Raw genomic sequence first — 140,430 nt, 5'->3', positions numbered from 1 at the left:
ATGAATGGGATACACAAACACACATCAACATTTCAAGCATGCCCATCCATCTCCATACAGAGTTAACAGAACATGCCCTGTGTGCACATGCTGGTGCGTAGGTGTAAGTGTGTGTGTGTGTGTGTGTGTGTGTGTGTGTGTGTGTGTGTGTGTGTGGAACGACTGCGCTGATGCCTGGGAAATCTATCACTCTGTAATGAGTCCTGGGATTTGAGAGTTCCCAGAGGTGTGTGAGACTGTGTAGCCACCCATCGATGGATGTAATCTGGTCACCAGGCCTGACTGCATGAGATCTGCCTCATCCGCTGTTCTGTCTGCCAAACAAAGCAGTGCAGGGGGCCTGCCATCACACAGCGCCTTCTCTCTGTTGACACCCCTCTGCAAGCGCCGAGCGCAAGCGTGCGTGAACAGTTTATTACACTAACTGTCCTTGGTGAAAGCGCGTTGCTCCTGTCATCGTGTTTTAATCGTGTTGGAAAGAAGGATATCGGTGGCACCTCCGCAGTGTCTACACTGCAGCATACTGCGCACACGCCGACAAATCGTTTCACAACACACTATGCGCCCTTTCAATTCTTGAACGTCTCCTCATCAAGGACATATTGAGAACACAAACGGTAATGACGACGTTCGCTTCTCCCTTCTTCCCAGTAGCGATGGTAGAGCAGCGGTGCCTATTAAGTGTCTCTACCATGAGCTTATCTCTCATGGCTGTCTGGAGGAGGAGGTCATGAACGCAGACAGCCAATCACCTGCCTCGAAGGGGGGGTCTGCATAAACTACAGTACAACCTGCAGCCCTTACAGCGCTGACGAACACCAAACCCCACACACACGCACACACCAACCTCATTTACACAGGGAAAATACCATGTTTCTGGGTGAGAATCACTACATTGGCCTCTCTTTCATACGCTTGACTTCTCTTTGCTTGTGTCTTTGTTGTCTGTGTTGATAATGGAGCAAAGGGAGTATGGATTCTTCCGAGGTGATGTTGTTGGCTACAAAATCCACTCCAATGCAGTCAATTAAGAGGCATGTGTCAGAGCATGTAGAATGCATCCCTGGGGTGTAACACACACCCTCTCCCCTATTTTACTTCCACACTAAACATCTCTCTGGAAGAGTTGAACCCAACTGCCTTCTGACAAAGTAGGAGTCGAGTGTCACCAGATCCATTACGGGCTCACCAATTAGCATGTCAACGCTAACGGCGCAGTGCGCCATTCTGCCACTTCACTGCAATCAAAACAGGTATGAAGCACACAACTGATTCAAGAAATTTATTGAGCAGCCAATGTACCATTCTAAGGTAATCATGTGTGAACAGGCAGCTCCTGGAGTCTAGATCCGCTAAACGTGCGTCCTCGTGCATTTATGTACAGCAGCTAATGTAGTTCCACAGCAAGCGAGATCGTACAGAGACAGGGAAAGAGAGTTACCAAACAGAGAGAAACAGACGCCACACACAGAAAGAAAACCTCGCAGCGGCTCAAAGTCCCTGAGGGATGCTTCATCCGGCCTGCTGGGCCGTACCTTCTTGAAACGTACGGGTCATTGCAATGACAGCTGCACTCACCTTGGCGTGGCCTGTTGGATATCGTTTGAAGTTTTCTGTCTTTGAAGTGGTTGTAAGCAAACAAAACAAGAGACTCTGACCCCGTTATCTCTTATTGTTGTAATTGAACGTCTGAGGAGAGATATTGTTGCCGGAATTAATTGGCCTAACCTTCTCCTGTGATATTCTTTTAATTAGGATCTATTTTGGGCTATGTGATTCAGATCCCTTCCTGTGTGGTAGGCCTCGTGAGCGAGGCTTCACTGTGTTGTCGTCTCAAGGTGGGCCGAAGCCGCACAGCCCACAATGTCCCTTTCCTGAAAAAGTGGCAGGTGAAAAAATGTGCAGAGAGGCTCTTATCTCTAAGTGATGCATGTCGTGCGGAAGCCCTGCTGTCCGTCCCAGCGGGAGAGCTTCATTTCACATCTCAACACATTTCACTTCTCAACAGACAGACACAGGCAGGCAGGCAGGGAGGGAGGGAACAGAATGGTGTGTTTCTCTCACTGTAGGCAAAGACAGACAGAGACAGAGAGACAGAGAGATAGACAGAGAGACAGACAGACAGACAGAGAGACAGACAGAGACAGAGAGAGAGAGAGAGAGAGAGAGAGAGAGAGAGAGAGAGAGAGAGAGAGACAGACAGACAGACAGACAGACAGACAGACAGACAGACAGACAGACAGACAGACAGACAGACAGACAGACAGAGACACAGAGAGAGACAGAGAGACAGAGAAACAGAGATACAGAAAACAGAGAGACAGAGAGACAGAGAGACAGACAGACAGACAGACAGAGAGACTGCCAATGTCTGCAGAGACATTCAGGCCAGAGGGTGTTTAGTCTGCAGTCTGCAGAGACCGTCAGGCCAGAGGAGAGAAGGGCGGACTGTAAACATCTCCAGCATGCCAGCTGTTGACCAGCCACAGGCTGATCCGGGTATGTACAGTATTTCTGTTGTGATGGTTTGAAACCATCTGTCAGCTTGGTTGCTGTGGGAACGCCACAATGTCAAAGATGGATGTATGAATCATACATTTAACAAGAACTGGGAAGGAAGGCAGTCTCCCAGAATGAAAAAAACCCAAAACAATTCCATAACAAAGTGTTTATTTTATGATCGAATCAGAAAATCAGCGAGAGAAAGCACTTCTGTTTCTTGTCTTGTTCTTGTAAAGGTAAAACATGATGGGAAAAGACAAAGGCTTGTTTCTATACTGTAAAAGGTCACTTCTTGACATTTTGTTCCAGAGCACTGGCACTGCTCCAGCCTGGACTGGGCTCCAGACTAAAAGACATATTCAATTATCTAAGCAGGAGGCGTGTGTTCAGGACACTGGGTCAGAGGAGGGATGAACTTCACCAGTCAATTAGAACCAAAAATCTGTGACGTTAATTTGAACAGAATTCCTCACCAAAAGGTCAGGGACCTCCGGTCGGAACGTGCAGCTAGCCTGGTCCAGGGGCTCACTGCAAAACACCTGCTAATGATGCTGAGAAGTGTTGGTGCATGTGTAACACAGCTTCTCTAAAGCACGGGCACCGTGCTTCTTCGTGAGAAGAAACACCAAGAGTATGACTTATTGATCGTGCCGCAGTTATCACAATGCAGCTGGATTCTCTTTGAATCTCATCTTGAAGGATGTTCCAACTCTTCCAGAATGTTTTTGGTTGGGTGAATGACTCAACTTCAACTAGCCTGAGGCGTAAATGCTAATATGACTCAATAGTAGCATTTGGTGGGGTTGGTGGGTTTGCTCAACACATTAGAGAGGTTAAGGAAGGCTGTGTACAGTGACGAGTTTCCAGGTCATACCTTGGACTTTTGGACATGTTTAACTCCCATCAACGTTGTTATCAGGGAAGCTTATAGTCCACTGAATGAAAGAATGTGGGCCAAAAATATCATTTGCGCTGTGGGAGGGAGTGGATCTGTAGCCAGACAGCCTTCCAAACAGGGTGTGTTAATGTGTTAATCCCTGGGTGAGAATAACCCCCACAGCTCTCCAGGTACCCCCCCATCCCACTAAGATGCTGCAGTGTGACTACTAAAACACACAAACACAGGCTCTTTAGCACCTGCGTCGCACACATCTCACACCTCAGAGAAGAGGACAGCGCCTTTCTGCAGGCAGAATGGAACAACCTGGAGGGAGCTTCAGTCTGGAGAAGGCCAGCCCCGTCCAGACTGGTGCTGTGGAGCGCACACACACAGGAGACGAGTCGGACTGCTCCACCATGGAGGGCCCTCCTGGGTCTCACATAAAGCTTACCCCTCAACCAGAAGAGCGAGAGAGGGAGAGAGGGCACGCGAGAGAAAGGATCTTAAGCCAGCCATAAACACTGAGGGTGATACTGTGGGAAGCTTAAGGACTACTAATGACTCGAGCTGCTCAAGCAATTACCCACAGATTATTTCACCATTAATATTTTTTACCGTTTGCATGCATATGCATGGATGTGTGTGCTAATTACAGAAGATGCTTCCCTTCACTACTACATAATTAATCGTACAGAGAGGAAGGAAAGAGAGAGAGAGAGAGAGAGAAACAACTGTCCATGTAAATCCCAGAGAGTGAGGGAGAGAGAGAAGGGAGGAGACGGAGAACAGACAGCAACGCGTGAAGCAGAGGAAAGCTCTGAGCGTTCTGGAGCTGCCGGATGAAGCATCCAGGACCAGCAGACTGGACACACTGCGAGCCCTCAGAAGATTCCGTTTACCCTGAATTAGACACAGAACACTGCAGACATCTAGAGTTCCAGAGCTGGAGAACAACATTTGGCCTGTTCTCAAGGTCACCGGGCAATCAGGAACCGTCCTCTCTGCTCTCAGTGGCTATAAACACCACACACACACACACACACACACACACACACACACACACACACACACTATAAGTAAGACGACTCATTGGGGTTGAAAATGCATGTGGACAGATTCTCTGTCTGGCTTCAAACAGGAACATTCGGCTCGGGGGAAGCACTCATCAAAGCAAGTGACCTTTGAGGCACCCCACTCTGACATTCATACGATGCTGCAAACAGCATGCTGGTGAAATAGGAATGTAAACTGTAATTATGGGCTAATTATCTCCCCCTCAGGGCCCAGGAAAAGGCAATTAGACAGCAGCAGTATGTGAGCAGGGGGCCTGGGAGACAAGTGCCTCCCATCTCCACCCAGGACTGGGACTGGAGGTGTGTTCAAGAAGCTGTGAAACACAAGCACAGCGCCACAGGCTCCTCACACAAGACAAGACGGACAATTTATTGAGTGACACAACGCCTATGTAAGGGGGAATGTGTGTGTGTGTGTGTGTCATTCTCTCATTCCCACTCAACCTCTTCATCTCCACCTTCCTCTCTCCCTTCTCAAGCTGAAATATGAACTAACATTTCTCTCTGAGTTATGGCCTGCTTGACCAAAGAGATATATTTCAGGCAGCACTCCTCCAAGTTATATTTCACCAAGTGACACAGGCAGTTCTATAGACGGAAAGAGTTATAGAAGACCGAGAGACACACGTAGATAGACGAAGAGAGAGGAGGGGAGACAGGGGGAGACACAGAGACTCAAGCCCCTTTTACACAGCTTGTCCAAAGCGGGAATACGCCTCCATGCCGACTTGCAGGTCGTTCAATGGAGTCACAGAACCACCTAGAGCTGGAGACAGAGAGGCAGAATGTGAGGGCGAGTTACCTGCCCTCAGGTAAGCACATGCACCAGCACCTAATACAAATGGTCTGTGGTGTCCCGGTTTTCACCCGAGCCCAGGTGATGAAGTGACACTAATGAGAGTGGAACGTTTAAGCCCACACATCCATGCCCCAGATTCTACCCCTATTACATGACCTCCTTTGTGATACATGGGGATTCACGCGATGAAGTAGAAACTGTTCAATGGCATTCTAAAAGCCATGGGAATAATAAAGTACCTCAAAGTTTTTTCTCCCCCCCCCCCTCTCTCTCACAGACACACTTCAGAGTCAACTACTGCTGAGGACTTCTTTGTGTTTTCTTCACACAACGCCAATTTTAATACAATAGTATTCTAGCTGACTGGCTTGTTCATCCTAACCACATTCAAACTCAGGATGAGTCAAAGCAACAGAAGTGCCGGGCGGTGACCCACAGATAGGAAGACTTATCTACGTGTTCTGTATGCGTAGCTGTTATGGGCGTAGCTGTTATGGGCGTGGCCTGTGACTCACGCTAATCTACGCTAACCTCTGCGCTGCGTGCCGACAGGAGAGCATGGCGTTGCTTCTCCTTTAGAAGCCGTTTTCTCAGAGTGGATCCAGGCTGTCCTCACTCCTCCTGCCCTCTGACCTTGGGCAACTGTCACTGTCACATGGGGTCAAAATGACTCCGGTGCCGTTTTACAGCTCGTCTGCAGACGGTAACAAGATGGAAACAGACGCTTTATGGTTTTTGTACCGTGGCATTTAAAAAGTGTGGCACATACACAGATGCCTTGCTGTGACAGGTGTATCAGCCATGTTGTGCTGTGCTGTGCGGTGCGGTGTGTACACACAAGCAGGGTAGGTAAGACACAGGCCCAACCTCAGTGGTGGCACATTACTAATTTAACTATAGCATCTGTGAAGTTTTTACAACTCTTCTCAAAATAAAGTTTTAGCCTTTTAGGGAGTCAGGCGGCTGATGGAGAGCAAGAGCAGAGGGAGAGCTAAAACAAAGAGGTTGACAGTTAAATTAGATGGAGAGAAAGAGGGAATTGAGAAAGATGGAGAGAGAGGAAGGGCAGTGAGGTACGTCAGATGAAAGAAGGCTGATTAGAACCAGCACTTGCTCTGGTGAGAAAGCTTTCCGCCCTCTTTTTTTCCCCTCTGTCTTTGTCATTTTGTCTCTCTTTAGAACTCCTACAACCACCACGCTGTTTGCTGTGCCCCCCTACCAATGTATGTGTGTGTGTGTGTGTGTGTTTGTGTCTAAAATGTTGTGTGAGTTTTCTCATATGCGTTTGAAAGGAGAAGACAAAGCCCCATGTTGTCAACCAGCTGTAGGTCTATCAGTCAGAAACACAAAGAACGGCTGCACTCCTTCATCTCTTAGTATTCCACACTTCTCTGCTTCTCCTCTCGACGCAATCTATTTATCTCCATCTATTTATCTCCTGTTTCCAACTCTTAACTTGTGTTTCTCATTTGAGGTAACAAAGCTGTCTGGCCATCTGCATGGGTCTGCACTGCTGTCACCTGCTGCTTCACTGCTTCACTGCTTCACTACTCTCTCTGCTTCACTGCTTCACTACTGTCTCTGCTTCACTGCTTCACTACTCTCTCTGCTTCACTGCTTCACTACTCTCTCTGCTTCACTGCTTCACTACTCTCTCTGCTTCACTGCTTCACTACTCTCTGCTTCACTGCTTCACTACTCCCTCTGCTTCACTGCTTTACTACTCTCTCTGCTTCACTGCTTCACTACTCTCTGCTTCACTGTTTCACTACTCCCTCTGCTTCACTGCTTCACTACTCTCTCTGCTTCACTGCTTCACTACTCCCTCTGCTTCACTGCTTCACTACTCCCTCTGCTTCTCTGCTTCACTACTCTCTCTGCTTCACTGCTTCACTACTCCCTCTGCTTCACTGCTCTCCCATCACTAGTTCCGGCTGTAATAATCTGGCAAGAACACACGCAGGAAAATACACAGCACATGCAGGAACACATCGACACACAAGAACACACACAGCAAGAGCAGAATCAGGCACAAACAAAACGCCACAAATAAGCACCCGCCAGCATGCACAAACACAGACGCACACATACAACTTCTGGAATCGTTGCAACCAAGAACCTAAATCCAGCCAGCTGTATTTCTGCCATTCGTTTCTCCTCTCTGGGTGAGAGCGAGAGTGAGAGAGAGAGGCACGTACTTCAAAGCAGAGCATGATGCAGGGATCCTCTCAGTGCCATTAACTCACACTGATCGGCTATCTCTCCATGTCACGCTTTCCTCTGCCAAGACCAGCTGCCAGACAGGAAATTGAAAGTGTTTGTGTGTGTGTGTGTGTGTGTGTGTGTGTAAGCAGCCAAATCAAAGTCTATTGTTTCCTGTTTGCGTCAAAGACGAGTCTGAGTGAGCTGGTTTTTTCGCCCCCGATTTGTCACCAAATGTTTTCAGTGAAGAAACCTGAAACCCAGTTGTTCTTTGAAAACGTAGGTAATCCTCAAACCTCAGAGTTGCTCTCAACATTAATCACAGACAATGCATAAAAAATATTCATTCCAGGGAGAGGGCATATTCAGGACTTTAACTCAAAACTGCTTTACTGGTAGGATCTTTTCGGGAACAGTCTTGGAAAAACAATAGAGTTAAAATGAGTTCCCACACAGACCAAATCACAGGTCACACAGAGTGAGCGTAGTCGGATGGTAATCATGTTTAACAATCAATGAACATCTCCCCCCAAACGCCCTCCTCTCTCTCTCTCTCTCTCTCTCTCTCTCTCTCTCTCTCTCTCTCTCTCTCTCTCTCTCTCTCTCTCTCTCTCTCTCTCTCTCTCTCTCTCTCTCTCTCTCTCTCTCTCTCTCTCTCTCTCTCTCTCTCTCTCTCTCTCTCTCTCTCTCTCTCTCTCTCTCTCTCTCTCTCTCTCTCTCTCTCTCTCTCTCTCTCTCATCCATATTTAAACACGCCCCTGGTGGCTGCTGTAGATTTTAATAACAGCTGAACCGCCTTGTCAGACCTTCTTGAGGTAGAGAGTGGTCCTGCCAGTCTCACCTCTCATCCAGCCCCTTAGCTGTGGGGTACAACAGAGCAGCACCATGGGACATTGACTCTGATCAGCTGGGTGGTGAGGCTGTTCCCCTGGGTGGTGAGGCTGTTCCCCTGGGTGGTGAGGCTGTTCCCCTGGGTGGTGAGGCTGTTCCCCTGGGTGGTGAGGCTGTTCCCCTGGGTGGTGAGGCTGTTCCCCTGGGTGGTGAGGCTGTTCCCCTGGGTGGTGAGGCTGTTCCCCTGGGTGGTGAGGCTGTTCCCCTGGGTGGTGAGGTATGGATGTTGATGTTGCGGTGGAGGCTGGAGAGAGACATGCCCTCAGGGGAAGACGGCTACAGAGGAGTTCAGAGGAACATGATGCCTGAGGGGGAGCAGGGTGCGCACGCATACACACACACACACACACACACATACTGAGCATACACACACACACATACTTAGCATACACGCACACACATACTTAGCATACACACACACACACACACACATACTGAGCATACACACACACACACACACACACATACTTAGCATACACACACACACACACACACACACATACTTAGCATACACACACACACACACACACATACTTAGCATACACACACACACACACACACACACATACTTAGCATACACACACACACACACACACACACACACTGAGCATACACACACACACACACACATACTGAGCATACACACACACACACACATACTGAGCATACACACACACACACACACACACACACATACTGAGCATACACACACACACACACATACTGAGCATACACATTCACATACTGAGCATACACACACACACACATACTGAGCATACACACACACACTAAACACACACAAACAGTAAACGCACACGTGCGCACACACTGAGGGCAGGAGGGCGACACCCCTCTCGTGGTCTGCCGTCTGGCGTTCCTCCTGGAGGCTGGACAACGTGCGGCTCCTCACACGGACACAGCCGGGCTGGGGCAGGGTCTGAGGACACAGCCGGGCTGGGACAGAGACTGAGGACACAGCCGGGCTGGGACAGAGACTGAGGACACAGCCGGGCTGGGACAGAGACTGAGGACACAGCCGGGCTGGGACAGGGTCTGAGGGGACAGCCGGGCTGGGGCAGGGGAAACGTCGGGCTTCTAGGCCACATGGGAAACCCACATTTCACAATGTTGTATAACTATTTCATGTCAATAAAACGATCAGAGCCAGGGAAGACGGGGGTAGTGTGGTCAGTGATGAATAAATGAAGAGACAGAATGGAAATGAAGGCAGAGCACAAGTTCAGGATCTAGCCTTAGAAATCAACATCAACAAACAAACAAACATCAGACCATGCAGTCACTTGCCGGTCATAACCTGAGCGACTGCCTCCACGTCAGAGGAGACACTGCCGCCCTGAACAGTGCTGTCATCACAGGCCACCAGACACAGACAGCATGAAAAAAGATTGACGCAACGCAGACAGAACACAAATCTCACACCTAAGTATACTGTTAGGCCAGCACCATATGGATCTCAAGGGCAGATGAGAGAGAAGGCATGGAGGCTTAGACCCATCACACCTCGGTTGGTGTAGGTGGTGTTATCGTTGTCGTTGTCGGAGTGTGACGTCACGTCGCACCTTCCCATGTGCCTGGTTCCAACACATCCGCTGTGCTGTGTCTTCAGCTCAAACACAGAGCAACTCAGCAGTGCTGAATCAACCTGAATCTTGACTGAGATTGCGCAAGGCCCTCTACAGAATCCTACGTTCCGTACACTTTTTCTCAGGAATATAGAATAGGAATAAAACACAGATTACGTGTCCTAATTGTGCTCATTCATTCTCCACCCCAGAGGAGTGTGTCGATAAACCATTGGTTTATGGGAGACAGCACAGAGGCATAGTGCACCCGGGGGAAATGGTTGGAAAATCCATTCTCACAGGCGCATTCAGACGCTCCCTAACTTCCTCTGATTTTATCAGCCTCTGTGTGCTTCATTATAGATCAGCCCTGGAGAGCGGCTCCACTCTACACCTTAGCAGCTGTAAATAAAAGATCTCTCTCATGCCTGCGAGTCTGTATAACACTAATGTGAGAACTAAGTGTTTATCAAGTGAGTGTGTGTGGGTGTGTTCGTTTGTGTGTGTGTGATCCCATGAAGGGAGAGCCAAACCCTAATCTCAGGCCTTCAGGTTTCTTTATCAACCCTCTTTATCTCCTCAGGCCCTCTGGGCACGAAGCTTATCAGTCGAGTGCAAAAGAGAAATAAAGAGAGATGCTGAGAATGAGTGGGCAGGAGAATTATGAACTAAATGCTCTGGTCATTTGTAAGTGTGGGAGTAACACTGTGGCAAATTACAGTTGATAATTTCAGTTAGTGTGACATCTGAACAGGATTTCTAGAAGATTTGAAATGAAGCTCTTTTGTCCTCAGAAACCATTTCAAGCTGCAAAAGATAAAGTTATCAAAACCGATCCAAGATGAGAAACAACACCCCTAATTCTTGTCTGAACGTCCCCACTTTTCTCCTGTTGGAGTTTGATTGACAGTGTTTCACAGAATAAGACAAGGAGTAAGCCTTGACCTCGCAAAAGGCTGGAACGTAATTTTTGGAACGTCATTTGCTGGAAAGTAGCGGGCTGCTCTGAAACTGCCAGTCCTCTGGCACTCAGCTGTCTGTGTTGCTAAACAACTCTCAGGGGAGCTCATTATCTTACACAACAGGTTTAAATTGGACAAAACCTTTTCTATTTTTTCCTCTTTTGTTTTTTCTTCCTTTTTGTACCAAGAGTTGCTACAGAGTAACGTCAGATTGTTGATTGTGGTTCAACGTACTTTAAAACATCACCTCACCTCCCAAAGGTGGGAGTAAAGAAACCAATAACTCTGTGTAACATATTTGAACGCAAAAACCCCAGAGGAAGACACACACAGAAAGCTGTGTCACAATGGGTGTACTCTATTGAGGGGAGCCTTGAACATTAGTATTAGACATGGAAAGGATTCTAGATCATTCTCCAACTAACCACCAATTATTGTGTTTATTACATTCAGAGTCCAGCATATATTAACTGATGCCTTATGGAGTGGCACGCACCATATGCCTTTATACCTACTCACTGACACATCAGGCAGTAGTCTGATAGCTTGAGTCTTTTTTTACTTGAATCATACATTATTTTCCTTACACCTTGGAAAATACACTTGGATCCTTTTTTCTTATATATCCCCCTCCCCCTCTGCTCCTCCTCCTCCTCCCCCCCCCTCTCCTCCTCCTCTCCTCCTCCTCTCCTCCTCCTCCTCCTCCCCCCCTCCCTTCCTAATCCCATCCCTGTCCTCTCACTGACAGTGGGATCCATGCTGAGGTTACAACAGAGAACCAATGTCCAGGATTATTCTCTAAAGCCCTCTATTACAGGCCCCAGGGCCCTGTACACACACACCCCTCACTTTGCCCTGCTCCTCATCCTGAATCAACAATGGGTCTGGAACAAACAGAGGGAGTAGTGGCTGAACTGCATTGGAGAGAGTCAGAGGGAACTGAGGGAGGAGATGGAGGGTGATGGGTCGAACACAATACTAGGAAGATGTGAAATAGAAACATTCCATTTTGGGCTGTCAATCTACTGGGGATTATATCGCTTTGGTTTATGTCATGTGTCTGTGCCCTGGGCTTGTCTGGTCTTGTTAGCATTACAACAAAAAAAACACATATTGTGGTAGCCTAGCTGCTGACACATCTTTCCCTCCTTTGGTCTAGATTTCTTTTATTTTCATTTTGGTATAGATTTTGTGGATAAAAGTATTTTCCTAGTTTAATGAAAATTTGACTTGAGTTAGAGAACTCAATTTTTTTAGGTTCTAAATTTTTACGGTTCAAATACTTTTCGGCTCAATTTTTTTTGGTACTTTTTTGGGGCCTTTACTTTCTTTTTAATATGAATTTCACCATTTAAACATGTGCAGCCTGAATATTGTAATAATTATATTCCTGAAGCTTGATTTTTGGAGATCGGAATTTTACATTGATTGTAAGGTGTTTATTTTTCAACCCAACTGGCAGGAAAAAAGACCTTACTTTGAATTGATGAACTCCTGTGTTTAACATTGTTGCGCTGGGGGCTTATGTGTTTTGTTGCCAAGCAGCTCTGACTACCAGTAGTGCTGGGTCGCTCACTCCATGACAGCCTACATGACAGCCTGGGCACCGGCAGTGTCTGCCAGGCACAGCCAACCATACGGCTTGATCATGTAGCAGACACGACCAATCACAGGGCCCGCCTCCCCCCAGGCCCGGCCTGTCAGGCCTCTCCCTGTCGCTAGTCCCTCACAAACCTTCTGGATCCTTCCATCTGCCAGGCGTTCCACAGGCTGTTAAGAAGGCTCCGACACAGGGCCAAAAAAAGGCTGCTGTGCACTAAGCAGAAACTAAGGGCCAAACGCAGCATAAATCCACCTTTAATGAGGTTGCTTGGATGAGAACTCGGTGAGATCTTTGACCAGGAGAGCAGAGGGAAAAGGCAGGGTGAAACATTGTCACTGTATGCGAGTCTCGACCAGAATAGCAAAAGAAAAAGAAAAGTAGCAGACGTGGCTGGAAAAAGTCTCAGTGGTACAGAGCTTCACGTTCACCACTGAACCGAGGTCACAGAACATGCTCTCTCTCCGCTCTCTCTCTCCTGCAGGTCTCTCCATACGTCCACCAACCCAAGTCTCTGATATATCATCTAATGGTTGCCAGGTCATCCTATACGAGCACAGCTTCCACCACATGGGAGCGTCAACATAAATTGTGAACAGCGCAAGTTCCTCTGTGTCCAGCTGAACCACTGCAGGCTTAGATGTCCAACCCAGGACTGGGTATCGACCTGTCTCTAGCCCAGGGCTGTTCCCCGCTGGGGACAACAGCAGAGGATAGCCACTGTGTTGACAAGAAGCAGGGGACGAGGGGGGGGGGGGGGTAACAAGGTCTGGGAAGATGTCAGAAAGAGCAGAGAGGAGGATTAAAGGGAGGAAGCTGTTGCAGTGAGGGCGTACTGCAGCTCACGCGTCGACTGGAACGGGCTCCAGTTGCCGGCTAGTGGCAGCTAAAAGTGGAGAGGGGCACACTGGGGCGACGCTAGGACCGGTCTCCCAGCTGCAGGGCACGTGAAGAGGGGGACGGAGGGATGAGGACCATTCACAGCCAAAGAGGCTGTTGCTAGCTGGTGAGGAGCAGGTAATCCATGTAAACAGTCTTAGTTTATATAGAGAATGCCCATATAATGTTTTAGGGCAGAGTGTGTGCTCTTGGCGTTAGCTAGGTCAGTTATAAATAGTACAGGACTGGCCTATTGAGGCTGATCTCTACGGATGGGGCGTGTGTTGCAGAGTGGTTTTGTAGCAGCAAGGCTGTCTAGGGCTGCCTCAAACCAGCAAGCCCAGACCACCAGGCTTCCAGACACACACACTTTGTTGCAGTGCTCAAGGCTGCATAGACAAGCAAACACAAAAAAGTAATCTTTCTCAGAGCTTTATCTCTCCTTCTCACACTCTCCATGATAATCTGCTCATTTCTTCATCTCTCTCCCTCTTCCCCCCCCCATCTTCCTCTCTCTTTCTCTCTGCAATATCAGATAAACATACCTCACTTCCTGCGAGCAGGGGGAAAATAGGGTTGCTTAGCAACTTCACTCTGCTCGTCCACCGTTCTGTGTGAGTGTTGCTGCCCTTCCGAAGACCCCAGTCTACCCTCTAACCCTCCCTCTCGCCCTCCCTCTCGCCCTCCCTCCCGCCCTCCCTCTCGCCCTCCCGCCCGCCCTCCCTCTCGCCCTCCCGCCCGCCCTCCCTCTCGCCCTCCCGCCCTCCCTCTCGCCCTCCCTCTCGCCCTCCCTCTCGCCCTCCCTCTCGCCCTCCCTCTCGCCCTCCCTCTCGCCCTCCCTCTCGCCCTCTCACCCTCTCGCCCTCCCTCTCGTCCTCCCACCTACCCCGTAGCACTGCCTACCCTGCCCCTGTCCAATCCTTAAGACTCTACACTCGGTCAAATAATCCCAGGACAACACAGCACTTCACTCCAAGATTAAAGTTCTTAGGAAGATGCTGACACCGACCTCATCTTATGTTGGGGAACATTCTGTGTCCACCAAGCAGCCACATTGATCAATCGTCTGTCGTGTTTGACATCCATCTTCCTGGTTCTCTTTCCCTTCCCTAACTCATTCCCTACGTTCTATACTCCCCTGAGGACTGACTTCTCATCTTCTCCCCCTCTACCTGTCTTTTTTACACATTAGCCTGTCTGCTGAAGGCTTGTTAATGCTGCCGGAATCCCCATTTTCCTTGTAATCTGTCTTTTGCATTATTTGTTAGTCTTTTTCTTTCTTCCTCAAATGAATTCTTACTCTCCTACCTCCAATAATGCTGCTCCATCCCTCTGTGACATTCTCTCTCCATTTCTCCCTGTTCCCATTTGTAGTTCCTCCTTTATCTCAATCTCTCTCTCAAGAAGCATCTGGCGATTCAGTCCACGGATGTAAGAAAAGGAAAGGAACATTGTTTGTACGATTTCCTGGGCCCCACTAAAGCCCCTTGGCTTCACAGTCGGAGACTCTGAGCATGAAATCTCTACACACAAAAATGAAAAATTCATGTTCTAGTTACATCACGGCACAGAGCGATTTCCCACACATAGCTGACTGGCTGATTAACTACAGCACTACAGTAGACCTTCATTAAGTTCACAATGTTCCTCCTGCAAACATAGAGTCACGTTAAGTAAACCTTTATGGTTGCTGAGTGTTTGTTGATGAGAAAGTCTGTATGTCCATCTGACGGCTGGCAAACTGAAGCGATATGGTAGCAGGGAACACAGCCAAGCTTAAACACTATGAGTAATTACAAAGCTATTCATAGGTGCTTATGTCATACTGTAGATGCTGATGCTTCTCCCGCATGAACCAGAATGTTTTCGAGCTCATTTCTATTTAGCAGCCTCTTTGGGCACTGGGATAACAGGTGATTTGGCATAGCGTCTCCGTATTGCATTAAATTGCTACTGAACACAGTGAGGAACTCAAAGCCGGGTCATCATCTCTCTGACGTTAGTGTCTGACACAGGCTACATTTATGGTGTGTGTGTGTGTGTGTGTCTTCATGACTGTCTGGGGAGCAGCACACACAGTGTTTCCACAGTCACATATCGTGTGTGACCTGCAGCCGTAGGCCAGGGATAATCAGCTCATTACAATAACCCTTGACAACACTGGCCTTGACAACTGTGTCCACGGTGACGGTGTAAGGACCGTGTAAAGCAGAGTTTGAATCGGGTGACTTTCAAACATTTTAAATGTTATTTCCACAGGCATAGAACTGCACCTACTACAGTATGTGCAAGACAACTAACAGGGATTATTTATGGTCATTTTATGTAACACTTGCAATATGTTATATTGATATATACATATAAAGAATTCCAATATCATTTAAGATAGATCAGTGCAGTCTATTCAGAATCTTTCAAAACAATAGTGTGCGTATGGAGCAGTTTAAGTACTGCAGTCCAAACAGGGCTCCTGGTCAGCAGGATTCTCATCAATACAGTGTATGAGGTTCCGGTCCAGACAGAGAGTTGGACAATCTCTTTTGAAAGCTCTTATAATCTTATCAAATCCACTTATAGAACTTTGTTTTCTGTCTCACAACGGTTCCACGGTGAAGAAAAGCGAGATGTGGTCCACAGCCTGCAGGCTCAGAATGACTAATGAAAACAGATCTACAGTAATGACACACTAACTGGGCTTGAATGGTGGAGACCTAGATTTGGTTGCTCCCTGGCGCATCTGAAACTGCAGCAACTGTAATTCTGCAGCGCTGTGTCTCTGAGCTGAATGAGGCCAGGCACCTTGACGAGGGAATACCTCAGAGACATGTATACAGGGGGAGGGAGAGAGGAAGGATAGCACACTGGCAGAATGAGACCCGGGGGACCAGGCGTTTTAGTTGTCCCTTCACAGGGAAACTTCACAGTAGGAATCACTGGAGTGTTTCTTTTGGCGAAAAAAGAAGAAAAAAAAACATGTAGGCCTTGCATCAAGGTGAAGTCTTTGTGAGAACCGTTTTCCGAGCTTTCCAGACGTACCGTCAAATCCTCTGGTAGATGTGGCAGTTGAAAGAGAGAGGGAGCAAGAGGGGGTGGAAAGGATTATACTGAACATGAGCACCCAGGAACCCCAGAGACACCACCCGGAAGAGAACACCTCAACACACACACACACCTCAACACACACACACACCTCAACACACACACACACACACACACACACACCTCAACACACACCTCAACACACACACACCTCAACACACACCTCAACACACACACACACCTCAACACACACACACACACACACACACCTCAACACACACACACACACACACACACCTCAACACACACACACACCTCAACACACACACACACACACCTCAACACACACACACACCTCAACACACACACACACACACACCTCAACACACACACACACACACCTCAACACACACACACACCTCAACACACACACACACACACCTCAACACGCACACACACCTCAACACACACACACACACCTCAACACGCCATCCTCTTCTGCCTCGGGCAGACAGAGGTGGAGGAGGAGAAGAAGAGAGAGAATGAAAGAGATGCAGAGAAGAAAAGGGAAAGAGAGACAGAGAGAACAAGAACAAGTGAGTAGGAACGAGAGCGGGAGAGTCGGGGGCAGAGACAGAGAATCAGAAAGTGACATGGAAGGAAAGAAAAAGCGCAAGAGAAGGAAAGTTTGAGGGGGGGGACAAAAAGACTACAGATAAAAGTGAGTTGAGATCTCACAGGAAATGATCTCACAGGAAAGGATGAAGCGGGAGAGGACGGCTTCATTTGCGCCTCCCCGGTGGATAGGCACATGGAGGAAGATGAAGCGCCGATGGCTTTCCCCATCTCAGGGGGACCCCCCGAAGCCTGCGTCTACAGAGACGGTTGGAAAATCGGATGTTTCTAACTTTGTCTACAGCTAATATTAGTTACGGTTTCACTTCAAACCCTGGAGCTCTGAAGCTCTTCTTAGCTTCCCTCCTCACAGGAATTTTCAGAGAGGTCCTTGAGGGAAGGCATCGGCAGTGACAGCATGCTAATCAGAGTTCTACAGCTATGTGCAGTACGGTATGTCTCCTGGATTCAAACCCGCTAACCCGATGGTCACGCACCTCAAACGGGCTCGGCTGAAACTGACGTGGAGTGTTGACCCCTTGACTCAGTCTACGGGCTGCTTCTCTCAACCCCAACTGAGAAAGTCTGGCAGGTGGTCTAAAGTCACTTCTATAATGATTAGCAGAAGGTTGCCACGGTGATGCCAGATTGCTTCCCGGAGTCAGCATCAACCAGCTGCTGTTAAGCTCTGGGAAAATCTAATAAAGGTGTCTCCAAAGCTCAGATACAGCTTATTGCTTATTGATAGCTGGAAGAATATACAGCGTTCATGTTTCTTAATGCTTCAATGAACCAATCTGGTGAATGACAGACTGTCTTGGGCGTGCGTGTGTGTGTGTGTGTGAGAGAGAGAGGAATATACATACACACACAGATAAAGAGAGGGTATGTTTGTGCATTTGAGTCCGAGAGAGTGTGTGTGAGAGAGTGAGAGAGAATCAGAGAGAGTGTGTGAGACACACACACACACACACACTTTGAGCAGTCCTGCATGCGTTTCCATTTCCCATGAGTTTGCATATAGATGTTTGTGTCCCTGCTTTTTCAGCCGTCATCAGTCACAGTAGGGTACGAGTGCACACACACACGCACGCACACGCACACGCACATGCACACACACACACACACACACGCACACACACGAGCCAACGCTCCAGATGGCTGCGTTAGTCCCTGATGTATGAGCTTAACAAACAGGTATGATCTCTTATAAATCAACCCGTAGACAGAACAGGAGAGGGAGGAGGAGCGGAGGAGAGACGCGGACGAAAGGATCCAAAAGGATGGGGAGGAGACCAGAGGGCGGGCGGGAGAGAGAGAGAGAGAGAGAGAGAGAGAGAGAGAGAGAGAGAGAGAGAGAGAGAGAGAGAGAGAGAGAGAGAGAGAGAGAGAGAGAGAGAGAGAGAGAGAGAGAGAGAGAGAGAGAGAGAGAGAGAGAGAGAGAGAGAGAGAGAGAGAGAGAGAGAGAGAGAGAGAGAGAGAGAGAGAGAGAGAGAGAGAGAGAGAGAGAGAGAGAGAGAGAGAGAGAGAGAGAGAGAGAGAGAGAGTCTGAGGTAATGACGGTTAAATAATGTGAGGGCGGGCTGGACTCAGCAGGGGGAGAGGTGATGGTGTGTCTGGGCCAGGCGAGGGGAGCCATACGTCCCACAGGGGGCGGGCATCAGGGGGCGGCCATCAGGATAAATCACAGGGATGGAAACGAGGACACTGAGCTTCCAGCCACAAGGCCTGGAGAGAGAGAGGACTGAGCAGGCAGTCACACAGCAGGCAGCAGGCATCATATAGGTCCCTGTGTGAGGGGGGGGCTGCAGCATCGCACAGCTCCTGTAGGAGCCGTATAACCCCACACACACACACACACACACTCATGTGTACATGCATGTGAGGTGACACACACACACACACACACACCAGCTTATTAAATGTAAAAACAAACAACCCAGCAGATAACGTCTGGGTCTCATATTCACAACATTGTTGATATTAGTTTTGGTGTCATCATGGTGTCATCTTATTTCCTCCCTGACCACCCACTGCCAACCTAGCCAACAGGGTTGGCAATCTGCGGTGTCACCTTTAATCTCCACTCTCTGTCACTGGCAGGAAGTTCATTTTGCCTGAGAGAGGAGAGGGGCCATGAAGAGAACGTCTTTAAGATGGAGGGAGGAAAGTGCGAAAGGTGGAGAGAGAGAGAGACAGAGAGAGAGACAGAGGGAGAGAGAGAGAGAGACAGAGAGACAGAGACAGAGACAGAGACAGAGAGATGTCTATCTCAAACCATTGCTTTTCTAAACAAGCTTCTGCAGGGGCAACTCCACACCCCCACCACCTCCCCCTACCCCCCCCCCCCCTCACCTGCCTGTGCCAAGTTGATGATGCCGAAATAACCCCATCAACAATCCTCCAGCTCCACCTGCAACTGTGTCCACATCCCTAGTCCCTGGGAAACATCATTCCAAACTGCATTTCTTCTCTCCTCTTGTCAACTCCCCTCTCATCACTCCCCCCCCCCTCAGAAGTTCTCCTCCACTACACTCTTCAGTTTATTTCTATTTCTTTCCTCTCTCGCCTCGCAAAAAAAAAAAAAAAAAAATCCAAGCATTGCTGGCTCTGTCCTTGGTATTCTATTGTGGTAGCTTGGTTTATTAATGTCAATCACTCAAAATAAACTCAGGAGGTACGTATTCATCCAACCACTTAGATCTCCATGCCCTGTGCACTCCTTCGCTTTGTTCCTGAAAAATCTCTGAGAAAAAATATAGCATGACTGGTAACTTGGTGTCAGTAGAGACTAAGACCAACGCACAGTGGATCAAAGTGAGGTTTTTGAATCCACACAGCGAGCAGGTGAAAAAACAACAACACACAAGGCAGGCTCCAAACTCAGGGACAGTAAGGAGTTCAAAAAAACAAACACAAAATCCAAAGACAACAGGCAAAATCAGAGTCATAAAACAACGGGAAACTAACACCAGTAAACGCTGTAGAGATGTACAACCCCTGCTCGATCTGGCAGAGGAACAGACAGGGTATACAGAGCTAATCTAGACACAAGGCAGGGGAAGCTCCAGAAGCTGATCTCTCAGGCTGAGGCACTGACACACTAGAAGCCCTCCTACCCTCCAAGCCTCCTACCCTCCAAGCCTCCTACCCTCCAAGCCTCCTAGCCTGCATGCCCTCACGTCCCTGCCCTCACCGCGCTCTACAGCTTGAAATACATTGTTTACCATGGTTCATTGTGATACCATACCGACGCCTCCGACTGTCTCTTCTTGTTACTCACTCGCAGACACACACACACACAGATACATGCACACACACACCACACCACTGCTGCAAATATTCCTATTTATGGCTACAAAGCATACACATGGTCTTGCACCAGATCCTTAAATCAATCTGTCACACAGCAGTGAGTGTGTTCCTCAGATTCAATGGCCTTCAATCATTTACAGCAGGTCATTTGTCTTGTTGCAGAGTCACGGCTAAGACGCTGTCAGCTAAATACTCATCCAGCCCTCAGAATCCGGCCCTCAGAATCCGGCCCTCAGAATCCGGCCCTCAGAATCCGGCCCTCAGAATCCGGCCCTCAGAATCCGGCCCTCAGAATCCGGCCCTCAGAATCCGGCTCTCAGAATCCAGCCCTCAGAATTCAACCCTCAGAATCCGGCCCTCAGAATCCGGCCCTCAGAATCCGGCCCTCAGAATCCGGCCCTCAGAATCCGGCCCTCAGAATCCGGCCCTCAGAATCCGGCCCTCAGAATCCAGCCCTCAGAATCCAGCCCTCAGAATCCAGCCCTCAGAATCCAGCCCTCAGAATCCAGCCCTCAGAATCCAGCCCTCAGAATCCAGCCCTCAGAATCCAGCCCTCAGAATCCAGCCCTCAGAATCCAGCCCTCAGAATCCAGCACTGCAGCTCAGGCTGACCCAGTCAGGGGTGCTCACAGTCCAATTGGCTTTTTCAATCGCAACCCTATAAATGATTTAACATATGCTTAGTCATAACGTGCCCAGCCTGAAGAGTCGGAGAGCAAACTACTGGTTTCATCACAACTCCAACCAAGGACACAGCCTACATGGACCTGGACTCGGTATCTAAAACCAGTCTGTTACCTTTTGGTGAGCAATCCGGTAGAAAGGAACCCTTCCAGACAGACAGACACACCGGTAGTATAGACCCCATACAGATTGACAGACAGACAGACAGACAGCATAGACCCCTTCCAGATAGACAGACAGCATAGACCTCTTCCAGACAGACAGACAGCATAGACCTCTTCCAGACAGACAGACAGACAGCATAGACCCCTTCCAGACAGACAGACAGCATAGACCCCTTCCAGACAGACATCCATGTAGCTAGGACCATTTTCAAAGCTGCCACATGAGTATCCAAACCCAGAGGTATGTTCCTCCCCAGGCACCAGGGCTGGTGTGGGTCTGGAGAGAGAGCTTGTGCTTAACAAGGGTCAGCCACAGGTCACCATGTCTCAAGCAGGAAGCTTCGGTCTTGACATCCCCTTCGGAACGCCAGGGTGACTAGGCTGCTGATGGAAGGCGGCTGTTTGAGGAGGAAAGGTCAAAAGGTCAAGGCAGGAGCATGTGGGTCAGTGAAGCTGTGCGGTCAGAAGCTCCTGACTGACATGGCTGGGAAACACAGGAAGCAGGACAGTTACAAACACAGACATACGCACACAACCTCCAACTTCTGAGAAGAAATGTGATTAATTCCTTGATTAAAGGTAAACATGTACACTCCAGAAGACAAGGAGAGCAAAGGACAGAACGGACATGATGCAAACACACATCACACACACACACACACACACACACACACACACACACACACACACGCACTGCCTGACGTTCTTCCTGCTTGACTGACAGGTTTTACATGGATGAGGGGATGCTTGTGGACCAATGAAGGCGAGTCTCTCATCCCCCACCCCCAGCATCCTGCTGGGAAAGAGTCCCCATTGGTCGAGAGTCCCAAGGTCCGACATGCAGGGCTGTTCTCTCTCTTCAATCTCACGTTTATGCAAATCTGTCACGTTATTAGTGTTCCCTCACTTGTGTTGTTCTTTCCTCTCCTCTCTCATAAATACGTCTCTCTACCCCCCCCCACACACACACACACACACACACCCTCTCTTCTGTGGGCTCCTTCCACCAGTGTTAGTGCTGAATTATTGATGTGGTGTTGGGCTAGTGCGATTTCTCCTGCTGTGGGCTTGTTTATTAGGCTATGTCCCCCTTCTCCCCCCTCTCCATCTCTTTCTGTCTCTCTCTCTACGTGAATCGTGAGTCTGTGTGTGTGTGTGTGAGAGGCTAATCAGCGCTGCAGGTGCATAACTGCCAAAGATTTCAACAGATGGAACTTGTTGACTGACCCTGCATCCTGAAGGACAAGTCCACAGCTGTACTTCAGTATGACGATCTTCACATCCTGCGTTACACCAAACCACACATATTTCTGCACACCTCTGTAGACACAAAAAGCACTCGGAATCTCCATCCGGGTCTTTCCAGATCTGTTTAGGTGCAGCGTAGAACGTGTCGTAACCGTGAGAGTCTTAACAGACAGATGAAAAAAAAAAGTAAGTAAAGCGTGCGTCCACCAGGGAGATTACCCAAGACGAACACATGATTAAATATACGAAGGCTCTTAGTCAGCAAAGTATGTCATTTGTTATTTGGCAACCTAACAGTCAGTCTTCCTGAAGCACCCAAGTCTGAGCAGATAATTCACATGAGTCACTTTGTCAGGGGGACCCATAAACCATGCGCTCAATCAGCGTGAACGCAGAGAAAAGCCGACCATCGGTATCGATCACAGCTTTACGACGGCCCCTGACCTACCAGGCACACAATTCACCATCGCTCTGGGGGCCCAGCGTCAACATATCCATTTTCAATCTCAAAAGCTAATCGACTGGTTTTTGGAGGACTTGGAACACAGATGTCAAGCTGTGTGACCCGAGGACGCAGAGGCAGGGGGGGGGTGATGAGCAGCAGGAGGGAACAGCCACAGATGACACCCCTGGATGAGATCTGACGATCTGACTGTGGGGGGGGGGAGGGGGAAGGGGGAGGAGGGGTGCGATATTGTCATCATTAGACAAATTAGCGGGAAACTCATTTGTTCTGTTTGCTTGTGTGGGTTTTCCCATGAAGCTGATTATACGTGGGGCTTTTTTGGAGGCATGTTTAGTCATGCCAGTAATGCTCTCAGGATTAGGAGAAGATCCATGACACTGCTACGCTCTGTTTCTCCTGCTGGGGGGGGGGGAGACAGGATGTGGAGGGGGGGGCAGGGTGTGGAGCGCACTGATAGCAGAGGAGAGACAAGCCCCAGTAGCAAGGACACACTCAGAAGCAAGTTGCAAAAACACACAAACAAGTAAGAAGGAAACCCTGTCCCTAATCGCTTTACCACTGGGAAAAAGTCTGTCCCAGATAGACAGAAACCACATTACTTAGAGCATGGCTGAGGAATTAATTTCACCTTCATAATAAGAATAAGAATAATGACTCAGAGGAATGGAGGGATGTTGCCTTGGGTAACAGAGGACTGAGAAGGACAGTTCAGTCTTCGCTCTTGAAAGGTAACAGTCATTTTATTTTTTATATTTTTATACAAGTTTACCATCACACTGGGAAAATACACCTCTGACAAATCGACCCTGCTTCTGCCCACACCACTGGAATGTCAGATCAAGCATACCTGCTACGTATGCGCACACACACACACACACACACACACACACACACAAACACACAAAACTACTCACTCAATCATTTTGCTTTCACGTCTCACCTGTTCCCCGGGCTGTATAATGATCTTCCCCCGCCAACACTCCCCATTTTAATATCAGGATTCAGGGCAGAGCAGAGCAGAGGCCCTGGTTCAACTGCTGCTTAATTGAGTTCATTCCAATCAGTGGTGGGCACACCTCAAGCTCCCCCCCCCCCCCCCCCCTCCCACCCCACCTGGGAGGCTGCTGGGCCTGCCTGGCAACACCCTAGCACCCACTGCGAAAGGCAGGGCCACCTGTTCGTCCTCTGGGGTTGGTCAAAGACAACACCACAACACCGCTGGCGAAGTGAGCCCAGCATTAGAGGAGGAATCCTCCACGCACAGAGCCAAGCGTTGAGGTGCCGAGAGCGGGGCCTATCAGGGGCCTTGAGTAACCCTGGACAGGGGAGCGGAGCATGGCAGGAGCAGAAGCAGGTGTTCAGCACGCGCCAGCTGCCGTGTTCTGCTGGAGCCAAAGCCCCGGTCACGACGCACGTAGCGGGGGCGCATGGGCGAACCCACTAACCAAACGGGGCGGCCTCTCTCTCCCCCAGGCGCGTGCATGCATGCTGCGCATTCAGAGCATGCACCAGGCTGCGTGCACACATCTGTTTACATGCGCACAGACCACGCTTCCATCCACAGACTCGCTCTCCCCCTCGTTAGCTCGTACACATACCCCCCCCCGCCTCCCCCCCTCCCCCTCCCCCCCCCTCCCCCTCCCCCCCCTCCCTTGAGCTCATCAGCAGGCTGGCCCTGGTCCTGGCCCCCTGGTCCTGGCCCCCTGGTCCTGGCCCCCTGGTCCTGGCCCCCTGGTCCTGGCCCCCTGGTCCTGGCCCCCTGGTCCTGGCCCCCTGGTCCTGGCCCCCTGGTCCTGGACCCCTGGTCCTGGACCCCTGGTCCTGGACCCCTGGTCCTGGACCCCTGGTCCTGGACCCCTGGTCCTGGACCCCTGGTCCTGGACCCCTGGTCCTGGACCCCTGGTCCTGGACCCCTGGTCCTGGACCCCTGGTCCTGGACCCCTGGTCCTGGACCCCTGGTCCTGGACCCCTGGTCCTGGACCCCTGGTCCTGGACCCCTGGTCCTGGACCCCTGGTCCTGGACCCCTGGTCCTGGACCCCTGGTCCTGGACCCCTGGTCCTGGACCCCTGGTCCTGGACCCCTGGTCCTGGACCCCTGGTCCTGGACCCCTGGTCCTGGACCCCTGGTCCTGGACCCCTGGTCCTGGACCCCTGGTCCTGGACCCCTGGTCCTGGACCCCTGGTCCTGGACCCCTGGTCCTGGACCCCTGGTCCTGGACCCCTGGTCCTGGACCCCTGGTCCTGGACCCCTGGTCCTGGACCCCTGGTCCTGGACCCCTGGTCCTGGACCCCTGGTCCTGGACCCCTGGTCCTGGACCCCTGGTCCTGGACCCCTGGTCCTGGACCCCTGGTCCTGGACCCCTGGTCCTGGACCCCTGGTCCTGGACCCCTGGTCCTGGACCCCTGGTCCTGGACCCCTGGTCCTGGACCCCTGGTCCTGGACCCCTGGTCCTGGACCCCTGGTCCTGGACCCCTGGTCCTGGACCCCTGGTCCTGGACCCCTGGTCCTGGACCCCTGGTCCTGGACCCCTGGTCCTGGACCCCTGGTCCTGGACCCCTGGTCCTGGACCCCTGGTCCTGGACCCCTGGTCCTGGACCCCTGGTCCTGGACCCCTGGTCCTGGACCCCTGGTCCTGGACCCCTGGTCCTGGACCCCTGGTCCTGGACCCCTGGTCCTGGACCCCTGGTCCTGGACCCCTGGTCCTGGACCCCTGGTCCTGGACCCCTGGTCCTGGACCCCTGGTCCTGGACCCCTGGTCCTGGACCCCTGGTCCTGGACCCCTGGTCCTGGACCCCTGGTCCTGGACCCCTGGTCCTGGACCCCTGGTCCTGGACCCCTGGTCCTGGCCCCCTGGTCCTGTTTGCACACTCCACTGTTCTGACTAAATGAGAAAATTAATGAGATGGAGTGAGGAAGAAACAGCACAACCTTCCAATGAGTGAGCCCCCCCACACCCCCACACACACACACACCCCTCCCCCCCCCTCCCACACACACCTCCCCCACACCCCCACACACAAACACACCCCTCCCCCCCCCTCCCACACACCCTTCCCCCCACACACCCCCACACCCCTCCTCCCCACCCCCACACACCCCTCCCCCCTCCCACACACACCCCTCTCCCAACCCAGACCCCCACACATACCCCCCACCCCCCCCCCCCCTCCCCCCCCCTCCCCCCTCCCCCCTCCCACCTGCCAGTCAGTCCACCTAGGCCCTTGGTAAACACAGAGGGCTTTCCAGCTTGCCCCATCCCTGCTCCGCCGTGTCTCAACGTCTGCATGTTTGTTCTGCAGGGCAGCACTATGTGGACAGGCATGCGCATGAATACCAGAGCAAGAGCTGTGAGGAAACAGACTGTGAACTATGGGCAAACACAGGGAAACCTAAAAGAACCCACTGACTAATCTCTGATACGTGCTCTACTTCCACTATACACCTGCACAGGAGAAATTAAACGACATGAAAGAGGAAGACTACATTAAAGTGTCTTACACTCCAAGCAAGTACATTTACATTTACATTTATTCATTTAGCAGACGCTTTAATCCAAAGCAACTTCCAAGAGAGAGCTTTACAAAAGAGCATAGGTCACTGATCATAACAACGAGATTGTCCCAAACATTGCAAGTAGCCAAAAACATGAAGCATACATTGTGAAAAAGCTAAACAAGTGCCAAAAGGGAAGACCCATAAGAGCATGCAGTTATACAAGTTACAAATTAAAACAACATGAACCACAAAAGTGCAGGACTGTACATGTAGAAGACAATCAACAGTAACATATTTCACAGCGAGTACAAGACTTAGCTTCGTTATATCTAACCTAAAAGAGCAATGAGTCACTTAATAAGAGTCATTGTGATCCTGGAGGAAACTAACTAACAAGTCCAGTCAAGCATTCTTAAGTGTCGTTGTACTCCCGGAACAAGTGCGTCTTGAAGTAAAGACTGCAGCTCTGACTGTTGAAACATAATGAGGCAGAGACTGCCTTGCAGTTTATTTTTGTATGCGCTGCAGCCAAAACGAAATGGAAGCAGTTCCTCAAGCTTCGTGAAGGTGGACAAACAGTCAGAGTATGCCCAGTTTACTCAGGGCCTGAACGGCTGCTGGAGATTCATTACCTCTACTGGGCCTAGCGGGGAGGAACACAGCAGCACGCTGAATTCCGAGAAGGAATCTTTGTCAGCGACACACACACACACACACGCCCCCGCAGAAGCACAACATCACACACAATCCCATCAGAAACAAGCTGCTCTGCAAACCGAAAAGCGCAAGTCAAGATTCTCGCAGTTTCATAAAAGCCGAAAATAATGTTTACAGCGCGAAACCCATCAGAGCCGTCGTCCCTGGTTGTTCATCCGGCCCCCGTTTGAAGTCTCTCCACGAGAGCGAGCGCGTGTCACTCCATGGCCCCCCCCGGTGTTCCACGTTCTCCTGTATGAGCATGTGTAAATGGAAACCTGTACAGCACGATGAGGCAGAAAAACCATCACAATTCGACCAGGGCAGGCTTTTTTTTTGTCGGGCCTAATGACTGAATGGGCCCTTTGGGAAACACAGTCACATGGGGCCTCTTAATCGCCTTTACAATAAACAAGCCGTGATGACATCCCGGGCTCTGCCATGCCATGAACACACGAGCAGCCAGCTGAAATCACATCAACTGATATATTAGCTGTGATGAAACTAATGCGGTTTGAATGTGTCGTAAGGGGCGGAGTGGGAGAGACAAGATCTTAATAGGAAAGGTCCAAAGTGTGGAGCTGGGGGTGTGAGGAGGGGCAGGGTGGGCTGCATCACAGGCACCTTGCAGTGGAAGCTTGACAGTACACAAATGCACATACACGCGTGATACGCCTCTGCTGAACTGGCATATGTTGACTTGCCTGTGTTGGCAGTGTGCGATGAATTCATATTGTCGGCGGGCTTCGTCGCTTGTGTGTGTGTGTGTGTGGGGGGGTGGTGCTTGTGGGGGGGCTTTAAGATGATGAATGACAGATACAGTGTGGGGGGGAGGGAGGGAGGGAGGGAGGGAGGGAGGGAGGGAGGGAGGGAGGGAGGGAGGGAGGGAGGGAGGGAGGGAGGGAGGGAGGGAGGGAGGGAGGGAGGGAGGGAGGGAGGGAGGGAGGGAGGGAGGGAGGGAGGGTACTAACTGGGGCTGAGATCACACAGGTACCATGCCGTGATAGCCGTGTTAGCGCCTGGAAGTGCGTCAGTGTGTGTCAATCCGCTGTAACGAAGGTGAGAGGTGTGTGTGTGTGTGTGTGTGTGTGAGGGAGTCCAGGGGTTATGTCCCGAGGTGCCAGTGCTGTCTAGGAAGCCCGCAGGGACAGACACGCCCTCTGATGAGGACAGGTCCATTACACAAGTCTGTTGTTGGCACAGGCATCGCCACGGTGACAAATCCCTCCACAGCCCAAGGTGAGGCTGGGCGTTCCGCTGCCATCTGTCAGAGCAGTGAGTGATTCGGGGGGGTGTCATACACATGGGTGACAGGGCGGTACCCTGGGCGGAGCCTGATGAATGCCCCTCCTGGCTGCAACTTCAATCAACCTCCAGGACTGAATCAATAGTCCATGCAGACCTGAGAAGAGGAGTTGAGAGGAGAGGGAGAGGGAGAGGGAGAGGGAGAGGGAGAGGGAGAGGGAGAGGGAGAGGGAGAGGGAGAGGGAGAGGGAGAGGGAGAGGGAGAGGGAGAGGGAGAGGGAGAGGGAGAGGGAGAGGGAGAGGGAGAGGGAGAGGGACCACACGACAGAGGAAAATTCACTTCCACAGCCATTTGTCAGTCACACCTTGACCAGCGTTGACCTTTAACTTTTCCAAGTCCCTGTTATTCACGACGGCAAAGTACGTTCACAAAACTGTGATCACAGCGGGCACCCTGGCTTGGACAATCTCCTTCACAACCTTGAGGAATATCACCTGGGAAACACGATGATGGATGGCTACCTGTGGGAGAACAAGATGGACGAGAGAGAGAGAGAGAGAGAGAGAGAGAGAGAGAGAGAGAGAGAGAGAGAGAGAGAGAGAGAGAGAGAGAGAGAGAGAGAGAGAGAGAGACAGACAGACAGACAGACAGACAGACAGACAGACAGACAGACAGACAGACAGACAGACAGACAGACAGAGAGAGAGAGAGAGAGAGAGAGAGAGAGAGAGAGAGAGAGAGAGACCTCCAAACTCGGGCCTTACACTCCAATCTATTCATCATGATCATCATTAAATTGCTACATGTTCGACAAAAGTCAAGTTAGCATAGTGCACAGCCAGGCATAACATGGATAACTAAATAGAACCCTTCTCTATGTCTCCCCCCATTCTCTGTCCATTATTCACACCCACCCTCACTACATAGTGTGTGTGTGTGTGTGCGCGAGCGAGCGAGCGTGTGTGCGCGCGCGTGTGTGTGTGTGTGTGTGTAAGACCATGGCTCCCACAACCCAAGCTGGTCTTCAATTACAGCAAAACCATCAATAACTAATGACAGCAAGAGAGTCAGTCAGAGATCGGCGGGACCTCAGACTATTCAGTGAGCATCTTGCGTTGCTCATTAGAAGAAGCTCTGAGCAGCACAGTAGAGCGAGGTCGCATCTCTGTTCTAATGAGGGCCAGCAACGTGCCTCTGTTACTCCTCTGCACCAGTGGGCTTTCCCAGACGTACAGGAATGTAACTCTCTCACTGCATGCCCCAGGACTGCATGCCCCATGGCTGCATGCCCCAAGACTGCATGCCCCAAGACTGCATGCCCCAAGACTGCATACCCCAGGACTTTATGCCCCAAGACTGCATGCCCCATGACTGCATGCCCCAAGACTGCATGCCCCAAGACTGCATGCCCCAAGACTGCACGCCCCAAGACTGCACGCCCCAAGACTGCACGCCCCAGGACTGCACGCCCCAAGACTGCATGCCCCAAGACTGCACGCCCCAAGACTGCACGCCCCAAGACTGCACGCCCCAAGACTGCACGCCCCAGGACTGCACGCCTCAAGACTGCATGCCCCAAGACTGCACGCCCCAAGACTGCACGCCCCAAGACTGCACGCCCCAAGACTGCACGCCCCAAGACTGCACGCCCCAAGACTGCACGCCCCAAGACTGCACGCCCCATGACTGCACACCCCAAGACTGCACGCCCCAAGACTGCACGCCCCAAGACTGCACGCCCCAAGACTGCGCGCCCCAAGACTGCATGCCCCAAGACTGCACGCCCCAAGACTGCACGCCCCAAGACTGCATGCCCATGACTGCATGCCCCAAGCCTGCACGCCCCAAGACTGCACGCCCCAAGACTGCACGCCCCAAGACTGCACGCCCCAAGACTGCATGCCCATGACTGCATGCCCCAAGCCTGCACGCCCCAAGACTGCACGCCCCAAGACTGCACGCCCCAAGACTGCATGCCCCAGGACTGCACGCCCCAAGACTGCACGCCCCAAGACTGCACGCCCCATGACTGCATACCCCAAGACTGCACGCCCCAAGACTGCACGCCCCAAGACTGCACGCCCCAAGACTGCGCGCCCCAAGACTGCATGCCCCAAGACTGCACGCCCCAAGACTGCATGCCCCAAGACTGCACGCCCCAAGACTGCACGCCCCAAGACTGCACGCCCCAAGACTGCACGCACCAAGACTGCACACCCCATGACTGCACGCCCCAAGACTGCACGCCCCAAGACTGCACGCACCAAGACTGCACGCACCAAGACTGCACGCCCCAAGACTGCATGCCCCATGACTGCACACCCCATGACTGCATGCCCCAAGACTGCACGCCTCAAGACTGCATGCCCCGGGACAGAAGCAGAGGCAGGAGTAGAGGAGCCAGAGTGGCAGGGATGTGAGACAGAACCAGACCTTCACAGAGAAAGAGAGAGAGAGGAGGGGAGAGGGAAAGAGAGAGATGGGGTGAAAGTGAGAAAGGAAAGAAAGTAAGAGAGAGAGACACAGAGCGAGAGTGAGAGAGGTAAGCAGGAAGCAGCCCTGGTGAGCACTAAGCCGGAGCAGTGCTCCATCGTCTAACCCTCTTCTCATCTTCTCTTCACTCCTTCCCCCGTCTCTCGCGCTTCTCATCCCCCTCTCCCCCCCTCCTCCCTCGCTCCCCCGTGTTCCCCCCCTCGCCTCCCCCAGCAGCTTTAGGCCCCGCCCACCAGAGCAGCCTCTGATGGGATGAGACCACAGCGTGCCAGCCGACAGCCAAGATGCCGGGCGCTCCGATTCTGACGCCCTCACGACCAGCCAGACGCTAGCAGCCAACACCACAACACACTCAGAGCAGAACATGGGGCAAAACAACCCCGACCGCACAAACAGCGTGCTTAAAAGCTTTTTCGTATTTCATGTGTCAGTTCCTTGCAAATCAGCCTTGTGGTTTAAAATAATCCACACGCTTCTATGCTGTCAATCTCTGCACCCAACCCCTCTGTCCGCATCTCCATCAGTCTCTCACTCCTTCTCTCTATCACGCCATCTCTTTCTTCCCCTCCATAACACCATCAGTCTCTCTCTCTGTCATACTCTCCTTCTCTCCACCATCAGTCTCTCTCTCCATCATACTCTCTCTCTCATCATCCCCATCACAGTCTTTTCTCCAGAGTAGCAGGGGGCAGGAGAGAGGCTGCAGATGGGGGAGGGGGGGGTATGGAGAGGGCGGTGTGGTGCTGGTGGTGGACTGGCACACAGAGAGTGAATCGGGATGGCCCTCTCTGGTCCTGAGTGGACCCTGTCAGTGTGGAGCGTCTAGCAGCTCATCCTCTCTCTGCCTTAGTGCCCAACACAGGAACTGGCAGACCTCCTGTCTTCAACAACACAAGCTCTGAGATGTGTGTGTGAGTGAGTGAGTGAGTGAGTGAGAGAGAGAGAGAGAGAGAGAGAGTGGGGGTGGGCTCTCAGTAACAAGTGTGAAAGAGAAAGCCTTCGTACATTTATCCCCCTCCCCCCTCCCCCCTCCCCCCCTTTGACACAGACATTCCTTTCGTTTAAAGAGAAGACGCCCCCGCCTTCACGCAAACGTCATTTTCCACCCATTTTCACCCTGACAAGCTCAGCCGGAGGAGGAGGGCTTCACACCCTGATACTTCCAGTCCTGCGACTCGTGAGCTCTGTCGAGCGTGTGTTCGTCCATCTCTGGGTTCCTCGCCCCGGGCGCCGTGTCCGCTGGCCCAGCAGTAACGCCGCCGTGCAGACGCCCCTTCACAACAACATGACACCACACACGGCGAGGGGCTAACGCTTTGTGTGAGAGTGTAAACTTTCGCGCGAGGGGAGCAAAAATAAATTTAACTGACAGGCATCTAGGAGAGGATTTTAGATTTTCATATATTCCATCCTGAAAGACAGTGTTTCTCATTTTAACTCAAGCTATTCATAATTCATGTCTGTGAGCTGTTTTCCTGCTCTCGGCCTGACTGTCACGCTAAACCAGATTCGGCTTGTTGTCTCTAGCGCCCACCTCGCCGCGGAAGCAGAAATATAATGATTAGAGTGGCTCTACTGATTAAAAGACGTGGATGAATGTGTGCACACGCCCTCCAGTGTCCATACAGGACTGTGATTCATTCTGTCTCGGATGAGATTATTCATCTATGACAAAGACTCGACACACACACACACAGGTAGATGGAGTGCAGGAGGAAGGAAGGAGTACTGAAATAGCGGGGGACTGAAAGATAGCTGTTCAGAACGCCAGGGCTGAATCCTGTCTGAATGCGCTACCTTTCCCCCAACTCATCATTCCATTGGCCCAGCCCCCAGCCCCCAGCCCCCAGGCCCCAGGCCCCAGCCCCCAGGCCCCAGCCCCCGGCCCCCAGGCCCCAGCCCCCAGGCCCCAGCCCCCGGCCCCCAGGCCCCAGGCCCCAGCCCCCGGCCCCCAGGCCCCAGCCCCTGTCATCTCCTCCCGTTTGCAAGGGCGAGGTGTGATGAGAGGGCAGGAGAGCAGAGCAGGGAGTCGTCTCCCTGGGAGTCCTCCCCCTGGGAGTCCTCCCTCTGGGAATCCTCCAGGGACCTGGCCAGGGCCCTGCTTCTCCTCAGCCGGTCTGACGGACGGCATCAGAAGACAGCCTGCAGCGCCGCCACGTACAGCTGATCAGACTCCACTGGATCACGGGTCATCGTGGCGCATGGGAGCGCAGGGCATTGTTAGCGATGACGGGGGATCGTCTGGGAGAGCCCAGGGGACGGCTGCAGGAAGGCTGGCGGCACACGTTGAGTCATTTAGCAGACGCTCTTATCCAGAGCGACTCACAGTAAGTACAGGGGACATTCACCATGAGGCAAGTAGGATGAAGTGCCTTGCCCAAGGACACAACGTCATTTCGCACAGGCAGGAATTGAACCGGCAATCTTCTGATTAATGGCCCAATTCCCTAACCGCTCAGCTATCTGACTCCCTGGGGAGCAGGTTTGTGTGACGCCCGTTCTGACGCCTCCTCCTTCAGCAGACTGCGTCAGCTCTGTGCCAGCTGTACAGCCTCATTAGCAATGACACTGTGGAAGATGCTGTGTGGAAGTCTTTCTGGAATACACAGAGATCATTTTGTTTCAGTCTGTGTCATCCTTCACAGAGGATATCCCTGAACCACACACACACACACACACACACACACAGGTCTGTTAAAAGGGGAGTGTGTGAAACAGCTAAGAATCTCATTATGTGGAAGTGCTATTCCGTCTCTCTTATTTGGGATATTCTGCCATCGGATGTCACTCAGCTTGGACTCAGCTTCCTTTAAGCACATGCAGCCCTTCATCTCCCCATACCCTCCCCTTTAAATGACACACTCAGCTTCCAAAGACACCCAGATACCCATGAACTACACCCAAAGAAGAGACAGAAGCAGTGTGATGGAAGAGCCTGGGGGAAGGCTGCCAGGGAGAGATTCAGCCATGATGGACAGACACAGACACAGACACAGACACAGACACACAGACACACAGACACAGACACAGACACAGACACACAGACACAGACACAGACACACAGACACACAGACACAGACACAGACACAGACACAGACACACAGACACACAGACACAGACACAGACACAGACACACAGACACAGACACAGACACACAGACACACAGACACAGACACAGACACAGACACAGACACAGACACAGACACACAGACACACAGACACACAGACACACAGACACAGACACAGACACACAGACACACAGACACACAGACACACAGACACACAGGCACAGACACACAGACACACAGACACACAGACACACAGACACAGACAGACAGACACAGGCAGACAGGCAGGCAGGCAGGCAGGCAGGCAGCCAAACAGACAGATAAACAGACAGGTAAACAGGCAGGTAGCAGGCAGACCAGACATGATATATCTTGTTACTGTTACATTTACAGAGCTGCTTGACATTACACTGTGTAAAACTCATCAGCATAGCTTTTCCAGATGCAAATTTGCGCTAAGGCTGCATTCCATATTGTGTAATGCAAATACTTTTGTTGGTGTAATAGGCTAGTTTTGATGATGGGCCGCTCAAAAACTATGGCTTATTTCTTGTTCCTTAAGGTTGTGTGGTCTGCAAAAAAAATCATGGCTATTCCTATTTATCATTGTGGTCCACCACCTCAGCAAAAGAAACAGAAAGATGGCTTATATTAGGAGTGTTGAATCGGCATTTTGGATGTAGTTGGACACAAACTAAACACACAATGCAGAGTTTTTCAGGCCCTGGTGGTTTCTGGCCTTGGCGCATCCCACCAACCACTTAATTTGATGTAATAAACTTTCCATTTTGTTCCCGGAGGGCTTCTAGCTAAAAGCATTCCTGTGTAGTTGTCCTTGAGACGAGTCAATGTTGTTATGGCTTTTTTTACTCTTTTTTTATCCAGCAATTCCTCCTTCCTACATTTCCTTCTTATTACCTCTTTCCACCACAAGCTACAGTACGGCTTGACTGTTCTCTGCGTGACCTGGTCCCCTCTTGCTTCCTGTCCCTCACCCTTAGCCCCCCCCCGCCCATCTCTCTCTTTCCCCCCCTCTCCTCCTCTCTCCCCCCCTCTCCTCCTCTCTTCCCCTCTCTGCCCCATCTCTCTCCCTTGCTTTCCCCCCTCCCTCTCTCCCCTTTCTCCCCCTCTGCCCCCTATCTCTCTCTTTCTCTCCCTCTCTCCCCCTCTGCCACCCCCCCCCATCTCTCTCTTTCTCTTTCTCTTTCCCTTCCTCTACCTCGCTTTCCCCCCTCTCCCTTTCTGCACACCCCCCATCTCTCTCCCTCACTTCTCCTCCCCTCTGACCTTGTCCTAGTGCCCTACTCCAGTGTTGACCGTAGCGCTGCAGACTGGTCCGCTCTGCTCCACCACACCTCCTGGCCACTCAAGGACAGAACTCTTTATGACAGCGTCTTATGGTCCTGAAAGCAAGGTTTATCCTCCCAGTGAAAGAGCTAATAAAAGAACTCCCTCTGTCCATCCCTCCTCCACATCCGCCTATCCTTCAGTCTCTCTCCCCTCTCCTTCATTTCCCCCTCTTTGGTTTACAGAGATGGTTAAATGAGCACCCCGAAACCACTATCACACTTTATTGTGCAGCTGTGCGTGCACATACTTGCATGCACACACTGCAAACGCAAAACATAGACAAACATACACTTCTCAAATTATTGACAGCATGTAGTCATTTTTACTTTTGTGGTCCTAAAGAATCCTCTGTGGATGAAAGAGAGATGTGGGGATAGGGGCGGAGGGGCTTGCATGCTGTCTGATGAGATCATTGTGTGTCATCAGACTAAAAGAGAGGAAGAAAAGAAGAGAAATGTGAGTATGGTGGGGGGGGAGTGGTAATTGAAAAGGATGAGGGTTGGAGTGGGAGGTTCTGAGTTGGGTTCATCAGACTCCTTGAGTCACTCTGCAGCAAGAAACTCTCTCTCTCTCTGTCAATATTTCATTTGTGTCTCTCCCCTACCACTCGTCTGCCTTTGTGTCTCTTCTGTGATTGCTGTACTCGGTTTCCCAGTGTTCCTCTGTCTAATTATCTGCTTTCCACCCTCTGAGTCACTCACTTCATCACCCCCCATGGTCTTCCTCTCCTCCCCCAGCTCTCTTTCCCTCACAGGATGGCAGGACATGTTGTTTTCATCTATAATGACTGTCTACTCTGCTAGCAGCTGAGAGAGGAACCTGCAGGCTGGGCAGCTCTCGTCTCAGAAGCAACAGCTAGTTCTGTCTGGCAGTAGGAAGTGTGCTCTGAGAGAGAGAGAGAGAGAGAGAGAGAGACAGAGACAGAGACAGAGACAGAGACAGAGACAGAGACAGAGACAGAGACAGAGACAGAGAGAGAGAGAGAGAGAGAGAGAGAGAGAGAGAGAGAGAGAGAGAGAGAGAGAGAGAGAGAGACTGTTCTGAGTGAAGGAAGGCTGAAAAATAACACACATCCAGAAATCACACTCCCTCTCTAAAGCTCCCCATCCTTCTGCAGAGATGAATATCGTGTAACAAGAAAAGCACAACAAATATACAATACGAATGGAATCCGCAATCCCGATGGCGGCTAGTGAGTCAAGGAGCCCTACTAGAGTGCCTTGGCAAACACTGATTTCTCTCGCAATAACAGAGCAACATTTAACCACACCTGGCCCGGAGCGTTGTGTTTGCATAGCGCTGGCAAACATTTATTTATATTTGCGCCCACTGTGGAGGTTTAGGAGCTCTGTAATTGAATAAATTAGACACATTAAGTGTATTAAACATCTCCCCGCGGTGCAGCAGCTTGCTGAGAGCAGGGATCAGGGGAAGGGGGAGGGGAGTCCTCCACACTGCCCAGACGCTCCACTCAAGAGCCCTGGGGATGGGGACAGCGATACGGCCTCCAGGACCGACTTAATTTGACCTTTGACATATATACATACATATATATATATACACAAATTATTCTAAATATATATTTAATACAATTATATATAGAGCCTTAGGGGAGGTGGTGAAGGTGTCAAAGGGGAGTAAAGATGGTTGAGAGAGACCAGGGTTGGAGGAAGAACTAAGAGAGAGGCGGGCTGAAGGGGAAGTAAGATACTGTGGGGAATGCCGGGCTGAATCCAGGCAAGCAAAAGGCCGTAGAGTAGGTCACCTTGAAGAGAGAGGCAGCTAGAGAGATGAGGCAGCTTAACAAATACCTTCCAGACATCCCTCACTCTGCTAAAAACATAAAGCCTTCCGGGTCTTCCTCTGACACTTCCTCTCTCAGCCATGGCAGCATGGGTCGGGGATAGACGTGCTTGACAGACTGATACTTCAAGTGAACACGCATATGAGACATTCTCCAAGGAGATCTTTGGAAACAAATCGGATTTCAGAAATAATTCTTTGTCATGTGATGGACTCTGCACTGGTTTGACAGGAAATTGATTCACATTTAGTCTTATCCAGAGCGACTTACATACAGTAAGTACAGGGACATTCCCCCGAGGCAAGTAGGGCGAAGTGCCTTGCCCAAGGACACAGCGTCATTTGAAACAACGGGGAATCGATCCGGCAACCTTCTGATTACCAGCCCAACTCCCTCACCGCTCAGCCATCTGACTCCCTCAATGTAGTCATCATTATACCTGATGGTTCCCGCTGCAGCAAATGACCAACGGTCACAGAAGTAGGACACAGACACGGAGGTGTGAAATATGCTCATGTGTTTTGACAACATGTCATAAACATATGGTAGCAAGTGTGTGTGTGTGTGTGTGTTGATGTGTGTGTTTTAGGGTTATATAACAAGTGCGAATGTGAGTTATTTCTCTCACACAAGCTCTCTTCCCCCTCCCCCCCCCCCAACCTTCTTAGATCTGTTTCATCTCTCTTACATATGTCTCTCTCTTTCACATACATGCAAATTTCTCTTCTTCTCTTGCTCTCTCTTTCGCACATGCGACTTTTTCCCTTTCACTCACTCACCCTCCATATCCTCCACTCCTCCCCCCCCGTTATCAGCCAGGCGTGAGCCGGCACTGCTTGGGTGTGAGGGCCGCATCGCAGTGCCTGCTGTTCCATTAACACACCAACCCTGTAGCATTAACAAGCATGCTGCACTCTGCCCTCCTCCTGCCTGCCTGCCTGCCTGCCTGCCTGCCTGCCTGCCTGCCTGTCTGTCTGTCTGTCTGTCTGTCTGTCTGCCTGTCTGCCTGCCGGCCTGTCTGTCTGTCTGTCTGCCCGCCTGCCTCGCAGCTGAGGATAAGCTCATGCGAGCATCCTATTGTTGAAATATCAGATTCTAAAGTCATGGAGGAACACCTAGTGTATAGGCATCTTATCAGCTCGTCTGGATAGCAGGGACCACGTCACTGAGAGCCCGGGCTGGCATCATCCCTTCAGCGTCGCCCCAGGGTATTTTGGGATTGAATTGGAATCCAGATCCATGTACCTCAGAGCAAGTGATGCTTTAATAATGAAGGGGGAGGAGGAACGAGGCCACAGCCAACAGGACGAGCATGAGCGGGGAATGCTGAAGAGAGTCGACAGTGTGCAGTCTGGGCTGCGTCCTACGGAAAGCTCTTCATCTTTTCATGAATGATAATATCTGGAGAATTGTTTTTATCAAATTCTTTACCCGATCCTTTCTTTTGAAAACCGACAAGCCTACTTTTGGGGGTAGTTGGCGTTGGAGAACTGCTGGTCGTAAACTATGTTTGGAACATGTAGGGGTTTTCTTTTCAAATATGGTACGTGAAGAGAAGGAGTTCAGTCTGAGCAGAAAGATGGAATCACAGTCTCCTGTGAATAGTCATTTGGATCCTTTTGAAGATAACAGCAGGAATCAAATGACATCCCACTAGATGCAGTAATACCAGAATGTAGAAGGGGAAGGTCAACACACTTCCTCAGCGGGCATTTATTCAAGCCGAAATTACAGGCACACCTCAATTTCAATGCAGTGACAATGGTGACAATGGAAAAAAAAGCACTAAGTGTGCTATTGATTTGAGGTTTTTCCTGGTGTTTGGTTGTTTAGGCCAGGTGTCCCTATGGCGACAAGCTTTGTGCCGTGGTTGAGTATGCCCTTTGAGAGACTGCTGAGGTGCTCTGAAGTAAGGTCGCCAGGGAGAGAGGGAAGGGAGAGAGACACTACAAAAGAGAAAGAGAGAGTTGAGAGAGGCAGGGACAAAATGAGACAGAGATAGGGATGACATGCGATTATAGAGCAGAGTAGCAGTCTAGACTAATGCCAAAAACTCCACACACTAACCAATTCCAGCTTCAGGAATGATAAAAGTGCTTTTCTTGTGATAAGAATGCTGACAGCAGCAGTGAGCGATGTTGATACAGAACAGCAAGATGTGTTTCCAGTGTTCTGGCTGGTCTTGGGTGGGCTGGGCTAGCTTAGCACTGGCCAATAGTCATGAATACAGACCACGTCCCCCCCCTGTGGAGAACCGGCCGGGGATGCCCCAGGCCGGTAGCCTGGTCAACACACAGGGCTGGATCAAGAGAGTGTCTGGGGTACAAACTAACGAGGGTGGAGAGGGTGGAGTCAGGTGGCTGAGCGGTTAGGGAATTGGGCTAGTAATCTGGAGGTCGCCAGTTCGATTCCCGGCCGCACAAAATGACGTTGTGTCCTTGGGCAAGGCACTTCACCCTACTTGCCTCGGGGGAATGTCCCTATACTTACAGTAAGTCACTCTGGATAAGAGCGTCTGCTAAATGACTAAATGTAAATGGGAGAGAGGGGTGCGTGTGTGTGCTAGCAGAATGCTAACTCTGTTGGTCTGAGCTCAGTTCAGTATGTGAGTTTTTGATGTTCATATCAAACACTTGCGAGCAGATTATGAGGGAAGGAGAGGGGGGGCGAGGGGGGGAGAGACCAGCAATAGGGATGAGAGAGAATTGCAATTTCTTAGCAGAAAGAGAGACAAGACACCTTGGTTAAGGAATCAGGAATCAGAGGCAATTGCAAACAAGAGATAACAGTGACGTTGACCTGTTTAAACTCCTCTGACTGTGACCATGACTACGGGACATCCAGCCGTGAGTCAGTATCCAATACTGGCCTGCAGATAAGGAGGCAGTGGAGAGACGTTGATGGCTTATCTCAGAGAGAGATGCAGCTCCAAACCCTTAGGCAAAGATACTGCCCTCACAGGCACAACGCACAAACATCAGTAGTAGTGTGCCACAGGAACACACAAACAAGAAGATTTACTGAGACGGTATAGCACAGTGACACAAACATACAATCGCCCGCGCAGCACACACAGCACACACCCTCCGGCATGCTGAACAACAAACACACACACACACACACATACTATCCCCTCATTCAGTCAGGCCATGATGCAGCACGTCTTCAGGCAGACTGCTGAGGTAATGGGCCATATTCATCTTCTCGCTCTCGCTCTGTCTCTCTCTCTCAGTCTCTCTCGCTCTCACTCTATCTCCTGCCCTCTCTCTCTCTGTTGCCCTCCTCATCCCTCTACCTCTCTCTCTCCTGCCCTCTCTCTCTCTCTTGCCCTCCTCATCCCTCTACCTCTCTCTCTCCTGCCCCCTCTCTCTCTCTTGCCCTTCTCATCTCTCTACCTCTCTCTCTCTTGCCCTCTCTCTTTCTCTCTCTTGCCCTCCTCATCCCTCTACCTCTCTCTCTCTTGCCCTCTCTCTCTCTCTCTTGCCCTCCTCATCCCTCTACCTCTCTCTCTCCTGCCCCCTCTCTCTCTCTCTTGCCCTCCTCATCCCTCTACCTCTCTCTACCTGCTGGCGTGGACGCAGGGTCCGGCTCTGCTTCCCCCCCCTGCTGACGTTACGTCTCCTCATCTCTCCTCCCGACAGGTGGATCTGTCCCTCATCTCTCCTCCCAGACTCTGTCAGTCAGTCTCTCCTCCCGACAGGTGGATCTGTCCCTCATCTCTCCTCCCAGACTCTGTCTGTCAGTCTCTCCTGTCTCTCTACTCACAGCCCGTCATCTTGAAGCCAAGCTCCCATTACTGCACCACACCTCTGACAAACAACACAGCATCGCCACCGTCATGCTAAGCCCTCCTCCTCTTGAAAGACTGCCGCCGTCTTTCAAATACCCCTGCCGCTATCAGCTAATGTGGTAGTCTTCCAGGGCACACTAGCTTCTCTTGGGGGGGGGGGGTGAGTAGAGGACTGGCAACTGCTCACCCACAGTCCTCGCTCCTGGAACGGCGTGATAATGCCACATTAACCATGAATGCATCCATTCGAGTCAGCACTTAATATGATGCAATGGCCAATTCAAATGAAGTGAAAAGTACCTATTTGAAACTGATCAAACGGTTAGTGAGCTGGAACAAGTACGAGAGGAGGATGAGATATTTACAAGCCTCTTGGTCACTCTAAGGGGAAATATCAGCTAATCTATCCATGCTATAATCATCCAGCCTAGTCATTAGGCCACACGTTGGGTGTGCTAGTGTCTAATTACAGGGATGAGAACAGACAGCTACGTTACTGTATGTGCTGTTGTGTTGGTGTTAGTCAGATGTAGGGCTAATTAGTATCTGCCTGTGTGTTATACAGTGTGGTTCCTATCAGTCCTCTCATTAAAAGTAGTGTGTGTGTGTGTGTGTGTGTGTGTGCGTGTTGGGCGTTGGGCCCATGCCTGGCAGGAGGAGGGTGTAACTGTGGACTGTCACGTTGTGAAGGAGGCATTTTGGCAGACACTGATGTAGTCTGTCATTGTCATCAATCAGCTTTTAAACAGTGTCCTCCTGACCAACACAGCCACTGTCATGATCAGGCCCACGTGCCTTCTAGAAGTCACACACACACACCCACAATATATGAAATCAATCTAAGGGAGCATACCATGTCGTCTAGGGTCTTACTGCAGAGCCCCAGGTTCGAATCCAGCCCGAGCCATTTCCTACATATCCTCCCCTCTCTCTCTCCCTTACATTTACTGTTTCTCTTTATCATCTGTCTAAATAAAATTAAGTATATATATATATATATATATATATATATATATATATATATATAACTAAATAGAAATAAATCTACATGTTTAACCTTCTAAGCTCGCATCACTGCCTTTAGAAGAGTTAACAGCATTGCACACACGCACACATAGGCCTACAATTTGCAAACTGACCTTCACGGTATGTCCACCGGTCCACATATGCTGTATTTTGTGTCGCTGTTCCATCACTCACTTCACAGAGCACCCCTGTTCCCACAATCCTCCCTGTGGCCATTCATCACCATGTCACTCAAACGCTGACTCTGGTCCCTGGAGGGTCATGCTAATATATGTGTGTGTGTGCACATGAGTGTTGTCCGGAAGAAATATATAAATATAATATAATATATATATATATATATATATATATATATATTTGCCAGAGTAGTAACAGTAACAGTAGTAAAAAATACTAATATGAAAACATTGGAAGAGAGAAAGGAGAGAAATGGGTGACCAGGGCAACAGGCTGAGATTAGGACAGTCACTTCTAGTGGGTTGTCAACATGATTTGCTTCCAGCACAACATTCAAAAGGGCGTTGCATGACATGAATTACTAAAGAGATGCTCCAAGGGAGACTTGAGACATCACCAGAGCCAAGACCACTGGAAACTGTGGGCAGTTAGTACACAGTGTTTCTAGTTCTCCACTTCCCCCATAAATGGACTGAGAGCATAGGATAGCTCTCCTTACAGATACAAGCTACACCAGGCTAGAAATCACGGCAGAGGGAGAAGAAAACCACCGAACACGACACCAAGGCCTTCTTTTAAGCTCAATAATAAAAGCCAACACATAACATGCCACTGTTACAGTACTTTTCCAATTAACACAAGTGCGGTGAACTAGAGATGAAACATGACGATATCGGTCCACCTGGGTTCACAACAACAGGAGACCAGACAGCCTTTCCTCAGATGAATCCCAGCTGCCAGCTAGTGGACTTAGACACAGACATGTCTTTGTTGTTCTCGCTTAAAAGACGAGTGCTCAGCTCACTCACAGACACTCATCAAAGCACAGAACCCACAAGAACTTCTAAAGCTGTGCCTGTGTGCTAGCATGGCTGTGGAGCTGCAAGGGAAGGCCAACAAAGGCAGAAACTGATTAGCAACAGCCTGAACGTGAAGGCTCATTTCTTTATTTGCTAGAGAACAGGGAGCTAGGATTTAAAGCTTGCATCCTGAAAGCCCACCTGAGAAGATAATTAGGCCTTCGTTCTAAATGCATACCCAAAGAGAAGGGAGAAAAGGACTTGTTGGAGAAGAACCTGTTGCTGATACTATAACATGGAGGTCCTACTAAACACAGAATAGAGAGGACTAGGTCTACATTGAAACAACAATGCACCTGCAGATTCTGTCTGCGTTTAAAGTATACTGTTTACTCAAACCAAGCCGTGATCCAGCTGTAAAGAGAACAGGCAGACCCTCAGTGGGGCTCTGGAGCAGGGAAAGCCACAGCAGAGCAGTGTGGGTGAGCAACAGCAGCTATCAACAATCATCAAGTCAACTCGCCGCCCAAAAAACAGCCATTTCTGGAAGCTTCCACTCTCACCACAGGAGAAAACACGGCTCACACGGCACTGCCCTCAGTGCCACAATCCTCTGAGGACCGGACTGGGTAGCAGCAGCATATGGGCTTCAAACCAGCACCCCAAGCGCCTGGACTAAGGCAGAGAGACTCGAACTGGACTCACGGTTTTGAAGTCGCGATGGCTGCACTCCTGGCCTTGGTATCGACAGTAGAGCATCATCTCCTTCAGGTCGTGGCCCACCCTCTCCGTGAACTCGCGCATGCTGAAGGGCTTGGGCCGGTAGGCGCTGAAGTTGGCCTTGTCGCTGAGGAAGGCCAGCACGTCCGGCTCAGCCAGATGGGGCTCGGGGATCCTCAGGTGGACGTCCAGCAGTGCCAGCAGCTCTCCCGCGTGGTACAGGTCGTTGCGGGTGAGGCGGCTAAAGCGGTAGGCGTTGAGGTTGCAGATGGTGACGGCGGGGAACACCAGGCTGCCCGACACCACGGCGTCCAGGCTGGTCACATGGGGGTAGGAGAAGAAATAAGCCAGGCGTTCGGTGCTCTCCAGGGCCAGCAGTCCCAGGCAGGCCAGCAGGGCGGCAGCCCAGAGCAGGCGGCGCGGAGTGGGCCGGCCGTAGGGGAAGATGAAGCGAAGGCCGTGGAGCGTGCTGGTGTTGGCGAATGACTGCCAGGAGGAGGGGCGCGTGCCGGAGCTCTCCTGGCTCCCCTCACTGCCACAGCTCTCCTTCAAATCCATCATGCCCCCCCCCAGCCCTGCAGCCAAGGAGCCCCCAGTACACACACCTGCACACAAAGAGGAGCGGTCAGCAGCTGGTAGACAGCACTATACCTGCGCCACACACCTGAGGAGAACCTGACACCCAGAGAGCATGCCTGTCGTAGTACACACGCAGAGAGATGTCCCACATAAAGATACACACATTTTCAAAGCTAACCGACTACAACGCACTTCTGAAAAAGTATCTAAACACAAAATCCTACAAACAAACAGCAAGAAGTCCAGACCCCCCCCCCCCCCCCAGTAACCACGCGAGATCAGCAGGAGCAGCAGGAGAGAGAGAGAGGAGAGAGACGCTCCCACCGGGCATCTCTCCACTCCCACCCCCCCACCGCTGTTCCACTATCCCTTGAGCGGATAGTTACTGTGAGTGCTAGTATGCTCATCCTCCATGCTCCCTACCCCCAGCCCACACCATCTCTCGCTCTCTGGATCGGTTTGTTATCGTTGACAAAATCCCAGAGGTAAGTCCAGCGTGGCACACAGAGCAGCAGGGAGAGGCATTTCAGCCACGAGCCAATCAAAGCCGCCCCTGTGTTTTCAGTGTTCCCACTTCACACGCACGCACGCACACACACATTCCGCTATCTGGATCGCCCTGTAATGAGAAGCTTAAGCACCTCTCGTTCAGCCTAGCGATGACATCCAGCCAGCGCGTGAGTGTGTGCGAGCCTGAGAGTGTGTGTCTGTGTGTGAAAGAGAGAGAGAGAGAAAGAGAGAGAGAGAGTGGAAGAAAGAGAGAGAGGAAGAGAGGAAGAGAGACAGAGAGGGTGATGATCGGGGAGGGACGGACGCCGATGATCAGAGCCGCCAGTTAGACGCACGTGTCGATCCAAACTCCTCCCGCTTTCCTTTGGCCAGATGCATTTCCTCCGCTTCCTCTCAGCAGCTCATCCATGAGGCAATGAACAACAGTGGAGCCTGGAGAGACGGAGAAGCACAATCACACACAGACTCTCGTACAGAGAGAGAGAGGGGGAGAGAGAGAGAGAGAGAGAGAGAGAGAGAGAGAGAGAGAGAGAGAGAGAGACAGAGAGAGAGAGAGAGTGAAAGACAGGGGGGAGAGGGAGAAAAATAGAGGGGGCAGAGCACGCACAAACACTCGTCTCGCTCTTTGGGCACAGCCACGTCTCTTATTGAATCTGTTCCAGTTTTTCCCCTTTTCACTCCCTCATTTGTCTTCCTGAAAACTGTTTTCATATTCCAAATGTCACCAGTAACCGAGTGATGGATATAAGAGGAAGATTGTTTGAGAAAAGGAAGGTGGATGGAGATTGTGTGTAGAGGGATGGACCCCCCATAAATGTAGGCTATTATCACCACAGCATTGTATGGCAGAGAAAGTCTTTTGACTCTGTGAAAGACCATCCTACAGAAATATGATGGCTAATCCAGGCATAGTGTGTGTCCATTTTTCCAGTCTTGATCTGTGCAACCGGGATGAAAAACAGAGTAAAAGAGGAAGGAGAACACAAAAAATGAGGGCACAAAGAAAGTGTAAATTAGAGGCACATAGCAGAAGAAAGGCTGCAAATGAGACGAAATGGAAACGTACAGGATCTTAACGTACTTATACAAGTGGAAGAGAGACGGATGGATACATAGTGCGCATCAGCACTCTCAGTCTTAACTTCGTGTTATGCATGTTTGTCACCCACATTATAATAGGCGACGTTATAGTATTGTTTGAGTCGGTGGTCCGGGTCAATATGTTCAAGGTCAAGATTTCAAGAAAACATAAGTATACCAATTTCAACATTGTACTCTATGCTTTGCCAATGTAGACTTGGTCAATGTTTTCAACAACAGACTGTCACAAGTTTTCGCTGTAAAACCGCGAATCGTGACGGCCACATCTGCTGCAGTCACTTTACAATGATGCTTCCCGCGACCTCGTTCAAGCCAACATAAAGAAACAGCTTTTGGTACGTTTCCATCTATCCTGTATTAATTAAGTAGCTTTTTGAAGTAGACTCCCTGTATGCCACTCGAAAAGCCTACAGGATTTTGTGAATAATTTGTTCATCCAGGAAATAGAATGCTTCTTTACATACCGTTGACGTACGCGTCAAATTTAAGTAGTAGGCTATTGCTTATTTCACATAATATCGTCAAGACGCCACCTTGCGGTTCAGTCAAACACATTGTCAAATCTCATCGCACAGCCTATTGAAGCACATTATGTTCTCTCACACACCCGACATACACTTGATCATCACACACACACACACACACACACCATTTTCCCATGCAGCTTTGGGTGTGCTGGTGGTGACACCGGCTCCTTAACCACTTAATTAGGCTAATCTCCCCTTTCCAATTGTAATGAGCGCAGGTTTGCAGGGATTATCAGTAGGCCCTAAAGATAGGCCTACAATAAAAAAAAGATAAGATAAATTATTGTTACTGAATCAAGCGGTAGGCCTACTCATTATAGCCCAAAACGCAAAGCTAGAGTCCACTAATTAGGTATGATTTTACAAATCTTCCAAAACAAAATAGAAGATGGTAGTTTTGTTGTCAGTTCAGGCTCAGTGGTCAACAAACAATGGTGCTATTAGTCATTATCTTCAAGGCAGAATACAGTTACTTACCCTAGTGCTGACTGCAGGACAAAAGTTTATAGCTGTTGTCGCCTCATCCTATTTTGGCCATTTGACTACTCAAACGTTTCATTGGTCAAGAATGTTGCTTAGTTACAAGTGGGCTAGAATTAATACTTTGTACTATATTCCATCTCAGTCACTGTCAACCGGCGATGATAAACCAGCATTCCCTCTCACGGTTTAAGTCCTAGCAACGATGACAGATGCGAGCTGAGAGCTGACATTTTTATCACATGATTAATACAAGCACCCACGATATGCCTGTGGAGGTTGAATAAATAATTACTGCTTCAAAACATCTTAATGGTTCATGAAAAATAATAGAATTTTACTGCAGGAAAATGAGTAAGATAAGTCGGGCATTGAGGACTAAGAGTGGGCAGTGCTAACTCTGAAGCAATATGACTAATAATAATATGCCAACTAAAGTGGAAGGCAAATATAATGTATTGTAAATGGCCTCTTTTTGAACTGAGCTAATTAAATTGACAATTTACATGTTAGCATGTGTTAAAACATTTGCACGTAACAGTAATAGATGTTCAGTGATTCAAACACTAATCACAATCTTAAAATCGCACGTATACGCACTTTCCACCCAAATCACGAATCTATACAGTAACAGTGGATTGTATGGGGAAGCTACTGCCCTCTGTTGGTCATAATATGGATGCATGGATATTAGTATGATGCGTGTACGTCAGAAAGGGTACAGGTAAAGCGTGACAGTGTTGGACAGGGCCCCTGAGCCTTAGGAGACCCAATCTCATCAGTCACCAGTCATACAGACACACAAGGAAGCCTCCAGACAGCTGGAGAAATGCTTAACCCCCCTTCAGGAAGAACGGCTTCACAGAAACAGACGACTGAAAACGCCTAAAGAATCCTTTAAAAGGTTGACATGGTCTGAAAGGCTGGAGACCAAACTGAAGACCCAGCAGTCAGGGAGAGAAATGGAGGGAAGGTGGGAATAGAACGCAACGGCAGACAACCTGTTACAGCTGATTCTCTCCATTCTGTCAACTTTCAAAGGGACATGTCTTTTCACTGTTTATGCAGCCAGTCCAATTAACAGAGAACAATAGTAAGGACAAGCAAAGCATCTCGCCTCATTTGATGTAACATTTCTGTAAATCTAATTGCAACCCACTAAGAGGCAATTAACCCCTCAGAACACAATTCGAAAAACCTCATTTTGAAAGAGAAAAGGTGTTAAAAGATTTAGACTGAATCCTCCATTTAGCTCTAAGTGCAGACATGTTTACTGCGAGTAGACAGCAAACCCTGGATGAGAGAAAATAAGTAGAGAGCTTTATAAAATGATTCAATTTTTTCAACCAACGGTATACTTTTACTGATTATATACAGTACCTATTGACATGGTCACATATATATACACACACACACACACACATTTGTATATTTTGACAAACTCGACACGATTCATTCTTCTCGAATCATTTCTGTACAACACAAATGCATTGAACGGCTAGGGTTTGAAAAGAAAGTATTGGAAATGGTACTCTATGATAGGAAGAGATGTTTTTGTCCAGAACATGAGATCATTGTAAGAAGGGGCATAAGAATGGTGTCTCTTTGGGACGAGGGTTGGGCTGAGGTCAAAGGCTGTAGGATTCCACAGGCAACTCCACTAGAAGATCATCCAGGTCGTCATCTGGGAAGCAGACACAAAGGGTCTATTGGACATTGCTTTTCAGGAAGCGCACACGCACACACACACACACGCACCCTCACCTGCACCCCACGCCTGGTCTGGGTCTTGTAGTGCAGCTCCAACAGCCTCCTGGGAAACCACTTCAGAAACCCTGTTAGAACCAGGTCTGGAGGCCCCACCTTCCTCTTCCTCCTTATCATCGAAGTGCAGCTCCATCTGAGACACAGGGGCTTCTGGGAAGGTGGAGGACCCACCGGACAACAGCAAAACGGGCTCCTAAACGAACAATCCCCCGAAACACCAGTCAACATCACTAACAGTGTTCCGGAGTGACCTTTAACCTCCTCCTGCCCTCTACAGGGTCGTCCTCTCACCAGAAGCAGTGGCGAGCGGCGTGCGGAGCCCATGGCCACACCATCGGGAGGGTAGATCCTCAGCAAGTTATTGGGCGTGACGTTGAGGTAGTGGTTACGATGAGAGGGCGAGAACACGCCCACCTTAACATCGGAGAGAGTAAACACAGAGCGCGGCGTCACATCGGCCGTTCCGTGACGTCACTTACCTGGCACGCGCATCACATCCTGTCCGTCACTGGTCCATCCTACCTGTTTGAGAAGCAGCACGGCTCCCGCCCTCAGCTCCCCCAGTCTGTCCTCGAGTAGACGCCTGTGCACCGTGCCCTGGATCTCCCCTGTGGGCGTACACACAGCCACACCACCACCACCTCAACAGCCAGCTCGCCACTCACCAGCCAGTCACCCTAATAATCATAAACTTCACATATCCCGCCAACATGAATGCGATTGAAGAGGAGGAAAACTCCCCCGTGATCATTGAAATATGCTGCTGCCATTTACCAGCCTGGTCTAGTGTGTCTAAGCAGCCTATGATTGTGTTGGAGTGCTTGGCTTTATTCGAGCAGTTTGAGTCACTGTTTTAGCACAATAAGCACAGAGAGACGTGAAGAGAAAGGTAGAGGGACTGGAGAGCAACAGGAGTAGAAACAGAGGGAGGAGAAGGAGGAGGAAAGACAGAGGCCCACAGGAACCTAGAACAGACCAGATGTCTTCCACTGGCCTGATGTGCTCACAGTGTGTGTGTGTGTGTACCTGTGGGGTCCCTGAACACTGCCTTGGCATCAGCGTGTGTGTGGATGATGCTCTTCAGTACTACAGCCATGTTAGGGACCTTGTTCTGGGCCAGCTGTTTCAGTGCAGCCTGAACACAAAGGGAGGGGAGAGATGAAGGTAGAGAGGACTGGCAGAGGACTCTGGCAATTATCAACCTGTCAGTTACTACATACACAAACACACACGTGGAGATCAATGATTCATGCAAACTACATCATTAGTAGGAGGCACATTAACACTAGGGGGAAAAAACAGAACCACCATTATAGTGATTGATGAGTGATCTCATTGAAGATAATAACTATCACCACATCAAGCTTGGGGCTCCCATTTGTTATGATTATGTTGATAGAGACCTGTTGTGGAGACCAGCTCCATAGTAACGGAAAAACAAGATTCCCTGAATACAAACGTAGACTTAGAAGAGCGTATTATGCAAGCAATGTTGCACATCTATGCCCTATTTACTCTGCTAATGACACTGTATAGTGCAAACACACGTAACATGGGACTGCTAATGATGCAGTTACCGTTAATGGTACGAGGTGAGCGGTGAGAGAGTCTATTGACCCACTGAAGGTATAATAATCAAAAAAAAAAGTGAATTTGCTCAGTGATGGCCACCGACCTTGCGTAGCACCATGACAACACTGTAGGAGTGGAGGAAACAGGACGGGTTCCTTTCATCCAATCCCATCTCGGCCTTCATTGCCGCCCAGGGGCCTCCGGTGCAGTCGTCTTCCTCGCACTGCGAGCTGGGAACCTGGGCCGTCACAAACACACTCTGGGAGATTGACTTGTGTCTTTTAAACATCAGTACAACCACACACGACATACCTCAAGGAACACACACATCGAATGTAAAAAAATCACATCAACTGCTGTTGAAACCCATGGCCACAAACATTAAGAATAACTAGACGAAGACTATGAGGATGTAACATGAGCTTCTGCTTTGATATAAGCTGTTACACAGTGGTGAGTCTTTTCCTACCTGGCTGGGGAGTCTGGCCACAGCACCATGAGCAGGAGTCTGGGGGAGGGCCACAACTATGTCATCCAGCCTCTGGCCTTGGGGCTGCAGTGGGACACAAACACACAAAATCATGTTCAGGATGCTACAACAACTCAGCACATGGACGTGCGGACCAGATGGGGGGGGGGGGGGACCCACCTGCTGGGGCAGGAGGCCGGCGGGGCCAGGGAAGCGGCGGGTCTTGGGCCGGGCGTGGTCAGAGCGAGGCCTCCTGGGGGTTCTGTTGGAGGCCGACACCAGCTGGACCAGGTGGTTGGTGAGGACTGGGGTGTGCAGTGAGCGGGGGGAGGGCATGGGTCCACCACACCTCACGGAAAGGGCGGGGGATATGGCGTCAAACAGGCTCTGGCCGTGAGCGGCAGGGGAGGCTGTGGGTCGGTGTAGCTGCTGTAGTCCTCGGGGTGGTCTAGGGGTCACAGGCCTGGGGAAGTGACTGGAGAAGGGGGGAGCCCCAGGGACCGTGCCAGGGCTCTGGGCTGGAGCTGAGCAGACAGGACGACCAGAAGAGAGGGAAGGGACAAGGGTGGAGGACCTGAGGGGCGGATTATTATTCGGAAGGCCAAATGTTTGGTTAGAGGTACTGAATCCTCTGAGCCCCACACTGGTCAGAGTTTGAACCCCATCACAGGCTGAGGGACACAGCCTTTTGGCTGAGTAGACAGTCTTATCTCTGGCTATTGCTGATGCTGGGCCTGTGAACACCTGTTTGACCTGGGCTTCTTGACCCAACTGTGGATCAGTTTCATCTAGCTCTGCCAGGTCGAGATCCCAATCATCAAATTCATCCTGAGGCAAGGGAGCCACTCCTGTCCCCAGGTGATTTGGCTGAGATTGACCCTGGCATGGTACAGAATCTGCAGATTTATCTTTATCTGTTTGCTTTGAACCAGGTGTGGAAAGCTGTCTTAAAGCCACAGAACCCTGTCCTGTCTGCAGGTTCCTCAGGGAAAGTGAGCCTTCAGTCTGTAACTGACAGGTGGCTTTGTGGTCGTCAGGATGCCCAGTGTCTGAAGCCGCGTTGGCAGGCGCAGAAACGGAAGGAACAGTCCAGTCTGCCTCAAGTAGATCCTAAAGAATGCAAACATTTAACAGACAACAGTAAAATTGCAGGTGTTGTTGGCACACGTCAACAATCCTAATTAACTAAATGAGATTCAGGTGGTTCTCAAATTCACCTCATCATCGAAGTCCTCGCCTACATCAAAAAGTCCATTAAACTTGCAGGTCTGCAGTCACGAAAGAAAGATGAAAACAATGAACAAGAGCAATCATTTATTTACAACGCTAGCTACGTGGTACTGCTAATTCTGATAGTTGACTCATTTTACAAACTAGCTAACACGCTATCATGAAAATGCTACACAACCCTGAAAATACACGCCCTTACCATGATCGCAGTCATGGGATCTTGCGAAAGAAATCTATAAGGCCATGGGTTATGTCATTTGGAATATAGTGTAACCATCTTGTTTTGGCCCTTGCACTCTGTGACAAAGTTAGTGAAGGGGGTGGCTAACTTTAACTGTTACTTCGACTTTGCTCGCTAACTAAACTTGCTCGTATTCCGGTCAGTGTTGGCGCCGCCACGTTTAAGAAGAACGTGCCTACGTCAGCAATGTTTACATCCGTTCTGCCGAGAAAGCGTGCAGTGCTTCTCGACCCTGGTCCTACCTGCCCTGCATGTATTAGATGTTTCCCTGCTCCAACACACCTGATTCAAATGGATATGTCTTTATGTATCTCAGCAGAAGCTTAGTAACGACCATTCATTTTATTCAGGTGTGTTGGAGCAGGGAAACATCTAAAACAAGCAGGGCAGGGGGTCCCTGAGGACCAGGGTTGAGAAGTAAGTTTCTGCAACAAGGTTGCCACCTGTAGAGCGCGGTGGGTACTACAGTGTCAAGGTGTCTGCTTGCACTGTGTTTGGGCTATTTTTAACAAGCTCTAGGCTTCAGTTGTACCAGACAACAGCATTTCGGGACTGTACGTTTCCAGGACGGACATTTGGACGCTTGAGAAATTAAGAAAGTTAATGCGCACACATTCAAGCACCTAGCAAGCAACTAGGTGTACAATTTAGACTTTCAACCTTCAGTACCCACGTAAATACCAGCATTTCATGGTGAGTTTAATGGCCTATTTTAATTGGTACAAGTAGTTATTTAGAGACTGTGGAAATGTTGTTTGGAAGCTAAGAGTGACCTTTTGATGTCAGAGTGCTGTACACTTTGATTCAGTGCTCCGTCCTTATCTAATTTTGTGGAATTGGCTTAGATTTCACCTTAGTCAAACCTCATTATGAATATCTGTCAGTATTACTCTGTTAGTAATTGACTTTCTATCGGTGATTTGTCCCCAGCTTTAGATGCCGCCATGGCCAGGGAAACATTTGCATTTTCCTCTGCCTCCCTGCGCTCCCTGAGGGTGGAGCAAGAGTTCCAGGACTGGGAGGACACACGACGGGCATTGGCTCACAGGAGGGCGATGACCAGGGCACCTGTATCCCGGCCCCCCAGGCCCCCTCCCAGACAGCAGCGTCTCCAGGAAGTCCGGGCCCCCCCACCCCCTGCCCGTTGCCGTGATACGGCCGTCCACAACACCTTCATGTGTGGGGACATGAAGGGAGTGCATGCCGTTCTGAAGGATCCCACCATGATCAACGCGCTGATGGAGACCGTGCACGAGGAGATGGTGTGGGCGCCTGAGATGGGTACGTATGGGAACCCCCACATCCGTACGAGCATTATACCCAGATCGACAAACCATAACGTCACGCCCCGCGTTGCAGGCATGTGGACCCTGAGCTCCAAGACGAAACAGACGTCGGCCTTGCGCTTGGCTGCCAGCAGGGGGCATTACGGCTGCGTGGAGGAGCTGCTGTTCCGTGGGGCGGAGGTGGATGCCGATCCCGGTGGCAGCGCTGCCCTTCACGATGCCTGTGTAGGAGGGCATGCGGTCTGTGTACAGCTGCTTCTCTCCCATGGAGCAAACCCTGATCTGTTGTCTGCTGAGGGCAGCGCACCCCTCCACCTCTGCACCTCTGCCCAGTCATTCCAGTGAGCGACAACTACATATTAGAATGGCACCCTTACATCCTTTCGACACACAGCATATATCAAAGATAAACGTTCTATAAAAATGTAGTACGTAACTGGTCCCTGATGCACAAGCAGCGCGTGGCTCTACAGGAGATATTACGCATCGTGTCTTCTGCTTTGGAGCCAAAGCTAGAGTCTCAAGCATCCCTAAAAGCTGTTTGTGACCACGCATGTAATAGAGCCAAGCGGAAAAACACTGTATTTCAATTCAGTGGGCGGTGACTGGTCAGGTCATTTACATTTAGTCATTTAGCAGACGCTCTTATCCAGAGCGACTGACAGTAAGTACAGGGACATTCCCCCCGAAGCAAGTAGGGTGAAGTGCCTTGCCCAAGGACACAGCGTCATTTTGCACGGCTGGGAATCAAACTGGCAACCTTCAGATTACTAGCCCGACTCCCTCACCGCTCAGCCATCTGACTCCCTCATTGTGTCTCTGTTCACTCGTAGATGTGCCGAGCTGCTGTTAACAGGAGGGGCAGAGGTGAACGTGTCCACGGCCGAGTCGAAGCTCACACCCCTGCACGTGGCAGCCCGGCGGGGCCTGGAGGAGCATGTGGAGCTCCTCCTGACCTATGGGGCAGACGTGCTGGCCAGGAACCGCGAGGGAGAGACGGCGCTGAACGCAGCCTGCTCTGGGGCCGAGAGGCCCGCTGAGGCGGGCCGCTACCTCCGCGTGGTCCAGATGCTTCTGGAAGCTGGCGCCGACCCTCGCACAGCAGGAAGGAAGCGGCACACCCCCCTGCACAACGCCTGTGGCAACTGCAACCACCGCATTGCGGACATTCTCCTGCAGCACGGGGCTGTTGCTGAAGTAGAGAACTGCGCAGGCTACACGCCCATGGACTGCCTGCTGCAGGTGGGTGTGATGACGTGAAGAAAGTTTTTGAACAGAATCACATTCTAGTGCTTTCCCCTGTTTCAGGTTGTGGAGGACTATCCAGACCAGCAGCCTGAGGCAATACTCCGTTCCCTCCTAAACCATGGGGCTCAACATGCTTCTCCCAAGGTAGAGCACAGTACCAGGCGTAAGGCACGCTCTATTCCCTGCCGTGATTCTGAAGCTGTACTCAGCTATACGATTGCTGTCCTTCCCCATAGATGCTGAAGCTCTGTGTCCTCTCTCCGGCCACGTTGGAGGTCATGCTCAATTCTTACGCTGTCGTCCCTGCCTGTGAAGAGTGGATGGGCTCCCTCCCTGTTGAGATCCATAAGGTTGGCCTCGCATATTGTGAGGTTTTGGCACAATACTTTCCTCTCCTTCATCAGGTCAACCGTCTGATAGTATACGTTAGTCTATACTTTTATTGTTTGCTTACTCCAGGAGCACCAGTCATTCTTTGACTCTGTGAAGCAGATGAGCGGGAATCCTCGGTCCCTGCAGCACCTGTGCCGCTGTGCCCTCCGTCAGTACCTGGGAGTTTCATGCTACTCAGCTATCAATACATTAGACATTCCTAGCTCTGTGAAGGACTACCTACTGCTTCACAATAGTGGTGAGCTCCGCTGAAAACAGTGAAGCCCATGGGATAGCCTTTCGGATAGTCGTGTAGAAGTGAAGAGGATTGGCCAGTACTGTCACAACAGGGCATGTTGTTTGGCTGGGGCTTGTGTGTTTTCTGAATTTACCAATAAACTTTATGTTACAGTTTCTTTGTCTGACATTGTGTGAGAACAAAGAGTATGGACAAGTAGGTATGACGTTTAAAATTAGTTGCTTTTTTGACTTGATGGAGGTCAATCAACAGTGCTTTGACTTTCCACTCTTAACGTTCAGATTAGTACGTTCCAAGCCTACGTAAAGTTGACGTAAGAACGGCTGTGTTTATGTGGCCCCGTGGTCGGAGGTTTTTCATACTTTGGGCTGTGGCTACATAAGCACGGTTGTTTGTTTTCCAACATGGTTTGATCACATTGCCAGGTAAGTAAACACATATAACATGTTGTCAAAATTACAGAATATATAACACACTTTGCATGCGCATTATTTTGCGTCATTTGGCAATGTAGCTCGCGTACACACTAGCACAATGATGGCTAGCTAGCAAGCTAATCTAGCTAGCTAGCTAAATAGACGAAGCTGGCAAAGGTCGTTCATGTTTTTAGGCTAGCGTACAGTAGCAAGCTAACTAGATTTCAACGTCTACGATCTCAAAAAGGGACGTTGTATCCTTGTACAATGTCCAAAAATACCCTCCACAGTTTTACCCAATTATATAAACAAGGACTGATTTCTCACTAGGTAGTGTTCAAAACATCAGTGACACACAACAACTCTTCTTAGCTTAATACTTTAAGTTAGATAGCTAGGAGGGCAAGTTAGTCCACACCATATTGTTAAAGTAATCAGTAATCCTTTATATAGCCTAGCCCACGTTAGCTAAGCTACCTCGTTAAAGCCAGCTAATATATATTAGTGTTTGCTAATTCGTGCAAGCCTGCCAGACCTAGTTAGCTTGAGCACACAACATCCAAGGACTAGATTGCATTGACTGCAAGGGCCTGTTGTAACTGGTTCATGTAACATTCTTACCCTATGCACTTGAATACTTCTCCGTTTCTCACAGGTCTTGAAGACAGTGATGGCGGTGTGTGCACTGACCATGTTGGATGGGATGGGTGATGAGGTGACAGCCGTCGGCGGCGTCTTGTTCCTGGTCTTGGCCCTGGTCTTGGCTTGGCTCTCCACGCATGTGGCTGACCGAGGGGATCACATCCTGGGCACCATCCTCACCGTTGGGGCTCACGCATCCCTGATTGGGCTTGGGGGCCATGAAAGTTACGGCGGTGGACCTCCCAGTGTAGACACAGCGGAGCAGCAAACGCCTCAGAACTCCCAGGAGAACAAGCCAGAGGAAGGCCAGCCGGGGTCGGACAGGGCCGACGGCGAGGGGACAGGGGAGGGGACTGCAGGAGCCGGTGCTGACCTGCTCTTGAACATACAGAGTAAGAAACCTCATAGATACCCTTCTGAGGAGGAGGAGGAGGAGGAGGACGAGGACGATTATGAAGAGGAGGAGGAGGAGACCGATGAAGAGGGAGATAAAGTCCTGAAACTGAGCCCTATGATATCCACTGCCTGCATTGCTGTACGTTTGAAGTTCCTAAATGACACGGAGGAGATAGCAGTCCTGAAGCCACAGGATACAGTAGGTCTACTGAAGAGGTTCGTAAGCCCTGAAGAGAACCATAGAACTCTTACATGGGTCTTTTGTTTCCATATTTGTTTAGTCATGCACCAAGGAACACGTGGCTGTGTGTATTCATAACAACATTTTACATTTCTGTATTATTATTTTTTTCTTCCTTCCAGCAAATACTTCTCTGGTCGGGAGCGTCAGATCAAGTTGATCTACCAAGGCCAGCTGCTCCAGGATCCCAGACGGACCCTCCTGTCCCTCAACATCACAGATAAAAGTGTGATCCACTGCCACGTCTCCCAGGTGCTCAGGGACCCCAGCCCCGAGGAGGCAGCCCTCTCCGGGGCAGGAGCCGGCGTCGGCGGGGGCATCAGAGCTACAGGTGTGGCACTGAGCACCAGTAGTCTGGTGGTGCCTGTGTTTGTGGTGATGCTGGCTGTAGTGTGGTACTTCCGTATCAACTACAGGCAGTTCTTCACTGCCCCAGCTACCATTTCCCTGGTGGGAGTCACTGTGTTCTTCAGCTTTCTGATCTTTGGGATGCACAGCCGTTGAAAGGATGAGGAGCATCATTAAAGGATGGGGTTGATTGTGGACTGGATGGAGTTACAGTAGGTGGTGGATAGCAAGGGACCAAACAAAGACACGGGAGGCCTTGGAACTAATGCCACACGGCGGACTGGGATCCCTTGCGTAGGGTGTACCAGTGTCTCTGCATGCACCTGGAAACAGCATTTTATTAACTATTATACAATGTGCAAAGTATCAAATAATTCTGTGTTAGTTTATATTTGAGGAATTTGAACAGGGCTGTGATTAGCTTCTCAGAAAAAGAGTGAATAATATGTGTCAACAGGGTAGATTAGAATAATTCTCATACCGGTAGACTAGATTTGTTGCATTATGTCACTAATTGTTTCTGGTCAGTTGGTTTTCGCACAATCTTCTAGATTATCAAAGAATAATGCTTTATTGTGGAACATGGACACATTATTTCATACGCTTTATCATAGTGTGTATTGAAGTGGAGAAAAAAAATCTTAAATTAATATTTGAATTTCTGGAATATCTCATAAACCATTCACTGTGTGCTGGTTGTCTCTGTTCCATTTTTAGTTCTGTGGTGAAGAGAAGGTGTTCTCTGTTACTACGGTATTTGTTGCCTAGACTGCAACAACTGCCTTACTTCCAAGGCAGATATTTTCTATGGGTACATGTGGCTGGAATCACAATGCTAAAGTTATCTTGATTTGGGAAACATGCTGCAATGGCTGATCATTGAAATACTCAACATACATTTGTTTTTGAACAGAACTATGTACATATAATGTATTTACTGTATATAAAATCTTAGAAAAAATCGAATGAAGAATCTGGCACTTGAAGAATCATTAGGGGATTATCCCATATCAGACTGAAACAGTCTTTAGAGGTCTCTCTACCCCCTCTCTCCCCCACTTCAGTGCTAACTGAATAAAGCTTTTCAAAATGAGGCTACTTGTTTGCTCGCTTGGTGTAGCCACAAAACATTCTTTTGACAGTTCCCAGAATGACATGGTTTAATTCTGACAAATAAGACAACCCCTTTACACAAGGAACTGTAAGATAAAGAAAATAGTGTATCATAATTCTTACTGTATACAATAAACATATTTTCACATGCACATATACACGTGCACGTGTATGAAAAAATATTTTTGCTTGTGAAAATTCACTTTGTATCTCGTCCTTTGTCCGCACTCAAGAGACACACATTTACATATATGTACAGATAATCGTGTAACACCCTTTCTCTACCCTGTTTGTAAAGCGTTATGAGCTGTATCTGAAGGAAATTACATTTATAATACATGTTATGCTCATTATTGTAGAGAGCAGCTGGAACTACGTTGAATAAAAACAGGAAGCATTGGTAATAGTTGCGCAATTTTTTTCCAATATTTGAAAGTATTTTGTATACGATCGACTAATCAGCTAGAATAAACAACTTGCACAATGGATGTAAGGTTACCAATTCTGATATATGCCACCTGCCAGTGCTGTTGAAAGTGTATATGAAAGCGCTTACGACTATGACAACCAAATGCATACACCCTGAACACAAGATGATCACTTCAGATGCAAGTCATGCTAGTCAAGTCAAGCAAGGCTTCTTTACAGAGGCTCATGTAAAGCAGATAGATCAGTGAGAACTCGTTGAAGGCAGGCATTTAGGGTATTAAGTTCAAGTTTTGTCATACAGGATACTATGTGAGCACAGAATGTTCTGTGAGTAGTGCCCTACCACCTATCATAGATAAGTATTATGTCTTATATAGGAAAGGAAATAAATAGATGGGGTTACGTGTGTAAAAGCAGGTTCAAGACAGTTACAGTTATGTCAAAGTATCAGCTGACAGGCTAAAGAAACATTGCATGTAATGATCTATGGAAAGATGGAATATATTTTTACATTTATAATGGGAAACAACTGAGTCATGATTTTCTTTACATCAAACACCACATACATTCATAAAAACACAATAGTTCACACCATGATACATAGAAAATCAGCATTTACACTTTGTTGTTTAGAGACAAATCAAATACTCTCAATTGAACACAAAATTGCACATTTAAATATATATATATATTAGTCAATGTAAACAGAAAAGTCAAATATTTAAAATGGCACACACATACACACCCCAATGGCACATTCAGAGGTGCATAGTCATCAGAAAACAGACTCATAACATTAAACAGTCAAACTTCCATGCACACAAACAAAGTCTTGTCTCTCATTATCTGACACACATACACACTACTGTGCAATACAATGCTATCACTGAAAAGCCACCATTTGATACTTAACTCCAATGTACTGTAGGGTAAACCACAAAATGGCACACTTGTTGGACACAAAAAAGAAATCTCAAAAGAGCTTGAAAAAGCATGATTGGTCCCATGGCTTGACAGATGACAGTCTAACTGACTCATCCTATTTCTCCTTTACGTTATGATGGGGAGAACCGGCTACATGGGAGGCTGAGGGGAGACCGGGGGGGGGGGGGACAGAGGGGCACCTTTGCTAGTTGAGGTCGTCATAGATATTAGGAACAGAGGGAGCTGGGAGTTTGGGTCTCTTCTTTCTGTTGGATAAGGTGAGGTTACTCTGGGAACTGCTGCCTCCTCCACTCGCAGTACCTCCACCTGCAGCACCAAGCCCTAGAGACAGCTTCTTCTTCTTCTTCGGCCTCTTTGAGTCTGAATTGTTGGTGCCTGGGTGAAAGAGGGACAGAGAGACAGAGACAGAGAGAGAGAGGGACAGAGAGAGAGAGAGAGACAGGGAGAGAGAGAGAGAGACAGAGAGAGAGAGAGAGAGAGAGAGAGAGAGAGAGAGAGAGAGGGACAGAGAGAGATGGACAGAGAGAGAGACAGAGAGGGGGGGGTAGAGAGAGGGGGGAAGAAGAGAGAGAGACAGAGACAGAGAGAGCAATGGACACAGAATACACAGGGTTGAGATTAAGACAACATGGGAGATCAACTCGCTAATTCCTTCAGCATGCGTAGACATAGCAACCAGGACGAAGGGTTTCCTTACTGGCTTTGGAGGAAGCCGAGTCGGTGGGGGAGATGTCTGAAGACCCATCCCACTGCAGCCGGCTCATGAGGCCCTGTCCGTCTGAGGCGTCGTAGCCGTCGCTCTCCACCACAGAGTCTGCGTCAGGCAGCGACGACCTGCCAGAGACAACACCGACACGTCCTGTCAGACCAACCAATACAGCACCGTTTCCTGTCAGACCAACCAATACAGCATCATTTCCTGTCAGACCAACCAATACCGCACCAGCCACAACAGCAGCAATTCTCAGTTTCCTGTGCTAACAAACCAAGAAAAAAAAAAAAGTATGTACGACTACTATGGTTAAATAAGAAATATATGATATATCCAAATGCTCTTTTCTAACTCCTTCGCTGTATTTCATGGAACCAAGTGAGGTGTCAATGCACACATTGCTGTCAGGATCGAAACATGAGAATGGAAGGGAACTCCACAGTGCTCCTGGGTAAAGTCAGTAAGATCTGGGTCTGCCCTCAGCTTCCACCAGAGTCCTCACAGCTTTACTCCAATGGTACTACGCAACTGCACTTATCCACCTCGAAAGAAGCACCCAAATCAGGGAAACACTGAATGCAACGACTCAAGCAAAATCCGCAGTTAGTAGCACAGCATACACGTGGCTCTGCATGGCAGAATATTGCTCTGATTGCACTTAATGACGGGTCTAGACGCCGCTGGTGGCCAAACCGTCGACAGGTCTGAGGGGAGGGAGGGATGGGGGGGTTAAGGGGGTCACACTCACGCGGACGGCCCCAGGAGGAACACCCTGACTGCCCTCCTCTGTTCGTCCGTGTGCTGGGGGCAGCGCTGCGACCTGGCGGGACACAGCGTGGCATTACAAATCCCTGAGAAACAACTGCCCACAATGCACAGCTCAGTGGGCCTGCTTACCCAGGGCCACAGCGAGAGGGTGGGATCAGACTAAAACGGACGCAGCTAGTGACCAATCAGAGTTGCAAATGAACAAACAGCAGTTAAGAGAGGAGGGTTTGATCACTGGCGGTGTCCTCCCAGTCTCCCACCACATGAGGCAGTGCCCTATCAGGGTCTCATATTGTCCAATTAGAATATCGAAGTTGATAATTGGTCAGATCGAGGAAGACAAACTTGATTTTTTTTTTTTGGGGGGGGGGTGCTCGATCCAAATCATAGTGTTATTGAAGTTCTTTGAGTTTGTATCTTGAAATGGAAAACAATAGAAAGTATTGCTGAGTTGCCACTTGTGTACCCATAAGTCCATCCCAACATACTGTTCATGATCACTCTCATAAACAAACTTATGAAACTGGTCATGACGACACGTCTTTTTCACACAGACATCAAGCACGTCTCCACTCCCGTCAGACAGAAGCTCCTCCTTGAACACTCCAGCAAGCCTGGGCTGCTCAGCACCCAGGGAAACCCAGGAAAAGACAGCACTTACTGACCTCAATACAGTCATGGCAAGAAATACTAGCAAGTGTCTTGCTAAATTTATTGTGTGTAATAAGTTGATATCTAATCCTTTTTCTTTTTGCTCTACCGCAAACCTCCCAAAAATGTGGATTACAACACATTTCTAGATGAATAGTTTCAATTATTTAAGAAAATTGCAAGTGCCTATATTGTTGGCCACGACTAGTTGACTGGCTCTGACAGAACCATTCATTCTGAGCTTATAATGATTCTAAATCTTCCTTCTCTGCAAAAGGTCTTCTTATATGGATCGTCCACTTGGGCTGTGTGTGAAAGGCAGTCCTTACCTAGTGCACATCTTCTTTGTATGCTCTGAGACCACCCCACATTGCTGTTGAAATAGTGATCCATCCAGTTAGACAGGCATGCACACCGCATAAATACACTGAAGACTAGGAACTGCTGCACTGATTAAACGGTCAAAGGAGAATTACTCACTGTAGTCAACAAAGATCTCAGTTCATCGGGACCTAACGTTTCGTAACTGATTCCCGTATTATAGTTGTACTGCAGTAGTGGAAGAAGCATTGAGAGAAAGAGTGGATGTCAACAAACTTTCTCATCAAAAGTGCAATCTCATAACCAAGCAAGAGGGAACTTGTGTTACCTTGTATGGGTCTGTGTTGACAGTGTTACTAAGCTCACCTGAAAAAGAGAAACACAAACTGAGTCTTCACTCATTGTAAAGCCATACGGCATCCTTATGACTTCTATTCAGTGACGACTTGTACTAGGCCAAATAATAATTGGAGGACTGCTCAACTTGTCTAAATGTCACAAAAACACAATGGAATGGAAAACATTTAATGAGTTGATCATCATTCTATGATTTGAGACAGCTCCCATTTCTAGGAAACATGGTGTTAAGTTTTACTAGGGGCCAAAACCACAAATGATGATCACAAACAGATGAGGATTGCATTCAGCTCCTTTATTCCACAGGATCTAATGGTGGTGTAGAAGGTTTTGCTAAGCCCTTGTTGGAAATTAGTAGCCCCAATTTTACACATGGTACATTATAGGCTTGAACAGGAATAATCACATTTTGAACACAACCACAACACTCCAGCAAGAAACATGATTAAAGTAGTTTTTAAACAACACTGATGGAAAACAAATCTAAAATAAATGATATACAATATTTCAAGACATTGGAAAATGTAGAAGGGTCACTTGACAAACCAAACTGCCGACTCACTGTTTGAAATGTGTGTGTAGTCAGTCATATGCAAAGTAGGATGATAATTGAAAGATGGTTTCAATCTAGCTGATAAAATTAAATCACCTTATTCAACACAAAATAAAAAGAACATGTATCATAAATCTGTAAACTTGAGATTTCACATAATTTATTACACAACATTTAGTAAAAATGTATTGATCCTCTAGAGCTCTCCAGACGTCCATCACAATCCACATTAACTAACAATCAGTATTACTTCTATCTATCTATTCACTGGCTTCTGATGCATAACTTTGGGTTATGCATTAGAAGTATAGAAATGTTCCTGTCACTGCGGAAATGCCTCATTTCCCAACAACACAAAGGGAGTTTCCTGATCCGCAACATAAGGCTTGGGACCCAGCACTGCTAGACAGACCAGAGAGGTTAGACAACCAGTAGCAGCTCAAAATAAATAAATAACCTACCTAAATCTACAACATTGATACCTGTAACTCACCATTTTTATGCTTTAAAGATTTTGATCGCCTGGGTGAATTTGGATTCTGAGGAAGACAAAATGTAAACCTCATATTATGCTACTTTATAAATAGGATTTCAAACTAAACATATATTAATGTTGCATCAAATTATGTTTGATCATTTGTTGGTTGTAATACAAGGCCACATGCACAAGAATGTAAGTGCTACTTACCAAAGTTACGTGTTGTTTTAAAGAATGTATAAGTACCTTATCTGATTTTCTTTTCTTGGCTGTGACAAGAAAAAGAAAAACAGGCAAAAGGAGAGAAAAATATTATAAAAATGAGGATCAACAGCATTATTGTACATCTCTCAACAGCTCTGTTTATGTTACTTTTTACCTTTTTTTTCAGACCCATATGACCAGTCATTGTCATTGACGTCGTCGTTGTCTTCCTGATCACTCTCGGATTTGCTTGTGTTGTTGTTGGTGGCTATTCTGTGAGGAATTAGACAGAATACTTAAACACTCTTAAAAAAAAAAAAGTTAAATAATAAAGTATTATATGGTTCAGCCATAGAGTTGCGTTCAGGTCTCTTTCTGACCTGCGGTTGGCAATGCGACTGCTGTTGCGCCCCATGCCCAGACATTTTTCCAAGTGAGGAGCAAAACGGGACGCCGCAATGCTTCTGCTGCAGTTGGGACACACACATTCCTTGTTCTTCCACTGGTTGTACACCTGCCCAAATATGTCAACCCCTGGCTGGTCCACAATTTCTAGAGGAGGTAACGAAACAAAAGCAAATGAGAATTACAAGTTTTCAAAACTCAAAAATCTCACCCCTTTACCATCTCTTTCTTCTGTGTAGTCTACCATTAACTTATGACAAAACTTTCCATTTTCAGCCATGTTAGATAATGGATAATGACAATGAGTGGGGTTTATTTGCAAACAGTCTGAAAACAATGGAGAAAGCACCAAAAACTAACCAAAGTCCTTCATGCTCTCTTGGTCTGTCTCATCCAAGAAGAAATAGCCCTGTTTAACAGCCCGATGCACCTCAAAGCAGACACCCAGACAAGTGTCCTCTACCAATTCTGAGTAGATGTCTTGAGCCAAGGCCTGCAAGGTGAGACCATTTCAACACTGGTCAAAAGGTTTCCTTAAGTCTCAAACACTGCACACCATCCAAAATGAGGGCATGGTAAATCATCAAATGATGCACATCACTAGAGGGGGGGGGGGGGGGGGGGGGGGGGCACTTCACCTCTAGCTTGGTGTTGTCCAGGCCTGACAGAGACATATCCTCCATTTTCATTTGCAAAAATGTTTGGGAGGATTCACAGCCACATGGCACAGATGTAACAGCACTTCAAGGAAGACACATTAAAATCAGGGTCATTAAGGGTCATTTGTCAGTATGGGGCGCTTTGTATGATACAATTGCAATGAGGTCATAGCTGAAATGTAACAACTGAGGATACTGTACCTTCTCCGGCACTTTTCAAATAAGTCCCATCAAGACTTTTTCACGGAATGGTTGGTTGGAATGCCTCTGTCGTTGTGACACTGTCTGGAAGTGAAAATAAACAAACAGGCTAGGTTACTGCTAGGCTATCCTCCTGGCGTCAGTGATGTGGTAGCATTGTAACTCCACCACACCATATAATTCTTTCGACGAAGACGGATGCACTGGTTAATATTATACCTACATTAACGTTAGCCACACAACAGTGGGGTTGCACACTTTTACCAACACAGTAAAAATAAAAACGTCACGGCCAAATACGTACTGTACTTAAGAGCTAGCCACCTTTCTTATCAACAGATAGAGCTAGCTACTGTTCTGTAGCTACTAGTAAAATAACAAACATGCAATTCGGTTAGGCTAGCTAGTTAACTAACGTCGGTACAAATTCAACGACTTTATATACAGCTAGCTTGTTTATTGCTAGATTATTATTATCAGATAAACTACTACAATACTAGTTAATAAAACAACTATACTAGCTAGAATAGCTAACGACGTTTACAAAATAGACGTCACTTAGTACAGTATTGAACACAAAACGAATCGCTAATTCACACTGTACGAATAGCTAGAGCTAGCCCGGCTAGTACAGCTGTATGTCAATGTCGAAAAACGTAGATGAGGTCCCGATGTTGCAGATTATTCAGACACACTTTACAATCACTTAGCAAACTGTTTGATAGATTGATAGATTTTCATTCACTCACCTCCACAGATAGCTTCCCTTAGTTTTGTGAAAATAAAGCACTGTCTGAACTGACGACACTGCCAAAGCAGGCTAGGCGTCATAGACGCCAAATTATTTTTTTACCAACAGACATTTCAACAATCTTTGTTTCCTTTCGTCCAATCTGTTTAATGATGCTCCAAATTCAATTGAGAAAAATGTTCAACGCTGAATGTACACTGGTTGGAGAAGTGACGAGAAATACCATTTACGCAGAACGGACAGCCATTTTCTTTATATACAGACAACATAAAACGATCGCCGAGGTGTTCCTTCTTCGCCAAATCTGATCTGTGGTTGATTACTTTACAAAGCGGAACAATATCCACATCCAATTCGTTTATTGCAAAAAGTTACTGAGCTCAGTAATGCAGAATATCCCCGAGTGTGCTTAGGTTTGTAATTAGTCCTTCAAATACAGTTTTTTTCTCGACTACCTGAATGCAGTTATTTGGCTCACTAATACAAGTACATACATTGCATTTTGTTAAAGATCAAGTTTATTTGCCCAAATATTTAAATTGCAGGGACATAAGAACACCCTTAGCTATAGAAAACATCAAAATGTGTCAAATGATCCGCAGTACAAATTTGTAAAGCTTTTGTTCTTTTTTTGTTCTTTTTTTTTTTTTACATCTCTACAAAGAAAAAAACATGGGGAGATGTAACAACTAAAACCGACAAAATTAAACTAAAAACGTCTCCCATGTAAGCAATGGGCTCACTGGCCTCAAATGAAGCCAATGACAAGGCTTTGCCAAATAAAAGTACTACTCAAACAATAACCACTCAATACAAAAAAAGCAATATTTACAAATACCATATAACAATGTTTACCCCACTTATTCCATTGGCAACTCAGGTCCCCAAAGTCCCTTTTTCCATGTCCTGACATCATGCTTTCTCAGACTCGCTTGACAAACCATAAATAGCCCACTATGCTGGTTTAATTTAACAACAGCCTATTTAAATTCGTAATTGTCAAACTCAGTCTTATCTAACGTTTTTACCGCATTCTATGGTATTTATTTGGAGGTCAATTCCAAGACACTAGAAACCCATGAAATAACCCGTAGGTCATTTGTATATATGCTGGTAACAATCGGACAGCACTGATTAGCTGAATTCTTTCGCTTTTTAAACGGTTTAACGGCTTAATCAATATCTACATTCATGTTATTGGTGTGGTGTTCGGATGTGTCCTCGCGCAGGAACATTCAAACTACGTAATCATAAACACGTAACAGAGTGCTCGCTCTTTTCTTTCTGACACAGACACTGTTGAGCGGAGGACGAGGGTCGGGGCAGGTTTACATTAAGTGCACACCTCTTTAGGGATACACATCAGACTAAAAACATCAGGCTTAAATTCAATTCAATTTGAATCTATGTCAAATGAATGGATTCACTGAAAATACAGACAACTATAAGCATTTTCTAAATCCATCTTAATGTTTCAAATAGAAAATTAAAAATCAGCAAATCATCAATAAATCAAGTGTAAAACAGTGGTTAAAGGAAGAAATCAACACCAAGTTTGAAACGTTCCAGCAAGTCAAGAAGAACTATACTCCATTTGTGGAAAGCAAAAACTGAAATTGCTCATGTCCACCAACAAACATTCACTTTTACAGGTCTATTGATGAACATCTAAACCTCAAAAGCAACATCAGAATCAACATGAGTCAAAAATAATTGTATTGGATTTGTTCTACAAAATTCTGAACTTTCCAAAAAGGTAGGTCATGTTATATAAATAAATAGGCGTCAGTTACCTTTGAACTTTGACACCAGTCAATGACAACGGAAAGGCATTTAAAAAAAAATGCACCTAACCACACTCAAACTGTTAGCTAATTGTTACATCTCTGATTTTCCAGCAACAAAAAGACATTCATAATGGCTTAAATTTTTCCTGAAGTTACCACCTCTGTAAGAACCAAACAATAAAAATCACGTCAACAGTTTTAGCAGAAACAAAGCAGAGGCGCCAAAGAAGAATTGAAAAGAGAGAAAAAAATGAAAAAAAAACATTCTCAAGAGTGCAATTATTTGGTCACCTGCTAGCTACCTCCCACCCCAAACTAATCCACCAGAAAACATGGGTTCTTTGGCTTTCTGAAGCCTCTTTACAACACCCCTACACCAATGCGTGGTTGAAAACCTCACACTTGATCAGTCAGGATACACATAAAAATGTGGGTTGTGGGGCCAAATTTAAATCACCAACCGAAAAAACAGACAACCATTTCAAATATTTGCACCCATGCAACTTAAAACTATCCAAATATACCCAACTGCCCTATCATAAAGCCAGAGGCTCAACCTAGGGTAGCCTAAGACCAGATGGGCAATGGAACCGGTTAGAAGTGAATGATCTAATGGACAGAGGGCCTTAAAGAGCAGGGTATCCCCCTGAATGAACAATTAAACACTACAGGAGAAATGAGGGGCTTGTGTGAGATGGAGGCGGTGGTGCAGGAGCTCTCTCTGGTGGCAGGAGGACAGCAGGGTCGGCACAGTGGCAGAGCTCCCTGGACTCTTGGCTCAGCTCAGCGCTGTTCAGTCTATCAGGTCAGAACCGACCCTTATTAGTCTGAATCAGAGTCCGACGTCTCAGCAGAGCTCGACTCGCTGCTACTGCTCTCAGACTTGTTCTCCTTGTCTTCCGCCTCCTCTTCGTTCTGCAAGTGGAGTCCAAACAGAAACTGTTAGCCTTGCATCGTCATGGCAGCTCGAGACAGAAATAATGAACATCAGCAGTGAATGGCACTAGAAAGCCAGACCGCGCGAACACTAACATCATCATCGTCGTCGTCGTCGTCCTCCTCTTCACTGTCGTCTGCACTGGAGGAATCAGCCTCAGAAGAGGCCTTCTCCTCCTCCTCCTCGTCGTCGTCATCATCATCATCTTCATCCTCCGATTCCTTGGGGGGGGGGGGGGGAATTCAGTGATGAGTGACCAGTGTTGACCTCAGCAGAGTGTACCAGTCTATCAGTGCGGAAATGGAACGTACCATTTTTTTGACAACCTTGGCTGGAACTTTGGCATTAGTTCCTCCTGGTTTTGCTGTGCTCTTTCTTTTCTGAGAAGCAAACAGGAAATGCATTAGCATTCTTTTAAAGAAATTTAGTACTGCGTGACATACAATGTCAATCTGAGGAATTCATAGAACATGCATTACTTACTTGCGAGTTGTATTCCTTGTAAGTGGCTCTCTCTTGGGGAGAAATACTCTGTAGAACCAAGGAAATAAGATTTAGACAATACTTAGTAGGTTGAAGGTGCACAGGTAGCACATAGAACGTTTAACGTTTCAGAACGGCGATCAGATCAAATCGAGGGAAGTGTACCGCTAGCCACTGTTCCAGCAGGACTTTGTACTGCCTCTGCTTCTCCTCAGCAATCTTTTTGTAGCGGTCTTTCTCCTTCTGGGTCTGCCTCTGCCAACGGCCACCGATCTCAGCCATCCGCTCCTTCATGGGCAGATGGTTCAGCTCGCCATTGGACAGCATTTCCTGTGAGAACTTCTGATAGCCATTTCTGAAAGAAGACACAAATGATCGAAATGATGTCATCTTGTATTGTCGACAATACATTATTTTGTATGTATGTGGTATGTTTATTTGAAAAACAACACTCACGATGGTGGTTTCTTGGGCTCGCCCTCAAACTTCATCTTCTTCCCTGAGGCGATGATGGTGGCAGGTGAGCGCATCTCACTCAGTTCCCTCTGTCGGGAAAGAGAGAGAGGAGGGAGTGAGTCAGCTGTATCACCAACACTGGTCTGCATCTTGTCCATTCGGCCGATCAGCCTGCTTCTTGTTCCAACTGCCATCTCGGCTTACATCGTATCTTTTCTGGTCCTCTGCTGCCTTCTTGATCCAGACAATCTTCTCCTTCTTCTCCATGGTGTTCCACGTTGCTTCCATGGCCTTTTGGGCCTTCGGTCGGTCATTCTGTAAAGTAACAGGTGTGATGTTTAGACAGGCTAAAGTGACATTCGAGGTGTGTGGAGTGGACTTGGGCGGTGAGTTTAAGCCAAACCTTGAATCTGGCCAGGTAGTCTCCTATGACGCTCTGTTGCCAGATGTCCTGAGCTGTTTTGGGGGTGTCTGGGAGCTGGTTACGATCCTGTTTTCCTTTCTTCTCGGACTCGGCTTTCAGAACAGTCTCAAGCCGCTTAAACTTCTCCTGAAGGGGCAAGATAACAACTTGTCACCACGGTCACAATGCCATGTAACCTTCAAATAGCTAAGCTTGCCTGCTCTTTTCTACTGTACAGTACCACGCTGTACTGTACTGCACAACAGTGTGCTATTCTCAAAGGTATTGTACCTTTTTCTTATCTGAGAGGTCATTCCACATGCGTGCCAGGAGCCTGGTGAGCTCACTCTCAGACAGGTCAGGTCTCTCCTGCTGCAGTTTAGGACGTTTTTCTTCCGAGAAGATGAACATGGCTGAGATTGGCCTTTTGGGCTTCTCTGGGCTGGCCTACAAGTCACAGAGTGGTGGAGCATTATGACAAGACCTCGAATTTAAGGAGCACGCTCCAGCTATCCTGGAGCTCAAACTAGCTGATCCCCCTCGAGGGCAGTGCCGGCCCTTTTGGATCTGGTGCATAGAGATGCTTACCTTTGCTTTAGAGTTCTTCTTTTTGGCGGCAGGACTGTTGGCTCCATTGCCTTTTTTAAAGCCTAACATCTTTTGCTCGCCCAAGACGCGCTGCTGTTCCTCCTCAGACAAACTCTGTGGACATACACACAAACAGCTTGTACTGTTAAACAGAACGTTTTCCAATGATGGTCATTTCGTTCATAAACCCGCAAAAACAAACAAGACTTACACAAAGAAATCGGTTCATCTCAATTTCGTATTCTTTCTTCCTCTGAAAAAAAACAAAACAAGTATTTTTGAAAACCTAATTTAAGTAAAGACAAGACTTGGGGACCATTTGAAATGCATCTTCACAGACCGGTAGGTTGCTTACCTGCTCACAGCGTTTCTGGTATCCATCTTTTTCAGCCTGCTTGAGCAGCTTCCACTGTTGGCTGCACATGACCATGCGCTCTGTGCTTGGTACGTCCTTCATGCTAGACATCAACTCTGCACAGAACATGGAGTAACCGTTCCTGAAACACACATGCAAAACACACAGTATGAGCCTTTATTTCCTGCCTGTCTTTCCATAGTAGAGATCTATCAGTAACAGTAGTGCACAAATGTTGTATTAGACTGTCTACTCACGGAGGTGGTTTGTCCGGCCTGCCATCTGACTTGTCTTTCAGATGTCTCTCAGCCTTTGTCAGGGTCGACTTCACAATGTTCTCCTGGGTCATGTTCAGCTCTGGATGCTGTTGAATGTACTCCCGCATTGTCTCCTGATGAACAGAACACAAAAGAATTCACACCCACTTTGTTACTGGACTGACACTTGTATAAACTCCTATGATTGAACTTGAATAAAATATCTCTTATCTCACCTCATACAGTTTCTGCAGTTCCAGAGACTTTCCGATCCACTTAAGTCTCTTTTTGTCAGACAGCTGCGTCCACTGTTTCCCAAGACTATCTTTAATGTCTTTGGTGGTCGCCTGCCATTGAAAGAAACCAATACTGAGACGTTGACAAATTGTATACAGCTGACAGCAGTGAATGCAAGGTTCCTTTGCCAGTGCGAAATAGTCTTCTTGGAAGACACAGAGAGACCGTGACTCACATCGGGGTGTGTTTTGAGGAGTGCCTTCTTCTCATGGTTATACCACAACTGCTGAGGTGTTCTGGGCTTCTCTGGCACATTGGAACCTTTCTTCGTCATGCTCTCCATAAGGTCTGGGTGCAGCTCCCTACATACACAAGGTACTTACAGGTCACAAACACAAATCCACCATAAATATGTTACAATAGTCAAGCATGATGACATGAAATCTCACCTGAACTTCAGCATGCTTTGCACAAATGTTTCCTTGTCTCTCAGGAAGTCTTCTACGTACTTTTTCTGTGTTAAAATGCAGGGGTCAGAGCAAAGCCGTACATGAGAAAATGACCAAAAGATATATTCTCTTGATATCCATCTGACTTCTCCCCTTTTTGACTCTGTGTTTAACCAACCTTCTTCTTGTCTGGGAGCTCTCTGTACTTCTTGGAGAGAATCTTGGTGAGGTCCAAGTTACTCATCTCAGGATGCAGCTTGGCATACTTTGCTCTCTTTTCCATGAAGAACCGGAAGTATGGGGTCAAGGGTTTTTTTGGAAAATCTGGATGCTTCTGTTTAACCCCAAAAAAAGGAAATACTGTGTGAATATGTTTGTAGGTTTACATTATGTAATTTAGATATAGTTATTGAAATGCTTAGAAAGCTACTATTGTTATTTATAAGTTTGACTTGGTAAATCAATGTTTATGCTGAACTCAAGGTGCCATCCCTCATGGGTACACTGATTGACTCTAGCCACTCAAATCTTTCTACTAATATCAGAATGAATTATTTGTATTGCTTTAAATGAGATATCTGACTTTATCAGGATTCAAAGTCATTTATTGACAATACAACCATCTCCATCTGAGTAATCAATACTTGAATCCAGACAACAGATTTGATGCAATTTAAAGATCTTTTTTTTCTTCCACAATAAATTAAACTTTCAATGTCATGTTGTGAGTAGCCCTTTGTCGATGTGAAATTGACAAAATTCAAGCATACCTTAAGCTTCTTGCCTTTGTAGGGATTCTTAATGTAGTCTTGGGCGTCAAAAATCAGCTCTGTTAATGTACGAAACTTACGAATCTGCGGGGGTAAAAATGACCGACATGCTTAGACGAAAGACCATTAATCAGATGTACACATGTTGAACTGTGCTTTAACATAGTGCAACAAGAACCAACACCACCAAACTGCTAGAAAAAACCCTCAGATATTTGATCAATTAGGTCAATGGGAGCATGTCTCACCTCCTTGGAGACCTCCAGCCATTTCTGTTTACACATCTCTGCTGTGTAGGAGTTGAAGGCTACCTTTTCCCAATCGAGATGTGACTCAGATGTTTTATACTTAGTCAGGTCTTTCTGAGGGAGGTTCACTTTCATGACCTCCAACAGTTTAAGCAGATCATCTTGTGGCCATACTACAAACAGACAAAAAAAACATTTTATGTTTAATGGGACATACTCAAATTATTAAAGGTTATTTACTGCCAAGCTATGAATGATCACTAGTAACACTGAATAACACCACCGCTGAACATACACATTATCTCACCTATATCTTTGATGGACGGTTCCATTTCCCCATTCATCTGTGCGGTATTTTATCTATTAAAAAACATTGTTGTGAATAAATGTGGTGAAAATTACTGTTGTCATCAAAATAAACTACAATGGTAAAAAAAAGGTTGTAATAATTCAAATGAGTATAGGGTTAAAGCTGCAATAGGTAACATTATAAAATAAAATTCCTCCAGGCCGAATGTGGTTTCATACAATGAAAAAAGGAGGAAGAGGTTTAACGAAGGTGATTGGCTGGAACAGGATTGTTGGAACATAATTGGATGGAAAGTAGCAGGCGCTCCCCAAAAAATTGAAACACCACTGATATTGAGCTGTCTTTGTTGCTAAACTCTCGGTGGGCCTCATTAGCGTATGTTTATAGGGGTATAGGGGCAAAACTATTCATTTTTATGCCTACTTAATCTTATCTCGTGTACCCTATCTATAAAAATAGCATTCATGCAATAATGTGTGAAGTATTATATATTGTCTTAAAAGTTATAAAAAGTTCAAACAATTGCATTCGGATTGTACCAAGTTCAAATAGATTCAATTATTAAATCAGTGGCATCTGCGTAACAAACTCCAGCCTATTCAACTCGTAATAAAAATCCACCTCGACATAATGGTTGATGTTCATTACACCGCCCCTAAACGTTTACGCTACATCGTGAGGCATAGGCTGTTGCTTGTGACGGGTACAAATCTCAAATAACACTGCAGAGCTTCAACTGACACTCGCTAACGCTCCGTCGACCTATTTGTCTGCTGGAATCTGTTTTATTCGACGAAGTGTGTCTCTGGACGCACCAGTGTCGACCATTTCGTTTCTCGTGCCGTCGGTAATGGAGTATTTTCGTCGGAGTGGTGGTGGGGAGGTACCACGGAAGGAGGAAGAGAGGGTTTAGACACAGGCAGCTGTAGGCAACCAGCTGACCATGGACGGGGATCTGCTTTCGGTCTCCGACGAGGGGGAATGGTGGCCAGGGAGAATTACAGCCAAACGCGCCACTCGAAACTGCCTCACTACAGACAGGGAGCTGGACGCGAATAGCTCCGCCATGAATCTCTAATCGCTTGCCTTCTTTCTAATGCTAAAGAGAGAAAACAACACGTCTTTCCTTTGAAAATTTGATTTGTACAAACCGTACGGATCGCAACGTTTGCCTTTGGTTATTCGGTTAAGAGACCGACAAACTACTCAACCAAAAATTCGAAGGGCATTCTTTGGCTAGGCGTAGCCGCGCTCGAATCTTGGCGATTCAGCAGTCAGCGTCTCCTTGTTTGCTCTCTGGTACTTTTTGGTACAGTGGTTGTAAGACTATAATAACCTAGCACTTGAAATACTGTAGCCAGACTATGTGGTCATACTAGTTTGTAGATGTACAGTAGCCATTTGAATTTTGTACAAATAATATATAAAATAAGTGAATAAACCCATTAGCTCTTCCAAGCCCAAGGCAAAGCAACATAAGCTGCTGCCGCTTTGTGTAACTTGGCTGGCTAAAAAACATTTGGCAATATTTGCAGCCAAATGATGACATTTGTCATTTATAGTTTAGTCTACAATGTAATTGTGCATTCAAGCATTATATCGCTCTGAATGACGAATCTTTTTGGCCCATCATGTCCGCGCGGACGTAGCTAGCTAGCTTTTCAGCTTAACCCCTGGTCCCCGCATGAGGGCAACTGGTTCGTTGAAACCCAGAGTGAAATATTTGATTAGCTGCTATTAATATAGCTCATAGACTACCAGTAACAATTTACATAAGACTTAACATTTCAATTTCAAGACTCACCAAGATTGAAAACCCGGTCGCTTCGCTACTTTATTTATTTTTTGTACCACGGTAGCTAGCAATGTAGCTAGCTACACAAACGGACAAGGCTTGTAGCTGGCTTGTGAACCAGCCAGGGTCCTCGATTGGTGGTGAGCACCGAAGAAAATCAAGAAAACTGAAAATAATGTATATTCCGTATCGTTAATGCTACAGCGTCAATGTTAAAATATTAAAAATCCTTCGTCACTTATTTTGTTGCATCCCACTGCTTTTTAGTTAGCAGTTTTCACTGCTCGGTTGGAAAAAATGTTACACCCGAGACCGTGACTGGTTCACTGGCACAACGACGGTTCTAGAGCCGCCATTCTAGGCATAGCGAGTCTGTGAGGATACCTACCGTGACAAGGTCCTTTGGCGCACTGTGTGCTTACCAACAAATGGGCTTAAAAAGTAAGCCAGTGTGTGCAAACTAACTAGTCAGTTCCAACACCATAAGCAGGACAGAAGGCGGGTTTATGCAGGTTGGCGTTGATGGTTCTAGCAGTCAGGCGAGAGAGGGCGAGTCCATACGGTGTGATATTAAACTGAGATCCCTGATGGCTAACCAGAAAGGCGGCTGGCTGTTCCGTCAACAGCCGCATGGAGGTCTCGGCGCGGAAATTGTTGCCGTTTATCTTAGAAATATAGACGAAGAGCGTCTGATATGTTGACGTTTTAAAATATAAGTGACTTATGATTGTTAAATGCAAATAATTGCATTTAAAGAAACCAAAACATGAGACTTAAGTCGAATTTCCTACCCGTGGCTATGGACGACAAATTCGGCTATGGCGACCTCGGAATATGGTCTCCTCTCCAGCAGTCAGTCACTACTATACTAGCTAACACGAGGTGATTTTGAAAATTATTTTAAACAAGGAAATAAAAACACATTCGCGTTATTTACGCGAATGACGCTTGAGGGTTTATTTAAATTTGTTTATCGTGCAGTTGAATTGTGGAGAGAGGCGGCTGGTACGTTACCTGTCTCAGCGTGAGTCGATCTCGTTGTGGAATAAGGGGTGGGTTGAATGTTGGCCAGCACTGCGCTGTCGGTCCAGGGCACAGGCGCTCCAGTCCCCGCAGAGATGGAACTTCCCCCCGCCTCCATCTCACTTGCTTTCTCCCTCCACTCAACGCTCAGCTCTCTCGATCCAACCATTTCTCTTAGCAGAGACATCCGCATTTTCGATCTCTCCCCCGCTGCCTCACGCACGATCCAGAGAGAGCGGTGCGGACCAGGCTATTCTTTCACCACATTCAGATTCTCGAACCGGCGCAAGTCAGTCACCAACCGAGCCACCATATATTTTAATATCTCATGTGTCCCTTTTTACTTGCGAATATTGAATCCTTTATATCAAGACGTTAAACTTTTTTTGCCAGCAAGTCACCGAAGTGATGGCATGAATTTACATTTAGCCTACAACATCTCTGGTTCCAAATTAAAAATAATGAAAAACTTGGTATTTCATTATTAATTCTCCTAACTTTGGAATTTCGACCTGATAACAATTTAAAATCCAAATGCAATACATTTACTTTCCCAGAACAGTGCTTCCTTTTGCAAAGTCTGAAGCGGCTGTTTGACAGCTTCATTTTGTCCCTCATGTAATTTCTTTCAACTCCACCTTATCTGTTTGTGGGCGTAACCTTGCCGTCCAATCCAGTCAGCCAGATTCATTGAAAACAAACGACTTTCCAATGAGCGTAAAGCCACGTTATATAGAACTAGGTTGGCATCTTTCTCCTTGTCCCTGTGCGGCCGGCAATGTCGAACATCCTCCTTCCATTCAGTCCACAAATTAAAAGATGAATTTGAACCTCGAGTCACGTGAATGTTTTTAATTGATAAGGTGAACATCACAGCAGTTGTACAGTGATACAAGCACAGACATACAATAATGAACGAGTAAACTGCCTTATGTGCATTACTGATGATACAACTAGATGTGATAACACTAAGATATTTACATTCAAATGTAGATACTGTTCACCCAACTGTCAAAGCAATCACTCCAGCTCCTTACCAAGTTTGCACTTATGAAAGCATGCCCCATGAGGTAAATACATTCACTGGACACTCATTAAATACTTTTGGCTATATATTTACAGAATCTATAAAAGTATGGCAACCCAATCAAACATAAGAGCAATTTTAAAAACATAAGGACCAAATGCATATGGTCTTTTAATCAGCAGGCACAATCACAAAAAAGCTTGAACCAAATGATTAACAAAAACATCTGAAGGTATAAAAGGACTGAGTTAGGAGATCTCATGAAATTCACAGATTTTGGAAGATAGTTTGATCTGTGTAGCTGTGTTTGATATTTTTTTTAAATTATATATCATAATGTTGATGCAATGGAACCTTCAAGGCACTTTAAACTATTGTAAAGCTTTAATATATATATATATATATATATATATATATATATATATATATATCTTTTTTAATTATATTTAAATACTTTAGAAAAATGTTTAAATTCTCACCTGAGAGAAATTTGATTTTGATTGGACAATGCAATATCAATGAGGTTATAGAGAAGAATATACCTATAGCAGAGTAATTAGATTAAGAACATCTATATTTTGGAATCCAATTTGCACAACCTAAAAAACAACATAAAAAGCTAGATTTGAATCGAATGCAATTCTTCTTCAGGTTAAAGGTATTTATGGCAATGGGGACTCATGGTACATATCCTCTCCTGGCTCCTCTTCAAACTTCACTTTGGCATCATCGGCATCCAGCTGCAATTTAACACATAGTCACAGCAGGTAACTAAGCAAGCATTATATAGACAGGTGTGGCACATTCTGTCAAATAACTTACATATTATTTATTTGACCACAATTTGTCTTGATTTGTTTAATGTAGTTTTCTGGGATCTCTCCAGGAGGATATGTCGTCCCCCCCACCACCACCATACACGTTTTTAAATATATGAATAAGGGGGAAGACTAAGTCAGTGGTACTTACACATTTCATCTCTGTGAGTGAAAAGACTCTACCAGTCAGGAGCATGCGCAATGGGATGGTGAGGATGATGACAAAGGGCAGAGCCAGAGAGAAAGGGCTCATTTTCACCGCCCACAGCACTGCCAAGCACACTAGTTGGATCAAGGTGAACATGTGCATCCGCAAGGTCTTCACCTGCAACACAATGGGGCCGGGGGGGGGGGAAGAAGCATTTACTGTAGGATTGAATACTGCAAGACTGTATAGATGACTGGAATAAAATAAGAATTGGAAATATTCAGACTGGTCTACCAGTTGAAGGAATCACAACAAGATTGGAAGAATTGGGTGGGCGGGGGAGGCAGCATACCCTCGTAGCATAGGCATCCTGGGGAAAGTATTTCTTGGGTACAAACATCAGAAGAATGCGGTCCCACATCTGAATCCCACTGAGTGACGTGATACCCATGTAGAGGAATATTCCAAACAAGGCAGTCATGGGAATCATTTTCAAGATGGGCTCCATGAGGATAGACACACCTTGAAAAGGAAGGATGAACAGGGACAATCTTTACCGCTGCTTGCACACAGTCAGTGGACATGGTTCTTCTTTTGCCGCCAGGGATACCTGGCTGTGACACTCACCAACCATAATAGCCACAAGCATGCCACTGATTCTTTGCTCCAGCACCTTCTCAATCTCAGGCTTCGGGCCCTTGGACATGACAGTCAGGGCGTTGGCGTGGGTGACAGAACGCACAGTGGCCGCACTCAGCCACGGCACTCCAAACAGAGACGCAATGCCCCCCATGGTCACCAGTAAGAGGAGATCAAAATGGAAACCAGAACCCTTCATCATCTTCCTTTCGGGTTTGCTCACAATAAGTCTGGAAGCCACCAAAGAAGGAGGATTAGTAAACATGATTGAAAGGGTAAAAGGTGGGCTGATGGGTTGCGGGACTCCGTTATGACACGCTGATGCAGGATGTCGCTTACGTGGTGATCTGGGACTCGAGGAAGATGAGGATGAAGACGAGAAGGGCGGGAACGCAGCAGGCAAACATCATCCAGGTGGGGAAAGGCTTATGCTCTCCCATGGGGTTAATGAACCAGCCTCTGACTTTTGGGTTGGTCACCATGAGTCCCTTTGGCACCACCAATTTCTAAAGACAAAGGGATGATGATGTATGTGTTGCCTGCATCATATACTGTGTTTTGAAAATCTCACAGTAGTACAGATGAGCAATATTATAAACAGTAATAATGGTGTTCATTAATGTACTAAAATATGTGCTTTTTGTTTGAAGCTAAGACATGAATACAAATGACCCTGGTTGAGACAAGATAAACCTAAATACTATTTACCTGAGTGTAGGCATCCTCGATATTGATGTCTATAGCAATCATAATGAAAATAGCGATGGGAACGCCAAAATCTCCGATCAAACGACGAATCTGTTGAAATGTTGTGAAAAGTACATGGTGACATATGCTGATTAAGTCTATTTGCGAAAGATCATCATATTCCATATATACTGGGTTATGAGCATCCACCAGTTTCAAACAAGGCAACTATTATACAGTACAAGGATAGTCAGAATCGAAAGCCTTTGTGGGTCTTACCCAACCGGGAAGGAAGTGGCCATTTTTGAACATGCGGAGGAAGTATGCGATGAAGAAACATCCGAACATCAGACACATGGAGAGAAGAGCTGTGTTGGGGTACGGTCTCTCTATCTCGATCTCCTTTATTGTGACGTTGCCATCGGGATGGATTTCAATGTGCTCCTTGATCACCGGGTGGAAGGGGTTGTCGTGGGTGTCGTTCAAGTGGTCGTAGTTCAGAATCAAAGGGTGAGTTTTGAAGATCTGAGGAAAGGGAACAGAATGGGGATAGTGGAGTTGGCGCAGAGGTAGAGTATGGAGACAGGGAGGTTGTGATTTCCAAACACATCTACAGGAAACGCCTGTAACTGTATCAGGGGAATGTGACAGGATGTGATGTAACAGTGTGGATCCTGTGTACCCTGCCGAGCTTGCTGAAGGTCTCGTAGATGAAGATGAGGGAGATGAGGATGGAAAAGATCTCCTGGGTGAAGCGGGAGATGTATCTGACCAGGAAGCTGCCCTCGACAGCCACGATCATCACCACTATGATCACCAGCCACATACCCACCCAGATGCGGCCCACTATATACTCCAGGTCCTGAGACTTGCAGAACTATTAGAAGGAATCAAAAAACGTTAATCAAACGATCAGAACATGATATGAGAACAGTAAAGTAAGTAGGGCTTTGATCAAAATTTCACCTCCATTGAAAATCACTGACATCTTTAATTTCTACAATTTAAACAAGGGCAAGAACAAGGTCAAACAACTACCTTGTAACCAATGCTGTTCAGATACTTACTACATAGAAAGCCTCCTCAAACACCAATAGTGGCCCTGAGAAGCCGATGACCAGAACAGGTTGCGCAGCAATGAGGCAGAAGATGATGCCCTGAATACAGGTGGAGATCATGAGCTCTGACACGCCCATCATCTGCTCAGTCTTGTCAGCTACGATCATCGGTAAAGGGAGGGATGAACAATGCAGTTGCTTGTTATTTATCAGTCACCTAAATAGCCAGCTGTGAAAGTGATAGCTTAAAAAAGGTCTCCTAAGCCCACCCAGACAGGGCCCGTGCGCTCACCAAGAAGTCCTCCGAAGGTGATGGCAGGTGATAGGGCAGCAAAGTAGATGAAAATGACAGCTGCCAAGACCTGAGGATTCAGAGCATCGGTGTAGTCGCTGATGTAATGGCGGTAACGGCGCTTGAGGTCTTTCACCATCCCACCAAACGGATAGCCTGTGCGTGCCAGAGGGTCTTCTCTGGGCTCCTCGGGACCCGTGTCTACTGAAAAGACATTGAACATTTCAAATGCTTCTTCATTTCAATGGTTTGGGTTTGAAATCAGCAAGTTGTGTTGTGTTTTAAAGTGTTGTGATTGATGTCGGATTGACCTTTAGCATCTCCACCCATGATGAGGCGGGTGTCATAGGGGCGGAGTCTATCACGCAGCATCTGCTTCTGGAAGTTGATGATTGGCAGGAGCATAGTCTGGTCTTGGATCTCAGTGGGCGGGATGACAATGCTGCAGTCCATGAAGTCAGCGATGGCATTGGTCAGGTCTTTGTCAGTCTGGGCCAGGTACGCCTCCAGACTAAACACCTACACAACCAGACCAGTGAGGAGGTTGAGCGGTTAGGGAATCGGACTAGTAATCAAAAGGTTGCTGGTTCGATTCCCGGCTGTTCCAAAATGATGGTGTGTCCTTGGGCAAGGCACTTCACCCTACTTGCCTCGGGGGGAATGTCCCTGTACTTACTGTAAGTCCCTATGGATAAGAGCGTCTGCTAAATGACTACATGTAAATGTAAAAGATGGCTGCTAGAAATACACAGTGTAGGTTTGGAGTTTACAACCACCTCCTCAATGTGCGGTCCTCCACCCCACCCCCCCACGCCTCCCAACATACCCAGTCAGCCATCAGTGCTCCCATGGCCCGCCCACTCTCATGGTAATCCAGGTCGCTCTTGCTGGGCCCCACCAGGACAAACACGAAGCGGACCGGCACAGGGACCTCCAGAACTGACTCCATCACCACAGAGTCCTTAAGCCTGACAAAGGCCACAGCAGGACACTCCAGCGAGTCCAGGACCCCTACAAGGACCACAGACACACACACAGACACACACTCGGATTTCACACAAGCCAGACGTAATTAATATTTGCACAAGGTTCTTCATAGCGTCACACGCTCACCTGACAGAACGATGGAGGCTTCGATACTATCAGATTTATCTCTCTGCAAAACAACAGAAATATCTCAGATAGGAGCTGTTTGAGTGAGGAAGACAGAGGGCAGTGGGGTTGTTTTTTGGGAGTAAACATATTACCTGCTTGGTGACAGAAAACGTTTGCATCTCAATGCCTCCTGGTGTAACTTGACTAGGTTGTTCCTCAGACTGACTGTATGTAATGTAAGCACAATAATGTAAACATGTGTGCAATAATTTAGGACCATATTGTGGTGAGCAGTTTAGCATAGACCACAGCACTACGCTAGGGTGGAGAGTTAGCTCAACAATACAGAATACAAATAGTTTGATATTTACAGTTAGTTTAATGTGTAAATGTGTGTTTGTATGTGTGTATGTGTGTGTTACCTGCGTCTCTGCAGGAGAGCCCTCAGAAGGACATCTCGATCACTTGAGCGGATCTCGTTCTTCCTCAGCAGGTTGTCAGCCACACTTTCGGCCACAGCAGGCAGGCTGCCTGCGTTGAGGTCGAGGATGACCACACCTGTACACAGACACGCACAGCAACAGAACGCCTGCAGGTAAGCCAAATGATTTCTTTGAGCAGAAAAAGTTCCCTTTTCCCCACTTCACTGCATAACGGATGTCATTTACAGTTCGAGTTATGTAGCTGAGCTTGTCATTCGTCGCATGCATTCTCATTTACATTTAGTCATTTAGCAGAAGCTCTTCTCCAGAGCGACTTACAGTAAGTACAGGGACATTCCCCAAACATTCATTCATCCACATTCATTGAGAGAGTGTGTGTCACCTGTGCTCATGGTCTTGCGGAGCTGGATCAGACTCTTGAAGGTGAGGTAGGAGATGTGTGAGGGGCTCCAGGTGCCCGTGGCTGGGTTCTTATTCTCCTCAAAGCCCACCCATCGACCAGTCTCCTGCCAGGTGCTGCCCTTGAGCTCGTTCAGCTCCACATATGCCTGGAACGCACACGCACCACACACCAAACACACGCACCACACGCCAAACACACGCACCAAACACACGCACCAAACACACACACCAAACACACGCACCACACACCAAACACACACACAGCACACTTTAGTCCCAAGAAACACAAGTGACGATTAATTGAAGAGCGTTGACAGATATTTTACCTGAGCGTCTCCTCTGGTGGTGGCATTGGTGTTCATGTTGAGAAAAGCTGCCAGACCAAACACATTGTTTCTCACGTTAAAGCATTTAAATGACCAATTTAACAGAAGCTGATTTGGAATAGAGAATTGGTGTTTGAACAGACTGATGGATGTAGCCCTTTTAGTGCCCAGTTGTGGGGTTGAGCCTACCCTCTGTGGCAACAGGAAGGCTCATCGGCATGGGGAGCTTAGTGTCCTCCTCCTGCCCGCTCATCTCCAGGTCGTAGCCATACCGGTCTGAAGGAGTCCTAAGGATGAGGTGGAGGGGGGAGAACAAGGTTAGAGAGGGAGGCAAGCAGTCGGCCATGTTCAGCAAACCCTCTCCAGGTCTCCCCAGATCTCACAAACAACAGGCCAGGCATTAATATTTCTGCTTGCATAGCACTATATTTCAGTCCTTATTGAGACAGGGATCTTGATTTGAGGTTGGGGGGAAATAAAAGAAACTGCAATCCATGAACTCATGAGTTCGTTTAATTGTAGCCAAAAGGGGGCAGCAAAAACATAAATTGAATAACATGTCTGTGCTCCCTGAAATAATATATTTGGTCAGTAGGGGGCAAAGTTCTATCATCTATTTGTTTTCTCATCAGACAAACAGAATTCAGTAAAAGATGACTGCATTAACTATATTATTATGTTGATAAGAAAAAGTGACATATGACATAAATGAAAGTAATCACTTACAGCCTTAGAAGAGATGGAACGAGTGAATCATTCTCCTCACAGGACATGTCATTGTCCTGGATGGGATTAACAAGAAAGAAAAAAACTAAACAAATGGAAGGTATTTGAGGATGCAATAAACAACATTTTGGAGTAACCTGCAAATGTCTTGAGGCTTGTTACTTTGATACTGGAATAACTAAATACAATGCTATAATTCACTGAACATGTTTTTGCCCACCTGTCCGAAAGACAGACCGTTTTCCATGGTTGTGTCTCAGAGCTTTTGTCGTCAGTCCTTTTAGTCAAGCTTGTGCACACCCTGGAAAGTCAAACCCAGACAAATATTTTAAAAACATGTATAAAGTCTGGAGGGGAAACACAATAAATACTTTCAAGGACAAAGATAGGCACATTCTCACAATGGCAGATCAATCATAAAGGTTGCTAATAGACTTGTGATAAATATGGAGCCCATCTTCCTTGGGTGACCTTCTGAGTCTGGAGTCTTTCCAGTAATTGCTTTCGTAGAAATAAAAAGGTTCCAGATTCAAATAAAGGGAGGCATTCTTCCCTCAGCTCCTCAGATTAAACCCTTTTAACCAAACAGATGAGGTTCAGTTTGGTACCTAACAGAAACCGCAGATGCCTGAGAGCACAGTTCTGAAAACATTGAGGCCCCTACAATCAAGATAGCGCCATCTGGTGTCGTGGCCCCTGAGAGACGCGCTCAGCCCCTGGCAGATAGCAGGCAGCCATCAAGACGGTGTGATCATCTCTGTGCGTGGAGAAGCACATTGCCTTATCTCTTGGGTTACACCCTCCTTCCAGTAGAAGCTGTGGAGCCCCTTGGTTCGTCAGCACAGTGTGTCATTACGCCACCATCACCGTTAAACCTTTCTCTATGTACTCTTACGTGAAGATGAACAACAATGTCCCCCAACTTAAAAAAAAAAAAACGTTTTTTTTATTTGTTTCTCAATGTAATAGGATCAAAGGCAGAATTTGGCATCAGACTTGATGCATACTTAGATACATTTTCAGTTTATCCAAGGTCAACCAGTACTTTCCAACGAGTGAATAAAACAAATATGTGCAAATATGATACACTACTCGGCTATGTCTTCATTACGAATGTCAACACTAAACAATATATTCGGACATCTCAGTTTAACAGTAGTTATTGAAAGGAGAGATAAGGAGACCCTGCTTCTGCTGTCTGACAGCTAGAACTCTACACGTTCAACTGACTTGAGCGGGTAAAGTCAACTGTCAACTTTTGACACTTATCGTACCTAAAGAAATTGTTGAAAGAATTGTGGTACTGTTGTTGTACCTCCTCAGCAATGATAACTTTAAATTAAATGAACCAGCTAAAGTTTGAGCAAAAAAAAAAATTATACTCTTGATGATTTCTACTCTAAATGTAGTACATTGCATTGACAGGTTGGCAAAAAAAAGAAGAAAATACATACACTGGAATAATCTTAAAATTGTTCACCGCTTCACTGCTTATTCTTCACCTGCTAAGAACTAATACTTTTTCAATGATTTTCCAAATCCAACACGGTCTCTTAATAAATAGCTTGTTTGTCATTTTGAAGTTAAATAACGCTTTCAGTAGTTCTCTTTGCAAATCCTCCTTTTTCCTCACCTGTCCTTGGCCCTCACAAAGGCCCCCAAACCCCCCCCCAGAAGCACGACAGAATGACCCTGGCCAGGAGGCGAGAGGCCACACCCTCACCTGTACACAGGTATCCGAGCCTGCTCTCTGGGCCAAGGAGAAATTCGATCACCGTGTCGCCGTACCCAATGACAGAGTGACCCGAGACTGATGGAAACCAGAGAGAGAGTGGCCGTTGAGGGAACACCCACATGAAGCTACGTCAACCAAGAAAATGCAGCAGCACCCCACAAGCTCTAGGCAACTTGTCACCCAGGGGGGCCAGGGGAGATAAGGCCTGATGTACAGACAACCAGGCCTATCGACGCCAGACACCTTGACCCTGGGATATCCCAGCCCTGCTCTCCTCCCTCCACCCTCTCTGCTTGGACGGGGGCCAAGCCAGAATGCAGAGTCAGAAAGCAACCTGTATGGACCAGCGGGTCAGCATCATCGTGTCTGAGGGAGGCCCGGAGGTCCAGAAGGGGGGGGCGGTCAATATCTGGAGGAGGGCATCTTGACTGCTTACATCATCTTGTTTACACCCTGGGGATTCCCTTCTGAGAGGAGATGGGGACTCCCCTCCCCCCGACATGAATACTGTGAATAAGTTTAGATCACTTTTTTTTTCCTCTCCCACAAACAGCTTCCATCCTCGTATGTTCAAGACTGCAGTTATAGGATGAGAATGTTGATTGTCGCCTTCAACCTCATTGGCTTGAGGCTGTACCATGTGGTCACTCTCATCAAGACAGATAATTCAGTAGGAGGACATGAATTCTGAACAAGAGGGGAATAGTCTGACTGCTCCTCTAATTTGAGACAGAAACTTGACTGTTGTACAGTAGTCTCAAGGTTGGGCATTTAAAATGGGTGTAAAATGCATTCTTCATGTGTGGATACACGATTTTTCTTGTTTCTAACTGAAAAACTGTCAGTATTTTTTACTCTTGTGGTTTAATGTCTACTTTTGATGTGTTACTTTTTGCAGAATGTAACTCTATACCTATCAGGAACATTGAAAAGAGTACAGCTTGTGTTCGTCCTTGCCAGAGGTCTGTCTGATAAGGAAAGGAGTCCGCCCATATTCTCTTAACAAATGTTAATACTGACAGGACTTTACCATTTCTTCTTATGCTACTCAGTAAGGAACCAATACATTAGAGTAAAACACATGTAGTATTGATAAATATCCACTGGAAATGTGTAACATTATCAAGTTCAGTCTGTAAATACACACACACAAAAAAAAAAACATTTAGCCTGTTTTTTTTTTGCATGCAAGTTTTGAAACGTTGACCGTTTTAATAAAAAAAAAAAAAAAAAAGTAAATGACAAAAGTTAATTGTACTGATCAAATAAGGATATAACAAACGTAAATAGTAAAGAGAGAACTCTTTCTTAACCATGGCAATGGTCTGTTATCATCAAACCAAGGAGGCCTATCTGTGGCGCCCATATGCCCGTGCTTGCTACAGAATGATCAACCAGGCAGGCTCTCCCGCTCTCACCAAAGGGAGTTGACCCTACCACACTTCTCACAGTGTCCTCTTATGTCTCTGCATAGCCGGAAGAGTCATTTTGATGCGTTCAATTAGTTATTCAAATGGAAATCGAAATGTGAACAGTAGCTTTACATAATAATTTAAAATGTATAATTTACAGTTTTATTTCCCACTCTCTGCTGGTGTTGTCAAGGCTATGAAAACTGGCGTTATGGTATTGAGAGGGTAGATGACGCAGTGCAGACAAGAGAGATGTTTCTCTGAACCTCATCAGGTGACGCCTATCTGGGTAACCATTGGACCATTTGGAGTGTGTTGCAACTAATTATGACGTCAACGAACACAGGGGAAAATACTGGAATATAAGAATAGGAAGGATAAGTTGGATGTACATAGTGCACATAATGGGGACTAAAATATTGGATATTATCAGATGAAAATGTCTGACAACCCTATTTATCAGCCTTAAGATGCCTTGTATTTTGAAAGGCCTTGTTTTTACATCTTCATTCTTATTGGCAGGTTGAGATGTATGTTAGGGAGGGGAGGGGGAAGCATTTAGTCTTTCTAACCTCCTTGGTATAGAGAGGGGTTGTGGGGTGTCTGTAAAACTGAGCCTCTCAGTTTTGCACCTATGCAGGCTTGCATGAATTATCATCAGTCACCAGGGGCTGCACCCTGGACCCTCCTAATTCTAGTATGTCAATTAGACTACTTATTAACCACCCCTACTTCTCAGAAGCGTCATCGGTGTTAATAAAAGACTAATCTAACGATACTAACGATATAAAACATGTCCCATTATGCATAGCAGAATAAAGAGAAATCATAAAAGTATCATTTAATTGACTATGGGTACGCAATTTTTATTACATTAAGATTGAGATAGGATCGGCTTTTAAATACACTGAACTGAAAACAGCATTTTTTCTGTATCCCGCTCTAGTGTTCAACTACTTAAAGTGTTTAGAAGTTGTAGTGCGTGCCAATATGAAACATGCAAAACTGGACAAGACAACCAATGTCAACAGCAACATGAAAATTATAGTTTAAATGATCACTTTATTATAATATTAATTGTATACATTTATTATGTATATGTACTGGCCTGAGTAAACAAACAGTTGTCTTCTGCAATATTATCAATCAAAAACATTCACGTGATTCAATCTGTGTGTGCGAATAATTCTTCTAGTGGGGGCTGAAAGACCAGCGAGCGGTGGTCTTCATAACCTCAACTAAAGATCCATCAGCATGTCTTAATACTTTTACTTTATTTGGATTACATTTACAGTGAGGTCAACGTTAGGCGTGTGACTCGATCCAATGATAATGACATTTCTGTTTAAAAGTGAGAGGAAACAAGGCACTTACCAGTCACAACTATCTGCCCTTCCTGATGAAGAATCTCTTCCCAGTCTCTGATCCTATGACTATGAGTTGCCAGGACATCTTCTCATCATACCATCACCTTTCAACTTTAGGCTATAGTAATCATTAACGTCCTGGGGCAACGTGATGGGATCAGAGAAGGGACAGGAGATCTCCATTAAAAACGTATAAGCTACTCTACCTCTGTATGGCCTAAACATAGAGCTGAATCAGACGGATGTGCGTCACTGATTCGTCTAGCCCCCGTCTGAAGGACCAGAAGGACAGCAGGACCTGAGTGTTGCGGGTCAGAGACTGGAGGGGAGGCCGAGTTATACAATGATGCAAGACGGACGGCTTTTAGTGATCTTCTCCACAGGCTTGCCATCGAAAGCGTTTTGAATGGCCTCCCTCACCTGCGGGGATAAAAAAAAAAAAAAGATTTTAAAAGCTGCCGAACAGGGATGTTCACTGTTTGCAATGTGAAAGGGTGAGGCTGCTCACGTCATGTTCCAATGGGAAGCCTTTTGTCTCCAGTTTGGAGAACACCACACGCCCATTGATTTCTATCTCAAAACTCCCTGTGGAAACAACAGTTCAAATTGAACATAGTAAGTCATCAATAAAACACTCCTAATCATGAATATATGCGAGAGATATTCTTGGAATAGATGTTAAGTAAAATAACTGTTGATATTACTATAAGAAAAAAATAACCGAACGCTTACAGAATTTCCAGTCACTACACGCTCTAGAACATTCTTAGAACGTTCCTAAGAAGCTCTTCACGTCAAGAGCTTCTTAACGAATCTGAGAAACCCGGCCAATGTCCTTACCTTTCCTTCCCACGAAACCAGACACATCTGCTTCATGGAACTCCGCTTTGACAGAACTCGCAAGCTTCTGATAGCGGGGCCTGTACCCTCATCCACCACTGAGGAAACAGAGCATCAACACCACGCACTTCAGGACAGCTTGACATTCCAGGTTCAACGACAAAATCAACTCAAATAACAATCACATTAGGCTACTGGCTACGTTCCAAAGATCTAATAAGAGCTAGTAGCAGGAAAGTGTAACAGAATAATTAATCCTAAAACCAAGGAATCCAACAAGCACTGTTGATTTAGATTAATAATTATGGCTCCAAAGACAAATCCCTTACCAGTATTCCACTTTGATTATCACACCCATGGTTAAATATCTTGATTCTCCCTTGTGCAGTTGCGTTAGTCCGAACAATTCTATGTTGTTGAATCTATTCCACTGTACCAAAGTGCGAGGAGGAAGAGATCTTATAGGAACCACACCCGTTTAACCAAAACAGGTGGTTTGTGTCATCACAATCATGACTCGGCAAAACGAACGCAAACAAAACATATTTACCAAGATAACGTTTTAAACAGTAGAAATATAGCATTTGAAAATGTTTTAAGCAATTTTTGTCACAATTCAATTGAACAGTTTATAAACCTCTCGAACAAACCTGTGAGCCAGCTCTACAGATACACAGGAATTTGACCAAGGTGGAGCTGTCAACTTACACCTCTACTTAATTATATATCAAGGCGAGGAATCCATTACACAATTAAGTAAATACAAGTACTTCAAAAGTTTTACTTCAGGGCAGTTTTTATTGTTATCTTAAGAATCAATAACTGCAAAATGTAGTTTGAAGTTGAGCTGCTGTAGTCAGCAGTGCCGTCATTGCAGGTGCAAGATAAGAAATTCACAGTAAACTTTTCTGTTTAAGGTTCCTTGTGTCCTGGTGGTTGTTACCATGGCTCTCTATATGCTCCCTTCAGGGAGGAGAATGAACATGAGACAGTGACTTTGTATGTCTTCATTTGGATATTACCAAATGGCCAAGGGAGCCAATACCATGAAAACATGTTTAACAGCTAAGGGAGGGAAGGTGCTTCTTGGGGGTGTACCTCTTGTCTTACCCACATGTCTTATTATTCGAATATGAAAATGTTAGTAAACAAAGGAGTGATCCTATCCGCTGTATATGAATGCAGAAACCATGCCAACATTCATTTGAACTCAATCTATCCTATCGTGAGGACAAAACATTAAATACACAATAAATACATAGACAATGGCATTAGATAAATAACTTCATTTAATGCCAACAGTATTGCCTGCCCAGAGTAGCCAAATATTACAGTATTCTGCGAGGATAATCTGTGCGTACAAACAGCAGCGGATGTTTCATAGTGGAAGCAGAAAGAACAGTGAGTGGTGGTCTTCACAACTGCCACTGATGAACCATTTGCATGTCGGACCACTTCTACAGAACACAGCAAGTCACAAAATAAATTCAACAGCTACTGACAGTTTGTATAAAATGTACAACTTGTCTTGTGGCATTAACATTTCAAGTTTAAGAGTTAACATATTAATGTTTACGCGGTTTGGCTATTGCATTAGACCTGCATACTCAGAAAAGTTAACTCCCTTTTAATAATCAATAATAGTTAAGTTAGCAATTAACTAAGAGTACCACTTAGTTGGTACTTAGTCGTCAGAAGACAGCATGGTAAGCATTTTGACCCATCTTAAAATCATGGCAACGTGGCATAGTCAAGTTTGCAAAAACATACATGATATACCTTTTATTTTTTGCATTTCTAAACATTTGTTGAGAAATTAATCCTGAAGAAAACAATGGACTGATAATCAAACAGTAACTGCATGCCAGGCAATGAGGCTTAAGAATCTTCTAGAAGGTTCACCCCCCAACCTATCAGCCCATCCAACAAAGACCCTCTCCCCTGCCTCTCATCCCATAGACTGAGTACCGGGACAGGCTTCATACCATAACCTTTAACCTTTAGGATACAGTAGTCATTCATCTCCGGCAATAAGGTAATGGGATTAGAGAGAGAGGAGAGAAGGCACAACAGATCTTTATATTACCAAGCAGTGGCCACAGTGGTCTCAAGCTGTAACTCTGCTGGTGTTGTACATGTGGAGTCCTCTACAAACCCTACGTGTACCAGTAAGGTGAGAGGCGATGGTGATTGGGCCACGCTGTCCTTTCATCAGCATGTCACAGGTTGCAGATAGAGGAGACATGATTTATAAGATGACACAAGGTGGGCGGCTTTTGGTGACCTTCTCCACTGGCTTTCCATCGTGGGCTTTTTGGATGGCATCCATGATCTGTTACGCAAATAGTGCAACGTTTTAAAGATTGGACTCCCTCTCACACACAAACATAGAATACCATAGTAACTTACATCATCTTCGTATGGGAAGCCACTTGTCTCAAGCTTAGAGAAGACCAGCTGCCCATTGATTTCAATCTCAAAGCTGCCTGTAAAAAAACGAAAGAGTAACTCTTTGATACATTGTAAACGCAAATTTAGCCTACTTTATTGTACGGTGGTATAACAGCTGATCGCTTGAAAGCAACAACTCATCTGGGCAGGGTGGTGAGAACATGTACAAACGTTTATTTTATTTTTAAATGTAATTTACCTTGTCTCCCAACAACCCCGACCACTTCCGCTTCAGTGAACTCGGCGGTGACCACCCGCGCGAGCTCTTGAAAACGGGGTTCGTAGCCTCATCCGCCGCTGAAAATACAAACGCATAAATTGTCGTTGCGTTACTAATTGATGAAAATGCAACTGCCCATTTAACGTATCTTACCAAGGAACAATATGTAGCCATACTGACAGTTGCAGATTGTAACCAGCAGCATTAGCAAAGACAATGCAAGTGTCGGAAACGGTGAAAAGCCATGAAATGGAGACAGCCGCTAGCGTAACAGTGTGGGCTAGTTAGCCGGTCAAGTAGCAATTAAGCTAGCCAGCTGATCTAGCAAACCATTCATCTGTGGAAATTAAAAACGACGTACCAGTATTCGACTTTGACTTGTACACCCATAGCTTTTTAACTGTCTTTAGATACTTCCGTATCCTCGACAAAAATATTTTGGTTTGTTGCTCTCCAACCTACAGCTGCACAGGGTTACTCAAATAGAGTGGTGTAACAGTGGGAGGAGCCAGTAGAAATCTCCTTCACAGGAAGAAGTCACTGGAATACCGAGTATGCTACCTGTAGGAGGCGTCCTTTCTCCTCCACATAAATTGTAATGTCATTTGCAAATTTGTTTAGTTCGTTGTATAATACTCTGGCGATTTAATTTCATTTTTTCAAATTGTATCTTATCTTATTCAGAATATGTGACCCCCACTGTAACTGCTTAATAGAGTTAAACTTCAAAATATGGTTTGCGGTAGTTATGTCATCCCTTCACACTAATCTGGACACGTTTTCTTATTCGGAGTCATAACAGAGCCAGTACCACAGAGGTCGCCATTTCTGACGGCCGTCAGAATGTGTGACCCAAAACAAAATAATGTGTGATCCCACCGTAACTCCTTCACAAAGGAGTTAAAACTTCGAAAGATGGTTTGGGGTAGTTATTTCATCCCTTCACACTAATTTTGATTTATGTTTTCTGATTTGGAGTCATCACAGAGCCAGTACCACAGAGGTCGCCATATATGACAGCCGTCAGAATGTGACCCCACTTTAACTGCTTCATAAACGAAGTTAAACCTCAAAATATTGTTTGGGGACTTCTATGGTACCGGCACTGTGATGACTCCAAATCAGACAACATGAATCCAGATCGGTGCAACACCTGAATATGTATCACTGTCCTGTGCATACAGCCTTGAGATGAAAGTTACGCAATGTTGAAAATGTAATATTTTTTGATAAAATAAAAAATATTAGTAAAGCGCAAGGAGAAACTTCCATCCCTAGTTACTTTCCTTCCCTACACCTCCCTATGTTGTTAAATATAACTGCTGACTCAGAGGGGAGTATAATTCCTGTGTTAAAGATACTGCTACAAACGGAGAGTTTATTGTGTAAAATTGCTGATTGCTGTCGACCTTCAGACTCATTAAATCATAAATGTCAGAAAACGCCCCAAAGTTAACTCCTTTGCAGACTTACTGCAACCTGATGTGGAATGTTTTTGTTAAGGACCCATAGGACAGGACAATGGAAAAAGATGTGCTGTTTGGTTTTCTTCATTCGTTTGGACTACATTTGACAAGCATTTTATTTCACAACAGAAAACTTGTCACAGATTAGAAAAGAAACATGACAACTGGAGACATGTCAGCAAGCTGTGGTAAGTAATCAAGATATTTGGTCATCCTCAGGGTCCACTCTTGAATGTGTTTGAAATCTCTCAGAGACTTAAGGAAAACCAGCTCAACACTGAGATCACCAGTTGGCCAAATCTATATTTGTTGATGGTTGGTCCGTCTTCCAAACGGTGACAAACAGATAACACATAATCCAACCTGGGTCTGAAATCACATTAGCGAGTGAGGTCACAAATCAGTCAAACTGAGATCTCGGACAGCTGAACTGTTTCTCCTTGAAGACAACAACAGGCTGACTGTATGCAGTAACAATTGTTGTTATAATATTAAAAAGTTCTGGATAGATAATACATTTACAATGTATGTACTTGATAGAAAGTGAAAACAACAAGTTGTAAAAATCCCCATTTGTAGTTTTTTTTCCCCCTCAAAATGATTTGAGAAATACGGTATGATTCTCCTGGGACCAACCCTCTCTGTCTTTTTTCAAAGGGTCCAAGGCACTCTTTAATGTAGTCCTTGTTGGTGGGAGAAACTCAGGGAAGAGCTCAGTGGGGAACATGATCTTGGGCAGGGAGGAGTTTGTCACCAAAGAGAGAACTACATGTTCCAGAAGACTAGGGGAGGTGGCAGGCTGGTGGGTGACCGTGGTGGACACCCCTGGCTGGTGGTGTGACTTCACTGCTCAAGACAGCCCACGCCTCGTCAAGACAGAGATATCCCGAAGTATCTCTCTGTGCCTTCCAGGACCTCATGTTTTCCTGATCGTTGTCAAGGCAAGTTCAGCGTTCTCCGAGAAGCGCCGCAGGGCTGTGGAGGAACATCTCGCCCTCTTTGGCGAGAAGGTGTGGAGCCACTGTCTAGTCCTTTTCACTTCCAGTGACTGGTCAGAGAACCCCACGGTGGAGCGGAACATCAAGATAGGGGGAAGGTGTCTCCAGTGGCTCACGGAACAATGCAGCCACAGGTATCACAGCGTCAACTTCAAAAGTCAACCTGGTGGTGCTCAGATCACAGAGCTGTTTGAGAAAATGCAGAGACTGGTGGCGGAAAATGGAAGAAGGCATTTCAAAATGGAGGGACTGATCTTGCTGGAGGTGCAGGAAAGAAAGAGGAAAGTGGAGCGTTTGGCTCAAAAGAGATTTATGATGATGAAGAGACAGAGGACTCTTCACCAGGGTGAGTTGGCTTAGCTTTATTATTTAATTTCACAGTAACAAAGTATTTCAGAGCAATCGATTTGTAAGTAATAAAGTTGAACGGGTCCCTGTTGACCAAATTCCTCTGCAGGGGAGTGTCAGCGTCTCTCTGAGGTTAGACTGGTGCTTCTGGGTGCCCGGGGATCTGGGAAGAGCTCAACAGGAAACACAATCATGAGCGGAGGAGGATGTTTCCAGATCAGGAGAACAGCCCAGTGTGAAACGAGGTCTGGGAACGTTTCCGGGAGACATGTCTCTGTGGTGGACACACCAGGCTGGTGGATGAACTACTTCACTGAGGATAGTCCTGCTTTCGACCAGCGGGAGGTGGTGCGGAGTGTCTCCATGTGTCCCCCTGGACCCCACGCTCTGCTGCTTGTGGTGCGGGTGGACAGGGCCTTCACGGAGACCTACAGGAGAGCTGTTCAGGAACACCTAGAGCTCTTCACGGAGAAGCTCTGGGATCACCTCATGGTGGTTTTCAGCTTTGGGGATTGGCTGGGAGAGACGACAATTGAGCAGTACATCGAAAGTGAGGGAGAGGCCCTGCGGTGGCTTGTCGAGAAGTGTGGTAACAGGTATCACATTCTGAACAATAAAAGCAATGGAAATGGATTTCAGGTCGCAGAACTGTTGCAAAAAATTGAGGAGTTGGTGGCCGCCAACCGCGGGGGTCACTACGAGTTTGAGCGGGAGGTTTTGCAGGCGTTGAAAGAGAGGATGGAGACAGAGGAGGAGAGAGCAGCGCAGAGACTGATAAGGACGCAGACACAAAGGGCCCACGCCAGGTCTTTACAGGGTGAGTTCCTCATGTTTCCCTTTAACAATTGATGTCATATCCTAGTCATTTTCTCGCAACAACATCGGTGATTCAGGTATTTTTGTTCCTTGCAGGGGAGATTCATTTTCCCTCAGAGCTGAGACTAGTTTTGATGGGGGCCAGGAACGCTGGGAAGAGCTCAGCTGGCAACACTATACTGGGCAGAGAGCAGTTTGATGTGGGTCTCCAAACCACTGGCTGCGCTGAGGGCCACCGCCGTATTAGGGGTCAAAATGTGACCGTGACAGACACACCAGGCTGCCTGTCTGCCCGCCCTGACTTCCTAGTATCTTCTTCAGCCTACGGAGTAACAGTTGTCCTTGTGGTCGTCAACATGAGCTCATCGTTCACCTTGTCTCATTGGAAAACCACAGAGAAACACCTCGAACAGTTTGGAGAGAGAGTGCGAAGCCGAGCTATAGTCGTGTTTACTTTCGGGGACTGGCTCGGGGACACGATCATTGAGCAGCGTATCGAGAGTGAGGGGGAAGGTCTCCAGAGGCTTGTGGACATGTGCAGGAACAGATACCATGTGCTGGACAATAAGAATTGGGGAACCGGTGACCAAGTCAGGGATCTTTTGAATAAGATAGATGAGATGTGGGCGGAGGAGAGGCTGGAGGTTCTTCAGAGGGGAGATCAGATGAACCAGAGCATCCCAGTGATGCAAGACCCACGGTTAGTGTCAAAACAACGGAAGGTGGTGGATGTGCCAATGATCAACACAGATGGTTTCCCTTCTGACTGTAAGCAACTGAGCATAACAGGAAACGTGAAGTTGAATTGCACTGAATTTCCTTTACACACGAAACACACGTCAGAAAGTGTTTTTGTTATTGTCAGTGACACACACACACTGATCCTAACAGATTCTAATGTTGTCTTACAGTGTGTGCGGTGTCCAGTTCAGAGGTCCTCGCCCCTCCAGGGCAGTCAGAGGTGCACGTTTTGGGTGGCCAGGAGGTAGCCCTGATTGGGGCCACAGGAGGGATGCCTGGAGCGGATCTTTCTCTCCCAGACACAGAGGGCTACCTGCCCGCCCTGGACTCTCTGCTCCAGGGAAGTGAGAGTCTGAGATGGAGAACCACAGGCAGACACACCCTAATAGTGAACCTCCCTGACTGGCACCATGCTGTTTATTCTCACCTCTACCTAAACAGGAACGGTAAAATCCCAACAAGCCCATTCTCACCAGGACAGCAGTCTCTTGTGGTGGTGATGCCAGTGGAGAAGCTACGAGCTGAAGACAAGATGCTGTTGGAGAGGAATGAGGATGTTGTGGATGTGCGCTCCTTGAATCACCCTCGATTTAGAGACAGGGCCATCAGGGAGATGGCCCAATCTGGAGGTATTCAGGCCCTCATCGACCAGTGGGGGAACAGTAACCTGGAGGAACTGGAATCCTTTATTGACTCGTACTTTGAGATGGTGTTGGAGGAGACCACCAAGTCTGTGATGGCGGAAGACGACGGCTCGGGGTGGAGCAACGCCGTGGAGGAACCTGAAGCGGAGGTCCTGTCATCCATCGACAAGAAACTGTCCAAGTTGGACATTCTGGAAGACATGCAGAAAGACCTCCTGGAGCTGAAGCAGAGTCTGGAGAGGAGCTGGAAGATCATACAGCAGCTCTGTGACAGCAGGGCTGCACCCCAGGAGCCTGACCTGCCCTCTCTTTCAGGAGAGGCAGCAAAGGGAAAGTAGTGTGTTGAGTACATTATGTACATTGTGACCAAATGCATTTACCGCTCCATATCTCCAGTTTTCAAGAACCATACCATATTGAAATGTTTAATCAAAAAGACTGAGTTGTTGACTTGCACAAGAGAAGTAGTGTGCCATAATCATCTTTAACTATGATCATCTGCCTCCACTAGGGGGAGCTCTCTGACAAGATAATCCTATAATCTCTACCATCACTGTAGCACAAATAAACTGAAAGTGATCATGTTGACTGTCTTTTTGTCCCGTATTTATTGTTATACATAATTGCTTTAATTCATGCATTACTTTACAATTAAAGGTAATGAGAAAGGTACCTTATGTTACAGTCACGAGAACAGCAGCAGGCCGGCAAGAACTGTGTGGATGTTGTGTATCTCTGGCAGGCTAGAACTGTGTGGATGTTGTGTATCTCTGGCAGGCTAAAACTGTGTGGATGTTGTGTATCTCTGGCAGGCTAAAACTGTGTGGATGTTGTGTATCTCTGGCAGGCTAGAACTGTGTGGATGTTGTGTATCTCTGGCAGGCTAGAACTGTGTGGATGTTGTGTAACTGGTGAGCACCAGTCTGTGATGCTACAGCACGTATGCACGATGAGTCACTCCCCGGCATGTGGACAGTAGAGAGGGAGGGAGGGGGGGGAGGGAGGGACGAGAGAGAGAGAGAGAGAGGGTGGTGGTCTTTCCCTCATGTAAATATTCATGACTTTTTCTATTTCTTCTTCACCTGTCAACTGATGCTGCCACACGAATAAGGTCGGTACGGGAACACGAAACTGTGAGGAATTGTGTTGGCTGAGACTTTCCTATTTACAACCTCCAGGATGACTCACTCACACTCAGACTACAGGAGGCAAGAGGCTTCTGTCTGAGTGCACAAACACTCAGGAAAGTCTGCTGTCGTCAAGGTCAACCGCTATACGCAATTATACTGTAAAAAGACAGCTTACACTACCAGGAGACAAGTCAACCTCTAAATTAGATGACATCACAGCTCTTCTCTGGAAGTTGGAATTAAACCATGAACAGTAGCCGGTGTGGTGAAGTGTTGTGCATGTAGGTACACGGAAGATTCTGGTAGTTTGCTGAATAATGTGCTGGGATGGATATCGTGTGATCCGTGAACCTGTTCTTAGTTAGAACAGCAGAGATCCTGTCCTTTTGGGGCGTCTTGCATCTTGTGTTTTCTTCTTAACCTAAGATGTGTCCGAGCTTCAATCTTGGTGTATTATTCAGAAACCCATGTCGTTTTCAGGGAATAGTCAGTCATCCCACCTGGTGTGCTCCAACAGCCTGCAACCAACAAGCATCTGTACTGTCCAATAAGGGAGAAGATCTAGGTAGAAGGAACATAATGCAAAACAAGTGATGAAAGACGAGAGAGATTGCAACTGTTGGAAACCAGAATGAAATGAATGACTTGTCAAACCGGACTGGAGCCTGCTTGACGAAGTCACAGGGGTGATTTGTTGGCAATAACGATCAATTTGTTTTTGTCAGTCTCTCTCCTTCTGTCTTTGCATTTTCCCTTGTTGAATATCACGGCTCCTCTTCCCTCCCTGCCCTCTCCTTCTCTAGCCCTGTCATTCATCTTCTTCATCTCGACAGGTTTTTCTTCCAGTCTATTTTTCCGCTTTCCTCATCTCTTTATTCCCTTCTTTCTCTACCTGGGCTTTTCTCCCCCGCATCGTAACCTCTCTCATTTGTCATCTCTCTCTCTCTCTCTCTCTCTCTCTCTCTCTCTCTCTCTCTCTCTCTCTCTCTCTCTCTCTCTCTCTCTCTCTCTCTCTCTCTCTCTCTCTCTCTCTCTCTCTCTCTCTCTCTCTCTCTCTCTCTCTCTCTCTCTCTCTCTCTCTCTCTCTCTCTCTCTCTCTCTCTCTCTCACTCTCTCTCTCTCTCTCTCTCACTCTCTCTCCCCCTTTCTCTGTCTTTAGTTGAGACAGCCTGCTCATTAAAAAAGATTTGCAACTCTATCTCCTCCATTTCTCTCTCACTCTATTTCTCTCACTCTATTTCTCTCACGCACGCACGAACACACACACACACACACACACACATACACACAGCAACCGATTGGGAGACAATTCTGAGAGCATATCCATCTCCATTAGCTGGGCAGAGCAGTGACCAGGACGACCCCCACCTGCCGCATCACAGGATCACATTTCCCTGGCTGCTCATTTTCCAGGTGGAGCGAGTGAAGACGAGAGGGAGGAAGGCAGAGAAGGAAAGAGACAGGGATGATTTAGATATTTAACCAAAAATAATTAACCATTCCTCACTTCCCCTCTTTGGTCCGACATGAAGAGTCTTGTGTCAAAGGTTGTAGTGTTGTGTTTACAATACTACAGTGTAGGAGTAAGAGAAGACACTCTCTCCCCCTTTCTCTCCACCCACTTCTCTCAAACCCCCCGCTCTCCCCCCCCCTCTCTCCACCCCCCCCCCTCTCTCCACCCCCCCCCCCCCTCCCTCCACCCCCTCTCTCCCTCTCTGTATACATGTATGGCCATCTGCTTGCAGTTTCACAACAGGCGGTAGATTCGGTCATCATTGTGTTTGAAGCAATGATAGAAGTGCAAAAAATCATGTTGCTTCAATTATAGTCAAATGTAGAGTTAAACAATTATAGCAAAATGATTCATTCCATGTCTTAATTGCATTTTTACATCATAGGCAACGATACAAAAAAATCTTGGCATCGGTGATAAACAACATTCCTCATTTCACACCAGCTCAAATCCATGGCAATTCCTGTCAATCGTTCTTGCCAATCTACCCAACATCAGGACGGTAATGTTGGCTATTACACTATTCCTGTGGGCCTCATTCTAGTGGTGTATAACGGGCACAACTAGCATAGCGACGAGGGGGGAGAGGATTGGGTGTCAGGGATAAATCAAGTGTGATTGGTTGGCACCTGGTTCCTGGCCTGTTCTGGACCCCTTCACCAGGATGCACCAGGTCTGGGAAAACCTCGAGGGCAAAGTTCAGGAAACAATTACGCCAAATAATTGAGCACAAGTGACGGTGAGTTCCAGTTTGTCGTGAACGTTCGTCTGTTTCTCAGGGAATGCTACTAAATAGTTGGCTCTGTGATTACCAACCAACAGCAATGCTAAACTTGTCAACTTTGTGTTTTCTACTCGACAGTGACAAGGTGGTTGCAGTGAATCCATTGAGGAGATGGCTGTGGAAGAAACTGCGAATCAATGAGGGCTGGCTTTCAGCTACCTGACCCTGAAGTCTATTTAACCTTCAGACATCAAACCGCACACTTCTTCCAATCATAGACTGTGCAACATGAAACTGCTGGCACTGCATTTTATTAAAGCTCTATTTTGTAACGTCAGTCCCAATTTTATCTTATGCCTGTGGAGTAAGAATTTAATCTCTGGTTGTAATTATACTTTTTGTTGTTTGTTTATTTGCATTAAGTAAGTAACAAAGTCATTATGCAGTAGTTTAATGTATGCAATAACAGCTTTCACAAAGAATAAACACAATTTGTTGGTTTGCTAAAATTGAGAGGATGTTCTGTATCGCACATATGCACACAAACACACACCAGTTTACAGTTTGCGTTGTTGAGGATTTCCAGGACATTAACAGGCAACCATGTGTGCCGGTTGAATGGATGTGACCTGCCCACACAAGGATAGGCCTTTGATCAGCGTCAATGAGCCAAAGAACTTGACGGGACTGCCAGTGTGCGGAATAATCAGTTTAGTAATTTTTCTCTTAATATGTTTTGTATGTCGTCACTGTTGGTTGTTTAGCAGTAGCCAACACACAGACCCACATTTGTGAGAATCGAAACACTTGAAATCGAAAAGAATGTCCCGTTGTAGCTGCTTTGTTGCACCATTTTAAACCTGAAATAATTTGACAATTATGCTGAATTAAAGTATTCATCAGTCAATATTATTTAATAGTATTGAGTTGTTTGAGGAAGTTCAGATCTCGGAGGGCTGGATGAGACCCTGGGAGCGGATCACATTCTGGAAAGGAAGGATGTTCTGAGGAAGAGGATCAGGTTAACTGACTGCTATTCAATACCTTTGCTCTGACCAATCGTGTTGCTCCGTGTGCTGAGCTTGACTGTCCACACTCATCGGTCAGACGTTCTCTGACCAATGAGTGCTTTTCGTCTGTTCCTATTCATTTCTTTGCAAAGCCTCCTTCTGTCCCCCTTCTCATATTCTCTCCCTCCTGCCCATCCTTCTCTCCTCTCGGCCGTGCCGCCGCGTGAGCTCTGTCTTGGTCTTAAAGTGGAGGACTTGACTCTGCGGTGGTTCGAGCTCCCAGGACACTCATACGGAAAAGACAGGAGCTTTAAACGATGCTTCGCTGGCTTCATTCCCATGCTCTCCCTCACGGACATTCAACTGCTTTGATCACTCCACTGCCTGTCCCCCCCAATCCCCACCCCCACCACCAACCCAGCCCCCTGCGAAATGATCCAACGCTCCAAATGGTTTATGTGACTGATCAAAAAACAAAAAAAAACACATCTCATTTAAAATCATATACATAATTCCTTTGTGTGCTCGTATAGAAGTCCCATATGGAGGTGCCCTCAACCCCATCAATAATCACAAGGAGCAGACCATCCATTTAGCTGATTGGAGCGGCTAACTGAGGCAGAATAATTAGTGAGGGGAGGGGAGGCTGGCGAGGAGGAGGAAGGAGAGAGCAGAAGACCACAGCTTTCCACTATGTAGGGATCTGCTGAAACGTCAGTTCACAGGTGGTTAGCCTGCTACACAGTGAAATGTTCCAGTCGACCATGACTAGAATTTCTTCATTTTCTCCACAAATCTATCAATAACAAAGAGAGCAGTACACCAAAGAAAACATAATGGAACTGTATGAAAACCACCATGGGCAGAAGTCACCACTAAAGAAATGTTTCATCATGCCCTGTCAATGGAGACCAGATGCTGCGGTCATTAACTGAAGCTGCATGCTAGGAGACAAGCTCCCTTCTCCAGCTGGAGGATGTCTGGTTCTTTTGGACTTCCTGCGGCTTGGCTAGGACCTGACCCAGGAACAGGCTCGCTGGAGCCCCAGCGTGGACCTCCGTGTCCCACGCCCTCTCACCGATCTGGCTCAGTGCTCTCCAGGCTGGGAAGCTGTATACAGTTGTTTCCCAAAAATCACCTGTATAAATACATGCGGTCCTGGTGGTGGTGGTGGTGGTCCTTGGTGCAGGGCTGGCTGCAGCAGGTCCTGAGGTCCAACACAAAGACCTCCTCTCCTGGGTCTGCTGTTTTACTGCCAGTCCCCTGTGCACCACGCCGCTGCCCTGACGGCTGCCTCTGTTTGCTTTCGTGCCGCTGTCGTTACACGGTGACCACGGGTGGGCTGGGGGGTGGGGGGGGGGGAGGGGGCTGGGGGGGTGGGAGGGGGCTGGGGGAAGGCTGTGAGAACACACACACTCCTATCATCAGCTGTAGGAGACAGGAACCGAGCTGAATGATTTTAATCATTCCCCCAGGACCATGACACGGCACCTGCCAGCTTGCATCATTGCCACCAGCTCAGAGATTCAGTTCGTTAGAACAGAGCTGCTTCAGTGTTCTGAGGGGAGTTGTGTGTGTATGTGTGTGTGTGTGTGTGTGTAGGTGTGTGGGTCGGGTCACTGTAAATACACTGAACCAAATCAGGCCTGTCCTGAGACAGTCACTGAGCTCAGCTGCTTTACAGCTCCCCTGTGCCAGCCAGGACAGGCCCAGACAGAGAGAGCACATCGTACACCTTCCTCCCCAGGAGTCATAACTCCAGCAGCCCTCTTCCTCCTCAGTCCCACTGTCAACCCCCCCCCCCCCCCCCCACACACACACACACACACACATACACACATACACACATACACACACACACCACAAGCTCCTGGGACTGGGTCAAAGTCTGGTCAAAACAACGGCCTCCTACCTGCCTGCCTGCCTGCCTGCCTCCCTCCTGTTCCTACAGATGTGCAATGACGATGACTCACGACCTGCGGAATGAGTTTCCACTTTCTGAGTATAGCAACTTCATATGTGAGAAAGAGAATCTTGTGTGATGAAATGCACGAGGCTTAACGTCCCTCGTTCGGCTTCCCACTGTGATGTCATTTGGATTCATCGCCATTGTCAGTCAGAGGAATTTTTGCATTGTAAAACGCAACGTGCACACGACTTCAGTCAAGCAACAGCACTCACAATGTCCCCCACAACACACAGAGACACATCCACGCACGTACGCACGCAAGTACGCACACTTGCAGGTACGCACGCACGCACACAATAAATGAATCTTTGACTAAGGAAACGATAGAGCAGAACAAGGGTGACCGGCACATTCTTCATGGCCACAGGCTGGAAACACAGGATGATCATCCATCATACAGCCCCTTAGAGAGAGAGAGAGAGAGAGAGAGAGAGAGAGAGAGAGAGAGAGAGAGAGAGAGAGAGAGAGAGAGAGAGAGAGAGAGAGAGAGAGAGAGAGAGAGAGAGAGAGAGAGAGAGAGAGGGAGAGAGAGAAAGACGGAGAGAGAGAGAGCGAGAGAGAGCTAATTAACATATAACTAATGTATTTAGCAGAACATTAAGAGTGATGGAGGACAAGATGAAGAATCTCTCAAAAACAGCCCCCTTTACCGTCCCCCTGAAACATCCAAACATGCCTCGAACCACTGGCTCTGACAGATCTTATCATTAGTTAGATTAGTTCCTACTGCAGAGATGACTTTGCATAAAACAATCTCATCTATCTGTCTGTTAAATGTGCAGTGGACCTTTATGTTTGTGTGGAGCTTACGTGATTACATGCCCTGTTTAATAATGATGCCACACTTTGGAGTGCAGAGCATTCATTTAATAGAAGCCTTTTGGCCACGGATATTTTACCTTCAAATTAACTCAAACTTCTTGAAACATCTCTTGCTATTATGGTATGTGATTTTGTAAACTTGACCTGTGTATTTCATGCTTCGAATAAAGTTCTAGAACGTAGCAAGTAATGAAGTAATGTTCTAGAATCTTATCCTTATACTGTCACAGAATACATACTGGCTGTGCATACACCTCCACCCTGCAGCGCTTCCACACCTCCACCCTGCAGCGCTTCCACACCTCCACCCTGCAGCGCTTCCACACCTCCACCCTGCAGCGCTTCCACACCTCCACCCTGCAGCGCTTCCACACCTCCATCCTGCAGCGCTTCCACACCTACACCCTGCAGCGCTTCCACACCTCCACCCTGCAGCGCTTCCACACCTCCACCCTGCAGCGCTTCCACACCTCCATCCTGCAGCGCTTCCACACCTCCACCCTGCAGCGCTTCCACACCTCCACCCTGCAGCGCTTCCACACCTCCATCCTGCAGCGCTTCCACACCTACACCCTGCAGCGCTTCCACACCTCCACCCTGCAGCGCTTCCACACCTCCACCCTGCAGCGCTTCCACACCTCCACCCTGCAGCGCTTCCACACCTACACCCTGCAGCGCTTCCACACCTCCATCCTGCAGCGCTTCCACACCTCCACCCTGCAGCGCTTCCACACCTCCACCCTGCAGCGCTTCCACACCTCCACCCTGCAGCGCTTCCACACCTCCACCCTGCAGCGCTTCCACACCTCCACCCTGCAGCGCTTCCACACCTCCACCCTGCAGTGCTTCCACACCTCCACCCAGAAGGGCTTTCCTTCCCTCACTCATCTGGGTTTGGGGGAACGTCATTATAACGACCAGCAGAATGGTTCTGATATTGGACCACATGTCAAAAGACACCTTCCAGTTCTGGTCATTGGTCATCTGGTCATTGGTCAGGTTCCAGACAAAGTCTGTCCAATCATCAGCCTCTGAATAACCAAGTTCAGAGCTTATTTTACCAACAAAAATGGCTGTGTGTTCACGATAAAAAAGAAGAAGCATTTTATGTTGCATGTGAAGTCTGCATTTGAGATTTGACATGGCATGAAGATAAATGAACCATAGTTACTAACCTTCTGGTTCCAATGATATTGTTATCAGGGGGGGCTGTTAAATGCTTGATAGGACTGTTAGCTTGCGCATCAATTTTATTCATCCCTTTGAACCTCTGGAATGCGATCTGAACAGTTAAGACTCTATCAGTCAGGGTTAAGGTATACTGAAGAGAAACGCAGCAATGAATGTGACAACACAAAAAAGAGCTCCGCTCTGAAAAAGGCACGTCTGCCTGAAGTCTTGGCTGATGTCCACATTTCAACATATTACTCACATACGATTTGTGAGGGGTGAATACCACTCCTCACCTCTTCTTGTACGGAAACCATATTTCTTGTTTTTAGAAGTCAGGCTTTCTGTAACTGTTCGCAGGTGACGCCGTGCTCTCTACTTGGCATTCAGAACACACATGTGGCGTCCACTCTCTCTCCCTCACGCTCTCGTGTCCATGCTGCAGTGCATGTTGGGACACGGCCCCCCTGCGGAGACCGTCCATCTCTCTGTCAGGGCCTTCCTGTCAGTGTGACCAGCAGGGCACAGGGGGCTGTAAGCTCCACCCTCACCAGCCCCCAATCCCAACCACGCACAGACTTCTCTAAAGAGACACCGGAGAGTTTGTGGAGATTCAAAGTGTGCGCACACTGGAAGTGTAGGTCAAAGAATGCACAAATGTAACAAATTCTTTGACATCTAAAGCATTCCTGTCGACCCCCTTTTTCATCTTTACTTTGTGGATGGAAGATTTGATTAAAACCATAACAGTTACGAGGCTCAGTCTGGCTGAAACCTTCATTAGGAATTTATCTTCAGAGTACCCTTGCTGCGCTAGATGACATTGCTTTTTGCTGAATAATCATAAAGACAGGAAAGTGATATGTGAGTTTGTGCCCAAGGGGTGTGTGTGTGTGTGTGTAAGTGTGTGTGTGTGTGTGTGGGGGGGGGGATAATAGAATGCATGTTCCACATAAAGCCTTCTCAACGTAGCTGCCACCATGTATCCATAACATCACCTGAGGAGATCAAATATAATGGTGTTTCTATTCCTGGCCTGTTTGATGCACAATTGAGCAGAGAAACTTGTGTTTATTCCTTTGTTGTCCTAATCCCTCTGCTCTCGTCACCTCGTCCACTTTGCTCCGTCTGTTATCAGCCTGGAATCACTGTCAGTCACGGACCACGTCAAAATTAAGATCACCATGAAGCCACGAGGTGTGGTGCATCACACAACAGAGGCGGAGGGTCTTTCACAGAACTCCTGCAGGACCGAAGAAGGCATGTTCATGAGCACAAATGTGCAGTTTGCGGCGTCTTCTCCTTTTCTTTGCCTCCAGCGACTGTGAGTCCTCAGAATGAGGAGTGGGCTCCGGGCAATGTTCCGGAAGTCTCAAGGGAGGATGTAGGAAGTGGAATTATTGACGTGTCTTGAGATCAATATAGGCGAGCCTTCCACCAAATTTCAACAATGTAACCTAATCACACTGCCCCCCCCCCCTCACACATACACTTGCCCACACCAACATCCCTTTTCTTATAGGTGAAGAGTGGGTGGAGCTAGCACGAGGCCACATCTGTGAGGGAGGTAAGATGGAGAGGGTTCGACTTCAGCAGGCCAGATTCTCGCAGATCAATATCCATCAACACGGCTTTTCCTTAAGTGTTGGGGCTGATTACCTTAATGAGACATAAACACAGTTACGGTGCAGGCATGCATTAGTGGGCTTTCAGTGGTTCTGACCAACTTCTGCTGTGGTTTCGCTTCGACTGGTACAGTCAATACAGAACATGTCCCAGAGCTTTGTTCATATGTGAAACGGCTCAATGTGGAATCCCAGCCTGCTCTCAAATCCTCATCTACGTCTCAAAATGTATAATATAATACAGTGTTCAAGTCATAATATGGTATTGAGCATGCCTTGGAATGACATTACACATTACAGCATGATGGAATATAATAGGTTGTAAAAAATGGGTCAATAGTAATTCAGTTTATTCATTCATGAAAGTATGCATCCTCGATCCCTCTGTCAATTGACTTCCCTGTAAGACAAGACAGCCTCATCACTCTCAATTAAGCTTCAGCTAAAAATCACCACAACTCGTCAGACCAGTTTAGTGCAGTCGCCCTCTTGTGGTATATTCTACAGAACGCTTAGCTAAGTGCCTCGTGAGACATTACTGTAAGAGGGAGAGTAAAGACAATCAGATGCTTTCTCTCTTTTACAAGCTCTGAATAACAGCATCGCATATTGCACGTGTTTAAACACAAGACCGTTAGACTTGCGAAACCGTTTCACTTTTGTACCAACAAGACATGTACCAAACAAAATGAAAGTTGATTCAACCTGCAACTGACTCTCTGCAGGTGAAGGCATGAGCGAGAGAGAGATAGATAGATAGGAGAGAGAGAGAGAGAGAGAGAGAGAGAGAGAGAGAGAGAGAGAGAGAGAGAGAGAGAGAGAGAGAGAGAGAGAGAGAGAGAGAGAGAGAGAGAGAGAGAGAGAGAGAGAGAGAGAGAGAGAGAGAGAGAGAGAGAGAGAGAGAGAGAGAGAGAGAGTGACTCGAGGTGAAATATTTTCTGCACAAATCGCAGGAGTCTTCTGCTGCAGGAGACACAGTGGTGGACGTGCCCCTCTTCTAGTCGTGCACGACTCTCGCCTCCGCAGTGCACTGCTGGATAGCGCTTAGTACAGTACTGTCGGTCTGCGCGTGGACGCGGCACGCACAAGAGACCTGCCAAAGCGACGCACCTCACTTCAAATGTCCCGAACGCCACAGAGAAGCGAGCATGGGAAATGAGCCGCGGGGTCATCGATAAAATAAGATTGTCTCTGGAATTAGGATGAACAGTTTGCCTTCTCTTAACCACTTTGCATGTTCTACTTAATACAGTCCATTTGTTTATGATACTCTCGGAAAGCGAAGCATGATGAGAACCTTATCGCTGGTGGTGGTGTTTATTGTGGTGAGTGGACTTGATTTATCTGATTCATAGAAATGTTTGTTCCTATATGTCTGCATTTTCCCTAAAAACAAAGGCTCTTTTTTCGTCGTATTTGTTGAGATACAGATAGTTGAGTCGTGTTGAAGCGACTTGCTTTAGTAATGTCCCGCGTGTTTCTCAAAGTGCTGGTAAAGTGATGGTCGTCAATTATCAACGTATGTGACATTAACTAATGCTGCTAGCTCATAGTATGATGGTAATTATCATCGAGGCGTTATCATCATCCGCAAATCAAAATAGGAACATAATTGAGTATAACCGGATCGCTGCTTAATCTGTACCGTGTGTTTCATGGATTTTCTGTGACAGGTGCGTACTATAATCCAGAGTTGTAGTTCCCTTGTATGATCACATGTTCATTGCCCTTTTGCATACAGTCTGATCAGATATTTTGACCAGACATATCCGTCAATACACAGTAGCCTAAGTGTAGAGACCCACTCAGAAGTTAGCAGTTGTATTCAGAGTTATCAGTCCATGGGCTTGAGATTTAGGAAATAATCGAGACGATAAAGTGCTGAATCAAAGTGACGATGATAGCGGTGATGACCGTGGTGAAGAAGATAACGGTGGGGATGATTGAGATGAAGATGATAACGATGACGTGAGGTATCAGTCCTATAGTAGACCTCGTGGTGTGTCCGGGGCAGCTGGTACACTGAGGCGCTCTGTCTCACAGTCCATAAGAGGAGCTCCGTACGGCTCGGACCAGCCTGTTATGACAGCTGCTTTACTGCAGGCTGCAAACTGCTGGCCACTTCTTGAGTTAGATTGAGAAATAAACGTTCTAATTGACTATGAAATTGAAAGACTACAAAACACACAGGCCGAGTCTGGGTGACCTTGTGTGCGCGTGTATATATGTGTGGATCTATAAATATGTATATCCATGCGTGTACACATGTGTGTGTGTGGTTTACCTTGCGTGAGCTGAAGGCAAGGCTCATTGACAGGAGCCACCCAAACACTGGAGGCTTAAAGCTTAGGCAACATTCTTAGCTTAGGTATACTCTTGTTTCACCCACACCCACAACCACATTCAAATCAAATCTGTTCGTAGCCAATGCTTTAATGGATACGTGGATATGAGAAGGTATTGATGTTGGCAGTGCTGTGGGCAAGTCTAGGAGATGGAGACCTGACATACAGATATGGAGGTGATGAGATTAGAAGGAAGGTAGAGGATATCACTGGGGGGCCTGGAAAGAGAAAGAAGAGAGAGTGATAAAAGGAGATAAACAGAGAGAGAGAGAGAGAGAGAGATAGAGAGAAGGAGAGAGAGGAGGGGAAAGAGAGGGAGAGAGAGAGGGAGAGAGAGAGAGAGAGAGGGAGGGAGAGAGAGAGAGAGAGAGAGAGGGAGAGAAGGGGAAAGAGAGAGAGAGGGAGAGAGAGGGACAGAGGGAGAGAAGGAGAGAGGGAGAGAGGGAGACAGCGAGAGAGAGAGAGAGAGAGAGAGAGAGAGAGAGAGACAGAAAGAGGGAGAGAGACAGAGACAGAAAGAGAGAGAGATGGGAGGGGGGGGCTTGTCTCTCGATGCATCTGTTTTTGAATGAAAGCAGGGGCAGAGAGGGGAGGGGGGACAGGGGAGAGGGGAGGGGGAGAGTGAATGAGAGCAGGCGTCTCGGCAAGCAAGAATGGTGAAGAAAAAGAACAGTTTCTGTGCAATGCCAAAGTCATGAAACATGAAAGCAGTTTAGTCCAATGAAGCTAATGTTCCTTAACTTGATGTGGTTTGCATCTTGTATTCTTACATCAATATGCTGTACTGTTTCCAGCATACTTTTGTTTCTATGGCATTTATAGTACAGCTAAATAGTTTGTAAATCTCTGGAGAGACCGGTCAAGAGATGAGAAAGACAGAGAGAGAGAGAGAGAGAGAGAGAGAGAGAGACACAGAGAGAGAGAGAGAGAGAGAGAGACAGAGAGACAGAGAGAGACAGAGAGAGACAGAGAGAAACAGAGAGAGAGACAGAGACAGAGACAGAGAGACAGAGAGAGAGAGAGAGAGAGAGAGACAGAGGGAGAGAGACAGAGAGAGAGAGAGAGAGAGAGAGAGAGACAGAGGGAGAGAGACAGAGAGCCAGAGAGCCAGAGAGAGAGAGGGAGAGAGACAGAGAGACAGAGAGCCAGAGAGAGAGAGAGAGGGGGGGGTGGGTGATGGAAGACTGTATGTGAACAAACTGAGGTCTGGCAAACAAGTACATTGGAACATGGCAGTTTTGCAATGTTAAGTGCTCATTAATTCAGTATCAAGAGTAGATATTTAAAGTCCAGCGGGTCAACTGTGTTGGAGTAACTTGGCAGTCAGAGCAGACATGCAGTGAGCTGAGCCCTGTTAAGGCCCCCTCAGGGTCTCAACCGACCACTCTGTCTCCTCCAAGGACAGCTGAGTTTGGCCTCAGAGAGATGAGCTCTGCAGAGCACTCCCACCTGGGCCTCCGTCTCTCAGCCAGAACACACAGGACACGCCAGCACACTACATCCGGGGGAGGAAAAAACACCCTGAAAGTGATTAGAAATGCAGGAATGTCCACTGTGGCTTGATTCAGGGGCTGAGGAAAATACAACCAGTTCTCACTTCCTGTATCTGTGTCTGTGTGTGATGTTCTGGAGGTGGGAGTCGTCACTTGGTTCTTAGCCATGACCATCAGGCTGGGGGCAAATTAGACTGTGTGAACATGTGTTTCATGGTAGTTGGTTTGATGTCCGTGGGTTTTTGTTGTTGTCGGGGGAGCTCTGAATGACTTTGAACACATGAACTGCGCTTGCCCATTTGGGTGAAGAGAGAATGATTTATTGCAGTTCATGATAGGGTTATCTGAAAGAAGAACATGTTGCACACCTGGGTGCCATTCAGGAGCGTTCGCATCTCTCTCTTACTGTGTGTGTGTTTGTGTGTAATCCAGAGCGTGTGTTGTTGCGTGTCAGCTGTGTAACGTGCTGTGTCTGTGCTGTGTCTGTGCTGTTTCTGTGCTCGTCTGTGGCAGATGGGGCTGGTGCTGAGCTCCAAGACGGAGCGAGCCGTGCTGCAGCCCTGCGAGTCGGGCCAGTACACCCGGAGCGGAGAGTGCTGCGAGGAGTGCCCCCCAGGGGAGGGCGTGGTGCAGCCCTGCGGGGCCTCTCAGACCGTCTGCTCCCAGTGCATGGACAGTGAGTAGCCTGGACGTACAGCACAAACACATTTTACATTTGAGTCACTTAGCAGACGCTCTTATCCCGAGCGACTTACAGTAAGTACAGGGACATTCCCCCCCCCCCCCCCAACCGAGGCAAGTAGGGTGAAGTGCCTTGCCCCAGGACACCACAACATAATTTTCCGCGGCCGGGAATCGAACCGGCATCCTTCTGAGTAATAGCCCGATTCCCTAACCGCTCAGCCATCTGACTCCCACGCAGGGCAAACGTGTTCATACGTGCGTGTGTGTGCCGCTCGGAGACACGCGTGCGAGCACAGGCGCACCTCATTCATAATGTACGTGTCTCTGTGGGCGCACGTCCGAACGGACAACTCGACTACACTGAGAACCGAAGAGAACAGCATGAGATAGGTCAAGTCAAATGCTGTGGTCTTATTTCCTCATTTACTGTTTAAAAAAAAAAAAAAATGAAAATCTGCTTTGACTTCACAGTGTTCTAAAACTATTTGTTTGGGACCCTGTCATTCCATTTCAGGCATTCCGCTGGTGTTTTTAATGTCCTCGGATACAAATGTGTTCACTTACAGGCCAGGCTGTGAAACATTAGCAGTGATTCCATGGGAGGACAGGATGGGAGGGTTGCCAACAACATGGAGTCCCAGAGAGGGAGAGTTCTTCACAAACAAACTTGTGCTCCTCATCCCAGACGCTTTAATATTCTCTCTGCCTCTCTGGTGCCCTTTAAGATGGTGCCCTACTTACCCTGACAGAACGCAGTCGAAGTCAAAGAACATTTCATATAGGTCATTGTAGGGGTGAAAGACCAGAATTCGCGAACCTTTAATCGATCCTTTATGTATACAGAGCTTGATCCTTTTGAGACCTCTTTTTAAAAGACGTCCTTAAAAAAAAAAAAAAAACACTGCAAATGGAAAATAACGTATGTTGCAGTTTTGAGTGCTCACTGTCTTCAGTTTTACCACACACTTGACCCTGCGGCTGGCACAGAATGCGAAAAAAACATTTCAACCATAGTGATTGACTTAGAGCTACCAGCTGGATATTGATTTCTTTGAAGCATGCAATTTGTTGTACATCCAGCCACACAAGATGAAACCTAAACGATGGAAGAGGAAAAACAGAGATGATTGTGGACGTAGAAGGGTGGAGATTAATTTATAATTATCAGTCAAGTGATGGATTACAATAGGAAATTGTTAAGAGAAACAGATTCCCTTTATGAATCTTAGGAGACTTTAAGCTTGACTCGAAGCCCAGTTTGTGTCACATTTATGGCATATTTTCACTAGATTCCAGTAAATATAGATGCTTAAGGACCTTTCAGACTGACTCTATCTGCTTGGTTGCAGAGTCTGGGACTGCCAGCCCCCCCCCCCCCCCCCCTCCTCTCCATCTCCCTCCGCTGGCCCCACAGAACACATCACTCCTCCAAACAGACCGTGTGACTCACGGTCTCAGCACCAAAGGGCAGGGCCTGCTCTGCTCATTCATCATGCATAGCGCTACATCAATGGACCTTCACTCATTTGATCCTGTTAATTACGCCACATTGCAAAGCACATTGTGCCTCTGATGGAGAGCAATTATCTTGAGCTACTGTACAGAAACAGTAGTCAGTGGCGTTAACATCCAGCAATTAAGCTGGAATACCCTAGAGGTGCCAGTCAATTTCCAGTGACAGTCTATTTGCGTCTTGTTGTCGTTGTTTTCCCTTAGATAAAATTGTGATGTACCAGGTGCATCTGAGAGTAGCACAGATTCACAAACTGGTTTGGAGACAGACTCTAAGAGCATCTCAGATGGAATGCAACGGAAGTCACTGACCTTTACCTGTAAAACAAAAGCTGTAGTGCCTCTTCCTCTTAAAGTGCAGATATAAATATTTTAAACCCAAACGTTAAAAAAAAAAGTGCATCCATTTCCTGTTTCATGGTAATTATGGGTGCATCTATATTTACCACTTCCCCCTAATACTCTACTTCCTGTAGGAGTAACCATCCCTTCCCCCGTGGCCTCCCACCCCCCAGGTCTAGACAGCTGCCAATGTCAGGGCTGAAATATTTATCAGCCCTCTCCTCCCAACTCAGCCCATCAAGGGACACAACATGAGCAGAGACTTCCTCAGCAGAGCCTTCCTCAGCAGAGCTTCCCTCAGCAGAGCCTCCCTCAGCAGAGCCTCCCTCAGCAGAGCCTTCCTCAGCAGAGACTTCCTCAGCAGAGCTTCCCTCAGCAGAGCCTTCCTCAGCAGAGCCTCCCTCAGCAGAGACTTCCTCAGCAGAGCCTTCCTCAGCAGAGCCTCCCTCAGCAGAGCCTTCCTCAGCAGAGACTTCCCTCAGCAGAGCCTTCCTCAGCAGAGACTTCCTCAGCAGAGCCTCCCTCAGCAGAGCCTTCCTCAGCAGAGCCTCCCTCAGCAGAGACTTCCTCAGCAGAGACTTCCTCAGCAGAGCCTCCCTCAGCAGAGACTTCCTCAGCAGAGACTTCCTCAGCAGAGCCTCCCTCAGCAGAGACTTCCTCAGCAGAGCCTTCCTCAGCAGAGCCTCCCTCAGCAGAGACTTCCTCAGCAGAGACTTCCTCAGCAGAGCCTTCCTCAGCAGAGCCACACATAAAGGGAGGCTGCTGGCTGGGGAGAACCGGGGAGGACTGGGGCTGGACACAGGACAGGAACTGCCCCACCAATCAGAAAGGGGGCTCAGAAAGACCGACTGACTGATTGGTGGTCAGGGGGGATTTCAGGGGGAAAGAGCCAGCCGAACTCATCAGCCAGTGATTTGTGTTAGAGAGAGGACTCCAGCTGATTGTGAATCAGTAAGAGAGAGAGGGAGAGAGACAGAGAGAGAGAGAGAGAGAGAGAGAGAGAGAGAGAGAGAGAGAGAGAGAGAGAGAGAGAGAGAGAGGGAGAGAGACAGAGAGAGAGAGAGAGAGAGAGAGAGAGAGAGAGGGAGAGAGAGGGAGAGGGAGGGAAGGAGAAAGAAAATATGCTGCACCACTCCACTGACCCTAGACCAGTAGAAGGCAGCATTATAAGGGATAATTCCGGATTGTCTCCAGACACTATGAGTTTCCCATTTAATGTCCTAATAATGACATTAATAATATCCTCAACAGATGTTTCAAAGCTGAGGGGAAGAAAGAGGAGGGGAATAGTTGGAGCGTGTCAGTAATTGCACACAGCCTTAGCGATGGTTAAAGTTTACAAGACAAATACGTTTTCTGAACATTGTACTCGGCGCTGTGGGAGCGAGCGGAAAGCCAGTGTCAGCTGACGTGTGCATGGACACACCAGATCTCCACTCTGGAAGCTTCCAGCCGGAATGTGCTGATCGTGAAGAAGAGGATGGACATTGGAGATTCTCAAGGATGTCCAAACATGCATTATTGATGGCTGTAAAGAGGCTGAAGCCCACCAGAGTGTTTGAGGAGGGGCTTCTCATGCTGAATTGACACATTTGTAATGCACTTTTCAAGCCTCAACCCCCACCCCCCCCCCTACCTCCCTCCCCGGTCAACCGCAAACCGGTGACACGCTCCTTCTGGCCTGGGGAGATGAATGACAGGGGTTCTCTCGGAGAGGCGGGGACCCGGCTTGAGGACGGATCAGATAGCTCAGGCCCTCACTCAGCAACCCACACAAACTCACCTCCAATATGGTGCTCAGTCCCCCATGCTCTCTGTCTATCTCTCTCTAAATCCCTCTCTCGGTCTCTTTCTGTACATATGGTCGCGTTTAGGTGTGTTTATATCCAGTGACTGCGAGGGGACTCATGCAGGAAAGCTCCATTCAGGCGGAGGCCTGTACGCTGTGGGGTCATTGGAAAGGATGAGGAAAGTTGCATCGTCGAGCCTGAATGAAAAGAAAACAAAGGCTCCTTGTTCACTTCTTCATATTGTTGTTCACCCCTGAGGTCAGTTATTTATCTGTCCGATCGAAGGCCCAGAACACTCAGTCACTGTCGGTGTTCAGGGCCGCGTCTTCACGGCTTGCCCCTGAGGGAAACCTTTGGAACCGACTTCAGGGTTACTGGCCGGCGGGGATTAACCCTCCAGACTGCCAACACGCGAGAGCTTCCCAGGTCTGGTTCTCCAGCAGATTCTAGTTGTTGACCTGAAGGCCTGGTCTGTACCCTCATTGTTTTAATATGATCTCAAATCCTCCAGTGGTTCTGTAAATCTTAGCTTCAGGTTCAGTTGCACTGACCTCGTTTTGTAGTCCGGTGTTCAGGGTAAGAGACTGCCATTGTTATCCTAGTCTAACATCTCAGACCCATGACTTAACCAGGGTGTTCCTCTGACTGTCTACTGCGTGGCTGTCGTTGTAGTGAACCTCTGAGGCGCGGTGCTGTTGGGAAGGTGTTACAGCTATTAGTAGCAGAGTCTGCTAGTGTTTACATGCCAAGGCAGCTTACGAGGTAACACCAGCACTGGGACATCGCTGCAGGGCTTTTCACACCGGCAGTACACAGTTACTCAACACGAGAACAACGGCCGCCCTGCAGAGAGACACACTGGTACTTAATATGCACACACACACATTCAAAAGCACACTAACACATATCCTCAAACACACACAACAATTACGATCAAATGTTGTTTCCAATGCGAGGGAAAGCCTCAAAGTTGTACCTTTGAGACAGAAGGCAGCTCCCAAGGTGGCCTCTCTCCCTCGCTCGCTCGCTCCGTTTCTCCGCATGCCTGACACACACACACACACACACACACACACAAACACACACACACAAACACACACTAAACACACACACAGATTTGTGGGACACGACTGCAAAAAAAAGCCCACACACTCATGAATAATTCAGTACGTTTCCAATTATATCTGAAAATAATTCCAAATGAACATGCAATATTAATCGACTACTTTGTGCTGCTAAGATCTCCCAGCATGAGAATAACCTGGTGCAGGGTCATCACTTTGGTGGCAGTGAGAGTATTTTCAAATCGCATCCTCCAAGAAAATGTTCCTGGAAAGCAAACATTGGAGATGGGCCTGGAAGAATAGATGCAAAACACACTCAGGTGTCTAAGTTGTGTGTGTGTAACCCAGGTGGGTGTAACCTGCTCCAGATAGAGCACTTGCTTCCCCTTCCATCACATCCATGATCAGTCTGAGATGCTTGGGAACAGAAGCCCCATCATCTCATCAGCTCTGACTACAGTGTCAGACATCATGGCAGGTCATGTTGTGGATGATTCAGCGTACTCAGTAAAGTCCACAATGTGATCGATAAAATAATGAGCACAGCAGGCTTCGGGATCTCTCCCCAACCAGAAAACACCATCCTCGTCCCAGGACACAAATCACTCCGAGCCGCCTGGATCAATGCTTCCACCTTTTAAACAAACTTCCAATAAACACGATGAATATCCCTGAATTGACTGTCTCTTTCTCTCTTGGCCTTTTTGTTTTTGTCCCCTACTCATATTTATAATACACTCTCTCCTCGCCCCCCCCCCCCCATCCCTCTGACCCCACCCCACAGGTGAGAGCTACTCGGAGAACTACAGCCTCACGGAGGAGTGTCTGCCGTGCACCCAGTGTAAAGGCCTGATGCGCATGCAGACGCCGTGCACAGACTCCAACGACGCCATCTGCGTCTGCAACTACGGCTACTTCTTCAACGACATGAGCCTGCGCTGTGAGCCGTGCACCGTGTGTCCGAGCGGCCAGGGAGTGCTGTCCCACTGCGAGTACAGCCACGACACCGTGTGCGAGGAGTGCCTCGACGACACCTACTCGGACCGGGACAGCTCGCTGGACCCCTGCTTGCCCTGCACCGTCTGTGACGAGGGCATCGAGGTGGAGATGAGTCCCTGCTCGCCGCTCCAGGACTCCGTCTGCCACAGTAAGAGATCCCCTCACCTAGACACACACACACACACACACACACAGAGACCCCTAGACACACACAGGCACCTAGACACACACACAGACGCGTAGACACACACACACACACCCAGACACACATGCACAGTAGCGCAGTCTGGGAATTTATGTTGACCTCTCTGACCAACCATGGCTATAGCAAATAGCTACATGTCTATAACAATGTTTTCTTTTTCATGTGAATGGGACAGGTCAACAGGCGTGCCTTCCACATGTGTCTCTTCTAACAGTCAGGGTCAGAGGTTAACCCCGGTCAAACTGTCAAAGGTTAGAAGCAGAACATCTGGTCATTAAGGTCAGAAAGTGCAGGAGTGTGAAGAGGTACAGCTTACTCTTTTCTAACACCAGGACTGGCAGATCAGTAGCTGAGCCCCACAGGTCAAGGAAGTAGTCATTTAGCAGGGCTGGACGTGGCATGAAATCTGCCCTGTCACTGCAAAACAAGGCCCGGCTTTGGGAGGTCTAAGTGTTGTTGCTGTAAGATATCTGCAGGACGCCCTTCACTGGAAGTCAGGCATAGTAAGGACGGTAGAACATGCCTATGCTTGTTATGGTATGAACGGATACAATGTAGGCAGGAACCTTTGGTAGGTGTAGAATGCTCCCAAATCTCAGCCAATGGCAAGATGCAAAACCAATCAGGGCCTCGTATTGACTTTGGATCTTGAGCATATTTGTTTTATGTTTTAGAAAGGGGTTTTGGAAGTTAGTTTAAGAATTTGGACTGGAGTTGTTTGTCTTTGGGCCGAGTTTGGTGTACCTGGCTCAGAGACTGTGCCACGTTGCAGAAGTATTAGTGAAGATCAGTGGACACCTGCTGCTGTCTAGTGGACATGTTTGTGGGGCAGATGGAGGGAATAAATTCCAGATGATCTTCAGGTGCTGTCGTGTCTAAACCCTAGCTGACAATCCTGCGTTAGAGCATGAACTAGACTGAGAAAAGATAAAACCAGAAAAGGCAGGAGAGCAGGAGGGAAGGATTAGCTGATAACAGGTCACACTCTCGCTCTGTCTCTCTCTGTCTCTCTCTGTCTCTCTCTGTCTCTCTCTATCTCTCTCTCTCTCTCTCTCTCTCTCTCTCTCTCTCTCTCTCTCTCTCTCTCTCTCTCTCTCACACACACACACACACACACACACACACACACACACACACACACACACAAACATCCTGGTATCCTGTCCTGCAGCTGTTCCTCTGTGCTTCTGAGCCAGGGGAACCTGCTTCTGATCAGGCAGGGATGTCTCTGTTCAGGGAGAGAGAGAGAGAGATTAGAGCCAGGAGGAAATGGAGGAAAGTCCATGAAAACAGCAGGGAAAAGAGGATAGGAGACCCTTTCTGGCCCAACAACTGTCCACTATCCCAATCCCATGAATCCCTTTGAAGTTCATGATCAACGATAGAAAAAGGATAGAGAGTACTAGATCGAAACACGAATGGCATGAGAGGGTTTCTTTGAGGAATCCAATCAAACGGTGTGCTTCTCACACAACGACAATCATCCGGACGATCTTTTCCAGGACAGTGGGTGTGATGTATAGATCACAGGACAATACAGCCTTGTGCTGGCCCCTTAAGCGACCACACGCAGAGTTCAAACACAGAGGGAAAACTGCCACAGCTGCTGGTGCCGCTGACCTCTCATCCTCTTCCCGATGTGAGCGTGTGTGAGAGTGTGAATCTGTCCATGTCTAGTGATGCTGGTTGACCTGGCCTTGATAGATGTCAGAAGCCTTCTGAAATTAGAGTCATTTCACACACGAGTCAGCACACACACACACACACACACACAAGCATTTCTGTGTGTGTCATCGAGCACGATGACTGGACCAGTCCCATTCCTCCCGGGGTGGTCTAAGATGGCACGTAAGTCCTCTTCAGGACATCATCGTCTCACTGGGAAGATATCATTCTTCATTTGATTTGTCTGCTTGACACATGGTCTGTATGTGTGATAATGTGTGTATGTGTGTGTGACAATAAATTAGTTGTAGGAGGGGAAAGGGGGAGAGGGAGAGGGAGAGGGAGAGGGAGAGGGAGAGGGAGAGGGAGAGGGAGAGGGAGAGGGAGAGGGAGAGGGAGAGGGAGAGGGAGAGGGAGAAGGAGAGGGAGAGGGAGAAGGAGAGGGAGAGGGAGAGGGAGAGGGAGAGGGCGAGGGAGAGGGAGAGGGAGAGGGAGAGGGAGAGGGAGAGGGAGAGGGAGAGGGAGAGGGAGAGGGAGAGGGAGAAGGAGAGGGGATAGTGATGCAGCAGATGTGCTGTGCTGTTGTTCTGTGTTGAGGGTCGATAAGAGTGCTGGGATTTCTCCTGCTGGCTCTCTGGTTTCGCTGAGTGACCTCTGTGAGGCCCTAACACTGTAGCAGTACACATACCACTCTCTCTCTCTCTCTGGTTTGGCTGAGTGACCTCTGTGAGGCCCTAACACTGTAGCAGGACACCACTCTTTCTCTGTCAGCTGCCAAGCACACTTACAGTCGGCGCTCTTACTCATTACTTTAGTCGCTGTGTGTGTGTGAATTGTGTGTGTGTGTATTGTCCGTGTGGGGGTGGTTGGGTGTGTATGACAGAGATGAAGTCCCCATTGAGTTCTCTCAAATTGCTTGAGAATAACTGCCAAGAAAAACTGAAATTATGTTTTGTTGTAGAGTAGATGTTCTTGTGGTAGCTTTGTCAGACGTTTGAATATTTTTTGTTTCCAATCCAAGGTGATCCATTAACTCAAATAAGAACAGAGTGAGTATTTGGCACACCATCCTGTTTTCTATCTTTATCTCTTCATTTCAGACACACCAGACAGTGGGAGAATTCTTTCTGTCATACTTCTTATAATTCTCCTCTACTCTTTCCTCTCTCTTCCTCTCCTCTCCTCTCCTCTCCTCTCCTCTCCTCTCCTCTCCTCTCCTCTCCTCTCCTCTCCTCTCCTCTCCTCTCCTCTCCTCTCCTCTCCTCTCCTCTCCTCTCCTCTCCTCTCCTCTCCTCTCCTCTCCTCTCCTCTCCTCTCCTCTCCTCTCCTCTCCTCTCCTCTCCTCTCCTCTCCTCTCCGCTCTTCCTCTCCTCTCCTCTCTTCCTCTCCTCTCCTCTCCTCTCCTCTCCTCTCTTCCTCTCCTCTCCTCTCCTGTTTAGTGTCTTCCCTGCTGCAGTATAATTACTCCTGCTAATCAGAACAGTTTACAGCAGCGCCTCTGTTCATCAACTGCTCCAACCTCTCCCCAACGCCTCCCCTCCCTTCCCCACTCTCCTGACACTCTCCCTTTCTGTCTATCTCCTTCCCTCCTTCCCTCCCTCACCCCGCCTCTGCACCCAGTCTCATTATTAACCCTGTCTCTATGGAAAGCAGAACACCAACTTGAATGCATCTGTATGCCAGCACATGCATATGTATGGCTATGTGTGTGCTTGTGTGTGTGTGTGTGTGTGTGTGTGTGTGTCTGTGGGGGCTGTGTGTGTCTGTTGTGTGTGTGTGTGTGTGTGTGTGTGTGTGTTCATTAGAGCTAGATCTGAGAGAGGGAGATAGAGATGAAGCTCACAAACAGAGGGAGAAGTGTTTTCAGCCTGATAAAGAGGTCATTGTGTGACAATGGCTGTCCTCCACCCAGTAGGGCCAGCTATGAGGAGATACCTCTCCACAGACACACAAACCTTCTCATAAAGACCCGAATCACCAAATTAGAAATCAACTTTGTTCTCTTGTCCACACCCTCTCATAAACAGGGCCTGAGCTCATAAAGCATTTTATGTTTCTGGAGCCGTTTTAAACCCACTGAAGCTGAAATAAAACTGTTAAACCAGCGCCATCTTTGGGCTCCACTGCCTCCTAGCTGAGAGAGACAGGCGGAGGCAGTTTTATCTCCTGGTCCACAGCCTCCTTTTCCACATAAGAGCCAGCACCTAGCCTGCTGGCCCTAGCCAGGAAGGAGAGAGGGAGGGGGACTGAGAGAGAGAGAGGTGAGAGCGAGAGAGAGAGAGAGAGAGAGAAAGAGAGAGAGAGAGAGAGAGAGAGAGAGAGAGAGAGGTGAGAGCGAGAGAGAGAGAGAGAGAGAGAGAGAGAGAGAGAGAGAGAGAGAGAGAGAGAGAGAGAGAGAGAGGTGAGAGCGAGAGAGAGAGAGAGAGAGAGAGAGAGAGAGAGAGAGAGAGAGAGAGGTGAGAGCGAGAGTGAGAAGGGGAGAGATATGGAGGCTGTGAGTGACAGATCGAGGGGGAGAGAAGAGAAAGTGAGAGAGGGGAGAAAATTGGTCAAGAGGAAGGGAGTAAGTGGTGATGACTGTAAAGGTTGAAGGCTGGATGAGTCACTCTGGCGTAGACCAGGATCCCCAGAGAGATGTCGGCAGGGTGCACAAGGAGAGAGGTGGCCCTGGTTCACACACGGTCTGTAGGGGCCCAACGCATGCACCCTTTCCAGGGGACGTGAGGTATGGACCCGGCCTCTTGGCAGCCATGTTGGCCTTCAACAATTCAAGCCTTGATGTTCAAAAGTATGTACAAAAATTTATTTTACCTTACACAATCCCCTTTTAAACCGATTGATGGAAGATAAAGAGCTAAAGGTGCACTGTTATCCTTTCAATTGGACATGGATTGAGCTGCAAGTGAATTGACCCTGACCTTGGTGGACACAGCAGTGTGTGTGAGTCAGGATCATAGTGACTCACACAGTGCCAGCGGGAGGAGGATTGGTGACCCGTGGCCGACTCTGAGGCAGAGGCTGACTCCGAGGCAGGGGCTGACTCTGAGGCAGGGGCCATCTTCTCACAAGTTTCAATCCCATTTCTAGTCCTCCCACCAGGTCGTTCGGACATATTTTGCTACATGGTGTGTGTTCCTTGTGTTGTGATATCTAAAGGTCACAGTTGCAGTTTACCGCATATAGCACAGACATGGCAATATTCCCATCCCAACGTGACTATTCCCTATATATACACGCCTTAATCAATACCATGTCTTTAAATAGCTTCTTTTTTTTGTTTCTAAATATGGCATGCATTATGCCCTGTGTGTGTCTGTTGAGCAGCAGGACTTGCTCCAGTTTCAGTAAGCCTATCCCCTCCCAGAGAACTAAGGAAGGCCCTGTCATCGCCAAGGCAACAGCCTAGCAGGAAAATTGGTCCTAACATGCCACAGAACTTCACAAATTTCACATCAGACTCCCATCTGTGTCTCGTGGGGTAAAAGGGACGTTACCTCTACGGAAAACGATGCATTCCATAAATGCGCATAAGTCGGACAAATGGGCCTGTCAGCTAAAATAGTTCAAGTTCTGTCCGTTTCCGATTGTTGTGATGGTCCACTGCCTTTCTTTGGGTGAGCCGGTCATATGACTTGTCCTGGAGCAGTTCAGACCAGTTTCTCTGACACTTTTGCCATTTTTTTTTTTTTCAGAACAAAACGATTATTTCCCAATTGTTACAAAGTACATGCTGTTTTCAGACCCAAAATACATTCATGTATCCTTTCATTAATACCCAACAACAAACATGTCATTAAGTCGTAATAGGGATGGCAGAACAGGTTTGGTGTGAGTCAGCATGCCGAGGCGAGGCAGTAGGAGCAGAGGTGAGGCAGTCTGACGGAGCCTGGGGCTCTCCCGGGGAACACCGACACACATCCAAGCCTTTTCACCTCAGAGTCACCACACCCCACCACACCCATCCACCATCTGTCCACAGCCTGACCCTGGTTAACACTGAGCAACTTCACCCAGGGATACTCAGTGCTACCGCTGTTCCTTCAAGTCCAGCCCCCTCCCCCTCTCCGCGTTGTAGCAGCAGACAGCAGAGCTAGTGGGACCAGCGCTGTTGTCTCCAGGGTGAGCTGTGCCCTCGAGGGAGGGCATGGCATCCCATGGAAAATTGCACTTGATCATTAATGTCATTTACTGAGAAAGAAGAAGAAAGGGATAGAACAAGAGGGTGAGAGAGGGAGTGAGAGACAAAGAGTGAGAGAGAAAGAGAGAGAGGGAGGAAAGAGAGAGAGAGAGGGATAGAGAGAGAGAGAGAGAGAGAGAGAGAGACAGAGAGAGAGAGAGAGAGAGAGAGAGAGAGAGAGAGAGAGAGAGAGAGAGAGAGAGAGAGAGAGAGAGAGAGAGAGAGAGAGAGAGAGAGGAAATGGGACCATTCATGTGACTCTTTGCTGGATTAGCCCTGATGGAAACCAGACCCTCCCAGTAGCACAGAGCCTCTTTGGCCTCATCAGAGAATCAGGTCCACACTGACCTCTTAAAGCCCGCCCACTCAGGGCTCTAAGCATCCCACATGGCTGTTTGTCATGTCATGTATGTAAGGGACTTAAAGAGATGAATAGGTGTTGAGAGAGTGGAGGTGTGTGTGTGAGTGTGTGTGTGTGTGTGTGTGTGTGTGAGTGACAGGCAGAAAACCTCCCTCTGGCCTCCTCTCTCTCCTGAACGCATCTTAGCTGCAGCCCATCTGCCCATTAGAACATGAGAGTGCTGTCAGACATCTGGCACATACTGTGTGACAAACCCTAGTCTCTCAAGCTTTCACTGCGCACAACGTCAATGTGTGGACTTTCATTACTGGTTTGTGTCCTGGGAGGCTTACGTTCTGCCTCTCTCGTCTTTGCTATTGCAGTTTGCATGAACACCTTGAAAGTAACTGGGTTGCTTTCAAGGTGACTGAATTTGACATTTTTACTGCTAAAGGACGATGTATATTTCATTCTGCTCTGAAGGTTAATAGCTGAAATTTGACGATAAATCCTAACCATTAATGAGAACCTCATTTGAAAAGATGACAGCATCTCCTTTTGGTTCTCACATAAAATGACTTTTTTAACGTCTTTCTCTCTCTCTCTCCCCCTCAATTTTGCTCTCTCTGTCTCTCTGTCTCTCTCTCCTCGTTCCAGATCCCTTCCTTCCCACCTACAGCTCCCCCACCTCGGACACGCCTTCCTTCTCCACCATGCTGGCAGACTTCCTGCCCGACGGCTCCATCAGCCCCTCCCCAGGGGAGGAGACCACCACACCTAACCCCAGCACGCCTCGCTTCCTGGGCAACCCCTTGAACGAGAACCTCATTCCCATCTACTGCTCCATCCTGGCTGCCGTGGTGGTGGGCCTGGTGGTCTACATCGTCTTCAAAAGGTCAGGACACATCACACACACACACACTCAGACACACACACACACAGACACACACAGACACACACACACACAGACACACACAGACACACACACACACACACACACAGACACACACAGACACACGGACTCACACACACACAGACACACACACACACACACACACACAGACACACACACAGACACACACACACAGACAGACACACACAGACACACACACACACAGACACACACACAGACACACACACACAGACAGACACACACAGACACACACACACACACACAGACACACACAGACACACACAGACACACACACACTCACACACACAGACACACACACACACACGGACTCACACACACACAGACACACACACACACACACAGACTTACACACAGACACACACACACAGACAGACACACACAGACACACACACACACAGACACACACACAGACACACACACACACACACACACACACAGACACACACACACAGACACACACACACACACACACACACACAGACACACACAGATACACACAGACACACACACACACACAGACACACACACAGACACACACACAGACACACACACACACACACAGACACACACACACACACACAAAGACACACACACACAGACACACACACACAGGAACACGCACACACACACAGATGACTTTGTCTAAAGATAACAACACAATGCCCCAGCCATTTTTCTCCTTCACTGAGCTGCATCAGAGAGGAGAGAGGAAGTGAGCTAGGAGAGACAGGTGGTGACGGGGTGGCTGGGAGATGTAGTCTATGTCTAAGTGGTGACGGAGCGGAGAGGCGGTTAGTGAAACATCCAAGCCTGCCGTTGAAAGGCCAGACGCTGACCCACTTACACTGCCGCTCCATCACACTAGCGTCTCCCACAGGTCACAGCACACACACACACACACGTCACATGTTAGCCAGCACACCAACAAACATGCAGTTTAAAACTGATTCAATTTCATCAAATGGCACAAAAAAGGCATCTGATGCCCAGATGTTATTTGAGAGTCAGATTTGCCAGCGTGACAAAGTTTGCAACTGGCTGTTCTCCCATTGTCTAAACATATACAGAGCAGATTAGTAAACAGCTCACATGTTTCACCCTGACTAACAAACATTGTCACGTAGCACATCTCACCATCCGGTCATCGTTATAAACCAGACTTTCTGCGAGGGACGTTTCTTTGGATCGGTATTGTTGTGTTCAGCTCGCACTAACTTCCTGTCCCACCTCTGGCTCCTCCCCCACAGGTGGATCAGCTGCAAGCAGAACAAACAAGCGGCGAACAACCGAGCAGCAGCCACAGCCAATCAGACGCCCACGCCTGAGGGGGAGAAGCTCCACAGTGACAGTGGCATCTCTGTGGACAGCCAGAGTCTCCAGGAGCAGCTGGCTCAGGCACAGATGCAAGGCCAGGCTGCCCAGTCTCCGGACCAGATAGGTCAGTACCTCCTGCACCCCTACAACCACGATGGAGCCCCGTGGCCTACCGCAGAGTGCCCTCACGTCCCACTCACTGCTCGTACTAACGTATACATTTGGATATTCGATGATACCCTATTGTCACTCGTGGACGTGTAGTAGAAGTGTTTTGGTCGTTGCAGTCCTATTACAAAGTAACCTTGTTTGACAGTGATTTGATTAGCATGATCGGCAGAAGTCACAGCGGGGGCAACGATAGACCTTATTTAACATTGGTATGAGGTACTGTAACATGTGTTGAAGTTATTGCGCAAGTGTTTGAGAAACGCCCAGCACTAATGGGTGACATGCAAACAGTTTAAATCACCACGGCTGTGTTTTAAATGGGATGTCATGAAAGACTGGAGGGGAGACGAGCGAGAGAGAATGAGAGAGAAAAAAAAGAGTGCATGTGAGGGAAATCTCCAAAGAAAGAATGAAAGACAGAAATAGACAGTGAGAGAGAGAGAGAGAGAGAGAGAGAGAGAGAGAGAGAGAGAGAGAGAGAGAGAGAGAGAGAGAAAGTCAAAGTGAGAAAGAAACAAAAGTTTGATAGAGATTTTTGGGGAGGGTGAACAACAACACAGCTATCTAGGACAAATAAGCTTAAAAAACATGAACAGTGTATTGTGGGAAATACCATGGTAAATGGTTGCGTAAAAGGAGAATGACCTTTAAGAGAGACTGAATGAAAGCTAGAGGTTCAGCAGACACCTCTCTGCTAGCCACTTGTCTTTCACTCTCTCTCTCTCACTCTCTCTCTGTGTCTCTTTCACTCTCTCTTTCTGTCTCTCACTCTCTCTCTTTCTCTCTCTCTTTCTCTCTCTCTTTCACTCTGTCTCTCTTTCACTCTCTCTCTCTCTCTCTCCCTCTCTTTCTCTCTCTTTCTCTCTCTTTCACTCTCTGTGTGTCTCTTTCACTCTCTTTGCCTCTCCTTGAGAGTAATGTTTGGCTCAGAGAACATACAATCCACTGAGCGAAGAGTTTGTTCATCAGAGTTCAGAGCCTGAAGGCTGAGCTGATCCAGACATCCTCTACCAATCTTTTGTCCGCATCAGTTCGTACTTGTAAGTGCAGTTGCGTATACAGAGTATTACATTAGTAAGTTACCAAGCCCGGTTAGAGCATGTGAGTATATCTGCTGATGTGGATCTACTGCCGTGTCAGCGGGGCGGAGCTTGACGCCAGGGTGAAGCTCCCAACGTCCTGGGTGGACTGCTCAGTGGTCGGTGGATCTCCGGAGTCCCCAAGACGGGGATAAAAAGAATCATGGGAACAGAACAAGAGAGGCTATTCCTATGGCGATGGTCATGAAAGTTCCATTCACTCTTTTTCCCAGGGAAGAAATTCAAGGCGCTAGGCACAATGGAGTAGCGAGAAGGCATCTTTTCTTGAGGATTAGCACGTGATTGGTCCATTGAGAAAATGTCCGCCCCTTTTACCTCAAAGTCTCTCTGTGTTATTGGTTCATTAGCTGGTGTTGTGTGATGGAGCCCAGGCTTGATCTCCCTGCCACCCGAGAGCTTCAGACTGATCCAGCAGCAGGGTCTAATAGGTGCTAATTGGCGCTAGCGCTGTCTGCTTGCGTGGAAGCCATTAAAACACAGCCTTGTGTTCCTGTGTTCCAGTTCCTGCGCTGCTAATGGGGGCTTGTCAAAATACCCGAGGGGAGAGAGAATATGCACGATAAACATTAAGAATCTGAGGGTTTCCTGTTTCAAATGAGCCAGACTTTACGCACGCTGCATGAATCTTGCAGTAACACGTACTTAAAGTTGTCAGAAAGAGTGAACAGTAAATTCATCTTTTTTAAACAGCAATTTGCATGGCCATCAAATCCCCAATAGTTTGATTGACAGGTGTAAAACAAGGTGCTGTGAGGGGTTAAGTCCCCACATTGTTGAGAGGCTGCCATGAACTACCAGTAAATGTCAGAAAACATCTGTGTTAGGTATTCTTAGTACTCAGTACAATCTGCTAATCTCAAAAACAATCTGCCTTTTTCACCTTTCAAAGCTCCCTTACTCTTTCATGTGCTGTGGCCCAGGTAGTGTGGGGGTGGGGTGTTTACACTTTACCAAGATTTATGTCTCGCTCTCGTCTCTTCCCATCTCTCCCCCCCATCTCTCAGGCCTCTGTCCTGCATCTGACCTCACTAAAGGAATGAGAGATACGGGAACTGTCAATCAAACTTCACCACTTGCAGGCGAAGGCGACAGTTTCCTGAAGCTAGAGAATGGAGGTGGGGGCAGAGCCTTTAAAAACAGTGCAGGCAGACCCAGATAGAAAGGACAGCATATTGAGCAAGCATTGTACAAGAGTTAGAGCAGCAGGATAGAGTCGGACACTACAGTCGAGTGATCAGACAGATGAGCCCTCGCAGACACATTGATAGACGGAGGGAAGAGGAGGTGAAGGAGGATAAGACAGGTGCAGGATGATAGGGGCGGGGGTTGAAGCAAGAGGAGGAGGAGAAGGAGGAGGATGAAATGATTCCGTGTTGGCAGGTGTGAGTCACTGCGGTAGCTTGACAGTAGGGTGTGACAGTAGGGAGTCCTGGTCTGGTCTCTGTTCATGCCTCTGAGCACACAGCTTTTGATCAGGGCCAGTCGAAGCCTTATCAGAGCCCATTCCAATCTCAATCACAAACCAAATGAGCTATCTGCAAAGCCTGAGGGAGGCTTAATATCTAATCAGCATTGGCCTGAACATGCTAATGACGGAGAGAGAAAATGCCTGTCACCTCATTGGCTGATGTCTAATGGGGATCGTTCTGAGCATGCCCAGTTGATGTGGTTCTGGCAAGAACAGGTAGTCGAGACCCATAATAACCAGCGTTTGATTGGATGGGCCTCCCAGCTGTCATTATCAATGAGGCCCCTGCTTGGATGAACGAAAAGAAAGGAGGCAGGCTTCGACAGAGGGCTGCAGGAACTGTAAACCATGGAGAATGCACATCCTGACATAAAACAGCAGTGCATTGATGCTATCATGGCAGAGTCTGTGTGTGTGTTTTGTGCATGTGTCTGTGTGTGTGTGTGTGTATTACAGAGAATGATGCGTGAAGCCTGGCCGCTCAGGGGCCGCGGGAGGCCTGTTTAAACAGGAAGCACGGGGCTGTGGTCACCGTGACAAGCCCTGGAGAAAATCACATGGTTAGCAAGAGGCACATCAGCAGTGCATTTACAACCCAAAAATGTAAACGTGAGCCAAACAAAGTTTTAGCGACACTGATAGAGACACGAATACTGCGCGCACATGAGCACAAGGAGAGAGGGGTGACGTCACGACAGAGCCCACCCAAACAAGCTCCTTCACTCTAGTGAACCTTTAGAATTGGAGCTCCCTTGTACATTCTGGCCGACACAGGGGTGCATTGATCAAGACAAGAAAACAAGCAGTGAACTCTGAGACCCTCTAAAAACGCCTCTTGCGTTCCGGAAGCGTTTCCATGGCGCCACTCAATTGACAACAGGTTGAGGGGTTTGTGGGAAAAGAGAGCATGAGTCTCTCTCTTCCTCAGGGCAGTCCTGACTCCTCTAAGCAGTCCAAGGGTGGAGCACCTCCCGCTGCCCCCTGGACGGAGGAGTGTGGAACGCCCCCACCCGCATCCCGAACCAGCTCAGTGTCAGTGTCGGGTCCCCACCCCGCACAGCTAACGGTTTCTTCTTGTGCCATGGTAATGTGTATGCCTGCCAGTGACCAATGTCTCTCTCCCTCTCTCTCTCTCTCTTTCTTTCTTTCTTTCTTTCTTTCTTTCTCTCTCTCTCTCTCTCTCTCTCTCTCTCTCTCTCTCTCTCTCTCTCTCTCTCTCTCTCTCTCTCCCTCCTCTCTCTCTCTCTCTCTCCCTCTCTCTCTCTCTCTCTCTCTCTCTCTCTTTCCTAGTTGTGAGAGTGGATGGGGGGTCCCAGCCTGACTCGCCCCCCCCCCCAGGTCTGAAGAAGAGGAGCGGACGACAGGGGGAGGAAGGGGGGAGTGAAGGGGGACGGAGGGGGGAGGGAGGGGGGAGGTAGGGGCGCTTGTTGGAGTGATTTGGAGGAGGGATGCGGAGGCACGGACACACATGAATGAAGAGCATGATTTTTCCAGCTGGTGTTAAACCAGTGGGCTTGTCACCCCTGCTCAGCAGATGTGGATGCTCGGACTGGGCCAGAGTGCTTGTCCACCTCTTCTCGCTGGACAGCATCCCAGCATGGCCCTTCATCACAAAACAACATTGCTGACACAACTGCTCTGGCAAAACCAACACCTCACCCTTCATCACCTCAGCTGCAAAGCTGTTGAAACATGTCTGCCCACTACAACAAATGCATCATATGTTCATTCAATAGCAGGATATCAGTGTCTGTACAGTTGAGTGTTGTTGACCGAGTGGTATATTCTATGTGAAAGCTTCTCCTCCTACCCCCTAACAGCCAACTTAACACCCCCCATCCTCTTCCAAGTTGGTCGTCCCCCTTTCATGACACTTCTCACAAACCAGGAAATACTAGACTGGTAGAACTCTCTTGTGTACCCTCACTGTCTTTTTCATGTTTTTCCTTTCTGTCTCTCTCTGCCTGTCTCTCTCTCTCTCTCTCCCTGTCTCCCTGTCTCCCTGTCTCTCTCTCTCTTTCTGTTTCTCTCTCTCTCTGTCTGTCTCTCTATGTCTCTCTCTCTATTTGTTACCCTTACACATGCTCTCTCTGTTTCAGTAGGATTCTTTCTATTAGTCTCCTGTTGTTAAGCTCATTGGAACACGACGGTAGGGAACCACTAGTCACAAACTTCTCCTGTTTCTCATCATCCTCCACAATCGCAATTCCACGGTGTACTGTCAATCTATACTCATATGTTCGATAACAGAGTGACTTTGCACTCTTGGTCATCTTACATTGCTCATAATAACTCGACAAAATAGGTCACCATCTTTCCCGAATCTTTTGTTGATTCCCTTTCTGCAGCCGGACCCCCTGCAGAGGCCCAAGGGGTTCCGTTTCAACGATTCAGTCTTTGAATGTAACAGATCCAAATGTTTCTGTCCTGTTTGCGGTGTATAAGCTTCTTCTTGTGGTTTGAGTTACACGGGTGACTCAGCAGCGACGGAGCAGGAGAATGCAACATGAGAGACAATCCAGGACTATGGAAATCCGCTGAGTCACTGGTATATCCTGACTGGAGAAGAGAGGAAGTGATGCCACTTCAACTGCCAGAACAGGAAGTGTGACGTCCCCAGAGATCAATATGTATCTGGGGCTGGCATCGACACAGTGCCCACCCAAGGATCTATCAGCCATTACACTGAGTGGAGACATGGGGCTCAATGGTACACCCCTCCACACATGCATAAACACACACACACACACACACACACACACACTGGTTGGCAGTGTGTCTGAAAGCCCCTATGTTGCGGTGCTACTGTGTTGACTGTGACCAGGTCCTAAATACAGTGTACCAGTCAACATGAAGAACACATTCCTGAAAGGCAGGTAGTAATTACCTCAGGTTTTCAAGTTCTTTATCCATAAGCTGGCTCTCCTTTGGACTGATTGGCTCAACAGAGAGACACCGGTGACATTTACTGTATTACCATGGCGATCTGAAGCGCCCCCAACCCCCCCCCCCCCCCCTCAACTGTAAAGCTGTGTGTCACCTTGATCATGAAGGGCCTTTGTATCCCCGTTGGCACGCTGCATTCAGTAGACTACCATGGTAGGCATAGCGTAGATGTAGGACTTATAGCAAGCTTGATTGTACTGCTTTTAAACCAGGGTTTCTTTTACTGGGGAAGTGTGCTTTCTCAGGGTCACTGTACGTGGTTCGACGATCAAATACATTTGAACATTTGTAGATGATGCTCACTCTTTGTCTGATGGGATTCAGTTGGTCCGTTCGTTCAGCACCTTGGCAAAGAGACAAAGTTCCAAACTCAAAACCTTCAAATGAGCTCTTGTGGGAGTTCCCGAGGGACTAAAGTGGAAGTTTCCAGACTGTACGAACTGTATCTCTTCACCCCGTAGACACTGAGAGACATGAGTAGATGTTGTTTTCTAGATACGCCGATTGTTGAGAGAATATGTAAAGAGAGAGAGAAAATGAGAGGACTGCCAAGAGATGGACAAAAGATAGTAAATCTAATGCAGAAAGGTCATTACCGGCAAGTACAAAATGATGTAGCTTCGCATTCACTGCATATCACAAAATCCCAGAGACAATGCCACACTCTGTCCCCCCCCCCGGCAGCTTCTGGACTTCGGTATGCTAGCTGTCGGCAACGGGCGCCCAGTGAACTGTCTACACGCCGTGCACATGCAGGCAAACTCTGAGTGACACTGTGATCCACATGTGTATCGACAACCCCCCCGATTCATCCCGCGGGTGTATGCTGGTATGGCCGAAGCAGGAAGCTGGAGTCAGGGGAGTGACCAGAGGGCTATTCATCCATGACTGAAAGACATTCAGACATGAATAACTAACCCTTCATGCTGCGTGCTGCACGGCTCCTACAACAACACGTCATCAGCCTCCACACTGCATCTCCAACTGTCCACACTGCCAACGCAGTCAACTGGCGAGGAGAACGGATGTGAGAATGTAAAGTCAATTACAGACAGAAATATGCAAAATATTCAACGATAAAGTTTAGTTCCCATTTCAATTTTTGAGCATTTTTTCTCTTTGATATATTTTTTCTATTGTTTTTTTTTTGTTTTTTTTTTGTATTATATTGTATTACATTTGTTTGAAATCAGTATTTTTTCTATATGACTTCTTGATTTAGCACTTAGTAGATGTTATTCGCACATTCAAAGAGTGTATTCTAATTCAAGTGCCTGTGTACAGTGTCAGGTGTCCTTGAGCAGCAATCAGAAGTTTGACATTATGTTACAGTTTTGTTTTTCTTCTTGATTGTTGTATGATCGGTGTAGTTTTAATCGTTCGAGTGCTAATGAAGGTTTTAGGAAGTAGTCCTCGACAGAGCCATACATACAGAGATATATATGACTGGTCATGACGTGTATATTCAGAGAGAAGTGCATTGGGAGGAAAAGTGCATGAGACGTGTTCTCTACACTCTCTACAAACAAAGAGTCACTATATATTGTCATAGACTTCAGTATGTTTATATTTGTTACATGTTAAAACATACTGCCGTAAAAAAAACAAACATGTAATGGTGTGGCAGCAGATACCTATACATACAGCATTACTACACAGTATACATTAGTTACACTATACGACAAATCGTAAAGGACATTGTCTCTATTCATACCAGCCTATGGTTCTAGATCTATTATAGATTAGATTAGAAAGATAAGCAGTGGGGATATCCACATGCATGGACAGTATGTTTTAACATGTAGCCTATAGTTTCCACAAGGCAATGACAAGGAGTTGCCATGCCATGTCCCATACAGGACGACACAGTAGGCTCTGTGTTTGATGTGAAGGCTTCTCTTTGGTATGATTAAAGACAAAATTACACAGATATTCTAGACCCCTTCCCGCAAAAAGCTGAATGTTACCTGTACTTACCTACTAATGCATTGTGTAAATGTGAATTTCTTAGAATTGTTACATGATACAGATACCCTATAAAATGTCAAGAAGAGTGAACACGAGTCATCTATAGAATAAAGAGAAATGTCCACGCATGGCTGTCAATTCCTTTTTATTAGATATCGTTGCTGATGAAGTGAAAAATGATTTAGGTTGTTTGTTATTGGTTGGATCTTTTTATTTGCAAGCTACTGAAAGAACATCCTCTTTACTTTCTGCGTTCTTAGCATATTTCACAATGACTAAGAGATTCTGTGTGGAAAGCAGAGCAGAAACATGCAAGCAGTATCTTCAACATAGTCACCACCTACATCTTGTTTTTTGGTCTTAAAGAAACACATTTGGTCACACATTTAAAAATACCCCAAATGTTAAGGAATAGCCAAAAGTATTCCCGAGACTGACCTCAAGTAAATGAAAATAAAATGTTCAGACCCCGAAGAATGGGAGAGTTGGTCTTCTTGCCAAACCACAGTTAAAGCAGGACCATGTGTCGTTCTACTGAGAGCCGACAGGTTCACTTATCATACGCCAACCAAACATGCTGTTGTGGAGCAGCTCCAAGGAGGAGACCTGGAGAAGAAGGCTCCGACTTGTAAAAGACACAGACGTGCATTACGTTGTGTGATTGATGGTTGATTGGTTGATTCAGGACCCATCTCTGGAAACGTGGCTGGCAAACCAGATAAAGATGGAGGAGAGATAGACTACAGACTTTAATTCGATTAGCCACTGCTCTAAAATGGAGGCTCTTTAATCAAATGATGGACAGCTTTTGTCTTGTCCTCTCAACATTAATCAGGAGTATGAGTCAGCAGAAATTGCATTGAACAGAACGTCTCATAATGATAAAAGGAAAGCAGCGATTTCTGCGAGGTGAAATTATTTAGAAATATGATGGAGGCGATACAATTCAACGATGTAACTGATTCAGGTCACCTTCAGAATCTGCGGTGTTAAGCTGAATGTTCCAGAAAAACGACGTTGGTGTCCTCTCTCTACTACTTAGCTGTGGTTCTCCTACCCGCCCACAACCGCTTGGACCCGGGGCGTCAAGGCCCCTACAGACAACTCACACAGCTGTGAACAGATACAAAACGGAAACAGCACTCTTGCAATTAACATCTCAAGCAAAAGCAGCAGTGGGTGAAAAACACACTCGATGACGTCTGAAAAGTAATTTGGGTCTTTTCTCCTTTATTCTCCTCTACAGCCCAGCATTCAGAGCACTGTACTAATGAATCAGTGAGGATCCTCCTGGTAATAAAGGGCTGTGTCTGTGAAGAGCTTTTCACAGGGTCTGGAAGGGCTCCCACTCCATTCACTGACAATGCTGCTCCCACTAGGAAGACATGAGGGCTCTTAGATCTATTTCACCGCTATAGTCTTGCAGCAGACACACACACACACACACCCAGCCACCCCACCTCCTCCTCTACACTCACGCACTCTCACACATCCGGAACACAGCTACATATGAGCTTCTTTCACGGCTTTCCAACACAAATGGGAAGGTGTGAGACTATTTCTTCCGAGATTGTTATCAGCCCTACTGTTTCTCTAGCAGTGTTTTCATAGGTGTGTGTTTTACAAGGCTAACCGCGGCGCGGAAGACCGGCCTCCCCACTCCTCTTCACAGCCCTGCGAGCCCCGCGAGGCGCACAAGAGGAACCCAGCCGCCACACAACACCAATTAACACACAATCAAATCAGGGCCGCCGCGCCCCTCCTTCCATCTCCCCTGCCCTCCCGCCTCCCACACAGGTGGAGACAGACCACCATGTTGCTCTCTCGCTTCCTGTGTCCCACCGGCTTCTGGGAGGACTGGGAGGAGGCTCGGAAACGATCGCCCGGCAAACTCAAACTCCCACGCCGTGTATGACCACACACTTGTCCTACGTAATCCTGCAACACGCAACGAAAACACAGGATGTAAGGTCACACGGACAAAACCGCATACAGCCAATAAATTAGACCATTTCGCTGTCACTGTCTTCTCGTTATGGGATTTACACTTCCATTGTGTTAACCACTGACCACTGTGACAGCATCAGTCCAGCTGGAGATGTGTGACTGGAGCCTGAAGCGGTATCCAATCACAGACTCGGTCTAACCGACGCGTGACAGAAGACTGGGCCAAGCCTCTACGCTCTGCAGACTGCCGACTCCATTTTCTCTGTGTGTGTGTAATTCACAACCATGTTGGATTAGGGTGTCGAACCGTGGACATCTGTTGTTTCTGCCGAGCATCCACCTGGTTGATCAACCTCAGTCGCTCTTTCACTGAGAGATGCAAACGAGCGGTTAATCTCTCCCGTCATCCATCTGTGCCTCCTGACTGGCGACTGATGTTTATTTTAACGAGACAAAGCAGGGGGTTTCCCATCGTCAGCTCAGTGAACTGTACCAACCCAAACTTGTAGTGTGGTCCACCTGGGGGTCTGGAGCTGAAGGTACAGATCTTAACTACTTTGCTGCCTTCATCCTTGATCTAAGAGAACAACATTAAGGTAAAACGATACCTCATCATTAGACCCAACCAAAGCCTGCGTTGCACTGTTGATATCAGTTACACAACCTTGGGAAAGGGAGACTGTGCACTACTTAGTACCTTTTAAATCTATTTGCAATGGAACAAGGGCACGAAGAAAACACGATCTGGCTTCAACAGTCCAATGGCTGAGCGGTTAGGGAGTCAGGCTGTTAATCACAAGGTTGCTTGTTCGGTTCCCCCACCGTGCCAAAAGACGTTGTGTCCTCAGGCAAGCCACTTCACCCTTCTTGCCTCAGGGAGAATGTCCCTGTAATTTACAGTAAGTCGCTCTGGATAAGAGCATCTGCTAAATGTAAGTGAGGCTGGATTTCTAAAAGGATAATAACTGAGTTTTGTTTCCAAGAATTCAAATCCAACCCTGTCAGCGACGGTACAGCTTGAGGGCTGCTGTGTTTTCCAATACTGTGTTGCTGCAATGCTCACAAGCATTTGACCCAATGCCACCTGAATACCAAACATCTGGTGCGTGCGTGAGCTCCACCCAAGGATCCCTGTGGTCTGTACTGTACGTGTGTGTCTGTGTGTCTGTGTTTGTCTGTTTGTGCAAGGAAATCAGCAAGAGCCGTGTTATTGTTTGTGTGTGTGACCATAGGGTATTGGTAGAATGTGTGGACGTGTGTGTGTGTGTGTGTGTATATGCGTGTGTTTGTGTGTATCCGTCTTTGCGGAGATTAAAATTGATGAGGGTGAGTCAGTAGAGCGTTAGTGGATCCAACACAGCACCCCCCCCCCCGCCCAGCAGGCTGGGGTCTCTGGCTGGCTGGGTACTGGAGACCAGGCGACAGCAGTGTGCTCCACTCCGCTCTGCTCCCCTCCGCATCCCTTTTACGATAGTGCTTTATCGCCTGCATGTGTTTGGGCCAAGACTGTTGCGGTGAGACAATACTGCAAGCCTGTCGTCCCAGTAAGGAATGATGCTCCTTCTCCCTGTCAGCCCATCTCTGAATGAACTCTATCAGGGGGATGTCACCAGAGGAAAGAAGAGAATAGGAGGCAGTCCCAGGAAGACTCCATTAATTCCTCTCATGAAAACAATCAGACTGACTATCCGGTAAAAATACCATTTAACCTGGGAAATAAACTGAGGAACTGATAGACTACTCATTGTATAATGTAGCACAAAAACGTGGGACACTGTCCAAATTCTAAATGAGAAAGAACTGACAAAAGCTACAAAAAAGAGGACAAGTTATGCAAAATGTACCTTTTTGTCTCCAATACACTGCCAGTCATAAATATTGAATGTAGTTGAAGTTATCCATTGTTCCTTTATTTATGAAAAGCATCAAAACTCATTAGGTCGACGGTACCTACGGTTGAAAGGACTCTCAGGGAAACACAACAAGCAGCCAGAAATGCATTTTATTGACCAATTGGGAAACAGATAACAGGACCCACAACATCCTATGGATAATTAAAACCACGCTGGAAAGCCAAGCATAAACCACAATGGGTTTTAGAGTTCCAAAAAGCCACACATTGGTTTCTAGAAGATATTGGCACATCGAGTTTCTTCAAAAAAGACCGTGACCAGGGAAGATGAGAAGGCCCGTTCATTACACGTGCTGTGGGAGAGAACAGAAGTGACTTCACACTGGACTCTCTTCAGCACATAGGAACTTCCAGACCCTGTTCACCTTTCAACTTTCAACAGGAAATGAGGACACACCCTCACACACCTGGAATCATCAATCAGAGACCCTCCGGGTCTTGTTTCTAGTTAATATTAGTCAATATGTGGGAGGTTTCTCAGCCCTCACAGTCAGGGTGGGAGAGACACGAGCTTTAAAGTGAGCTCGAACATCAACTAATGGTGTTCTATGGTGTGAACTATGAATGGGGAGAGGTGAAAGGGTGAAAGGGAGAGAGAGAGAGAGAGAGAGAGAGAGAGAGAGAGAGAGAGAGAGAGAGGAGAGAGAGTGTGAAAGAGAGGGAGAGAGAGGGGAGAGACAGAGAAAGAGAGAGTGAAAGTGAGAGACAGAAAGGAAAATAAGGGAAAGGGTGGTATTGTAGATGAGTGGTCTCTCTAACACATGGTGTGTCATATTAACTCCCAGATGAGGTCATCAATCAGCAGCACAAGAAGGAGGGGGCTGACAGTTACTAATTCTGGGAGAGGGGTGAAAGGAGAGAGTCCCCCGAGAGACAGGAAGAGAACGCAAGTAACAGAAGCTGAGACATCCAAACATGCGAGAGCTCAAGTCACGTATCACTTCCTTCTTTCCTTCTCTTGTTCTCTCTGTCTCTCTCTCTTTCCCTCTCTCTTTCTCTATTTCTCTCTCTCTGTCTCTGTCTCTGTCTCTCTCTCTCTCTCTCTCTCTGTCTCTCTCTCTCCGTCTTCCTCTCTGTATCCAGTCCGGCCTGCTCACAGTTAAACCTGACGACAGGGGCCTTGCAGTGGAGGCCTTATCAACACTTCTGTCAGGAGAGGTTACTATTCCCATCCATTTTCACACTGTGTTTTCTCAAAGCGTCACCAGATCTTAACAATCCCGCCAGTCCCCTGTTTCTCTGAGCAACAACCGCAGCGTGAAACTCCAGACCCCCGTCTAGCCTGCACATTAGGAGGGTTAACCCTCCCTGGACACTGCCCTCACCCCCCCCCCCCCCCCACGCCCCTCCTCTGGGCCTTCCTACACCGTGGGAAGTCGTAAAGAGCCATAGTGCGGAGACACTTCAGCGTAACCCTACTGGCACCAAATGAACATGTCTGCCGTTACAGTACACATAGTAAATACATGTGTTGTGTTAAAGGGCCACATGTGTTCACAGGAGTCTGCCAGAGATCACAGGCAGGGGATCAAGGCTAGTCCTCCCACGTAGCATGCTAGCTAATCACAACCATGCCGGTGACACTGCTACGCAATTATATTAGACTACTGTGCACTGTGGCATCGTTTTCCCCCCCCTCATATCTTTGCATCATGTTCAGTGAGCTGGAACTGTCTACCGTTAAAAGGGCTACAGCGAGTCGCTCGTAGACCTCGTTTCTGATGAGGCATCGCTCAGACGACGCTGTTGCATTTTTCTGTTGTCGGCGCCACTGTTCGTCTCAGGAACGGAAAATTGGTCTGATTTTTTTTCCTCTATAAGAGAACCACAGGCAAAAGCCAAACTCTGAACGAAGCGGCTGTTGTTGGCTGAGGTGTGGGCAGCTCTGCTCCTCCGTAGCCCCGGCTGTGTAAATGTGCACAGCTTAGTTTGTCCTTAGTCAGCCCACACGGACACACTCCCTGCCCTGATGGAAGTGCTCTCACTAAACTATTAGATTAGATCCCTAAACTCCTCTTCCCCTCTGCCTACTTCCTACATCCCGCTCTCTGCCACTCCTCTCCCTCTCTGAAAGGAACCGGCTCGTCTGCTCTGATGAACCACCGGAGCCTTAACAACTGACTTGCCAAACACAATAGCTGTAGTGGTATCCAATTTTCACTTAACATGCAATGAATATGGAATGGTTGATGGGTGCGTGTGTGCATGTGTGTGTCTTCGCATGCGTGTGTGTGTGTATTTCTGTGCATGTGGGGTGTGTGTGAAAATGCAATCTTGGAGGCTGTGGAGGCTGTGGCGGCAATGAGGACGAGGGTGACTGTGGAGGCAATGAGGACGAGGGTGACTGTGGAGGCAATGAGGACGAGGGCGACTGTGGAGGCAATGAGGACGAGGGTGACTGTGGAGGAAATGAGGACGAGGGTGACTGTGAAGGCAATGAGGACGAGGGTGACTGTGGAGGCAATGAGGACGAGGGTGACTGTGGAGGCAATGAGGACGAGGGTGACTGTGGAGGCAATGAGGACGAGGGTGACTGTGGAGGCAATGAGGACGAGGGCGACTGTGGAGGCAATGAGGACGAGGGTGACTGTGGAGGCTGTGGTGGAGCCCTCAGCTCCTAGCTGTGCAGGCCACTCTGCACCAGCTACACTGACAAACATTAAAACAACCAGGCCTGCATACAGCCTCACAGACACCAAATAAAGTTAGGGCTGAGGTTCTAATGGTTTTCATTACTGCCATAAACCATTAAACTAGCATTATTATAATAACAGGGCTGGGCACAGATTACCTAAACGAGAGCTTGTTGGCTTTATATTAAGTTTACTGCCGTTGGTATGTGCACACAGTCTGTAGACAGCTTTTACAGAACGTTCAACAGCCTGAGCCATGGATCTTTGTCTTCTTCTCTCCAGTGGGTTATGCACTGCCAAGGTGACGGAATTCTCAGCACTCTCAGAATCGCTCTAATTAACCACACAGCCAGTCTTTGTCGGCAGAGCAATTACACTCCAGATTGCTTCTGATAGTCATTTATTTTCTGAGTGCAATCAAGGTTCGACCAGCGTCGAAATGGTGACGCAGACCAGGAAAAGAAATCAGCAAAACAAAGTTGATAGTTTAGAGGAGGAAGAAAAACGACACTGTTTCTGTCTCTTTACAGCAGTTCCAGCGGATGTTGATCTCCCTTCCCCTGTCTTTGACGGCGCCGCATTCAGCCAGACGTGTCTGGTGCGACCGTCCCTTTCGATGCATTAGAGAGGAACCTTTTGTACGGCGAGGGCTGGTGGGGTCACACTCTGTAATGGTGCTCTCTGTTTAGCGCCAACACCAGAGTGACTCATCTGTGTGTGTCCGCTGAAGGAGGAGAGTTAATGCATTAGACAGCCGCGGGAAGATGGAAACAAAGGGCTCACATTGGTCCTTGGCTGAAGGGCCGTCTGAGAGACAGGCCGACCCAGTTCCACAGCACACGGGCGTGTGACACCAGCCGTG

The 140,430-nt window shown here is 47.6% G+C and overlaps 10 protein-coding genes and 2 pseudogenes across 23 annotated transcripts; 5 read left to right on the top strand and 7 right to left on the bottom strand.

Annotated features, from left to right (window-relative positions):
- Positions 1–29,617: 29,617 nt before the first annotated feature.
- LOC146253009 (uncharacterized) lies at positions 29,618–31,081 on the top strand (annotated as a pseudogene).
- Positions 31,082–31,959: 878 nt separating this feature from the next.
- Positions 31,960–44,153, bottom strand: LOC146253008 (acid-sensing ion channel 2-like). The gene is made up of 2 exons (XM_084676804.1): positions 43,554–44,153; positions 31,960–32,106 (listed from the first exon to the last, which is right to left on the bottom strand). The coding sequence occupies exons 1-2, from the start codon at positions 44,127–44,129 to the stop codon at positions 31,960–31,962; spliced, it is 723 nt and encodes a 240-aa protein (XP_084532930.1). The 5' UTR covers positions 44,130–44,153.
- A 3,817-nt stretch (positions 44,154–47,970) lies between these two features.
- On the bottom strand, positions 47,971–52,177 carry hrob (homologous recombination factor with OB-fold). The gene is made up of 10 exons (XM_084677602.1): positions 52,003–52,177; positions 51,791–51,841; positions 50,754–51,683; positions 50,574–50,657; positions 50,208–50,342; positions 49,559–49,667; positions 49,055–49,140; positions 48,824–48,946; positions 48,530–48,725; positions 47,971–48,449 (listed from the first exon to the last, which is right to left on the bottom strand). The coding sequence occupies exons 1-10, from the start codon at positions 52,015–52,017 to the stop codon at positions 48,394–48,396; spliced, it is 1,785 nt and encodes a 594-aa protein (XP_084533728.1). The 5' UTR covers positions 52,018–52,177; the 3' UTR covers positions 47,971–48,393.
- Positions 52,178–52,298: 121 nt separating this feature from the next.
- Positions 52,299–55,364, top strand: asb16 (ankyrin repeat and SOCS box containing 16). Its single transcript, XM_084677604.1, has 7 exons — positions 52,299–52,737; positions 52,975–53,325; positions 53,404–53,671; positions 54,164–54,572; positions 54,639–54,722; positions 54,815–54,928; positions 55,038–55,364. Exons 2-7 carry the CDS (start codon positions 52,989–52,991, stop codon positions 55,221–55,223), a joined length of 1,398 nt encoding a protein of 465 aa, XP_084533730.1. The 5' UTR covers positions 52,299–52,737; positions 52,975–52,988; the 3' UTR covers positions 55,224–55,364.
- A 112-nt stretch (positions 55,365–55,476) lies between these two features.
- tmub2 (transmembrane and ubiquitin-like domain containing 2) lies at positions 55,477–58,346 on the top strand. The gene is made up of 3 exons (XM_084677613.1): positions 55,477–55,634; positions 56,281–56,879; positions 57,027–58,346. The coding sequence occupies exons 2-3, from the start codon at positions 56,296–56,298 to the stop codon at positions 57,406–57,408; spliced, it is 966 nt and encodes a 321-aa protein (XP_084533739.1). The 5' UTR covers positions 55,477–55,634; positions 56,281–56,295; the 3' UTR covers positions 57,409–58,346.
- Positions 58,347–59,273: 927 nt separating this feature from the next.
- On the bottom strand, positions 59,274–66,046 carry atxn7l3a (ataxin 7 like 3a). Of its 8 annotated transcripts, none has more exons than XM_084677605.1 (15): positions 65,798–66,046; positions 65,049–65,132; positions 64,827–64,929; positions 64,549–64,681; positions 64,164–64,335; positions 63,959–64,056; positions 63,790–63,848; positions 63,595–63,640; positions 63,111–63,197; positions 62,520–62,557; positions 62,351–62,419; positions 62,200–62,243; positions 61,200–61,271; positions 60,437–60,573; positions 59,274–60,114 (listed from the first exon to the last, which is right to left on the bottom strand). In XM_084677605.1, the coding sequence occupies exons 3-15, from the start codon at positions 64,875–64,877 to the stop codon at positions 59,924–59,926; spliced, it is 1,197 nt and encodes a 398-aa protein (XP_084533731.1). In that variant the 5' UTR covers positions 64,878–64,929; positions 65,049–65,132; positions 65,798–66,046; the 3' UTR covers positions 59,274–59,923. The 8 variants fall into 8 exon arrangements, 7 of the variants coding, with proteins under 7 accessions (XP_084533731.1, XP_084533732.1, XP_084533733.1 ...); XM_084677606.1 differs by having other exon boundaries at positions 63,826–63,848; XM_084677607.1 differs by lacking the exon at positions 61,200–61,271.
- A 95-nt stretch (positions 66,047–66,141) lies between these two features.
- Positions 66,142–76,247, bottom strand: ubtf (upstream binding transcription factor). Of its 5 annotated transcripts, none has more exons than XM_084677600.1 (21): positions 75,666–75,738; positions 73,077–73,129; positions 72,770–72,942; positions 72,522–72,605; positions 71,930–72,085; positions 71,752–71,816; positions 71,538–71,664; positions 71,302–71,412; positions 71,066–71,199; positions 70,809–70,950; positions 70,665–70,706; positions 70,454–70,567; positions 70,157–70,312; positions 69,866–70,012; positions 69,667–69,777; positions 69,463–69,551; positions 69,172–69,361; positions 69,007–69,054; positions 68,835–68,903; positions 68,619–68,744; positions 66,142–68,501 (listed from the first exon to the last, which is right to left on the bottom strand). In XM_084677600.1, exons 2-21 carry the CDS (start codon positions 73,111–73,113, stop codon positions 68,409–68,411), a joined length of 2,214 nt encoding a protein of 737 aa, XP_084533726.1. In that variant the 5' UTR covers positions 73,114–73,129; positions 75,666–75,738; the 3' UTR covers positions 66,142–68,408. The 5 variants fall into 5 exon arrangements, with proteins under 5 accessions (XP_084533726.1, XP_084533725.1, XP_084533723.1 ...); XM_084677599.1 differs by lacking the exon at positions 75,666–75,738 and adding an exon at positions 74,884–75,249; XM_084677597.1 differs by lacking the exon at positions 75,666–75,738 and adding an exon at positions 75,889–76,241 and having other exon boundaries at positions 66,300–68,501.
- A 487-nt stretch (positions 76,248–76,734) lies between these two features.
- On the bottom strand, positions 76,735–85,438 carry slc4a1a (solute carrier family 4 member 1a (Diego blood group)). 2 transcript variants are annotated; one of them, XM_084677595.1, is made up of 21 exons: positions 85,282–85,438; positions 83,779–83,859; positions 83,559–83,614; positions 83,022–83,119; positions 82,833–82,879; positions 82,487–82,652; positions 82,084–82,219; positions 81,814–81,886; positions 81,680–81,722; positions 81,393–81,577; positions 80,878–81,085; positions 80,567–80,770; positions 80,284–80,432; positions 79,899–80,093; positions 79,496–79,741; positions 79,238–79,327; positions 78,869–79,035; positions 78,518–78,759; positions 78,243–78,412; positions 77,894–78,067; positions 76,735–77,664 (listed from the first exon to the last, which is right to left on the bottom strand). In XM_084677595.1, the coding sequence occupies exons 2-21, from the start codon at positions 83,803–83,805 to the stop codon at positions 77,587–77,589; spliced, it is 2,754 nt and encodes a 917-aa protein (XP_084533721.1). In that variant the 5' UTR covers positions 83,806–83,859; positions 85,282–85,438; the 3' UTR covers positions 76,735–77,586. The 2 variants fall into 2 exon arrangements, with proteins under 2 accessions (XP_084533721.1, XP_084533722.1); XM_084677596.1 differs by having other exon boundaries at positions 80,567–80,767.
- Positions 85,439–87,747: 2,309 nt separating this feature from the next.
- Positions 87,748–89,580, bottom strand: LOC146253001 (migration and invasion enhancer 1-like; annotated as a pseudogene). The gene is made up of 5 exons (XR_014731923.1): positions 89,563–89,580; positions 89,242–89,342; positions 88,913–89,010; positions 88,581–88,657; positions 87,748–88,492 (listed from the first exon to the last, which is right to left on the bottom strand). The product of XR_014731923.1 is annotated as a migration and invasion enhancer 1-like (transcript).
- Positions 89,581–90,183: 603 nt separating this feature from the next.
- LOC146253000 (migration and invasion enhancer 1-like) lies at positions 90,184–92,105 on the bottom strand. Its single transcript, XM_084678755.1, has 4 exons — positions 91,945–92,105; positions 91,563–91,660; positions 91,322–91,398; positions 90,184–91,244 (listed from the first exon to the last, which is right to left on the bottom strand). Exons 1-4 carry the CDS (start codon positions 91,971–91,973, stop codon positions 91,161–91,163), a joined length of 288 nt encoding a protein of 95 aa, XP_084534881.1. The 5' UTR covers positions 91,974–92,105; the 3' UTR covers positions 90,184–91,160.
- Positions 92,106–93,095: 990 nt separating this feature from the next.
- LOC146252999 (uncharacterized) lies at positions 93,096–97,142 on the top strand. Its single transcript, XM_084676803.1, has 5 exons — positions 93,096–93,237; positions 93,707–94,393; positions 94,505–95,212; positions 95,308–95,911; positions 96,139–97,142. The coding sequence occupies exons 1-5, from the start codon at positions 93,207–93,209 to the stop codon at positions 96,932–96,934; spliced, it is 2,826 nt and encodes a 941-aa protein (XP_084532929.1). The 5' UTR covers positions 93,096–93,206; the 3' UTR covers positions 96,935–97,142.
- Positions 97,143–107,606: 10,464 nt separating this feature from the next.
- On the top strand, positions 107,607–139,556 carry ngfra (nerve growth factor receptor a (TNFR superfamily, member 16)). Its single transcript, XM_084676802.1, has 8 exons — positions 107,607–107,884; positions 110,911–111,073; positions 116,574–116,936; positions 123,833–124,070; positions 125,357–125,547; positions 129,453–129,576; positions 134,874–134,962; positions 139,216–139,556. The coding sequence occupies exons 1-8, from the start codon at positions 107,846–107,848 to the stop codon at positions 139,554–139,556; spliced, it is 1,548 nt and encodes a 515-aa protein (XP_084532928.1). The 5' UTR covers positions 107,607–107,845.
- Positions 139,557–140,430: the final 874 nt, after the last annotated feature.

Source organism: Hypomesus nipponensis, chromosome 17, assembly GCF_054491055.1.
Source record: "Hypomesus nipponensis isolate SF chromosome 17, ASM5449105v1, whole genome shotgun sequence".
In the NCBI taxonomy this organism is placed as follows: Eukaryota; Metazoa; Chordata; class Actinopteri; order Osmeriformes; family Osmeridae; genus Hypomesus; species Hypomesus nipponensis.
Note: the sequence above shows the minus strand (reverse complement) of the source record. Positions and strands in the feature narration are given on the sequence as shown.

What these genes read in the sequence shown, in the direction of transcription:
- LOC146253008 (XM_084676804.1), bottom strand. Translation starts at nt 44,129, where the DNA reads ATGATGGATTTGAAGGAGAGCTGTGGCAGTGAGGGGAGCCAGGAGAGC. An exon ending in GCCATCGCGACTTCAAAACC is followed by an intron (nt 32,107 to 43,553) that starts GTGAGTCCAGTT and finishes GTTGTTGTGAAG; the next exon opens with GGGCGTCTGCACGGCGGCGT.
- hrob (XM_084677602.1), bottom strand. An exon ending in GCCGCTCGCCACTGCTTCTG is followed by an intron (nt 48,726 to 48,823) that starts GTGAGAGGACGA and finishes TTGTTCGTTTAG; the next exon opens with GAGCCCGTTTTGCTGTTGTC. An exon ending in AGACCAGGCGTGGGGTGCAG is followed by an intron (nt 48,450 to 48,529) that starts GTGAGGGTGCGT and finishes TCTGCTTCCCAG; the next exon opens with ATGACGACCTGGATGATCTT.
- asb16 (XM_084677604.1), top strand. Translation starts at nt 52,989, where the DNA reads ATGGCCAGGGAAACATTTGCATTTTCCTCTGCCTCCCTGCGCTCCCTG. An exon ending in CCATGGACTGCCTGCTGCAG is followed by an intron (nt 54,573 to 54,638) that starts GTGGGTGTGATG and finishes CCCCTGTTTCAG; the next exon opens with GTTGTGGAGGACTATCCAGA. An exon ending in TCCCTGTTGAGATCCATAAG is followed by an intron (nt 54,929 to 55,037) that starts GTTGGCCTCGCA and finishes TGCTTACTCCAG; the next exon opens with GAGCACCAGTCATTCTTTGA.
- tmub2 (XM_084677613.1), top strand. Translation starts at nt 56,296, where the DNA reads ATGGCGGTGTGTGCACTGACCATGTTGGATGGGATGGGTGATGAGGTG. An exon ending in ACAGTAGGTCTACTGAAGAG is followed by an intron (nt 56,880 to 57,026) that starts GTTCGTAAGCCC and finishes TCTTCCTTCCAG; the next exon opens with CAAATACTTCTCTGGTCGGG.
- atxn7l3a (XM_084677605.1), bottom strand. Translation starts at nt 64,877, where the DNA reads ATGAAAATGGAGGATATGTCTCTGTCAGGCCTGGACAACACCAAGCTA. An exon ending in CTACACACACATTTCAAACA is followed by an intron (nt 62,558 to 63,110) that starts GTGAGTCGGCAG and finishes TCTCTTTTTCAG; the next exon opens with GTGAGCTTAGTAACACTGTC. An exon ending in CTCGGCTTCCTCCAAAGCCA is followed by an intron (nt 60,115 to 60,436) that starts GTAAGGAAACCC and finishes TCTTTCACCCAG; the next exon opens with GCACCAACAATTCAGACTCA.
- ubtf (XM_084677597.1), bottom strand. Translation starts at nt 73,113, where the DNA reads ATGAATGGGGAAATGGAACCGTCCATCAAAGATATAG. An exon ending in AGCTCCCAGACAAGAAGAAG is followed by an intron (nt 71,817 to 71,929) that starts GTTGGTTAAACA and finishes ATTTTAACACAG; the next exon opens with AAAAAGTACGTAGAAGACTT. An exon ending in AACTGCAGAAACTGTATGAG is followed by an intron (nt 71,200 to 71,301) that starts GTGAGATAAGAG and finishes TCTGTTCATCAG; the next exon opens with GAGACAATGCGGGAGTACAT.
- slc4a1a (XM_084677595.1), bottom strand. Translation starts at nt 83,805, where the DNA reads ATGGAAAACGGTCTGTCTTTCGGACAG. An exon ending in CCGCAAGACCATGAGCACAG is followed by an intron (nt 82,220 to 82,486) that starts GTGACACACACT and finishes GTCTGTGTACAG; the next exon opens with GTGTGGTCATCCTCGACCTC. An exon ending in AGGATGCCTATGCTACGAGG is followed by an intron (nt 78,068 to 78,242) that starts GTATGCTGCCTC and finishes ATTGTGTTGCAG; the next exon opens with GTGAAGACCTTGCGGATGCA.
- LOC146252999 (XM_084676803.1), top strand. Translation starts at nt 93,207, where the DNA reads ATGACAACTGGAGACATGTCAGCAAGCTGTG. An exon ending in CCACGCCAGGTCTTTACAGG is followed by an intron (nt 95,213 to 95,307) that starts GTGAGTTCCTCA and finishes TGTTCCTTGCAG; the next exon opens with GGGAGATTCATTTTCCCTCA. An exon ending in CCAGTGATGCAAGACCCACG is followed by an intron (nt 95,912 to 96,138) that starts GTTAGTGTCAAA and finishes TGCGGTGTCCAG; the next exon opens with TTCAGAGGTCCTCGCCCCTC.
- ngfra (XM_084676802.1), top strand. Translation starts at nt 107,846, where the DNA reads ATGATGAGAACCTTATCGCTGGTGGTGGTGTTTATTGTG. An exon ending in CTGCTCCCAGTGCATGGACA is followed by an intron (nt 111,074 to 116,573) that starts GTGAGTAGCCTG and finishes CCCACCCCACAG; the next exon opens with GTGAGAGCTACTCGGAGAAC. An exon ending in CCAGTCTCCGGACCAGATAG is followed by an intron (nt 125,548 to 129,452) that starts GTCAGTACCTCC and finishes TCTCTTTCCTAG; the next exon opens with TTGTGAGAGTGGATGGGGGG.